The sequence below is a fragment of the Mustelus asterias genome, chromosome 1 (assembly GCF_964213995.1).
Source record: "Mustelus asterias chromosome 1, sMusAst1.hap1.1, whole genome shotgun sequence".
Classification (NCBI taxonomy): Eukaryota; Metazoa; Chordata; class Chondrichthyes; order Carcharhiniformes; family Triakidae; genus Mustelus; species Mustelus asterias.
This window is the reverse complement of record NC_135801.1, coordinates 143,006,866-143,151,044: the sequence shown is the minus strand read 5'-3', so window position 1 is coordinate 143,151,044 and position 144,179 is coordinate 143,006,866. Positions and strand designations below refer to the sequence as shown.

General features: G+C 44.5%; 1 protein-coding gene across 3 annotated transcripts; it reads left to right on the top strand.

Annotated features, from left to right (window-relative positions):
- Positions 1 to 81,550: 81,550 nt before the first annotated feature.
- On the top strand, positions 81,551 to 142,758 carry LOC144498472 (coiled-coil domain-containing protein 68-like). Of its 3 annotated transcripts, none has more exons than XM_078219655.1 (11): positions 81,551 to 81,824; positions 91,843 to 91,981; positions 93,073 to 93,159; positions 104,357 to 104,506; positions 114,954 to 115,079; positions 116,307 to 116,435; positions 119,015 to 119,109; positions 135,445 to 135,550; positions 137,353 to 137,436; positions 139,405 to 139,481; positions 140,994 to 142,758. In XM_078219655.1, exons 2-11 carry the CDS (start codon positions 91,865 to 91,867, stop codon positions 141,055 to 141,057), a joined length of 1,035 nt encoding a protein of 344 aa, XP_078075781.1. In that variant the 5' UTR covers positions 81,551 to 81,824; positions 91,843 to 91,864; the 3' UTR covers positions 141,058 to 142,758. The 3 variants fall into 3 exon arrangements, with proteins under 3 accessions (XP_078075781.1, XP_078075790.1, XP_078075773.1); XM_078219664.1 differs by lacking the exon at positions 81,551 to 81,824 and adding an exon at positions 84,871 to 85,053 and having other exon boundaries at positions 140,994 to 141,388; XM_078219647.1 differs by lacking the exon at positions 81,551 to 81,824 and adding an exon at positions 87,611 to 87,732 and having other exon boundaries at positions 140,994 to 141,388.
- The last annotated feature ends 1,421 nt before the right edge of the window (positions 142,759 to 144,179 follow it).

The window sequence follows — 144,179 nt, the reverse complement described above, 5'->3', positions numbered from 1 at the left end:
TGTGGAGGGTGGGAGGTGGGAGGCCCCCACACAGTTGGAGTCGGCACCCACCGCATATGACCACCCCATCCCAATGATTGGAGGAGGTGTAGAGTAGTGCCGACTGAGATCGGGGATAGAGAGGTGAGACCTCTGTGGTGGGCTGGGAGGGGGGGTGCAGGTTTACTTAGGCTCTGATTCGGGTGCCCTATAAAGATGTCACCTGAATCTCTGTGCAGCAGGGCTTTGCCAGGATGTTTAGATCCTGATCCCTGTATAAGACCATAAGAACATAAGAAATAGGAACAGGAGTAGGCCATCTAGCCCCTCGAGCCTGCCCCGCCATTCAATAAGATCATGGCTGATCTGAAGTGGATTAGTTCCACTTACCCGCCTGATCCCTATAACCCCTAATTCCCTTACCGATCACGAATCCATCTATCCGTGATTTAAATATATTCAACGAGGTAGCCTCCACCACTTCAGTGGGCAGAGAATTCCAGAGATTCACCACCCTCTGAGAGAAGAAGTTCCTCCTCAACTCTGTCCTAAACTGACCCCCCTTTATTTTGAGGCTGTGCCCTCTAGTTCTAGTTTCCTTTCTAAGTGGAAAGAATCTCTCCATCTCTACCCTATCCAGCCCCTTCATTATCTTATATGTCTCTATAAGATCCCCCCTCAGCCTTCTAAATTCCAACGAGTACAAACCCAATCTGCTCAGTCTCTCCTCATAATCAACACCCCTCATCTCTGGTATCAACCTGGTGAACCTTCTTTGCACTCCCTCCAAGGCCAATATATCCTTCCGCAAATAAGGGGACCAATACTGCACACAGTATTCCAGCTGCGACCTCACCAATGCCCTGTACAGATGCAGCAAGACATCTCTGCTTTTATATTCTATCCCCCTTGCGATATAAGCCAACATCTCATTTGCCTTTTTGATCACCTGTTGCACCTGCAGACTGGGTTTTTGCGTCTCATGCACAAGGACCCCCAGGTCCCTCTGCACAGCAGCATGTCGTAATTTCTTTCCATTGAGATAATAATCCAATTTGCTATTATTTCTTCCAAAGTGAATAACCTGTATGGCGGTGTGGAACATGCCCCCTTGATTCTTTTTGGCAGAATGTCATAAGATCTGTAGAGAAAACCAATCAGTTTCCCTGTAGAGAAACACCCTGGTTTTCTTATTGGGAACAATGCTCAGCCATTTTTTAGTAAGATTCCCCCTGATGTTAATTCTTCTGCTTTTTTAGAAACATTAAAAAATAGGAGCTGGACTAGGAATAGGACATTTGGCCTTTCGAGCATACTCCACCACTCATTACGATCATTGCTGATTCTGTATCTCCACACCACCCTCCTGCGTTCTCCCCATACTCCTTGATCCCTTTAGAGTTTAGAAATCTAAAGGGTGGCATGATGGCACAGAGGTTAGCATTAGTACCTCACAGCTCCATGGACCTGTGTTCAATTCCAGCCTCAGGTGACTGTCTGTGTGTAGTTTGCATGTTCCCCCCATGTCTGCATGGATTTCCTCCAGGTACTATTATACTGCTGCTTCATCCAATGGGATGAAGCAGCAGTATAATATGAAGGGTACCATTCTTAGCAGTGTAGAGGATCAGAAGGACCTTGGGGTCCGGGTCCATAGGACTCTTAAATCGGCCTCGCAGGTGGAGGATGCGGTCAAGAAGGCGTACGGCGTACTAGCCTTCATTAATCGAGGGATTGAGTTTAGGAGTCGGGAGATAATGCTGCAGCTTTATAGGACCCTGGTTAGACCCCACTTGGAGTACTGCGCGCATTTCTGGTCACCTCATTACAGGAAAGATGTTGAAGCCATTGAAAGGGTGCAGAGGAGATTTACAAGGATGTTGCCTGGATTGGGGGGCATGCCTTATGAGGATAGGTTGAGGGAGCTTGGTCTCTTCTCCCTGGAGAGACAAAGGATGAGAGGTGACCTGATAGAGGTTTACAAGATGTTGAGAGGTCTGGATAGGGTAGACTCTCAGAGGCTATTTCCAAGGGCTGAAATGGTTGCTACGAGAGGACACAGGTTTAAGGTGCTGGGGGGTAGGTACAGAGGAGATGTCAGGGGTAAGTTTTTCACTCAGAGGGTGGTGGGTGAGTGGAATCGGCTGACGTCGGTGGTGGTGGAGGCAAACTCATTGGGGTCTTTTAAGAGACTTCTGGATGAGTACATGGGATTTAATGGGATTGAGGGCTATAGATAGGCCTAGAGGTAGGGATATGATCGGCGCAACTTGTGGGCCGAAGGGCCTGTTTGTGCTGTGGCTTTCTATGTTCTATGTTCTATGTACTCTGGTTTCCTCCCACACTCCAAAGATGTGCAGGTTAGTATTTAGCATAGATTGGCTATGCTAAATTGCCCCTTATTGTCCCAAGATGTATAGGTAGGGGGGATTAGCCATGGGAAAATGTGTGCTGTTACAGGAATAGGGAGGGGGAGGGGGCCTGGATAAGATACTCTCTGAGAGTCAGTACAGATCCGATGGGCCAAATAGCCTCTTTTGCGCAGTAGGGTTTCTATAATTCTAAGATCAAATTCTTTCTGAGATGTATGGTGTTACCATCACTGAATCCCCCACTGTCAACATCCTTGGGGATACCATTGACCAGAAACTCAACTGGACTCACCACATAAACACAGTGACGACAAGAGCAGGTCAGAGGCTATGAACACTGTGGAGAGTAACTCACCTCCTGACTCCCCAAAGCCTATCCACCATCTACAAGGCACAAGTCAGGAGTGTGATGGAATACTCCCCACTTGCCTGGATGGGTGCAGCTCCAACAACACTCAAGAAGCTTAACACCATCCAGGACAAAGCAGCCTGCTTGATTGGCACTGCATCTACAAACTTCCACTCCCTCACCACCGACGCTCAGTCGCAGCAGTATGTTCTATCTACAAGATGCACTGCAGTAATTGACCAAAGATCCTTAGACAGCACCTTCCAAACACACGACCACTTCCATCTAGAAGGGCAAGGGCAGCAGATACACCACCACCTGCAAATTCCCCTCCAAGCGTCCTGACTTGAAAATATATCGCCATTCCTTCACAGTCACTGAGTCTAAATCCTGGAATCCCCTCCCTAACGGCATTGTAGATCAACCCGCAGGACATGGACTGCAGCGATTCAAGAAGGCAGCTCACCACCATCTTCGCAATGACAACTAGGGATGGGCAATAAATGCTGGCCTGCCAGCAACGCCCATGTCCCATGCACGAATATAAAAAAAAATTCAGTGTCTTGGCTTCCACAGTCTTCGGTGGCAGAGAATTCCACAGGTTCACCACCCTCTGAGTGAAGATGTTTCTCCTCATCTCAGTCCTAAATAGCCAACCCAGTATTCTGAGACTATGACCCCTTATTCTAGACATCCCCACCAGAGGAAACAACATCCCTACATCCAGTCTCTCCAGCCTGGCAGCATTCTATACTTTTCAATGAAATCCTTTCTAATTTTTCTAAACTTCAGTGAATACAGGCCTGATCAACCCACCCTCTTCTCATATAACAACACTGCCATCCCAGAAATCAGTCTGGTGAACCTTCACTGCATTCCTTCTATGTCAAATACAAACTGCACACAATACTCTAGGTGTGGTCTCACCAAGGCCCTGAACAGCTGCAGTAAGACTTCTTGCTCCTGTTGTCAAGTCCTCTTGCAATGAAGGCTAACACGCCATTAGCCTTTCCAACTGCTTGCTGTACCTGCATGTTTGTTTTCCGTGACTGATCTACTAGGGCACCAAGGTCCCAGTGTATATCAATATTTCCCAATCTATACCATTTAAATAATACTCTGCTCTTCTGTTCTTCAACCAAAGTGGAAACTTTATATATTGATTCACGTTATGCTGCATTTACCATTTATTTGCCCACTCACTCAACTTGTCTAAATCACCTTGAAACCTCGTAACATCCTCCTCACCAATCATATTCTCATCAAATTCCGTGTTGTCAGCAAACTTGGAAATGTTACTTTTGGCTCCCTCAACCAAATCATTGATGTATATTGTGAATAGGTGCGGCCCAAGCACTGATACCTGTGGGACACCACTAGTCATTGCCTGCTACTCTGAAAAGGACCCACTTATCCCTGTTTCCTGTCTGCTAACCAATTCTCAATCCATACCAATATATTACCTCTAATCATATGTGCTTTAATGTTGCACACTCTCTCATGTGAACTTTAATTAAAGCTTTCTGAAAACCTAAATACACTATGGCTGGAATTTTATCTCCCCGTCTGCCATGGGAATTGGAGCAGGCAGGGGGCGAACCATGGAAAGGTCTGTTGACCTGGGGTGGGAATTTGCAGTTTCACGACAAGCGAAGCCATAAAATCCCACCCTACATCCACCGGTTCACCTTTATCTATTCTACTTGTTACATTCTCACAAAACTCCAATAAGTCTGTCAAACATGATTTCACTTTCATAAATCCATGTTGACTTTGTCTAATCTTGTTGATATTTTCCAAGTGCCCTGTTACCATATCCTTTATAATAGACATGTAAATAGTTTTTTTTCTTTAAGGTTTAAGGTTAAGGTTTCTTTAAGTTTAGAAAAAGGGGGATGTTGTGATAAGATGATATGCACCTTCAAGGAGATGTATCTTAAACTTAATCTTAAAGTTCCAAGACTTGAAGTCCGTCTACAAGCAGCAGGGTAGAGAGTAATGCACTCTATTTAGCCTACCAGTGAACATTATCTATGCATAGTCTTATCTTCAAATGAAGAACCCACTTGTTGTATCACCAACCCTTTTTTATGATTGGTAAGCTTATGTCGAAGAGAAGAAGAACTTAACAAGACTGAGTTAAAAAAGAACAGAACATTAAAGGTCCAAAGACAATTTAAAATCTCTCACTAATGGGTACATATGCTATCTTATGGTTTCTGCTTGAACTTCTATCCCCAATATGGAAAACAAAGATACACTTTAAAGTGTCTTTCATGGTCTCTGGATGTCCCAAAGTGCTTCACAGCCAATGAAATACTTCTAAGTTGTGGTCAGTGTTGAAATGCAGAAGCCAATTTGTGCACAGTAAGCTCCCACGTACATCAATCAGACAATGGCCAGTTAATGTCTTAGTAATAGGTGTGGAGAGCTAATTATTGACCAGGACTGGCCCCACTCTTTCCAATTGTGCTTTGGGGTCTTTAATAGCCATTTGAATAGCCACAGGGCAGCGCGGTGGTACAGTGGTTAGCACTGCTGCCTCACAACGTCGGCTTGGGTCACTGTCTCTGTGGAGTCTGCACGTTCTCCCCATGTGTGCATGGGTTTCCTTCGGGTGCTCTGGTTTCCTCCCACAGCCTGAAAGATGTGCTGGTTAGGTGCATTCACCATGTTGAATTCTCCCTCAGTGTACCCGAACAGGCGCCGGAGTGTGGCGACTAGGGGATTTTCACAGTAACTTCATTGCAGTGTTAATGTAAGCCTACTTGTGACTAATAAATAAACTTTGAGAGAGCAGATTATGTTATAGCTTCTTGGTTTGTTTAAATGATTGTATTTCCAATAGTGTAACACTCCCTCAGCACTGTCCTGATGTATCAGTGCAGATTATGCATTCAAATTTGTTACTTGGGCTTGAAGCCATGACCTTTTAACTACGAGGTGAGAATTCTATCCCCGAGCCAAGGCTGACGCCTGTGATACTTACGATGGGATATTTACATTTGTCAATGCAGAAGGTTGAAGAACATTATCAAAGCAAGCTGACATCACTGTTAGTTGTGCATACTGGAATTTGAAAAAGCAGCATGATGAAAACACCTGATTTTTAGTTTTTGCAGGGCCTTTGCAGGACTAGTCGTGAGATGAACCAAACCAAAGCAAAAGAAATGACAAGATGAAAATGTGCATTTCTTGTCTGATCAATTGCTTATATATCTGGCATTCTGCTACATTGTTATGTTAAGAAAGCTAGTATCAGACAGAAGGTGATATCTGAAAGTGCCAGTGTTAAGCCCTGGTTTGTTACATTGATAGACACTACAATTGGCCTCAGATACACTGAGCTAACTCAAGAACTAGATAACGATAATTGACACCCTCATTCTCACACGTCTTTCTGAGAGCAAAGATTCCTCTCTGGACTCTTTTCCTCTCCATCAACTGTGTTCTTAAAAACTCCCCTCTTGCCCTCCACGCATTCAGCTCCAATAATAGCGGCACAGAATCCATGGATTAATTTGTCACTGAGACCTTGACTAATCATTCAGCTTGTTCTGCTGTTTCCTCCCCTTCCACTTACCACCCTGCCAAACCTTCGATTGACTCCACTTTCCTAGCCCTGTTTCCATTTCTTTCTCTAGTTTTCTCTTCTATCTCCCCTCAGTACAGACTAAACCTTCTGCTTTTTTGACCCCATCCTTTTTGATTTGATTTATTATTGTTTCTTTTTAAAAAATTATTCATGGGTATTGGGTGTCGCTGACTGGTCAGCATTTATTGCCCACTCCTAGTTGCCCTTGAGAAGGTGGTGGTGAGCTGCCGCCTTGAATCGCTGCAGTCCATGTTCTGTGGGTTGACCCACAATGCCGTTAGTGAGGGAATTCCAGGATTCCGATCCAGCGACTGTGAAGGAACGACAATGTATTTCCAAGTCAGGATGGTGAGTGGCTTGGAGAGGAACTTGCAGGTAGTGGTGATCCCATTTATCTGCTGTCCCTGACGGTCTTGATGGAAGTGGTCGTGGGTTTGGAAGGTGCTGTCTAAGGATCTTTGGTGAATTGCTGCAGTGCATCCTGTACATATTACACACTGCTGCTACTGAGCGTTGGTGATGGAGGGAGTGGATGTTTGTAGATGTGGTGCCAATCAAGCGGGCTGCTTTGTCCTGGATGGTGTCAAGCTTCTTGAGTGTTGTTGGAGCTGCACCCATCCAGGCAAGTGGGGAGTATTCCATCACACTCCTGACTTGTGCCTTGTAGATGGTGGATAGGCTCTGGGGAGATCAGGAGGTGAATTACTCACCGCAGTATTCCTCGCCTCTGACCTGCTCATATAGCCACTGTGTTTATGTGGTGAGTCCAGTTAAGTTTCTGATCAATAGTAACCCCAAGGATGCTGACAGTGGGGGTTTCAGTGATGGTTACACCATTGAATGTTAAGGGACGGTGGTTCAAGACCGCATGCTATACAGACAAAGTATACCGTTCATATAGAAGAAAACGAGAGAGTGCAAAATGTAGTATTACAATCATATCGAGAGTGTAGAGAGAGATCAACTTAATGCCAGGTAGGTCCATTCAAAAGTCTGATGGGAGCAGGGAAGAAACTGTTCTTGAGTCGGTTGGTACGTGACCTCAGACTTTTGTATCTTTTTCCCGAAGGGGTGGAAGAGAGAATGTCGAGGTGTGTGGGGTCCTTAATTATGCTGGCTGCTTTGCTGAGGCAGCGGGAAGTGTAGACAGAGTCAATGGATGGGAGGTTGGTTTGCATGATGGATTGGGTTACATTCACGACATTTTGTAGTTTCTTGCAGTCTTGGGTAGAACAGCAGCCATACCAAGCTGTGATACAACCAGAAAGAACGCTTTCTGTGGTGAATCTGTAAATGTTGGTGAGAGTCGTAGCTGACAGGCCAAATTTCCTTAGTCTTCTGAGAAAGTAGAGGCGTTAGTGGGCTTTGTTAACTATAGTGTCGACATGGAGGACCAGGACATGTTGTTGGTGATCTGGACACCTAAAAACATGAAGCTCTCAACCCTTTCTACTTCATCCCCATTGATGTAGACAAGGACATGTTTTCCTCTGTTTCCTGAAATCGATGACAATCTCCTTTATTTTGTTGACATTGAGGTGTGTGTGAGTTCACCAGATTCTCTATTTCTTTGCTGTGCTCTGTCTCGTCATTGTTTGATAGTGGTGGTGTCGTCAGCAAACTTGAAAATCGAGTTGGAGGGGAATTTGGCCACACAGTCATAGGTGTATACGGAGTATAGTAGGGGGCTGAGAACACAGCCTTGTGGGGCACCGGTATTGAGGATGATCGTTGTTGCCTATCCTTACTGATTGTGGTCTGTGGTTTAAGAAGTTCAGGATCCAATTGCAGAGGGAGGTGCTGAGGCCCAGGCCACAGAGTTGAGATGAGTTTTGTAGGAGTAATGGTGTTGAAGGCTGAGCAGTCGTCAATAAATAGGGGTCTGACATAGGTGTCTTTGTTATCTAGGTGTTCCAGGGTTGAGTGCAGGGCCAGGGAGATGAAGTCTGCTGTGGGCCTGTTGCGGCAGTAGGCGAATTGTAGTGGATCCAGGCAGTCCGGGAGACTGGAATTGATTTGTGCCATGATTAGCCTTTCGATGCACTTCATAATGATGGATATTAGAGCCACCGGGCATTACTAAACTGCTGACAACTCTTGAACCCTGACGTAAGCCATTTCCTTTCCTTGTGTTTGATGCATCTCCTTTTTAAAATTGGTATCATTACCAATTCCTCCCAAAGCAACTTCAATCTCTCTATTCTAGTGAACACCGACCCAACTCCAACCCTAATTTTCTCTCCAGTCCTTGAACACGTTGGTGCCTCGCAAACCTTTTCACCCACTCCAGATTTGAATCTTTTCAAGCAGCTTTCCAATCCTGTCACATCGCTGAAATGCCACAGTCAAAATTTCATCCTCTATGATTGTCATCATTCCATCTTCTCTAACTCTTTCCTATCCTGCACCAAGTTGGTTCACAATACTCCAGTGCATAAAACTGAAAATGCAATGTTTAATTTCCTTCATATCTTCGCCTTTCTCTAACTTTGCAAGCTCAACCAAATTAACTTTGTTTCTCTGACCAATTGTATTCCTCTCACCATCCACCCATCTTTATCCTGTCATTAGTGACAGGCCTTCAGCTGTGCAAACCTTACATTGGAACTCCCTCTCTCATTCTTTCTTTAAGACTCTCCTTCAAATCCATGTCTTCGATGAAGCTTTATGTCATCCCTTCTAATATCTCCTGGTGTGCCTCAGCATCCAGTTTCATCTGGTATTGCCTTTTGACATTTCTCTATGGTAAAGCAATGCAAGATGTTGATCTGCTGGAAATTATATGCTTGACTGCTGAGTGAGGACATAATCGAACTTGTCATCTAAGATCAATTGCTGCAATTGAGCGCACAATCTAGGGTGATGTCTCAATCCAATACTAATCCAGTTCTGCATCATCACAGCTGCCATCTTTTAAATGAAGCATTAACTCTAGTACTGGTTCACATAAAAGATCCAATGACACTGCTCTAAGACTTCTCCTGGAGTCCTGGGCCCTGCATTCCTCACTATCTTCAGCACTTATATCATGTTATGCCATTATTGAATTAAAAATCATATTAAATCCTGTGCTTAGTGCAGGACACAAATTTCTTTGATCTTTTTGGTAGATTTCACTACTACCCTGTCTAAGCCTTGTAAGGTTCATTTGCCGAGGGATGCCATTGGTTCTGTGTTCAGTTTCTGCCACTCCTGCGTTGCGAGAAAGTTATAAGTTGATCAAACAGGCATTGCTGCTTCCCAAGTCATTGATTTAAAAAAAAATTAATTCATGGGATATGGATGTCACTGGCTGGCCAGCATTTAGTGCCCATCCCTAGTTGCCCTTGTTCAGAGGACAGTTGAGAGTCAACTACATTGCTGTGGCTCTGGAATCACATGTAGGCCAGACTGGGTAAGGATGGCAGATTGCCTTCCCTAAAGGATATTAGTGAACGAGATGGGTTTTTCTGACAATCGGCAATGGTTTCATGGTCATCAATAAATTCTTAATTCCAGATAATTTTTATTGAATTTAAATTTCACCATCTACCATGGCAGGATTCGAACCCAGTCCTCAGAACATTAGCTGAGTTTCTGGATTAATAGTGTAGCATAATACCACTAGGCCAACACCTCCCCTAAATGGAAGTGAGGAGATTGAGAATTTTGAAGAGCTCCCAATGTTTGCTTGCTTATTTCTGCTTTAACTATGCTTTCCTGAAACTTTTTTTCACAGGTTTACTCACTGGGACTTGCACTTTACCCCCTTTCCTGCTCCAATGTTTTACAGTTGCCTCCAAACCCCAAGACCCTAAGATATGTTCAGAACTACTGTGTAGTTTTTCCCATGCTGTAATTATTGAAGAGGAGGAAGTAAAAATGTTAAGGCAGCATGGCAGAAGAGAGCAGCCCAGCAAACATTATGCCCCATAGTATATCCATATATACCACAAGTTCTGCAAGGAGTTCTATGTCCACAGAATGTGATTGGTCAACGAGGCCATTGCATTTCTGTGAACAAAGAACAAAGAACAATACAGCACAGGAACAGGCCCTCCGGCCCTCCAAGCCCGCGCCGCTCCCTGGTCCAAACTAGACCATTCTTTTGTATCCCTCCATTCCCACTCCGTTCATGTGGCTATCTAGATAAGTCTTAAATGTTCCCAGTGTGTCCGCCTCCACCACCTTGCCCGGCAGCGCATTCCAGGCCCCCACCACCCTCTGCGTAATATATGTCCTTCTGACATCCGTGTTAAACCTCCCCCCCTTCACCTTGAACCTATGACCCCTCGTGAATGTCACCACCGACCTGGGAAAAAGCTTCCCAGCGTTCACCCTATCTATGCCTTTCATAATTTTATACAACTCTATTAAGTCACCCCTCATCCCCCGTCTTTCCAGTGAGAACAACCCCAGTTTACCCAATCTCTCCTCATAACTAAGCCCCTCCATACCAGGCAACATCCTGGTAAACCTCCTCTGTACTCTCTCCAAAGCCTCCACATCCTTCCGGTAGTGTGGCGACCAGAACTGGGCGCAGTATTCCAAACGCGGCCGAACCAACGTTCTATACAACCGCAACATCAGACCCCAACTTTTATACTCTATGCCCTGTCCTATAAAGGCAAACCTGCCATATGCCTTATTCACTACCTTCTCCACCTGTGACGTCACCTTCAAGGATCTGTGAACTTGCACACCCAGGTCCCTCTGTGTATCTACACCCTTTATGGTTCTGCCATTTATCGTATAGCTCCCCGCTATGTTAGTTCTACCAAAATGCATCACTTCGCATTTATCTGGATTGAACTCCATCTGCCATTTCTTTGCCCAAATTTCCAGCCTATCTATATCCTTCTATAGCCTCTGACAATGTTCCTCACTATCTGCAAGTCCAGCCATTTTCGTGTCGTCCGCAAACTTACTGATTACCCCAGTTACACCTTCTTCCAGATCGTTTATATAAATCACAAACAGCAGAGTTCTCAATACAGAGCCCTGCGGAACACCACTAGTCACAGGCATCCAGCCGGAAAAAGACCCTTCCACTACATAGAACATAGAACATAGAACATTACAGCGCAGAACAGGCCCTTCGGCCCACGATGTTGCACCGACCAGTTAAAAAAAAAACTGTGACCCTCCAACCTAAACCAATTTCTTTTCGTCCATGAACTACCACCCTCTGTCTTCTGTGACCAAGCCAGTTCTCCACCCATCTAGCCACCTCCCCCTTTATCCCATGAGATCCAACCTTTTGCACCAACCTACCATGAGGGACTTTATCAAACGCCTTACTAAAGTCCATATAGACGACATCCACGGCCCTTCCCTCGTCAATCATTCTATTCACTTCTTCAAAAAACTCCACCAGGTTAGTGAGGCATGACCTCCCTCTCACAAAACCATGCTGACGATCGTTAATGAGTTTATTCCTTTCTAAATGCGCATACATCCTTTCTCTAAGAATCCTCTCCAACAACTTCCCTACCACGGACGTCAAGCTCACCGGCCTATAATTACCCGGGTTATCCTTCCTACCCTTCTTAAATAACGGGACCACATTAGCTATCCTCCAATTCTCTGGACCTCACCTGTGTCCAGTGACAAGACAAAGATTTGCGTCAGAGGCCGAGTGATTTCATCTCTCGTTTCCCTGAGCAGCCTTGGATAGATTCCATCAGGCCCTGGGGATTTGTCAGTCTTTATATTCCCTAAAAAACCTAACACTTCCTCCCTTGTAATGGAGATTTTCTCTAACGGGTCAACACTCCCCTCTGAGACACTCCCAGTCAACACATCCCTCTCCTTTGTGAATACCGACGCAAAGTATTCATTTAGGATCTCCCCTACTTCTTTGGGCTCCAAGCATAATTCCCCACTTTTGTCCCTGAGAGGTCCGATTTTTTCCCTGACAACCCTTTTGTTCCTAACGTATGAATAAAATGCCTTGGGATTCTCCTTAATCCTGTCTGCCAAGGACATTTCGTGGCCCCTTTTTGCCCTTCTAATTCCTCGTTTGAGTTCTTTCCTACTTTCTTTGTATTCCTCCAGAGCTCCCTTAGTTTTTAGCTGCCTGGACCTAACGTACGCCTCTCTTTTCTTTTTGACCAATCCCTCAATTTCCCTGGTTATCTACGGTTCTCGAATCCTACCCTTCCTATCCTTCTTTTTTACAGGCACATGCCTATCCTGCAGCCCTAACAACTGTTCCTTAAAAGACTCCCACATGCCAGGTGTGGATTTACCCTCAAACAGCCTCTCTCAATCAAGAGCTGCCAATTTCTGCCTAATCCCACTAAAATTAGCCTTGCCCCAATCCACCACCTTACCCTTGGAACACCACTCATCCTTTTCCATCACTATCCTAAAGCTAACAGAATTGTGGTCACTATTTGCCACATGCTCCCCTACCGAAACCTTGAAGACCTGACCGGGCTCATTCCCCAGTACTCGGTCCAGTATAGTCCCCTCTCTAGTCGGGCTATCTACATATTGTTCCAAAGAACCTTCTTGTACGCATTTTACAAATGCCTCCCCATTCAGACTCCCAGCCCTACGCGATTTCCAGTCTATACCAGGGAAATTGAAGTCTCCCACGACAACAACCCTATTTTTCCTGCACCTATCCATTATCTCTGCTAAGGAAGGAGGTTTTCTCAGGGAAATGTACAGAAGAAATGTGGCAAATTTTCAAGGAACATTTGTCTGGAGCTCTACACAGCAACGTTCCAATGAGACAGGGGAGTTATGGTAGGTCACAGGAACCATGGTGCACGAAAGCTGTAACGAATTTAGTCAAGAAGAAAAGAAAAGCCAACAAAAGGTTCAGGGAGCTAGGTTATTTTACAAATCTAGAAGAGTACACGACTAGTAGGAAGGAACTTAAGAGGGAAATTAGAAGAGCAAGAAGGGGTCATAAGAAGGCCTTGCCCGACAGGATAAAGGAAAACCCCAAGGCATTCTACAAGTATGTTAAGAGCAAGAGGATAAGATGTGAAACATAGAAACATAGAAACCCTACAGTGCAGAAGGAGGCCATTCGGCCCATCGAGTCTGCACCGACCACAATCCCACCCAGGCCCTACCCCCACATATTTACCCGCTAATCCCGCTAACCTACGCATCTCGCGACTCTAAGGGGCAATTTTTAACCTGGCCAATCAACCTAACCCGCACATCTTTGGACTGTGGGAGGAAACCGGAGCACCCGGAGGAAACCCACGCAGACACGAGGAGAATGTGCAAACTCCACACAGACAGTGACCCGAGCCGGGAATCGAACCCAGGACCCTGGAGCTGTGAAGCAGCAGTGCTAACCACTGTGCTACCGTGCCGCCGTGAAGGAGTAGGACCTATCAAATGTGACGGTGGGAAAGTCTGTATAGAACCGGTAGAAATGGCAGAGGGACTCAATGAATACTTTGCTTTAGTATTCACAGTGGAAAAGGATCTTGGTAGTTGCAGTGCAGACTTGCAGTGGACTGAGAAGATTGAGCATGTGGACATTAGGAAAGAGGATGTGTTGGAGCTTTTGAAAAGCATCAAGTTAGATAATTCACCGGGACCGGATGGGATGTACCCCAGGTTACTGAGGGAGGCGAGGGAAGAGATTGCTGAGCCTCTGGCGATGATCTTTGCGTCATCAATGGAGACGGGAGAGGTTCCGGAGGATTGGAGGATTGCGGATGTGGTTCCGTTATTCAAGAAAGGGAGAAGAGATAGCCCGGGAAATTATGGACCGGTGAGTCTAACCTCAGTGGTTGGTAAGTTGATGGAGAAGATCCTGAGAGACAGGATTTATGAACAGCTGGAGAGGAATAGTATGATCAGAAATAGCCAGCACAGCTTTGTCCAAGGCAGATCATGCCTTATGAGCCTAATTGAATTTTTGAAGATGTAACTAGACACATAGACGAGGGAAGAGCGGTAGATGTAGTTTATATGGATTTCAGCAAGGCGTTTGATAAGGTGCCCCATGCAAGGCTCATTGAGAAAGGGAAGGGGCATGGGATACAAGGGGACATTGCTTTGTGGATTCAGAACTGGCTTGCCCACAGAAGGCAAAGAGTGGTTGGAGATGGGTCTTTTTCAGCATGGAGGTCGGTCACCAGTGGAGTGCCCCAGGGATCAGTTCTGGGACCCTTGCTCTTTGTGATTTTTATAAATGACCTGGATGAGAGGTGACCTGATAGAGGTGTATAAGATGTTGAGGGGTATTGATAGAGTGAATTCTCAGAGGCTTTTACCCAGGGCTGAAATGGTTGCCACAAGAGGTCATAGGTTTAGGGTGGTGGGGAGTAGGTACAGAGGAGATGTTAGGGGTAAGTTTTTCACTCAGAGGGTGGTGGGTGCGTGGAACCGGCTGCCGGTAGTGGTGGTGGAGGCAGATTCGATAGGGTCTTTGAAGAGACTTTTGGATAAGTTCATGGAAGTTAGTAAGATAGAGGGTTATATGTAAGCCGAGTAGGTAGGGACATGTTCGGCGCAACTTGTGGGCCGAAGGGCCTGTTTGTGCTGTAGCTTTTCTATGTTCCATGTTCTAAGATCTCATTGCTGGAACAGATCTGTCTGTTGACATGAAATGATCTGTGCCCCAAATTGTTTTGATACCAGATTCTTTTAAGGTGTCTTTAAGGGCCTGTGCCAAATCACTCAGGGGTTAGTCTCTCCTATTTTCCACTCTTCTAGCGGAAGAATTTGCTATGTCTTTCTTTCTGTCTCCTTTCTCTTTAAGAAGTTTAACAACACCAGGTTAAAGTCCAACAGGTTTATTTGGTAGCAAAAGCCACACAAGCTTTCGAAGCTCTAAGCCCCTTCTTCAGGTGAGTGGGAATTCTGTTCACAAACAGAGCTTATAAAGACACAGACTCAATTTACATGAATAATGGTTGGAATGCGAATACTTACAACTAATCAAGTCTTTAAGAAACAAAACAATGGGAGTGGAGATTCCCACATCATCCACATCATCTCCACATCATCCTTTCTCTTTGTCAGGGCCTTAACCCTCCAGCCCCTTTGCTTGTAGCTCTCCTTTGTCTGTCTTCCCTGTGTCTGGTCATGTGGCTTTTTGTATCTAGCTTCCTACCTGTTGATCCGGCTCCCAGGTCGAGGGTCACCAGTCACATGGACTGGTATTGCTTAGTATTTAAGCAAGCTATAATTGATCCCTTTGCAATCGTTGTAGACTCTTAAAATTCATTTTCAAACATTCTAAAAAACAATTACAAATTTCACTGACCTTTCAAAAAAAATGAACATTTTCTTGACTGTCCTACATCCGAGTCGGAAGAACAACAACCAACATTCCCTTTATAATGCGTACATGATCACAGTCAATCTCAAACTGACTGCATGCAATGCAGCGATGAGGCTGCACACAGCAGACAGAAGTTAGGGGGAGCATTGCCTCTGGCTGGCTCATGGTTCAGGTTTGAGGCATTGTCTTTGAGGATGAGAAATTCCCTGGATTGAGAAATACGAAGAAAACTGGATTCAGCCCCTCAACCATGTTCCGCTATTCATTTGGATCACGACTGATCTGTATTTCAACTTGATTTACCTGCTTTCTCCCCATTTCACATACGTATACCTAACAAACATCGAACAATCTCAGCCTTGAAAATTTCAGTTGATCCAACCTTTCGAGGAAGTGAGTTCTAGATATTCATAACACTTTGGGGGCAATCTTATGGGCTTGTTGCAATGGTTGATCAGCGCTGGGAAGATCACGAGAGAGGTGAAAAACCGGGTTCACACAATTTCTCGCCTCTCACGACTTTACCAGCTCTGAATTGCTGGTGTGATCAGCCGGGAAGGGGCTAGGTTAATTTAAATATGTATGAGCTTATTTTAATGTTATTAGTGAGCCTGGGATGCAATCATCTGGGCTCACTTGCCATAATGATCTCATTATGGAGGGGGCATGAGAAGTCCTTGGCAGGTCAGATCAAGGAAAACCCCAAGGCTTTTTACTCTTCTGTGAGGAATAAAAGAATGACCAGGGTGAGGTTAGGGCCGGTCAAGGACAGTAGTGGGAACTTGTGTATGGAGTCAGTAGAGATAGGAGAGGTGATGAATGAATACTTTTCTTCAGTGTTTACCAAGGAGAGGGGCCATGTTTTTGAGGAAGAGAAGGTGTTACAGCCTAATAGGCTGGACGAAGTAGATGTTCAGAGGGAGGATGTACTAGCAGTTTTGAATAAACTGAAGGTTGATATGTCCCCTGGGCCTGATGAAATATATCCTAGGATTCTTTGGGAGGCAAAGGATGAGATTGCAGAGCCTTTGGCTTTGATCTTTGGGTCCTCACTGCCCACGGGGATGGTGCCAGAGGACTGGAGAGTGGCGAATGTTGTTCCTCTGTTTAAGAAAGGGAATAGAAATGACCCTGGTAATTATAGGCCGGTTAGTCTTACTTCGGTGGTTGGTAAGTTGATGGAAAAGGTCCTTAGGGATGGGGTTTATGACCATTTAGAAAGATGCGGATTAATCCGGGATAGTCAGCACGGATTCGTGAAGGGCAAGTCATGCCTCACAAATTTGATAGAATTTTTTGAGGAGGTAACTAAGTGTGTTGATGAAGGTAGGGCAGTTGATGTCATATACATGGATTTTAGTGAGGCGTTTGATAAGGTCCCCCATGGTCGGCTTATGATGTAAGTAAGGAGGTGTGAGATAGAGGGAAAGTTGGCCGATTGTATAGGTAACTGGCTATCTGATCGAAGACAGAGGGTGGTGGTGGATGGAAAATTTTCGGACTGGAGGCAGGTTGCTAGCGGAGTGCCACAAGGATCAGTGCTTGGTCCTCTGCTCTTTGTGATTTTTATTAATGACTTAGAGGAGGGGGCTGAAGGGTGGATCAGTAAATTTGCTGATGACACCAAGATTGGTGGAGTAATGGATGAGGTGGAGGGCTGTTGTAGACTGCAAAGATTCATAGATAGGATGCAAAGCTGGTCTGAAAAATGGCAGATGGAGTTTAACCCTGATAAATGTGAGGTGATTCATTTTGGTAGGACAAATTTAAATGTGGATTACAGGGTCAAAGGTAGGGCTCTGAAGACTGTGGAGGAACAGAGAGATTTTGGAGTCCATATCCACAGATCTCTGAAGGTTGCCACTCAAGTGGATAGAGTTGTGAAGAAGGCCAATAGTGTGTCAGCTTTTATTAACAGGGGGTTGGAGTTTAAGAGCCGTGGGGTTATGCTGCAACTGTACAGAACCTTGGTGAGACCACATTTGGAATATTGTGTGCAGTTCTGGTCACCTCACTATAAGAAGGATGTGGAAGCGCTGGAAAGAGTGCAAAGGAGATTTACCAGGATGCTGCCTGGTTTGGAGGGTAGGTCTTATGAGGAAAGGTTGAGGGAGCTAGGGCTGTTCTCTCTGGAGCGGAGGAGGTTGAGGGGAGACTTAATAGAGGTTTATATAATGATGAAGGGGATAGATAGAGTGAACGTTCAAAGGCTATTTCCTCGGGTGGATGGAGCTATTACAAGGGGGCATAACTATAGGGTTCATGGTGGGAGATATAGGAAGGATGTCCGAGGTAGGTTCTTTACTCAGAGAGTGATTGGGGTGTGGAATGGACTGCCTGCAGTGATAGTGGAGTCAGACACTTTAGGAACATTTAAGTGGTTATTGGATAGGCACATGGAGCACACCAGGATGATAGGGAGTGGGATAGCTTGATCTTGGTTTCAGATAAAGCTCAGCACAACATCGTGGGCCCAAGGGCCTGTTCTGTGCTGTACTGTTCTATGTTCTGTGTTCTATGTTCAATGGAGGTCCTCACCGGTGAGGACCATGTATGGTCCCCAGCAACAGGGACCTATCCTGATTACCTCACCAGTGAGACTGGAGGCCACTGAAGCCCCCTGGGTGGTTGGGAGCAGGGGTGCAATACACTTTGGGCGGTGTCAGACTGGCACTGCCCAGCCTGGGACATTGGCACTACCCACCAGGCACCCTGGCAGTGCCCACCAGGCACACGTAGTGCCAAGGGGCAGAGCCTAAGGGGCAGCAATCAGCCAGGGTGGGGGTATTAGGTGATATCCAGAGGCTGGAAGGGCGATCGACTGAGGAGGCCAGCAATGGGAGGGGGAGGGGGGGGGTTGGGGGGGTGGGGGCGATAACCGGGGAGGGGGGGGGGGGGAAGGGGGGAGGAGTGACTGATTTCTCTCTCTCACTTGTACACAGAACACTGACAGATCTGTGCATGCTCAATGTCACCCTCTAGTTGTGAGCAGCCAGCTTTTCCATGAGAATAGACTCTGTCCACTCCCCCTACTGGCGTGAATCACACTTTGCCTTTTGTTTTGCACTAAGTGGCATGAGCTCCTGTCTGAAAGTTTGCTGAAAAAATGGGCGCAATTCTCTCCCATTTTCATGCTCGTTCGGCACTTAGAAATTTTTGGTAAGATCGCCCCCTTTGTGTCATAGAAGTGTTTTCTGCTTTCACTCACAGTTACCTGTCTCTAATTTTAAGATTGGGACCCTTCGTTCCAGATTTCACCAACAGTGGAACCAACTTACCTCTCTCTATCTGCCCCAACAATTTTTGGAAGATCACATTTGTTTTAGTAAATATGAATGAAAATCATCTTGGTCTGGGGATTTCATGAAGGGAAGAAAATAAATAATTTGGAAAAAAAATTATAGCTTTCTAAAATAAAATTTTCCATGTACAACACTGGAAATCAGAATGGGCGTTTGAAGCTAGATTGCTGGGTTGATTGTTGCACATCATTGAAATTATTTAATTTGTATTATCTGTATAGGCATTATCCAATGAATCTACAGCAACATTGCTCTTTTGTTTCCTTTTTGCTATGGAGAATCTACACATCTGTAACAAAATTGACTAAATGTTATTGAAGTGAAATGGTGGAAACTGCATTTTAGAAAATAATAAATTCAAATAGATTAGTGGATCGGGGAATTTAACTGTAGTTTATTTTAGTTACCTTTGACCTATTTAAATATTCATTGTTTCTTAATGCTGTTCTGTTTTGCACAGTACTGCGCACAGTTACGATATAAGGATAATAAGACATATTACTATCATTAAGCATGAGTTGTGCTAATGAATCTCATACGTCTCTATGACAATAACTTGGCAACTATAGAGCACAAGAGTCTGCAGAGTGTTTGAAAGTTTTTTTTAGTTTAACAGCGAATGTCTGTGACTTATTAAAAAAATTATAATGTAGATATGAATCTTAAGTAATTAATGTGAACAATGCTAATTAACCATCATAATTAAAAAACTAATAATCTAGAACATTGTTTTTTTTTTCACAAGTGCATTAGCTGTAATTGCCTAGCAACACATTTGGGTCTCATTAACGTATGCACAATACAGTTTTTTCTTTGGCTTTGTCTCCATAGCAACAAACTGTTCTACAGTCTCTGGAGTACATGATTCGAAGTTGTTTATGTGTGCATGTTAGGCTTTTCTCTTGTCTTAAGCAGCGACGATAAACATATCAACGTGCAAATAATGTCGTTCTAAACATTAACTAATGAATTTATCATAAAGTCTGCATGCCATCAAGTATTACCAAATGCATCAAACGCAGAGCATCAAATGATATTTTAACAATGTTCTCTCAAAGGTTTTCTGGGTAAGCACATCGCTCAGTGTGCTATCAAATCACACCGATCACGTGGCCCCAAATTTGATGACTGAACTGTGCTGAATTATCTTTTTTCAGTCCAGGTGGAAGGATGTAAGAATGCATAAAACTACCGAATTAAAAAAGACTATGTCGTCCACCTAGCTAATCTCACCCCTCAATTGTCCAAACCCTCACATACTTATCCAATTCCCTCCTGGATTTTTCAGCACTATCTGTCAACCTCAACCTTTCCGGGCAGCTCATTCCACATTTCCCACTCTGTTTGGAGTAGTTAAATCTCAGCTACCTGCTCCGTTTAATCTTCCTAAGCTTCATGGGTTTGTGGCCATACCAAACACATGATTAGCATTCAATATTTTTATTCTTCTCAGAATCGGGAATAGTTAAGTAATACTTTCACCGAGCCCTGTGCACGGCAGGGTAAATAATCCAAGGTTGCTTATCGTCTCCTCAGAACTCTATTGCCTGTATTGTTGTGGTGCCTGTCCTTGCTGTGGTATGGCTTGTAGACTTGCACACAGATCTCTGTGACTGTACCAGTGTCTTGTGCAGACATATTATCACCTGCTCTGAGTTGTGTTTTGGCTGCAAGCTCTAAGATCCGGTTTGGTTTCTGTACTGCTGCCACACTAAAATGTTAGTTTCAGTAAGTTATCCACCAATAACCCACAATCACTCCCTGTGTTACGTCCTGTAGCCGAAAGCCATTTAACATATATTACCACTGTTTATTTCCCTTTTTTAGTCTCATTATCTTGCATTTGTTCACATGTAGGCTGCTTGGCACTCCTCAGTGCATCTTTCCAATATCTCCAGATGTTTTTACATTTGAAGTAGGTTGACCTGTGTCCATTCTACATTATTGTACAAAGTTGACATTATCCTCTTTGTGCCTGGAAATTGTTTTTAGCAGTTTACCAAATAGTTATTATTGATCCAAAGCAGGCAGAATGTTTATGGCCAGATGGATACGTATTCATTAATGTGAAGCTATGTCTGTCTACTAAACAGCATGTTGCAGCTTTTTCATTTGGCTTCAGCTGAACATGTCTCACACTTGACAGAAAACAGAACGTTTTCCATTATTTAAATGTGTACAAATTGAGGTTTAAAATTATGAAAAATTGCAAAAAGTTGCGATGACCAACTCGAAGACCATTTACCACTGTGAATACAAGGTTGCTGGATTAAGATTGTTTGATTCATAGAATCCCTACAGTGCAGAAGGAGGCCATTTGGTCCATCGAGCCTGCACTGGCAACAATCCCACCCAGGCCCTGTCTCCATAACCCCATGTATTCACCCTGTTAATCTCCCTGACACTAAGGGGCAATTTAGCATGGCCAATCAACCTAATCCGCATAACTTTGGACTGTGGGAGAAAACCGGAGCATCGGGAGGAAACCCACGAAGGCACAGAGAGAATGTGCAAACTCCACAGAGACCCAAGGCCGGAATTGGTCTCTGATGCTGTGAGGCAGCAGTGCCAACCACTGTGCAACCCATGGCTCTGTATTAAATAATTAAATACATTCTGATTTGGAAAAGGCATATCCTCATTAAAAAAACTTAAACCTGTCTTGTGACCCACGGAGGAGGTTGAATAGAGGGGAACAAGTTCACTCCTTCTCCCCTGGTCGTAACAGATGAAACGGTTGTCCTGTGATGAGAATCTGAGTAAATTCAGTCTCCCACTGAAACATACAAGATTCTGAAGCAGCTTGAAAGGATGGACACTGAGAGCTTGTTTCCTCTGGTTGGGGAATCTAGAACATGGAAGCACAGTTTGCAGAAAAGGAATCGTTTAGAACTGAGATGTAGAGAAATTTCTCCACCCAAATGGTTGTGAATCTTTGGAATTCTTGAGGGTTGTTGAATATATTTAAGGCTGAGGTAGATAGCTTTTTTGTCCCTCAGGGGTATTTAGAGCAGGAATGTGGAGTTGAAGCCAAAGATTAGCCATGATTGTACTGAATGGCCGAGCAGATTTGAGAGGCTATATGTCTATTCCTAGCTATGTTCTCATGTTCTTAATTTGTCCCTAACTTCCTTTCCTGAAAGAACTTTTCTGCCTCTGAACACCTCTGTTTGGTGATCTTGTAGATGCACCTACCTCAGTATGTGGGGCACAAACGACACCTTGGTATGGCTCCTGCTCTGTCCAAGACACTACAAAGGGTCATGAATGAAGTCCAGTCCATCACGCAAACCAGCCTCCCAGCCATTGACTCTGTTTACACTTCCTGTTGCCTCGGAAAAGCAGCCAAGGCAAGGATCCCATGCACCCCAGACATTCTCTCTTTCACATTCTTTTGTAGGGAAAAATATACAAAAGTCTGTGATCACGTACCAACCGATTCAAAAACAGCTTCTTCCCTGCTGCCATCAGACTTGTGAATGGTCCTACCTTGCAATAAGTTGGCTTTTCTCTACACCCTAGCTATGACTGTAACACTACATTTTGCATTCTCTCCTTCCCTTCTTTATGTACAGTGTGCTTTGTCTATATAGCGCGCAAGAAACAATACTTTTTATTGTATACTAATACATGTGACAATGATAAATCAAATCAAGAAAACTGATTTCTGATATAAAGAAAGATGATGTAAAGGCACTAAAGGAAAATAAGGCCTATGTTCTAAACCATTGGCCTTTGGCAATTTCTATACTCCCAAATAAGAAAACATAGGAAGAAAGCAATATTTTAGTTCACTCCCTGAACATTTTAGAGATGGTGCTTTAATTTCACTTTGTAACATTCCTTCATATAAAAAAATCTGGCAACATTACTTGAAACAATCTTCTGCATTAAGTTGGAAATATTAGTGAAATAAAAATACATAAATGTGTTAAATTGTAGATTATCCATCTAGTATTTGATACAAGGTTAACACATTTAATATAAGGTGGGTTAGCACCTTCCTCACAAAGGAATTTCATGTGAATGTGTGAATATGTTTGTCATTAATATATAACACATTGCCATTTCCTTCCCAAAATGTCTACATTATCGAATTTACTAAGGTAAAAAATCTGGTAAGGCTTATTTTCAGATGCACAGCTATTGGCTCCCTTCCAGTGTGGGCCCTCAGTGGGAGGCTCAAGGCTCGACAGAAATTGGGCATTGGGCCTTGTTTTAATATTTGCGGCAGGCTGCCTGTCACGCCTCCAGAGGCAGAACACCACTTCAGTGCATTCCAACTTGGCTGTCTCACTGACAGCAGCTAAGTCCAGGGAGGGTGCGGAAGGAAAGATGTTGTGGCGGGGTATCTGTTTGGGGGAGGCTGTGTGGGGATGGGTGCAGGCTGACAGCAGCCGAGGTATTAATGTGCAGGCATGATGAACAGTCCTGTTCCTCTTGGTTCCCCATTCAGCTGAGTACAAAACCCTTACCCAGCAGTTTCTTTGGCAGCCTTCTGTAGTCCCTTTAAGCACTGCAAGTCCCGGAGCTAGCAAAACTGCAAACTCTGACTAGTCTTTGCAATTGTCCTAAGCATTGAAATAGGTCCAGCGCCCTCATTTTGATGTTGAAACAAGGCCTGTGTATGTTCAGGTGGGCTGCCGGAGGTGGCTGATGAAGGAGCTGATGAATTTGGCAGTGATCTGAACATCAGCACAAATTGGCTGTCACTACTAGGCCCGAGTGTTAAATGGATGGAAGAGAAATTGTTCCGTCCCGTTTTAAAGTCCCTTACATTTTGGCTGAGCAATTTGTGCTATGGATGTGGGGGAGATTTCGCCCCCAAAAAATTAAGTGCTGAATTTGCGCAAAAACTGGAGTAAATCCTGTTGGTTTTTTCAGCGGGAGTTTCAAAATGAATCTCCCACACTGTGCACCACAGAGTGCCTCAGCATGAATCACGCTGAAAACCAGTGGGCAGGGCTTATTCCCACTGGAGAGACCAGCAGCATAGCACTGAGCAGGTCACTGTACATGCGCCGACCTATCATAGTGGAGATCGGCACATACGCTATAGTCCACACTGCCGGCCTCCCGATCGCTGGCCAGCTCAATTGCTGGCCAACACAGCAACTCCACAACGCTGCCCCTCCAAACCCCCATACCCCAATTGCTGGTCTCCCGGATGTGTCCAGGCCAGCTCTGACCCCACGCCCTGGCTCGCCTTGATCTCTTCCTCCCAATCCCTCCGCAGTCCCGACCAACCCCCCCCCCCCCCCCCGCCCCGCAGCTCCAAAATCCCCGGCAGCAGACCCCCCTCCACCCAACCCGATGGCCTGCCCCGATCAGCCCTTCCCTCCCTCTGTCACCAAGCCCAAGTGCAGAAGGCAGTGGGACCCCCCACCCGCACCGATCTCACCCTGGAGGCCCTGCACTCACTCTGGCCCCGCCCCCTTGGCACTGCCCAATGCCCAGTGGGTGGTGCCAAAGTTCCCCCTTGGGCATTGCCATTTTGCCCTTGGGCAGTGGCAGGGGTCCAGGCTGGCACTGCCAAGCTGGCAATGCCCAGGGAGCACCCTTTTACCCCAGGCCTTCTGGGGTGGCTCCATGGCCCCCCCTTCACTCCAGCGGGATTCACGATAGCTCCCCACGAGCAGGGAGCTGGCGTCCATTAGTGGGGAGCTGTCGTAAACCCCGCTGGAGTGAAATACACCTGGCGGGGGCACGGAGAGAGGCTAGCAGGCCCGGAGACTTCACTCCCAGGACTGTGGGAAGAAACCGGAGCGCCCGGAGGAAACCCATGCAGACACAGTGAGAATGTGCAAACTCCACACAGACAGTGACCCAAGCCGAGAATCGAACCCGGGTCGCTGGCACTGTGAGACAGCAGTGCTAACCACTGTGCCACCGGGCCGCCGTTATAATGTTTTAAGTTTATAAGTTTATCATCGATTGTGACTGCATCTTTAAATGTAGATGAAATGAAAGGAGGCATTTGACCTATGCTGGCCTCTATCCGACAGTAAACCTGGCTGCTTTAATCGTTAAATATGAAAGAAAGGCTGAGCTTGTTTGATTGAGATTGTGGTGCTGGATGTTAACACCTGGAGACAGTGACAGCTGTTTCTAAGTACACAATGAAAAGACTCCAAGGCCGGAACCTTCTGGGCCTGCGGAAAGCTTGATGGAATGTAATTTGGCAGGAGAGTAAAAATCAGTTTCCCAATGGTGGGATGAAGTTGAACAATTGAGTTCTTGAGATTGTAAAGGAGGGTCAAGCTTCCTGATAAACGGTGTCGGGAATCCCTATTGCATGCATTTGGAAGTCATGCTCTGTAACAGGCTCGCACACCAGAATGAAGTGTCCCCTCCAAATTAAGCTCCTCATCACGGAGAAACTAGCATGTTCACATTTACCACCGTGTATAAGTAACGTGCACGTGGTAAGGTTGACTTCAGTTGTAGCTGCTGCTTTAGCTTTCTTGGGGACAGCTTACAAATGTTAACCCCTTCATTGACATTGGTTTTGGTAGATCAAGCTGAATGAAGGCTAGACAAGGGAGGCAGGCTAAGCGGGGAAAGGGTGAGAGGGTATCTGGAGAAGAAGGCCAGACTTTTCAGGCCATGTTTGGAAGGCGTACGGGAAAGGAGCAAGAGCTGTACCAGGGCTTGCTTATTCTATTTTTTTGATTCTTTCACGTGATGTGGGTGCCACAGGCTAGGCTATCATTTTATTGCCAATGCCCAATTGCCCTTGAGTAGGTGGAGGTGAGCCACTTTCCTGAGCTTTTGTAGTCCATGTGGTGTAGGTACACCCAAAGTTTATTTTATTTATTAGTCACAAGTAAGGCTTACATTAACACCGCAATGAAGTTACTGTGAAATTCCCCTAGTCGCTACAGTTCCGTGCCTGTCCGTCTTTCAATGCTGTCAGGAAGAGAGTTCCAGGATTTTGACCCAGTGACAGTGGAGGAGTGGCAATTTGGTTCCAAGTCAGGGTTTGGAGGGGAACTTCCAGGTGGTGGGTGCTCCCATGCATCTGCTGCGCTTGTCCTTCCAGGTGGTAGAGGTCAGGATTATGGACAGCCCTTTCCCTGCTCTGATGAAGGGTCATCCAAACTCGAAACATTGGCTCTATTCTCTCTCCACAGATGCTGTCAGACCTGCTGAGATTTTCCAGCATTTTCTGTTTTTGTGCTGTTGAAGGAACCTTGATGAGTTGCTGCCGTGCATTTTGTAGATGGTGCACACTGCTGCCAATGTGCACCAGTGGTGGAGGGAGTGAATGTTGAAGATGGTGGATGGAGTGCTGATCAAGCCGGCTGCTTTGTCCTGGATGGTGTCGAGCTTCTTGAGTCTTGTTGGACCTGCAATCATCCAGACAAAGGTGTCCAGGGAAGGCAGCCAGACTATCTGGGTAAAATTAGGAGGGTATCTGGGGATGAAAGTCAGACTGCCTAGGTCAAGTTTCTGAGAATAAGTCTTGGTTCTATTGTCGGGTGGTGGATGCTTCTCTGGGCAGTGAGCTTCGTAGAAAGATGTGATCCATGAGTATAAGAATTTGGTCCTAAGGGTTGAAAGAGATTGTTGGGAAGCAGAGGGTGCAGACACGGTCAGTGGAGGGAATTATATCAGGGAAGTGGAGGTTCTACGATCATGGTGGATAGCAGATAACTATCGGGGGGGTGGGGTTGCAGAAAGTCAGGGTATAGCTGACCTTGAGAGTAATTAGGGTCTGGGTCAGGGAGGGTGTGGACATGTCTACAGTGATGAGAATGTGGGAGGGAGCAGGAATTTCCACAAAAAGGGTCATTGGGACTAGGGTAATGGGGAAGGAGGCTGAATGGTAACAGGAGGGAGAGGAATGACAAGGCAGTCATTGTGAACTCAGCCTCATAATAACCGCTCGGAGGTCCTGTGGACTCCTGGACATGCCCGAGCCCCACCAATCTCTTTCACCCATGCAAGCCCAACCCCATCCCACACCGTGGCAGCGGCTGACCCCCTCCCTGCACCCTGGAGGCTGGTTCTCCGCAGTACTCACCACCTCACTCTCCTTCACTACTGCTGCACCTGAGCCATACTTTTAAAAACCTGTACTCATTGGTGTTGGCCTGACATCACGCCAGAGAGGTGGGAAGCCTCCAAGAGGGGGGAACGACTGTGTGCCAAGCTCGCTAATGATACCGAAATCCAATCAAGCTCATGCTAATAAGCTTTGTGTACTTTCTGGGCGCGATGTGGTTTGCACCACTCAGAAGGGGCCGGGAAGATCGCAAACTGTTTGGCCCCAGGCACGAATCAGATTTTTAGCTTTGCACGCTATTTTCCCGGCTCGCCGCCATTTGCGTCAAGCGCAGCGAGGTGGTTAAATTCTGCCCCACGTGTACATATTTCAGAAACTGGAAAATTAAGGTAGATTTAATTGCATAAATGATCTCTATTTGTTCTGAAATCGTAAGTGCAACGCCAAGGGAGATCTCCAGTTTTTGACTGAGTATCTGTTTTTCTTTTTTGGCATCATTAAAAATTTTTAAAAAGAACACATTTCTGCAGGAATTGATGCATCTCTGGAGTATCAGAGGTATTCTGATTGGTTTCATAGAATCATAGAAACCCTACAGTGCAGAAGGAGGCCATTCAGCCCATCGAGTCTGCACCGACCACAATCCCACCCAGGCCCTACCCCCACATATTTACCCGCTAATCCCTCTAACCTACGCATCTTAGGACTCTAAGGGGCAATTTTGAACCTGGCCAATCAACATAACCCGCACATCTTTGGACTGTGGGAGGAAACCAGAGCACCTGGAGGAAACCCACGCAGACACGAGGAGAATGTGCAAACTCCACACAGACAGTGACCCGAGCCGGGAATCGAACCGGGGACCCTGGAGCTGTGAAGCAGCAGTGCTAACCACTGTGCTACCGTGTAAGAGTGGTCCTGGTTATTAGATGCAGGAGCGGTTGTTATTGGGAAGTTTGAAGTGACAGTATATGTCCAGGGAAATGTCAGGCCATGTTATGCAAATACTGAAATATAAATTAAATGCAGTCAGTTTTGTCTGTGACAGTCACTGATCCTGAGATCCAATGGGTTTCTTGTGTTTTGTGCTAATTTGAACAAAACCCTGTTTACGCTGGCCATATGTTGGTAGCAGCCGGAGGCATTCCTTTGGCGACCTTTTCCTTTCACTAGACCAGTTAGAAAGAGGCATTTAATCAGCAGTTCAAAACTGTCTAAATTTCTCTGCAGCAGATACAGCGGATACAGCCTGTCTGTCAGCTTGAAGATACATCCACTGAATCATATCAAATGCTTACTCACACACATTGGTAATTCACCCATCATGAGAAAATTAATGTTTATTTTACAGAGAAGAGCTGTCTACATACAGTCACAGAGGGACAGTTCAAATGTACTAGACCGGTTTAATTACATACTTAGATTTGATTTGATTTGATTTATTATCGTCACATGTATTAGTACACAGTGAAAAGTATTGTTTCTTGTGCGCTATACAGACAAAGCATACCATACGTAGAGAAGGAAAGGAGAGAGTGCAGAATGTAATGTTACTGTCATAGCTAAGGTGTAGAGAAAGATCACCTTAATGCATGGTACGTCCATTCAAAAGTCTGATGAAAGCAGGGAAGAAACTGTTTTTGAGTCGGTTGGTATGTGTCCTCAAACTTCTGTATCTTTTTCCCGATGGAAGAAGGTGAAAGAGAGAATGTCCGGAGTGTGTGGGGTCCTTGATTATACTGGCTGCTTTTCCAAGGGAGCGGGAAATGTAGACAGTGTCGTGTCAATGGGTGGGAGGCTGGAGAAAATGCTGGAAAATCTCAGCAGGTCTGGCAGCATCTGTTTTTTTTAGGCTGGTTTGAGTGATGGACTGGGCTTCGGTCAAGACCCTCTGTAGTTTCTTGCGATTGTGGATAAGGATACAAGAATGTGTCTGTTTGTTAGATTGAATGTGAACAAGCTCAATTGCAAAATTACCACCACTAGTCTCTTCAGGGTCTACAGCACAACTGGCCCCAAACATTTTAGTGGATAATGAATGAGTCAAAATCCATATTTATACTATAACAAAATGAAAGTACTGCGGATGCTGGAAGTGGGAAGAAGAGCCATACAGTCTCGAAATGTTAACTCTAGTTTCTCTCTCCACAGTTGCTGCCAGACCTGTTGAGATTTTCCAGCGTTTTCTGTTATTCCACATTCATGTTATCAGGTGAACAGTTTAAGTGTGACTCTTGATCAGAAGCAGCCACTTCTGATTTAAGGCCCCACTCAAAACACCAACCTGTCCATTTAAGATGCCGATGAATCCATTGTCTATTTCCAGCATTTTTGCAGCTTATCATTGAATCAGAGAATCCCTACAGTGCAGAAGGAGGCCATTTGGCCCATTGACTCTGCACCAACTCTTCGACAGAGCATCTTAGCCAGTATCACCCCCCTGTCCCATTGTCTTAACCTCCACATTTCCCATGACTAATCCCATTAACCTACACTTCTTGGGACACTAAAGGGCAATTTAGCATGGCCAATCTGCCTAACCTGCACATCTTTGGACTGTGGGAGTAAACCGGAGCACCCGGAGGAATCCCACGCAGACACGGGGAGAATGTGCAAACTCCACACAGACAGTGGCCTGAGGTTGGAATCAAACCTGGGTTTCTTGTGCTGTGAGGCAGCAGTGCTAACCACTGTGCTACCTTATGGATGCAATGTTGTTGACTTATAAAAATGCCCTCTGAAATGGTTAGCAAGGGCAATTGGGAATGGTCAATAAATGTTGGAGATGCCCACATCCCATGAATGAATAGAAAAAACTACATAGTGTCTTTAATGTAGTAAAGCCCAAGATGCTTTATTCGGTCATAGGCCTTATTTTCCTCTAATGTCTTTAGATCATCTTACTTTATATCAGAAACCACCTTCTTGTTAACCCATTTGCAAGATACTAAACACTCCAATTGGTGCATGTGTTATCTTCTTCTCTCCACAGTACTTTTCTTCCAATCCTTGGGAAGGTAGTGGTCTAACGGTATTATCGTTTGACTATTAATCCAGAAACTCAGCTAATGTCGTAAGGACCCGGGTTTGAAACCTGTCATGGCAGGTTTCAATAAAAACAATATGGAATTAAGAATCTACTGATAACCATGAAACCATTGTCGGAAAAACCCATCTGGTTCAGTAGTGTCCTTTAGGGAAGGAAATCTGCTGCCCTTACCTGGTCTGGCGTACATGTGACTCCAGACCCACAACAATGTGGTTGACTCTCAACTGCCCTCTGAAATAGCCTAGCGAACCACTCTGTTCAAGGGTAACTAAGGATGAGCAATAAATGTTGGCCAGCCAGCGACACCCATGTCCCACGAATGAATAAAAAGAAATCCTTTACAAATGTTTGCTCTGCTTTCAATTTTAGTGATGGACATGTGGCCATTGATTAAATTTGTAATTTCTCTGAACAAATGTTGCTTGACCCACTTCCATTTCCAACATTTCAAACTGTTCCTATTTTAGATTTCCAGCATGTAGTTTTAAAAATAATGTCATGCCGGAGAAGGGAACTCACAGAATGCAGGGTTTGATGAGCATTCCGAAGTACAAGACAAAAAGCTCTGATTTAATTTTAGAGGGCAGGAAGACATTCTGTAAACCTTTCCTTTGAAACAGGTTGGGCCTTAGGGTACTTGAGTCTCTTAGTGCCAATTGGGATGATCAACGTTTTACACAAAGACTTTTGAGAATATGGGTGGCCCTCTGCCTCCATGGAAACACCTCAGCCAATCAGAGCCTGAGGAGGATTATCAGCAGAAACACATCTGGCAATATCTTCAAACGACTCCACCTGAATGTTTTTTTTTCACATCAACAATTCATTTTACTTTTTTAAAAAATTCAAAACAAGCAATTTCAGGAACAGGCAATCTTGGTACCTGTGCATTTCATAGAACCATAGAGTCAGAAAAATTAGCAGTAAGCTGCACATTTCTGGACATCACTAATGTTTGCAGAAATCCTGCATTGGTAATGATCAGATATTTCATGTCCTTGTGGTACAGCAAAACAATCCCAATTGAAAGCTTCAGTGCAAAATCTGGTGACAGTCACAACCCTCTCAATGCATTTTCCTCTCATATCATCAACATTCCTTCTGGGTTACATGCTTTACAGAAAGATTATGGAAATTGGTCACATTCTGTTTGGAGAAAGGACTTCAAAGCAGTCTGATTGAAATTTTCAGGATCATGGAGTTTTTTGAAAGTTGATCCAAAGAAAATTATCCATTATGGACAAATGGTCAAATATCAGGGCACATACATTAAAAACAGATAGTTAGAGTTAAAACAGCTGTTAGCTAAGACATTTTTATTCAAACTGTAATAAAGTTACTCAAAAGAGAGACATGTTGCTGAAGTTTTTCATCTTGTACTCATCAGAACAAATGCAAGAATGTCAAATTTCAAACAATCACAACAATTTATACTACAGGAGAAAAGGGTACTGATTGGCTGGCAAGTTGACTCTGATGGGCTGAGGTGTTTCTATGGAGGAAGAAACGGGGAACTACAAGCTTCCCAAGCTCCTGAGTAAATCAGAAAAAGCACAAGGATTGAACATACTGCTTTTGTTTGCAAAAAACAGGTCCCTGTATATGCATGTATGTTGCTTCTAGCAAGCGTAAGTAACTTATGTTATGAGCTTGACTAATTGTCTTAGATTGGTAGTTAGTATAGCTATTAACACACTTAGGATTGTCCACCAAGTGCTACCCAACCACAGAATCACATTCAACAGTAAATGTTTTATTTTGAGTTTGGCCTCTTGGGCATTTCCTGTCATAATCACACCACCATTGGTGGCAGTTGTTTCAGTTGCCTTGCCTCTAAGCTCTTGAATTACCCCCGACACCTCTTCTCTCTATATCCCTCTTTCCTCCTTTAAGACACTTTTTAAAAGCTACCTCTTAGACCAATCTTTTGGTCATCTGACCTAATATCATCCATATGTGGCTCAGTGTCATACTTGGTTTTATAATTCTCGGGTGAAGTATCTTGGGACCTTACATTATGTTAAAGATACTAAATAAATATAAGCTGCTGTTGTTATAATCCCACCTACTTTTGGCTGATGGTGACCCAGCATCTCTGTTCATATCACTCCATAACTCACCACAAAGCATAGAAGAATACTTGAGTCAGCATTTACTCATGTTTTCCATTAATCTGTATGCTTAAGTTTCTCGCCTCCATTCATCCACTTCCCCTGACAACCTGACAAAGACCAGAAGCTCCTTGAGTGCCATGTTTAAAAGTACATCTTGAAACTATATGCAGTTTGCTATGCATGATAATGAGATAATACATTGCCATTGGGTTAATAGAGTTGATAAATTCCAGGTTAGACACCCTCTGATTCATATATCACAAAATCAAAATCTTCTAACTCTTTAAAGTAACACTTCCATCAGAATTTAATAACTTCCACACTGAACTGTGAGCATCAGATACCAAGCCTCTGTTTCACTATTTGATCCTGATCCACCAATTCCTGACAGTTTAGAATTTTTAATGAGATCCTACACAGAACTACCTTCTTGATGGTAACCAGAGATCATAAGGGAGTGAAGCTATCATTAGGGCCAGGATTAATTTAAAGCTCCATTCGCAGTGATTAAAACTAATGTGTCACTCTAAACCCCACTCTAAAAGGCCTTTTCTTCTGTTTCAGGATCCATCCAGGCTGCAGAGTGGGCGTGGCACCTGTTAGCCATGTTAGCGGCCTCCCTGGAAACCTCAGGGAGATCTTCACTTCAGCAGTTAATATGAGAGTCCAATGGAAATTGAGAGTAGGCGTTTTCCTCGCCAGAGAGAACCTCTCCCGGCGAGACCATAAAGCCAAGTGAACCTGGATGATTGAGCGCTGGGCTTGCTAATGCCATGTAAATCAGCATTTTAATAAATTTGAATAAATCATCCAGCCTCTCACTGGAAATGGGCTAAGCCGGAACGCGCATAAAATAAATGAGAGACATGTCAAATTCTCCAGAGATGTCACCAGTCAACATGACAAAATCATGAGAGTTGCAGCAATTTGCAATGGGGGAGGTATTATTATCTCTAGACAATTAACCCAGAAACTCAGCTAATGTTCTGGGGTTCCGGGTTCGAATCCCACCAAGGCAGATGGTAAGATATGAATTTAATAAAAACCTGGAATTAAAAAGTCTAACGATGACCATGAAACCATTGTTGATTGTCGGAAAAACCTATCTGGTCTGAAATGGCCTAGCAAGCCATCCAGTTCAAGGGCAAATAGAGATGGGCTGTAAATGCTGGCTAGCCAGCGACACCCATGTCCCATGAATGAATTTAAAAATTGCTGGGTTCAGGCTGCTAAGGAATAAATTCAAGTGTTGATTAAGAAACCGCCACCTAATACCATTTATCAATAGGAAGATAGATCACTTTCTCAATGCCATAGCTGCTGTGGCTCTACGGTTTATGAATTCTACAGGTGTGCGCATGTTACTCTGGTAGCAGCCATGATGCTTTCATCTGGTGTACACCTTCACATGTTTTGAAAAAGAATAGCAGATCCAAGGATGACTACTAAGAGAGAGGTTTGTTTTATTATTGCCACAGTTGCTCTCATCCAATTAGCACCTATGAATGCCAACTAAAAGGTGGCACAATGGTAGCTATGGGAAGACCAGAGCAGTCACTGAACAAGCCATTGACTGAGTCATTGGCTGCGATTTTACCGCTCGTCCCGCACTCTCATGATGTTACCAACGCCAGATTTACCGCACAGTCAGCCTCTCACCCATTTCCGGTGAGAGGCTGGATGATTTATTCAAAGTTATTAAAATGCTGACTTACATGGCATTTGTGAACCCGGTGCTCAATCATCCAAGCTCACTTGACTTTGTGGTCGCGCCAGGAGAGGTTCTCTCCGGCGAGGAAAACCCCTGCTCCCCATGAATAGGGAACATTGTGTTGCCCTCGCCAGTAGAACCAGAGGCCATCGAGACCCCCTGGGGAGGTTGAGGAAAAGGGGAGTGCCTCTTGGCTCGTGTCAGCCTGGCATTGCCAGCCTCACACCTTGGCACTGCCAGCCAAGTACCTTGGCAATGCCCACTGGGCACCCTGACACTGCCCACTGGGCAATGCCAGGGACAGGGCCTGAAGAGAGTGTGGCCCAATGGGGTAAGGCCTGAAGGGCGTGGGGCTTATGGGGGATGGGTCTGGAGGGGCCAGGCTATGGCAGGGAGGGAAGGGGTCCTGCTGCCACTCTGCATGCAATCGTTATGGGGAGGAAGGGGGGGCCGCACTCTGCTGGAGATGGTGGATGGGGAGAGAAAGGGAGACCCGCTGCTATTGTGCAGCTGTGATCGGTGGGGTGGGGGGCGTAATCAGTCTGGGTGCTGTGGGGGGGGGGGGGGGGGGGAGGGGGGCGCTATATTATTTGGGGGGGTGTTTTCCTCAGCATTTGCCATGGGCCTCCACAATTGTCAGGGGGGGGGCCTGGGTCGAGGCTGGCTGCAACAGCAGAGGCCTGACAACTCTCTCTCTCTCTCTGTCAGGCCTCTGCTGTTAGAATTGTACACGTGCAGCCACAGAGATCTACACATGTACAATAGCTCCCTGTTTTGCCTGATCAAGCTGGCTGGCAAGTTATGCCCCACCCACTGCCTCTAGTAGCTAGAAACAGTCTAGCCCATTTTTTCATGCACTAAGTGCATAAGATTGGGAGTAAAAACTCACCCAAAAAACAGATCTGCATTTTCACGCCAGCTGGACACTTAGGGGCGAATTTTTTCATCCTGCCTACCACGGGAATTGTAGCGGGTGAGGGGTGGACCATGGAAAGGTCCGTTGACCTCGGGTGAGATTTTCTGGTTTTGGGACAAGTGCGGCTGGAAAATACCGCCCTTAGAATTTTTCTCGTAGAATTCCGCCCATTGATTGAAGCTAAGACCGACGGTTTCCTTCAGTATTGACACCAACGTGCCTGCTGTGTTGTGATTCTCTGCTGCATCCTGCATAACATTACATCGCAATGGAGGCAACAGCAGCCAAGAAGAAGTCAATCGCCAGAGGAAGCAAAGTCCCAGGAATAAATGGATACAGGAGCAGCTGCAGCAAAAAATAATGGGACCCCCATTTAAGACTGCGTTGAAGAGAAATCTTTTGTCTCAGGAGTCTTTGGAATTGTCTTCCCAGAGAGCAGAGGAAGCTGGGCCATTGAATATATTCAAGGCTGAGTTAGACAGATTTCTGATCAACAAGGTATGGGGGTCAAGGGTTATGGGTGGGGCAGTCAGGAGAGCAGAGTTAAGGGCTACAATCCGATCAGTTATGATCTTATTGAATGGAAGAGCAGGCCTGAGGGAATGAATAGCCTCGCCCCGCTGCTCTTTCTCATCTTTATAAGATCTGAGAGCTAGCACCATCTCATCATTCGCCACCATTGCCAACAAAACATTGACATCTCCTTGCTTAACAGTTCTGCAACATGAACCCATTTAACTCCCTATATTGCTGGGACAATCCCAGACTTGGACCACATTGGCATTGATTCCACCTGCCATTGATGGCTGAATACCTCAGAGTAACCCATCGAATAGATAGACTCACATCACTCAGGCTGTTGCAGTTTTTAATGATGAGGAGATGCCGGCGTTGGACTGCAGTTTTTAATGCCATCACAGACTTTTACAAAATATTGTGTGCCAGTGATATCCACTGTGTTGCTCTGCATATTCCTCTCCGGGACTAGGGTTTAAACACAGCCAGAGTGAGATGGGAACTTTCGTTCTTTGCTGTCTTATAAGGGTTGTTTGTATATGAAGTGAGTTTATCTCAGTTCAGTCACTGGGTTTGAAAGATCACAGAATGAGAATACCAACCTTGTTATTTAAATTAGCAGGTTCAGAAAGGCCATTAACAGAGTTGGAAAGTGAAAATATTCCTACTAGTACATAAGTATTCCAAAATTGGGGCCAATTAATCTTTATGGCAGAATTAACAGAATTTAACTTGCATCTTGGAGGTCTTATGCTACAGTGGGTAGTGTCCCTACCTCTGAGCCAGAAGCTCCAGGTTCAAATCCCATCCCAGGATTCGATGGTTCATAATGTGGCCAAACTGTTCGGGTGTGTCAACCTGCAAAATCCTCCCAACATGCCAATGGCTGGAGGTAAGAGGCTCCTGGTCAGCCACAATGGATGTGGAGTGGACCCCCTCAAGCTTTAAGCAACTGGCGACAGACCAACGACCTGTTCTGGGAATTACTAGCTATGGAAATGAATGAAAGTTTACCTTAGTGCGCCACTAAGGTGCAGGAAGAGAATTGGATGGAAATTTGCTTTTGTTACCCGCTGCTATTCCTGACCTGACAATATTTAATGCTAGTTAGCCAAAATGGAAAGGAATTTAATTCTGATATTGACATCCTTTACTTCAGCATACATCAGTGATATTCACCATGAGGTTTCACTGATGGTGGACAATTCATTTAATATAGTACCTGAGATGTAACGTCTCTCCCGGTATTGAGCTTGATATCTGACATCACACAAAAAATCTGTTTTTACTTATTCTACGCTAATTATATTTCATGCAATATGTGTTAAAATAAAGGAGGTGATATTTTGATGCAGTATGTAAAAATTAGGAACTAAGTCAGCATTTATTGCCCATCCCTAATTGCCCATGAGAAGTTGGTGGTGAACAATCTTCTTCAACTGTTTATTTTGTCTCCTTTAAGTTTGCTGAATTTTACGAAGCATTCCTGGAATTATAGACAAGTGATTTGTTCCTGAGCTGCTGCCAGTATTGTTCTTTAATGAACCACTAGGGGGTGTGAGAGTACTGCATTAACCTTTTCCACACTTTTAACAGCCTCATGTACCTCGGTATGTTCTGCCTTGGTGATTTTTTACTTTAGCTGTTCCAAGTTATTCATGAAGGAAGTGCAGCCCTTCCAATGTTTGGTGAATTATAATTGTCTTCATTTCGCGGGCTGCACAATGGTTTTTTATGCTCTCATGTTAATTAAACATGCAAACCCAGTAACTGGCTAAAGGAACAGAAACTTCTGTTAAACCTTCTGGCCTGGATTAAGCTTCGCACTGGGATCATCGCTTGGACACAACTGTCCCAAGTGACTGCAGCTAATTTTCACATTATAGGGGAAATTTTAACCTTTCTATGTATTCATTTTATGGGATGTGGCCATCACTGGCTAGGCTAGTATTTATTACCCATCCCGAGTTGCCTTTGAGAAGTTGGGATACATTACTGCCACCCTGTGTTGAGCTACATTAACATTGTTTATAAAATTTCATTATTTATTAGTCATAAGTAGACTTACATTAACACTGCAATGAAGTCACTGTGAAAATCCCCTAGTCGCCACACTCCGGCACCTGTTCAGGTACACTGAGGGAGAATTTAGCATGGTGAAATGCACCTAACCAGCACATCTTTCAGGCTGTGGGAAGAAACCAGAGCACCCGGAGGAAACCCATACAGACACAGGGAGAACGTGCAAACTCCACAGAGACAATGACCCAAGCTGGGAATCGAACCCTGGTCCCTGGCACTGTGAGGCAGCAATGCTACCGTGCCACCCATGTCATATGCTTCCATGCCGTCCTATGTAATGAGTTCTAAAAGAGTCAGACCGTTATGTCAAGGTGTGGACCAGTAACTAAGCATGGCCAGAATGGTATTGTTGTTACCATAAAAGCACTGCGGATGCTGGAAATCTGAAATGGCAACATTTGTGGAGAGATAAAGATAGTAACAGTTTGAATCCAATATAATTCTCCCTGTATATTCCTGATTCTTTCTATTGATACTGTTGTTTTTTAGTAACAGGTACGGATGGTACGGATCCAGTTTCGACCTCACCATTGACTGTGAGTACCTAGGTGAGTTGGTGACTTGTACAAAACTGTCCAAGTCAGTGAATTGTATGAAGCAGTCATTAGCAAACTGCAGGCCATTATCTGAAATGACCATGATCTGGATTCTCCCCCAAAAAATGGTAAGTGTTGAATTTGCATAAAAACTGGAGCAAATCCCACTGTTTTTTTCGGTGGGAGTTTCAAAATGAATCTCTCACACTCTGTGCACTCTGGGCATGGAAGAGGCTAGTGGGCCTGGCAATTTCAGTCTCAGAGCCGCTAATGATACTTCAATGGAATTTAAATGGTGATTTGTATACGTTATACAGTTCCAGCTGATTTCTGGCATGGAGCTGATGGCGCTGGAAATCCGGCTGCTGGAGGCTCATGGAGGCCGTGGCGTCCCCACAGCTTCACACGGGGAGCTGTGAATTGGCCTCCGCTTGAGTCTCCCGGTCTGCTGCGCTACAATCCACACCCCCCTCCCCTAACCCCCCGGCTCCGCCCCCCCCCCCCCCCCCCCCCCGCCCCCCCCCATATCCAGGATGCCATGTGTGGGGACAATCTCTTTAAGTTCAGCAATAACTGCTGTCATGGTGAAGCAGTGTAGCCACTTAGCCGCAATCCATTAAGAACAGTAGTCAGGGACATTGAGAAATATTTTACCCTTTCAGGTGAATTGGAGCCTCATGAGATGAGAAAAGATGAGGCCATCAAGGGTTTCTTGTCAACTTGTCTATGGAAAGCACACATGGTGGCACCGTGGTTAGCACCGCTACCTCACAGCTCCAGGGACCTGGGTTCGATTCCCGACTTGGGTCAATGTCTGTGTGGAGTTTGCACATTCTCCCCCTGTTTGCATGGGTTTCCTCCAGGTTTTCTCCCACAGCCCAAAGATGTGCGGGGTAGGATGATTGGACATGCTAAATTAACCCTTAGTGTCCCAGGGAGTGATAGGTTAGAGGGCTTAGCAGAGTAATTAAGCGGGGATGGGGCCTGGGTGGGATTGTTGTCAGTGCAGACTCGATGGGCCGAATGGCCTCCTTCTGCACTGTAGGGTTTCTATGATTGGAGAATTCGAGACCATGGACGGGACCTTCCAGCCTCGCTCATCTCAAAACTGTAAAATCCCATCCGAGGTCATCAGACCTTTGCAAGTCTGTCCCTCGCCCGCTACGATTCCCGTGGCAGGTCAGATGGGAAAATTCTGTCCGATGTCTTCAATGGCCTTTGATATACCAGGCCACCAGCTGGGAGTTGCAGGTTAGTAATGACTCAGGTATAAGGGCTGGAGAATGTCCAGCCTGAGGGCCCTGGGAATAACAGTGTGATCATTATAGACTTGCAGGTCATCCATAAGGATAAGATGATCTGGTTGTTCAAAGTATTGTTTTAAAACACAACTATTGGGAAGGTTTGCAAAACAGCCAGTGACACACTATTTCCACATAAAAACAGAAAACACTGAATAAACTCAACAGGTCTGACAACATCTGTGGCAAAAGATGCTGCCAGAACTGTTGAGCTTCTCTGGCATTGTCTGTTTTTATTTCATATTTCTAGCATCCGCAATATTTTGTTTTTATACGATACTTCCGAATGCGCCTGCATTAGGTGTCTCCTTTCTGAGCTGTACGAATTTCTTTCCATTATTGAGCGATCGCTGGGAATTACTTTGTTAGAATGACACCAAGGATGGAAAACTATACCCATGAGGAAAGGCTTGAGATCCTGGGATTATTTCCAACACAGATGGTTTAGAGATTTAATAGTCTGTAAAATTATGAAGAATTCGGATGCAACAAATGGGAAAAGTCTTGTGGTTGCGGAATTGGTGACAAAAGGATATCAATTTTGTATTGCCACTGAGAGAATGAGGAGGGAGATCAAGAAATATTTCTTTGTGCAGAGAGTTGTTAGAGGGCAGGTAGTCGAGATTCAGGGTCGCAGTATCCTTTCAGGATAGATAAATATTTGAAGCAGAGGGAGTTATAAAGCAGCGTAAGAAGTCTCACAACAGCAGGTTAAAACCCAACAGGTTTATTTGGAATCATGAGCTTTCGGAGCACTGCTCCTTCATCACTTTCACCTGATGAAGGAGCAGCGCTCGAGAGCTCGTGATTCCAAATAAACCTGTTGGACTTTAACCTGGTGTTCTGAGACTTCTTACTGTGCCCACCCCAGTCCAACGCTGAAATCTCCACCTCATATAAAGCAGTGGGGATAGAAGAGAATTATAGGTTGAAATTTTGGAGCCAGGGCTGGGTGTTGTCATTTGTCCTTGTTGCACTCAGTTTAAAAAAGGGACATAAATGACCAAATTCAGGGCACAACATCCTACCCCCAGTCTCTGCCTGGGGCACAGACACCACCGTATTAGCAAAGACAGGACTGCTCCTATTGTCATTACAGCACCACAGGGGGCCACCGCCAGCCAACTTGGGTCCCACCGCAAGGTATCTCTCTACAAGCGGTAGGCATTGCAGCTTACTGTTAATATCATGACTGATCACACACAAGGTCAGAACACTGACATGCCTTGGACCTCCTGGTTGAGACAAGTGTGGAAAAAAAGTTGTGATAATCCCCAGGACTTACACGGGAATCCTTAATCGATCTCCCTGTGGGACTCGTGGAATACAAGTTCCCATGGTAATAGGCGACTGCCTACCCAGGCGGAACTTGTTTCCTGAGCTCTTGATAAAGTAGACTGCTGAGGGGGTCCACCATTCTATTGTCCCAGCTGGGACCCATGTATGCGCACCACAGGATTGCAGTTTAACTTTTGATTTAAGAATAAACTATCATTCCTTTCCAGTTGGCTTCCTGAGCTATTGCCCAAGTCATATCGAGCGTGAAGCAAGTGGACTTCTGAGCTGGAAAAGGCTTTTGGAAATGACAGTTCTGGCTGATTTTTCCTCTCCTTAACTCAGTGCACTACGGCATTTCCTAATACTGCCCTGGCTGAAACCGGAAACTGGGGATTGATGCTTAGTTACCACTTCAGGCAGGGCATTGTCCATCAGATCAAAATTAACCAGAAACAGTCGGGAAAGGCAGCGGCCGATTGGCAGACCTAAGAGGAAGCTACTAAGGAAAAGATAAAGCCAAACCCCTACTCGGCCTTTGTGTAACTTCACTGGAGGAATTTGCATGTACTGACTAAGTTTGAACAAAAGAATAAATAGTGCCATCACTAGGAAGGCTGAAGTTGATCGATTGATGAGAAATTGCGGTTAAGGAGTGTCTGTAAATAGCTCGGTGAGCGCACTGCTCTGAGGATGCATCTGTAAATAGCTGAAAAGCATCAAAAAATTAAATAACCTTTAAGTAGCTCCCATATAATTAATTAGGAGACACAAACAGAAAGGAATTAAAAAACTCAGGAGTCTAATGTTTCATTTTTAAGCAGTAAGATGTATTGGTACAGTATGTGGTGATAAGGAGAAGCATTACGTCAAAAAATTAAGAAAATAGCTCATTCATTAGTTAATTCAAGCAGAATAAAGATGACGGGGCAGGTGATGTGTTACAGCTGAAGTATGTGGGCGCTTGTGAACACCAGCATGACCCACGGCAACCGCATGTTCAGCAAGTGTCGATGGCTCAAGGAGTCAATGGGTTGGAGGCTGAGTTACACTTGCTGTAATGTATCAGGAAGGAAGAAAGTTCGCTGGACACTTTGGCTGGAATTTTACTGGCACACCCGCCCAGTTCCGGGGTGGGTGAGGATCTGAGAACGGCATTCTCCGTTGGCCTCGGACAGGATCATACGAACCTCAGGCGGACGTGCCGGTAAAATTCTGTCCTTTGTTCCAGAAAGCACTCACACCCCTTAGGATATAATTTTCTGATTTGGTCAGTGGCCGAGGTTAGATTAGTGGGACTGCAGGCGAGGAAGGTATTCAATTAGGAGCAGGGATAGACCATTTGGTTACTCTCGCCTGCACCGCCAATTAATAAGAGCATGCCTGATCTGATTGTGGCCTTTACTTTCCTGTCTACCCCTATACCAAAGGATTCCTTTGTCAGTCAAAATCCATCCAACTCAGCCTTAAAAGTATTCGACGACAATGCCTCCAATGCTATCTGGAGATGAGAATTCCACAGACTAATGATTTCTGATTCCCCTCGTGTTCATCATAAATGGGAGACCCCTTATTTTTATACTGTGTTTCTAATTCTAGTCTCTCCTACAAAGGGAAATATCTTTCCAGCATCCACCCCATTAAGTCCCCTTAGGATCTTATATGTTCCAATAAGATCACCACTCATTGTTCTAATAGATACAATGGATACAGGCCCAACATGTCCAATCTTTCCTCATAAGGCACCCTCGTCTTCCCAAGAATCAGTCGAGTGATGCAGTTACAAAATCTCAGAATCACAGAACGCTGACAATGGGAAAGAGGCCATTCAGCCCATTGTGTCTGTGCTGGCTCTCTGAATGAGCAATTCAATTAGTGCCATTCCCTTGCTTTGTTCCTGAAACCCTCCACATTCTTCCTTTACAAATGATAATCTAATTTGCTTCTGAATGCTTCAATTAAACCCCCCGCCTCCATCTCACTGTCAGGCAGTGCGTTCTAGATATTAAACCACTCACTACGTGAAGAAGTTTCCTCTCATGTCATTTATGCTTCTTTTTGCCAATTACTTTATATCTGCACCCTCTCATTTTTCACCCTTTCATGAAGAGGAACAACTTTTTCCTTTCTACTCCATGTCCAGACCCATCAACATGTTGAATACCCTTATCAAATCTCCTCTCAACTTCTTTTCTCCAAGCAGAACAGTCTTAACTTATCCAATCTATCTTCATTCCTGGTGTGGTGTGTTTCCAATCCTAGCTCCTTTATTTTGGAGCTAAGAGATCAAATGTATCCCCCAATTAATATCCCCTCAACTTCAGCCGGACAAAGACAGTCTTATGAAAACATTTTTGGGTCTAGTGAATCTAACTTGCCGCCAGGAATTCAAGCACATGCTGGGGATAGTTCACGTCAGGTGCTTGGAAAACTGTTTGCAACATGTACCTGAATTTCTGCTAATCCTGTGCTCGCAGAGAAAAGTTCCATGATATTGGATCATTATTCCCCACACCTCCTTATCTCTACTTAAATAATACCCGTGCATTCTAATAGACAACCCATCACGTTTGTGGGGTGGGGGGGAAGACGCTGTGGCCCCAGTTTTAAATAATAGAAACCAGGCTTCACTATGCTGAACATAAACATCAAGATAAACCTTGGTCTTGATTGTGTTAAACCATTATTTTTATAAAATAAAGCAAATCAGTTTTCATTTCCGAAAGTGAATACAATTTATTATTAAAAAATGGATGTTTTTTAATGTCCATTTATTCTGGTAATCTGCAGGAGAAGGCAACAGTACTTAGTGAGGACTTAGAAAGACTTGAGAAAGCTTGTAAATTAACACAGCAAGGTTTGGGAAAAGTTAATCACAGTGACACATGGGATTGGCAAAGAATTATATCACAATAACAGACAGCATTAGTAAAAGAAAGGGCTTTTGACTGTGCATTAAATGTTCTCCAATTTTTTATATAAACTGTTTATGTTGGTAAATTGCTCAGATGCCTTGCAGGTGAAATTACTTTTTTTGATGATTCTTAGAAGTGCTGTTCAGGGCCAACAAGGGGGCTGTGTTAGCTGCACGCACAGTTTCATTCTAGTATTAAGATTAGTTTTTAAAATATATATATCATTCTGATGAAGGGACATCCAGATCCAGACTCGAAACAAAGAACAAATAAAATTACAGCACAGGAACAGGCCCTTCGGCCCTCCAAGCCTGCACCGACCATGCTGCCTGACTGAACTAAAACCCCCTACCCTTCCATGGAATTCCCTGCCCAGGGAAGCAGTTGAGGCTACCTCATTGAATATTTTTAAGGCAAGGATAGATAAATTTTTGAACAGTAAAGGAATTAAGCGTTATGGTGAGCGGGTGGGTAAGTGGAGCTGAGTCCATGAAAAGATCAGCCATGATCTTATTAAATGGTGGAGCAGGCTCAAGGGGCCAGATGGCCTATTCCTGCTCCTAGTTCTTATGTTTTTATGAATGATGAGTCATAAATTAGATCCACTAAATTCACAAAGAACAAAGAAAATTACAGCACAGGAACAGGCCCTTCAGCCCTCCAAGCCTGCACCGACCATGCTGCCCGACTTAACTAAAACCCTCTGCCCTTCCGGGGACCATATCCCTCTATTTCCATCCTATTCATGTATTTGTCAAGATGCCCCTTTAAAGTCACTACCGTATCCGCTTCCACTACCTCTCCCGGCAACGAGTTCCAGGCACCCACCACTCTCTGTGTAAAAAATATGCCTTGTACATCTCCTTTAAACCTTGCCCCTCGCACCTTAAACCTATGCCCCCTAGTAATTGACTCTTCCACCCTGGGAAAAAGTTTCTTACTATCCACTCTGTCCATGTCTCTCATAATCTTGTAGACTTCTATAAGGTCGCCCCTCAACTTCCGTCGCTCCAGTGAGAACAAACCAAGTTTCTCCAACCTCTCCTCATAGCTAATGCCCTCCATACCAGGCAACATCCTGGTAAATCTTTTCTGTACCCTCTCCTTCTGGTAGTGTGGCGACCAGAATTGAACACTATATTTCAAGTGCGGCCTAACTAAGGTTCTATAAAGCTGCAACATGACTTGCCAATTTTTAAACTCAATGCCCCAGCTGATGGAGGAAAGCATGCCAGATGCCTTCTTGACTACCTTCTCCACCTGCATTGCCACTTTCAGTGACCTGTGTACCTGTACACCCAGATCCCTTTGCCTATCAATACTCTTAAGGGTTCTGCCATTTACTGCATATTTCCTATCTGTATTACATCTTCCAAAATGCATTACCTCACATTTGTCCAGATTAAACTCAATCTGCCATCTCTCTGCCCAAGTCTCCAACACATCCTGCTGTAACCTCTGATGGTCCTCATCGCTATCCGCAAATCCACCAACCTTTGTGTTGTCCGCAAACTTACTAATCAAACCAGTTACATTTTCCTCCAAATCATTTATATATATTACAGACAGCAAAGGTCCCAGCACTGATCCCTGAGGAACACCACTTGTCACAACTCTCCATTCAGAAACGCACCCTTCCACTGCTACCCTCTGTCTTCGAGGACCGAGCCAGTTTTGTATCCACCTTGCCAGCTCACCTTTGATCCCATGCGACTTCACCCTCTGCACCAGTCTGCCATGAGGGACCTTGTCAAAGGCCTTACTGAAGTCCATGTAGACAACATCCACTGCCCTACCCTCATCAATCATCTTCGTCACTTCCTTGCAAGACTTAATCAAGTTAGTGACACACGACCTCTCCTTCACAAAACCATATTGTCTCTCATGAATACTCCCACTCATTTCCAAGTGAGAATAAATCCTGTCTCGAAGAATCCTCTCCAATAATTTCCCTACCACTGATGTAAGGCTCACCAGCCTGTAATTACCTGGATTATTCTTGCTACCCTTCTTAAACAAAGGAACAACAGTGGCGATTCTCCAATCCTCAGGGACCTCCCCTGTAAGAAGTCTCACAACACCAGGTTAAAGTCCACTCACATTGTCTGTATCTTTAAGACTTGATTACCTGTAAAGACTCGCATTCCAACCATTATTTTGTAAATTGAGTTTGTGTCTTTATATGCCCTGTTTGTGAACAGAACTCCCACTCACCTGATGAAGGAGCAGCGTTCCGAAAGCTTGTGGCTTGTGCTACCAAATAAACCTGTTGGACTTTAACCTGGTGTTGCGAGAATTCTTACTGTGTTTACCCCAGTCCAACGCCGGCATCTCCTCATCATGACCTCCCCTGTAGCCAGTGAGGATACAAAGATTTCTCCCAAGGTATTCTGGAGTATATCCCATTAGGCACCGGACTTGTCTACTTTAATGTTTCTCAAGAACCCCAATACCTCCTCCTTTTTGATCTCAACATGACTCAAACTATCTACACACCCTTTCCCAGACTCATCATCCACCAAGTCCTTCTCTTTGGTGAATACTGACGCAAAGTACTCATTTAATACCTCGCCCATTTTCTCTGGCTCCATGTATAGATTCCCTCCCTTGTCCTTGAATGGGCCAACCCGCTCCCTGGCTACCCTCTTGCTCATTATATATGTATAAAAAGCCATGGAAAAGCCATGTATAAAAATGTTAGTTCTATTCTCTCTCTCCACAGATGCTGTCAGACCTGCTGAGATTTTCCAGCATTTTTTGTTTTTGTTTCAAATTCCAGCATCTGCAGCATTTTGCTTTTATCCCATTCTGAATGTTCTGCTTTCAGGTGAGGTTCTGCCGCTGGTGACCCTGTGTCAGCTTAAGCAAATGACAGGTAATTATCTGGCATGTAAGATCCAGGTAATGGCCACCTCAAATAAGAAAAAGACCAGCTACCTCCAGACTTCCAATGGCACCATTATTGTTGAGTTGATCACTATCAATAACCTTGTGGCCACCATTGACCATGAGCTTGTAGCTACAGCAGCAAGGCAGAGGCTGGGATGTTTGTGACTACCTATGGACCGTTCAAAGGCTCTACTAGGAATGTGATGGAATATTAGTCACAGTACTTGTCTTAATAGATGTGACTTATGCCGGGTTACCTCCCGCTGGAGAGGTGGGGACATTCCGGGAAGGGGGGAATGATCACGTGCCAAACTCACTAATGAGATAGAAATACAGTCAAACTCATGCTAATCGGTCTTGCACCCTTCCTGGGTGCGATCCAGTTCACGCCAGTAGAAAGCGACCCGGGCGATTGCAAACTGTTTGGCACTGGGTATGAAACCTATTTCTAGGCCCACATGCTGTTTTCCCAGATTGGTGTGATCTGCACCAGGCGTGGTGAGGTGGGAAAATCGCCCCCATTGTGGAGTAGACTGAGTCACCTTCTCTACAATGTTTCCAAATCCTCAATATCACCCACAATGTAAGGAGACCCAAGCTGGACACAGAATTCTACCTGAGGCCTAACTAAGGACCTGTACAATGACAATATAGTATGTACAAATAAACACAGTGCATTAGCATTGAGAACAGGCCAGCAGCCTCTCCTGTAGGTCTGCCACTGCCTGGAAACAGCCTAGAATCCAAATAAGCTCTGCCCGTAACGTAGCCTCGAAGCCTGATCCCCACCTAAAGATTGGAAATAATTGGTCTACGTATACACAAGCTACATTGTTTTCAAATTACAACCATGCAGTTTTTCTCTAAAGCATAAAACCAAGCACTTTGAGTCTCACTGGGTAACTAAGGTGTTTTAAATTGGAAATTAATCTTGTTGCCCTCTCTGTTTCCATCTGAGAACATCAATATTCCCATCAAACATGGGCACAGTATTCTGAGGTTTAATTAAGCTCTTGTACAAAATAGTTTGTTCTGATATGAAGTGTGCTCTGAATACACCATGGCTAGAATTTTCTGGTCGTTCCTGCTGGAGGGATTTTCTTGTCTGTCGATGGCGAACCCCCACCAGCAAGATCTACTGGCCCCGCCGGCAACGAACCCCTGCCGATGTGTTCCCTGGTGGCATGGGATAAAAACAACGGCAAACCAGAAGACCCCACTCCCGACCAATGGTGTGCTGCCTCCGTCACGGCAAAACATGCCACAGTGGGTGTGGGGAATCCACACATATACCCCTTTAGTTCAAATTAGTCATGAACCATGACTGATGGATGCACTAAAACACTCCTTCCTATGTTCATCTGTTAATTTTCCCTCTCCATTCGCTTTTCAGTTCGGCTTTTGCTTTAATTAGGGTCTGTCTCAGAAAATACAAATCAAATTAGGAAAAAACACAGATTCCCTCACAACCTGCTTTTTCCCCAATTTTCACAGTTAAACAACTTTGCAAAACAAAGGCCTAATGCCCAATGCCCCGGGTCAACTTGTAGCCATTGAACATCCTCGAGAATGCAATGTGTTTGCCTGGTGTCTGCTATGGCTGAATAACTGGAGATATGCAGAGGCATCGAGGTTGTCAGCAGTGTGGTCGAATGGACAGCAATAAACAACAGCAACAAGAGCGACACTGGTAACTCCATTGGCCCTGATTGAATATTGGGATCGATTCGTGGTGATAGCATTGGCTGAATGTCAAAGAATTTTCTGGAAGATTGGGAAAGTTTGGCAATAAAGGGATGTGTTTCAGCCTTTATCTCCAGCGATAACTCAACACCCACCATTGCAGTGTGCCCTGAGGACATCTTCAGAGAAGACAAAGGAACCAAGAGGAAAAATCTACATGAGGAACAGGCCTGGCCAGTTTGCTCAAACTGGTTTTAGTTAAAAGTTTTAGAGTTAATATTAAAGTAAAAGAGTTAAAGTGTTGCAACTGTTGTAGGTTTATGAGTTTGCTACTAAAGTGTTGAATAAAACAAAGGTTGCGTTTAGAGTAATAGAGTCATAGAGGTTTACAGTCTGGAGTAGGCCCTTCGGCCCAACTTGTCCATGCTGCCCAATTTTTACCATTAAGCTAATCCCAATTGCTCGCATTTGGCCCATATCCCTCTAAAGCCATCTTGCCCATATAACTGTCTAAATGCTTTTTAAAAGACAAAATTGTAACCGCCTCTACTACTGCCTCGGGCAGCTCGTTCCAGACACTCACTATCCTCTCTGTGTGTATGCCCCCATCATTTTATAGATGGCGGCACGGTAGCACAGCGGTTAGCACTGCTACTTTACAGCTCCAGGGACCTGGGTTCGATTCTTGGCTTGGGTCACTGTCTGTGTGGAGTTTGCACATTCTCCTTGTGTCTGCGTGGGTTTCCTCCGGGTGCTCCGGTTTCCTCCCACAGTCCAAAGATGTGCGGGTTAGGTTGATTGGCCATGCTAAAATTGCCCCTTAGGTTAGAGGGATTAGTGGGTAAAATATGTAGTGATATGGGGGTAGGGCCTGGGTGGGATTGTGGTCGGTGCAGACTCGATGGGCCGAATGGCCTCTTTCTGCACTGTAGGGTTTCTATGATTTCTATGATAGACCTCATTAAGATCACCCCTAAGCCTTCTACCCTCCAGGGAATAAAGTCCTTGTCTATCCAGCCTCTCCTTATAACTCAAGCCATCAAGTCCTGGAGGATCCTAGTAAATCTTTTCTGCACATTTTCTAGTTTAATAATATCCTTCCTATAATAGGATGACCAGAATTGCGTACAGTTGAGGACCTCCTGGCTCCCTGGGGAAAGGCTGGATCTCTATTTTTTACCACCTCCTGGAAGAAAACCTGGGAGCCAGACTGTTGTTCCATTTTCTGTGCTTTTTGCTTCTCTCCAAGTCTTCCACAGAATCTGTGGCATCTTCTGCACAATATTTTTTAAGTGAGATGTGCCAGACATGTGCACAATTTGGTCCCTTTTGGAGCATGTAATCAGTCAGCAGTGAGTAAGGAGCTGGCTGTGCAGATGAGGAAGAACATAAAATTTGCGTCCTGTTTGCCTGAAAGGAATCATGGGCCCCATGCCCAAAAATGGGTCTCAATGAATTCTCTCTGTCCCGTCCCTATTTTCAAAGTAAGTTAAATTCCATGTCAAACAGTGCAGCAAATGCACAGCAGATGGCGCTGTTGATCAAACTCCTTCCTGTGGCTCCAGCTGTACTGTAGCATCACACACACTTTGTATTTGAATATTTTACAAGATCATTTTTCCTATTTTTTCCTTTAATGTTTCTGAATTTCATTTAGAGAAAAGAATGTTGCCTTCAGGTATAGAAACTGGGGAACTCAGTATAGAACTCGTGGGAAATGAAGCTCATTGAGCTGGAGGGCCCTCTTCATTGGGGGATTTGATTTGATTTGATTTATTATTGTCACATGTATTAACATTCAGTGAAAAGTATTGTTTCTTGCGCGCTATACAGACAAAGCATACCATTCATAGAGAAGGAAAGGAGAGAGTGCAGAATGTAGTGTTACAATCACAGCTAGTGTGTACAGAAAAATCAACTTAGTGCGAGGTAGGTCCATTCAAATGTCTGATGACAGCAGGGAAGAAGCTGCTTTTGAGTCTGTTGGTACATGTCCTCAGAATTTTGTATCTTTTTCCCGACGGAAGAAGGTGGGAGAGAGAATGTCCAGGTTGCATGAGGTCCTTAATTATGCTGGCTGCTTTGCGAGGCAGCGGGAAGTGTAGACAGAGTCAATGGATGGGAGGCTGGTTTGAGTGATGGATTGGGCTACATTCATGACCTTTTGTAGTTTCTTGCGGTCTTGGGTAGAGGAGGAGCCATACCAAGCTGTGATACAACCAGAGAGAATGCTTTCTAGTGCATGTATTTATTTTTTAGTTTGTTACATTTAGTGGGCATCAGAAAAAGGCACAACCATTAAATGACTTGCAAGCATTCTCCACATCCTCGCTGTATGAAATCAGGGCCATTACTCAGACTGCCATTGCTGTAACTCACATGCTGTGGTTGGAATCTGACTAACCTGCATTCTTCATCGAGCACACTTCATTTTATGAAAGATTGGAGCTGCATAACTTTGTATTTATAAACACAGGTAAGAAATTAATTAATTTTAACTAGCATCTGAAATTAGGTATTTCTTAAGTTGAGTTTAAAAATTGGCAAGTCATGTTGCAGCTTTATAGGACCTTAATTAGGCCGCACTTGGAATATAGTGTTCAATTCTGGTCGCCACACTACCAGAAGAATGTGGAGGCTTTGGAGAGGGTACAGAAAAGATTTACCAGGATGTTGCCTGGTATGGAGGGCATTAGCTATGAGGAGAGGTTGGAGAAACTTGGTTTGTTCTCACTGGAATAATGGAGGTTGAGGGGCGACCTGATAGAAGTCTACAAGATTATGAGAGGCATGGACAGAGTGGATAGTCAGAAGCTTTTTCCCAGGGTGGAAGAGTCAATTACCAGGGGGCACAGGTTTAAAGTGCGAGGGGCAAGGTTTAAAGGAGATGTACGAGGCAGATTTTTTACACAGAGAGTAGTGGGTGCCTGGAACTCGTTGCCGGGGGAGGTAGTGGAAGCAGATATGGTAGTGATTTTTAAGGGGTGTCTTGACAAATACATGAATAGGATGGAAATAGAGGGATATGGTCCCCGGAAGGGCAGGGGGTTTTAGTTCAGTCGGGCAGCATGGTCGGTGCAGGCTTGGAGGGCTGAAGGGCCTGTTCCTGTGCTGTAATTTTCTTTGTTCTTTGTGAATTTAGTGGATCTAATTTATGACTCATCATTCATAAGAACATAAGAACTGGGAGCAGGAGTAGGCCATCTGGCCCCTTGAGCCTGCTCCGCCATTTAATAAGATCATGGCTGATCTTTTCATGGACTCAGCTCCACTTACCCACCCGCTCACCATAACGCTTAATTCCTTTACTGTTCAAAAATGTATCTATCCTTGCCTTAAAAACATTCAATGAGATAGCCTCAACTGCTTCCCTGGGCAGGGAATTCTACAGATTCACAACCCTTTGTGTGAAGAAGTTCCTTCTCAACTCAGTCCTAAATCTGCTTCCCCTTATTTTGAGGCTGTGCCCCCTAGTTCTAGTTTCAACCGCCAGTGAAAACAACTTCCCTGCTTCTATCTTATCTATCCCCTTCATAATCTTATATGTTTCTCTAAGATCTCCCCTCATTCTTCTGAATTTCAATGAGTATAGCCCCAGTCTACTCAGTCTCTCCTCATAAGCCAACCCTCTCAACTCCGGAATCAACCCAGTGAATCTCCTCTGCACCCCCTCCAGTGCCAGTATATCCTTTCTGAAGTAAGGAGACCAAAACTGTACACAGTACTCCAGGTGTGGCCTCACCAGCACCTTATACAGCTGCAACATAACCTCGCTGTTTTTAAACTCCATCCCTCTAGCAATGAAGGACAAAATTCCATTTGCCTTCTTAATTACCTGCTGCACCTGCAAACCAACTCCTTGAGATTCCTGCACAAGGACACCCAGGTCCCTCTGCACAGCAGCATGTTGCAATTTTTTGCCATTTAAATAATAGTCAATTTTGCTGTTATTCCTACCAAAATAGATGAACTCACATTTACCAACATTGTACTCCATCTGCCAGACCCTCGCCCACTCACTTAAACTATCTATATCCCTTTGCAGAATTTCAGCACCCTCTGCACACTTTGCTCTGCCACCCATCTTAGTGTCATCTGCGAATTTTGACACACTACACTTGGTCCCCAACTCCAGATCATCAATGTAAATCCTAAATAATTGCGGTCCCAACACTGATCCCTTTGGCACACCACTAGTCACTGATCGCCAACCAGAAAAACACCCATTTACCCCACTCTTTGCTTTCTGTTAGTTAACCAATCCTCTATCCATGGTAATACATTACCCGTAACACCGTGCACCTTTATCTTATGTTGCAGTCTTTCGTGCGGCACCTTGTCAAATGCCTTCTGGAAATCCAGATACACCACATCCACAGGTTCCCCATTGTCCATTGCACATGTAATGTTCTCAAAGAATTCCACCAAATTAGTTAAACATGACCTTCCCTTCATGAACCCATGCTGCGTCTTACCAATGGGACAATTTATGTACAGATGTCTCACTATTTCTTCCTTGATGATAGATTCAAGCATTTTCCCTACTACAGAAGTTAAGCTAACCGACCTATAGTTACCTGCCTTTCCCTACCTCCTTTTTTAAACAGTGGCGTCACATTTGCTATTTTCCAAGCTGCAGGAACTACCCCAATTTTGGTAAATTACCACTAGTGCATTTGCTATTTCTCCCGCCATCTCTTTTAGTACCCTGGGATGCATTCCATCAGGATCAGGAGACTTGTCTACCTTTAGCCCCATTAACTTGCCCAACACTACCTCTTTCATGATAATGTAGTTTCTAGGTTCTCACCTGCCACAGCCTTCCTGTCATCAATTTTTGGCATGTTATTTGTGTCTTCCACTGTGAAGACCAACACAAAATACCTGTTCAATGCCTCAGCCATTTTCCAGTTATTACATCCCCCTTCTCAGTCTATAAAGGACCAATGTTTACTTTAGCCACTCTTTTTCATTTTATATATTTGTAGAAACTTTTGCTATCTGATTTTATATTCTGAGCTAGTTTACTCTCATAATCCATCTCACTTTTCTTTATAGCTTTTTCCGTGGCTTTCTGCTGATCTTTAAAGATTTCCCAATCCTCTAGGTTCCCACTAATCTTTGCCACTTTTTATGCATTTTCTTTCAATTTGATACCCTCCTTTATTTCCTGAGATATCCATGGCTGGTTATCTCTTTTTCTACAGTCCTTCCTTATCACTGGTATATACTTTTGCTGAGCACTTTGAAAGATCGCTTTGAAAGTCCTCCACTGTTTCTCAATTGTCCCACCATAAAGTTTTTGCTCCCAGTCTACCTTAGCCAACTCCTCCCTCATCCCTTTGTAGTCTCCGTTGTTTAAGCACAAGACACTGGTATTGGATTTTACCTCCTCATGCTCCATCTGTATTTTAAATTCAACCATATTGTGATCGCTTCTTCCAAGAGGATCCCTAACTGCAAGATCATTAATTATTCCTGTCTCATTACACAGGACCAGATCTAGGATAGCTTGCTCCCTTGTAGGTTCCATTACATACTGTTCAAGGAAGTTATCACGGATACATTCTATGAACTCCTCCTCAAGGCTGCTTTGACCGACCTGGTTTGACCAATTGATATGGAGATTAAAATCCCCCATGATAATTGCTGTACCATTTTTACATGCATCAGTTATTTCTTTGTTTGTTTCTCGCCCCACCATGATGTCATTATTTGGTGGCCCATAGACTACGCCTATCAGTGACTTTTTCTCCTCACTATTTCTAATTTCCACCCAAATGGATTCAACCTTTTTTTCCATAGAACCTATATCATCTCTCACTACCGCCCTGATATCATCCTTAAATATCAGAGCTACGCCATCTTCCTTACCTTCCTGTCGGTCTCTCCGAACATAGAAACCCTACAGTGCAGAAGGAGGCCATTCGGCCCATCGAGTCTGCACCGACCACAATCCCACCCAGGCCCTACCCCCACATATTTACCCGCTAATCCCTCTAACCTACGCATCCCAGGACTCTAAGGGGCAATTTTTAACCTGGCCAATCAACCTAACCTGCACATCTTTGGACTGTGGGAGGAAACCGGAGCACCCGGAGGAAACCCACGCAGACACGAGGAGAATGTGCAAACTCCACACAGACAGTGACCCGAGCCGGGAATCGAACCCGGGACCCTGGAGCTGTGAAGCAGCAGTGCTAACCACTGTGCTACCGTGCCGCCCAGTTTGATATCCCTGGATATTCAACTCCCAGTGGTGACCATCCTGCAACCATGTCTCTGTAATGGCCACCAAATCATACTCGTTTGCAATGATTTGTGCTGTCAACTCATTTATCTTGTTTTGAATGCTACGAGCATTCAGATAAAGTGCCCTTATGCTAGTTTTTGTACCTTCTTTTTGAATTCTAACACTTCCATTAATAACATCTCCTGAGTTCTCCTTCCTTTTAATTTTTTCCTGATTTTCGATGTGGTTGGAACATTCTCCCCACATTTTGTCCTTGCTCCCTCTTTCTTGGACTCCTTACATAGGTTCCCATCCCCCTGGGCATATTAGTTTAAACTCTCCCCAACCGCTCTAGCAAACACTCCCCCTAGGACATCAGTCCCAGTCCTGTCCAGGTGTAACCAATCTAATTTGTACAGGTCCCACCTCCCCCAGAACCAGTCCCAATGCCCCAGGAATCTGAAACCCTCCCCCTGACACCATCTCTTCAGCCATTCCTTCAGGGAGCTTCAACTTAGACAATCATCCAGGATGTTTCGGCATGGGTATCAGTGTATTCGATCTGTGATCTGTATAATATTTCACCCATTAAAATTAACTTTTAACACCATTACAAAAGACTCAAATAAGATTTATAAGCAACATTCTCTAAATTAAAACAGAAAATTCCGGAAAATCTCAGCAGGTCTGACAACATCTGGGGGAAAAGAAACAGAGCTAATGTTTCATGTCATAGAATCCCTACAGTGCAGAAGGTGGCCATTCAGCCCATCGAGTCTGCACCAGCTCTCTGACAGAGGATCTCACCCAGGCCAGCGCACTGCCCTATCCCTGTAACACCACCCATTTACCCTGCTGATCCCCCAAACCTACACATCTTGGGACACTAAGGGGCAATTTAGCATGTCCACCCAACCCGCACATCTTTGGACTGTGGGAGGAAACCAGAGCACCTGGTGGAAACCCACACAGACACGGGGAGAACGTGCAAACTCCAGACACCCAAGGCTGGAATCGAACCCGGGTCCCTGGCGCTGTGAGGAAGCAGAGATAAACACTGTGCCTGTATGACTGTTCCTCAGGAAGCGTAACCCCCTCCCTCCTTCCCCATAACCCTTGACTCCCTTGGCTCTCAAAAATCTGTCTAACTTTTGCCTTGAATAAATTCAATGACCCAGCCTCCACTGCTGTCTGGGGAAGATAATGGCATGGTGGCACAGTGGTTAGCACTGCTGCCTCACAGCGCCAGGGACCCGGGTTTGATTCCTGGCTTGAGTGACTGTCTATGTGGAGTTTGCCCGTTCTCCCCGTGTCTGTATGGATTTCCTCCAGGTGCTTTGGTTTCCTCCCACTCCAAAGATGTGCGGGATAGGTTGATTGGCCATGTTAATTGACCCGAGGCTCCTGGGATGCGTAGGGGTTTTAGGGATTAGCAGGGAAAATATGTGAGGTGACAGGGATAGGGCCTGGGTGGGATTGTTGTCGGTGCAGACTCGATGAGCCGAATGGCCTCCTTCTGCACTGTAGGGATTCTATGATTCTATGAACAACTCACTGAGAGAAAATATTTTCCCTCATCTCTGTCCTAAAAGGGAGATTTCTTATTTTTAAACTATGTCCCTTAGTTGTAATCTCTCCCACAAGAGAAAACATTTTCCCAGTATCCATCCTATCACTTTCCCTGAGGATCATAAAAGTTTTAATAAGATTACATCTTATTCTCCAATGGGTATAAGTTCAACTTGTTTAACCTTTCCTCATAAGATCTCCTGGGAATGAGTTAAGTGAATCTTCTCTGAACTGCTTCTCATGCCATTGTATCCTTTTCAAATAAGGAGACCAAAACTGTACATAGTACTCCAGATGTGGTGTCAGCAAGGCCCTGTACAGCCTTCTTACTTTTATATTCCATTCCCCCTGCAAAAATAACAACTTTCAGCTTTGTATAATTTTGGTTAGGCTGCACTTAAAGGACTGTGTTCAATTCTGGTCGCCACATTACAGGAAGGATGTGGAGGCTTCAGAGAGGGTACAGAAAAGGTTTACCATCATGCTGCCTGGATTAGATGTTATGTGCCATAAGGAGAGGCTGGACAAACTAGCCTTGTTTTCTCTGGAGTGGCGGAGGCTGAGGGGAGACCTGACAGAAGTCTATAAAATTAGGAGAGGCAGAGATAGGGTTGACAGTCAGAATCTTTCTTCCAAAGTTGAAATGTCTAACTCTAGGAGGCATGCGCTTGAGGTAAGAGCAGGAAAGTTCAAAGGAGGGGCACATTTTTTACACAGAGAGTGGTAGGTGTCTGGAACGCGCTTCCAGGGGTGGCAGTACAGGCAGATACAATAGGGGCATTTAAGGGGCTTTTAGATAAGCACAGGAATATGCAAGGAATAGAGGGATATGGACCAAGGGCAGGCAGAAGGGATTAGTTTAATTTGGCGTCATGTTCGATACAACATCATAGGCCGAAGACCCTGTTCCTGTGCTGGACTGTTCTATGTTCTATGTTAACTTTCCGTAAATATCCTTAATCACCTGCTGTACCTGTATACTAACCTTCGATGTTTTCCCTCTGTACCATTGTGCTGTGCAGTTTTACTCCAGTTAAATAATAGACAGCTATTCTATTCTTCCGGCCAAAGTGGATAAGTTCACATTTTCCCTCATTTTGCCCATTCACTTAACCTATTTACAGACTCTCTACCTTCTCTTGACAACTTACTGTGCTGCCTATCCTAAAATGGAATTCAGGTTCAATGACAGTCAGAGAAACCCAACTACCATTTTGGGACTCAAATCAGTAGCCTCGCACAGTTTCAGCAGTGGACAAGCTGAAGAAGAGTCAGTTTGGTAAAGTTTTGATAATTTCTGTGGATCTTGGCAGATCCCACTGCTCTGGGCTTCATGAAAACAACCTTGATCACTGCCACACTTGTTTGATCCCTTGTTTCAGAAAGTAGACCCTCCCCTGCCTGGTGTGGAGATGCCGGCGTTGGACTGGGGTAAACACAGTAAGAAGTTTAACAACACCAGGTTAAAGTCCAACAGGTTTATTTGGTAGCAAAAGCCACACAAGCTTTCGGAGCTCTAAGCCCCTTCTTCAGGTGAGTGGGAATTCTGTTCACAAACAGAGCTTATAAAGACACAGACTCAATTTACATGAATAATGGTTCGAATGCGAATACTTACAACTAATCAAGTCTTTAAGAAACAAAACAATGTGAGTGGAGAGAGCATCAAGACAGGAGACAATACACATCTTTTTAGCCTGTCTTGATGCTCTCTCCACTCACATTGTTTCGTTTCTTAAAGACTTGATTAGTTGTAAGTATTCGCATTCCAACCATTATTCATGTAAATTGAGTCTGTGTCTTTATAAGCTCTGTTTGTGAACAGAATTCCCACTCACCTGAAGAAGGGGCTTAGAGCTCCGAAAGCTTGTGTGGCTTTTGCTACCAAATAAACCTGTGGGACTTTAACCTGGTGTTGTTAAACTTCTTACTGTGCCTGAGAGCGGTCAGGTCACCCGTTATTTCAGTGGTCTAGAGCCAGTCGGGTGCCACATTGCAGTCACAGTCTGGGTGCAGTTTGTTGCCAGTATGCCAGTGAGACAAGGCCCACGAGTGCACCGGGCCTCTTGCAGACACCACTGGGATGACCAGTTCCACCAACCTGCCATCCATTGACTCTGTCTACACGTCCCGCTGCCTCGGCAAAGCAGCCAGCATAATTAAGGACCCAATGCACCCCGGATATTCTCTCTTCCACCTTCTTCCGTTGGGAAAAAGATACAAAAGTCTGAGGTCACGTACCAACCGACTGAAGAACAGCTTCTTCCCTGCTGCCGTCAGACTTTTGAATGGACTTACCTTGCATTAAGTTGACCTTTCTCGACACCCTAGCTATGACTGTAACACTATATTCTGCACTCCCTCGTTTCCTTCTCTATGAACGGTATGTTTTGTCTGTATAGCGCACAAGAAACAATACTTTTCACTGTATGTTAATACATGTGACAATAATAAATCAAATCAAATCAAATCAAAAAATACACATGGAGGAAAACCAGTCGTACCAATGAGGAGTTAAGGTTCCCTTTGAAAAACAAAGGCTGAGACAGGTAGGGACACTCTTACAGTCCTGCCTGCAACCGGCAGCATCCACTAACTAATGCTCTTGATTTCAGAGGTAGAAACAACCTCCTGAACAGAGTATTTGTGTATCTGTGCTGATATTACATAGTCACATACCATCCGCTTTCAAAACCATCACTGTCACCTCATAAACCCTGTATTCATTCATCCTGTAACTGATGTCCTGTCTCTAACTTACAACGCCTGTCTAAAGTTCTCAATCATGTCACCATCTCAGCTCTTTCACCATCTCTCCCAAGACTCCTGTTTCAATCCCTTCAGTCCAGTATGATCCCACAACAATTACTTCATTCCTGGCCAAAGTCCTATCAATCACTGAGACTGGTTATTTCCAACCCTGCAACATATGCCACCTCTGCCTATACTTCAGCCACATTATTGCTGAAACCCTTATCCATGTGGTCTCAGGAGGGTCTGATTTCCTCAATACGCATCATGTGGAATTTTCAGAACTCCATTGCTAAACAAAGAACATAAGAACATAAGAAATAGGAGCAGGAGTAGGCCATCTAGCCCCTCGAGCCTGCCCCGCCATTCAATAAGATCATGGCTGATCTGACATGGATCAATACCACTTACCCGCCTGATCCCCATAACCCTTAATTCCCTTACCGATCAGGAATCCATCCATCCGCGCTTTAAACATATTCAGCGAGGTAGCCTCCACCACCTCAGTGGGCAGAGAATTCCAGAGATTCACCACCCTCTGGGAGAAGAAGTTCCTCCTCAACTCTGTCTTAAACCGACCCCCCTTTATTTTGAGGCTGTGTCCTCTAGTTTTAACTTCCTTACTAAGTGGAAAGAATCTCTCCGCCTCCACCCTATCCAGCCCCCGCATTATCTTATAAGTCTCCATAAGATCCCCCCTCATCCTTCTAAACTCCAACGAGTACAAACCCAATCTCCTCAGCGGCTCCTCATAATCCAAACCCCTCATCTCCGGTATCAACCTGGTGAACCTTCTCTGCACTCCCTCCAATGCCAATATATCCTTCCTCATATAAGGGGACCAATACTGCACACAGTATTCCAGCTGCGGCCTCACCAATGCCCTGTACAGGTGCATCAAGACATCCCTGCTTTTATATTCTATCCCCCTCGCAATATAGGCCAACATCCCATTTGCCTTCTTGATTACCTGTTGTACCTGCAGACTGGGCTTTTGCGTCTCATGCACAAGGACCCCCAGGTCCCTTTGCACGGTAGCATGTTTTAATTTGTTTCCATTGAGATAGTAATCCCATTTGTTATTATTTCCTCCAAAGTGTATAACCTCGCATTTATCAACGTTATACTCCATTTGCCATATCCTCGCCTACTCACTCAGCCTGTCCAAATCTCTCTGCAGATCTTCTCCGTCCTCCACACGATTCACTTTTCCACTTATCTTTGTGTCGTCTGCAAACTTCGTTACCCTACACTCCGTCCCCTCCTCTAGATCATCTATATAAATGGTAAATGGTAAAGGAATGAGAGTTGGCGCATTATCACAAGTTGCTGCCCCTACGATACTGACTTGGCATTGTTGGGACTTTTCTTAATGAGGTAACTGGCCCTGCCTCTCAAATAGGTTTAGATGCAGCATTCTTATGGAAACGAGTCTGTTCTCTATGTAAATTTTTTTCCAGGCTAATGGAGGACTTGAAGTGGGCCTGGCAGTAAACCAAAGAGGGCTATCGATGGGCGGAGCGAACTGGTAAAATCGCGCGAGAGCCGAGAAAACAGAATCATATCCGATTTCTCAGCTCTCACCATTTTATAACAGCCTCTCACTGGAAATGGCGAGAGGAGAATAACTTATTTACATATATTCAAATTTAAATTTATATGTGTTTAGTGAGCCTGGCACACAATCGTGAGGCAATGGGTGAAATTTTACAAAATTGATTCTAAGTGTCCAGCTTAGAATTACGTTACTTGTGGCGTCGCTGGGAGAGGTTCTCTCCGGCGAGGAAAAGTCCTGCTTCCCATGAAGAGGGAACAGTCCTGCTGGCCTCGCCAGTAGAACTGGGGGCCATTGAGGCCCCTGGGGAGGGTGAGGGCAAGGGGGGGTTGCCCACCAGGCAGTGTTGGAGGGAGGGCCTATAGGGCGGGGCCTATGGTCGGTCATGCCTAAAGGGGCGGGGTCTGGAGGGTGCATGAATGACGCAGGGCATGAAGGGGCAGGGAATGACAGGGTCAGCCCAATCAGGGTGGAAGGGGCCCACTGCCACCCTGTAATGGAGTCAGATTGGGGGGAGAGGGAGCCCACTGCCACCCTGCAATGGGATCAGATTGGGGGGCAGGGGGCTAGATGTCTGTGCATTGTGGAGCAGGCTCCCCGTGATTACGAGGGGGGGAGTTTGTTGAGGCTGTCTGCAGCAGCAGGGACCTGACAGCTCTCTCTGTCTATCAGACCCCTGATGCTAAAATTGCACATGTGCAGCATAGAGGTCTGCGCATGCTCAATAGCTCCCTCTACATGTTGGCTGGCAAATTAAGCCCGGCCCACTGCCTGCAGCAGTTAGAAATAGTCTACACCATTTTTTCAATGACTAAGTCTGTAAGATTGGACGTGAAAACTCGCCCAATTAAACAGACCAAGAACTCTTCCACTTTCACGCTAGCTGGACACTGAGAATTGTTCTTGTAAAATTTTGTCCATTGTCTCAGCCTTAAAACAATGCTTCTTCTCAAACTATATCTCTTATGTTGTGGTAGGCAGAACTTTGACCAATAATTGGTTAACATAGCCGTCTGTCATTTAACGTTGAGACATCCTGAATGGGAGACTATTCACCGCCCCCCCCAGGCAAGGTTAATGAGTCATATTATCTTTTCTTCCTGTCGGTCTGAGAAGGGAACATCTTATAATTCCCAAGGCATTTTAAGAATCTGTATTAATAATCAAATGTTAACAATGGGGTAAATTTGTGTTCCAGACTACATTACCAGCCTTTTGAATATATCTATTAATTAATTAGTTATAGTTGAATTGTCTCACAATTGTCTACTTAACTAATCTGGCTGGTTTACAATAATGCAGGTTTAGTCTTTATTAAAATGTCTTTTGTCAATTTAGTACAAAGTGTTTAATAACATATTAATTCAAACAACAAATGATAGTCACACTTGATTTTGAAACTACTAACAGGAATTGTGATTGGTGCAATCTTCAGCGAATGTCTCCACTTCTGACTTGATGATGGGAGGAAGGTCATTGATGAAGCAGCTGGAGTTGGTTGGGTCTAGGCTACTTCCCTGAGACACTCCTGTAGTGGTGTCCTAGGATTGATATTGGCCTCCAATAATCACAAACGTCATTTTTTGCTAGGTTTGACTCGAATCAGTGGAGAGTTTACCATTGATTCCCATCGGCTCCTGTTTTTCTAGGGCTCCTTGTGCCTCACTCAATCAAACGCTGCCTTGATGTCAAGGACAGTCACTCTCTCTTGTGTTCAGTTCTTTTATCCATGCTTGGACTAAGGCCATAATGAGGTCAGGAACTGAGTGGCTCTGGCAGAATCCCAACTAAACTTCAGTGAACAAGTTATTGCTGAGTAAATGCCACATGATGGCATTGTCAGTGACCCCCTCCCCACCAGCCAAAAATCACTTTACTGATAATCAAAAATAGACGGATGGGGTAATAATTGGCTGATTGTCAATCTGTCCTGAGGACAGGACATACCTGGGCAAATTCCACATTGCTGGGTAAATGCCAGTGTTGTAGCTGTACTGGAGCAGCTTGGCTAGGGCACACGGCAGGTCTTCAGTACTACAGCTGGGATATTAACTTTAACCTCACTTGTTCAGCACTTATGTCCTTGCTAACTTACATTGATCTCCTTATTCCCCAACAGTTAAAGTTCTCATTTTGATGTTTAAATTCTACCTAATCTACTGGTCTTACATCCTTTCCCACACTCTTTGGTTCTCTGGCTGGGATTTTCTGGCACTGTCTTGGCAGCACCCACCATGGGGGGATGCAAAAAGTCCATTGACTTTCGGCAGGATGATGCCAGCAGTGGGCTTGAACGTCCCGACCTCTGCCTCTGATCTTTGCACATCCACCTTCCTTCACTCCACCAATGGTGGCAGAATCCTCAAGTGCTTCATCACTAATCTCTGGAAATCCTTATTGAAAACTGTCCATCTTTGTTCTTTTCTCTTAATCTTTAAAAACCTTCTCAAAACACATCTGTTTGAAGTTCATTTTATTTCTTTCTCTCTATCACTGTCTTTGTTGGGATATTTTCTATGTTAAAGGCAAGTTGTATTTTCCAGCTTAACTAAATGTAGGGAATGAATTGGTATTCAAGGGAGATTAATGTTATCTGGCTGAGTATGAGTGAAGAATCACTGGAGAGTCTTTAGTCAAGCTCTATTGGAAGTCAAGTTTTCCTCAGAGAGCAGTAAAAATGATCTATTGGTCTCTAATGGACAAGGATATTGAGACATGCAAACCCAGATATAGTATGTGACAGCAGCTTGTTGAATGATAACAGTATCGTCTTTCTGAAGGAAAATCGAATGTTACGTCTTGGAAGCAGATGAAAGAATACATGTCACCAATTGGACCGACTGTGTTCTAAATGAGAATATATCAATCAATGGGCAGCTACTTTCCTCAAGCAAATTACAAGAGTTTGTATAAGACACCAATCATGTCATCAGTCCATAGTTGAATCTGCATGGTAGAGAACACTGTTAAAATGTCAACACTATTCCTGAATCAGTGCCCTCAACAATTACAATACACCAAATGAGATAGTGAACATCACTTTGATTTGATTTGATTTATTATTATTATTATTAGGGGAAGCCATGGCCTAGTGTTATTATCACTAGACTAGTAATCCAGAAACTCAATTAAAGTTCTGGGGAGCTGAGTTTGAATCCTGCCACGGTGGAATTTGAATTGAATGAACAATATCTGGAATTAAGAATCTACTGATGATCATGAAACCATTGTTGATTGTCAGAGAAAGCCATCTGGTTCACTAATGTCCTTTAGGGAAGGAAATCTGCCATCCTTACCTTATCTGGCCTACATGTGACTCTAGAGCCACAGCTCTTTCCTAGGGTAAAAAAGTCAAGTACAAGGGGACATAGGTTTAAGGTGTGAGGGGAAAAGTTTGGAGAAGATGTGCGAGGTAAGTTTTTTACATAGAGAGTGGTGAATAGCTGGAACACGCTGCCTGGGGAGGTGGTGGGAGCAGTTATAAGACCATAAGACATAGGATCAGAATTAGGCCACTCGGCCCATCGAGTTTGCTCCGCCATTCAACCATGGGTGAGATTTTTCTCATCCCCATTCTCCTGCCTTTTCCCCATAACCTCTGACCCCCTTATTAATCAAGAACCTATCTATCTGTGTCTTAAAGACACTCAATGACCTGGCCTCCACAGCCTCCTGCGGCAAAGAGTTCCACAGATTTACCACTCTCTGGCTGAAGAAATTCCTCCTCATCTCTGTTCTAAAGGATCGTCCCTTTAGCCTGAGGTTGTGCCTTCTGGTTCTAGTTTTTCCTACTAGTGGAAACATCCTCTCCACGTCCACTCTATCCAGGCCTCGCAGTATCCTGTAAGTTTCAATAAGATCCCCCCCGATTCCATGTCAGTGATGGAATGGGCTGCTGGGATCAGCGTGAGATCAGGAAATGGGAGTGAGGAGTTGTGGCGGGGGAGGCCTTAGTTTCCTTCGTGGTCCTGCTCCTTCGGGCCACACAGAGAAATTCAAAAGTCACACCTGCTGGGCCTGCTTCTGGTGCTGATTCTCTTTGCTGCTGACCTTACAAGGTGGAAAAGTGAGTTCTTACTTAGGTTGGCCTGTTAAAGTTGCAGCAGGTCCCAGTGAAGTCAAGTATGAAAGTGGAACCAGTTGGATTTTGAAGGATCGGCTGCACTGCCGGTCCAAACAGCAAGTTAAAATCAGGAACTCTCAGCTCTCAGTGACTCCAGTCATCTGGGCAATTTGAACTTCTCACGTCTCCCAAAGTCCAGAGGTGAAGTGTAAAAGGAATAGAGCAAAGGAGGACACGCCCCCTTTTTTACAGCACTTGCTGCCATGAAGCAAGTGAGTTTAAAGGTCCCATTGAAAGGGAAAAGGTAGATTTCTGAGGTAAGTGAATGGGATGTGGTGTAGGGGAAGAGGTCCAGACATGAGGGAGGGTCCAGACATTGTGGGAGACCTGCACATGGGGAGGTCCGAACATCAGGGGTGGGGGGAAGGGAGGGGTTGTGCTGGGGGTGGGGGAGCAGTGGGCTGGGTGTGGATCCAGATATGGGCCGGTCCAAAGGGGGGGTGTCATTTTGGGGTGAGGTGGTGTCATCCAGATCAAGAGGGCATTGTTCGGGACAGGCTGAGTCAGGCAGCCAGGTCGAGGATGGGGGGTTGGTGGTTATGTGCAATCTCATGAGGGTGGGAGGTGGGGAACACTGTGGGGGTGAAGTGCTTGCTTGGAGGGGCCTGGTGGAAGTCGGGGATGCAGGGATGTACTGTGCAGGGCTCGGTTTGGGTGTTTAGATAGTTACTCTGAAGTTAGAAGTAATTTTTTTCATTCCACCGCTCTCAGAGTAACTATCAGTATGAAACTGGCAGGATCATCCAAAGTTAGTGATTCAAATCACTTCTGTCGGATGATTCCCAGTCCAGTGCTATTGTCCGGGGGAGTAAGACCTTCTGGATAATTTCTGGGTAAACCTTACCTGGGATCTCCCAAGAGGGATTCCTTAGTGTATCATTGGGGTAAACCACCCCCCCCATCCCCCCAATCCAACGCTGGGGAGCCAGGAAGTCTATAGTCTATATCTCAGAGAAAAAAATCATTTATTATAACAGCTGGCACTCTATCGGTTAACTTGTTCAACTGGCTGCACCCAGCAACAGCCTGACTGAGTATACAAAACAGACAGAAAGCTTCAATGCCTATTATGTATTCATCTGGAAGGGTGTGTTAGGAGTGTTGAAACCTTTAACAGGGAGTTCACCCTTGCCTATTCATTCACATTCGTTCAAATTACAGGCAAGATTACATCTTTGATTTTTTTTCCAAAGTTATACCCAGATCTTGCACAAATAATACAGAATAACCTTTCATGAGATGGAAGTAGTCACCTTAAATATCACCGCAGTTTTTAATTTAAAGCATTAGCTGGCAATTACAGCACTCTGTGGGAAATTGAACCAAACAGACAGGAAAGATGAGTAAAACCATTCTAGATGGGACAGGAAATACAGAGCTTTGGGTGTGAGCAAGCCTGTGGGATGAGATTGGGAAGGCTCTAGTGAAGAGGCAAAATGAAATGCCTCCTACTTTGTTGTTGATCTCCCTGCCTCCACAGTCTCTGAGCAGAGTTTTCTGTTTCTAGTCATGGTATCGGGGTAGAATCTACCGTCACTTCAGTGGCATGGTGGTTAGCACTGCTGTCTCACAGCGCCAGGGACCTGGGTTCGATTCCCAGCTTGGGTCACTGTCTGTGCGGAGTCTGCACGTTCTCCCAGTGTCTGTGTGGGTTTCCTCCGGGTGCTTTGGTTTCCTCCCACAGTCTGAAAGACGTGCTGGTTAGGTGCATTGGCCATGCTCGATTCTCTCTCAGTGTACCTGAACAGGCGCCGGGGTGTGGTGATTTGGGGATTTTCACAGTAACTTCATTGCAGTGTTAATGTAAGCCTCCTTGTGACACTAATAAATAAACCTTCCTGAGCTACACAAGAGTAAACATCTTCCAATGTCCTCATTGTGATTATTGTCGATGAATCCTAGTGGCAATGCAACTTAGGTGACAATCCCTGCACCCCCCACATCATTCACCACTCCCCCAACCCCCCACCCCCACTCCAGCATGGAGAAATTAGTCTGCAATGCTCACACCATCCGGCTTGTTTAAGTTACTTGGTGGAGTCTTGCACTGTTAACATTTTGTGGGAAAACTTGCAGAAAATTTCGGCAAGAGATTGTGAAAATATCACAACAGTAAAAAATGTACAACAGCACACAAAAGAAAAATAATTTGAACCAGCCATGCTCCCATAAAGTTAATATCTAAGGGAAGAATCTTATCACTTAAATCCCGTTGAGAAAAATAATGGTTTCAAGAACAATGATCAAAAAGGAAGTTCTAAAACAAGTCCATCTCGTGCTTGAAAGGGAGGATGTTAATTCTTACCACTGTATGTTTAATTAGATTGGTCACTAGGTGGATAGCAGCGGCAGCTTCCAAATTGGGGAGAAGAACTCCGCTTAGAAACATTCAGGTTACGCTGGGGAACTTTGCCATTAGAAAAATACCAAGATGCCAACTGATCATGAGAGAAACCCCAAACAGGGTACTTTTTCAAGGAGAGAAATTATACTCTATTTTGTGACTAATTTTCTAACAGCAGAGAAGAATGGAGTACGGGCGGCACGGTGGCACAGTGGTTAGCATTGGTGCCTTACAGTGCCAGGGACCCGGGTTCGATTCCCGGCTTGGGTCACTGTCTGTGTGGAGTCTGCACGTTCTCCCTGTGTCTGCGTGGGTTTCCTCCGGGTACTCCAGTTTCCCCCCACATTCTGAAAGACGTGCTGGTTAGGTGCATTGACCCGAACAGGCGCCGGAGTGTGGCGACTAGGAATTTTCACAGTAACGTCATTGCAGTGTTAATATAAGCCTTATTTGTGACCGATAAATAAGCTTTACTTTTGATTTGCTCTAGTCACCATGTGTATAGCAACTTAAATGCATTGAAAAAGAATGCATTTGTGACATCAATTACAATATCGAAAACTACAATGGATGGCAAGCCAGCTGCAAAGCAGAGAACAGAAAAAGCAGGATATATGGGTTAAAGGTAGTTACTCAGCCTGGCAAATGGTGGAAAGCGTATTTTATAATTATCAGTGCTGGGAGAACTGTTGTTCACCATTTACGTTAATGACTTGGACTTGGGAATGAATTTGAAAATTTGCCGATGACAGCAAAATTGTGAGGCATAGTTAATACAAAACATAGGAAGACATTAATAAACTTGCAGAATGGGCACGCAGTTGGCAGATTAATATAGATAAGCATGAGATGTTACATTTTGGTAAGAAGAATACCACATATTCCTTGGAAAACAAATGTCTAACTAGAATAGGAGGATTGGAAAGAGGTGCACAAATATAAATCGATAAAAGTAGTGATGCAGTTTAATGAGGTCATAAAACATTTCTAGATGGATACAACTGAAAAGTTAAGAAGTTATTATAAGCTTGAGTGGAATCTTGGTTAGCTCACACTTGGAGTTCTTTGAAGAGTTCTGTCTTCACATTATAAGAAAGATATTAAGGCAATAGAGAATGTGCTTAGAAAGGTTTATTAGACGGATAGCAGAACAGAGAGGCGACTGCTGTCAGGAAGGATTGAACTGGTTAGACTCTTCTTGAGAAAAAAGGAAGACCGGGAGGGGGGTGTGTCTTAATGGAGGCATTTAAGATGTTGAAAGGGTAGAGAGAGAGATGTTTGCACTTAGACCAGAACAAGGGACCCTCAATATAAGATGGTCACAGATAAATCTAATAGAAAATCCAGAAGAAATTGCTTTACCCAGAGGATAGTTAGAATGTGGAACTCATAACATGGAGAACAGTTGAGGCAACTCACATGGCTGTATTTAAAGAAAGGTTAAGATAAATCCATGAAGGACATTTTGATGGGTTAGATGAAGAATAGTGGGAAGAGGCCATACCCAGGAAATGAATGTCTTATTCGTAACTTCAAACCTGGACTGTTTTCCTGTAGGAGCTTAGTCATAGAGGTTACAGTGCAGAAAAAGGCCCTTCAGCCCATTGAATCTGCACTAGTCAAACTACCCAACTATTCTAATCCCATTTTCCAGCACTTGGCCCATAGCCTTGTTTGCCTTGGCAATGCAAATGCAAATCTAAATACTTCTTAAATTTTATGAGGGTCTCTGCCTCCACCAGTCTTTCAGGCAGTGAGTTCCAGACTCCCACTACCCTTTGGGTGGAAAAGGTTTTCTTCACATCCAGTCAATAAAGATGGGGGTGGGTGGAATAGAGAAAAGATGTTTTACAGTTCAAGAACCATAAAAATGATTATTAGTTCACATGATTTCCAGAGTGTCAAGTCAGAGTCCAAAGAGCAATTTTTTCACATTGGAGTTTGGTTCAGTTAACTGAAGAACCGAGTTGTAGAATTTTCTTTTCAGTTGCTGCTGACTGAAGATGAGGTACATACATAGAGACTGGTTTGGTGCTGTAACCGGAGGTACAAAATCTTCCAGCAGAAACAAGGTGCAGGCAGTTGTTTGGCCTGGAGGGACCTGCTTCTTGATGGCTCAGCAGTTGGACGTTAGAACAGCAGACTCACTAGTTCTCAGTTCTCAAAGGCGCATAGGGATTTCAAAATGGTCACTTGTATCATGTGACCTTCCTTCTCCAATGTCTTCAAAAGGGATGTTTATCCAGCGCCTGGAATAGTCTTTGATTTCAGGGTTGATAATGTCCCACTTATTAGTGGTTGAAAGAGCTGCCATCTACCTGGACGTTTTAGTATTTGGGAAGCCATTGGGCCGGATTCTCAAATCCCACCTGTAGCCAGAATACTCCAATCCCCTGCAGTGAACGTAGATTTGGCTGAGTGCCAAATTGTCTGTTCTCACTGGCAGCAGTAACAGGGCATGAACAACTAGAGAATTCCGGCCACTGTCTAGGCAGACCCACTGACCCCACTAGCAAGCTGAATTTATCAGATGAAAATTACATGCCTCTTGAAATGGGCCTGGTCACTCCCAGGCGTGATATGAGTCTGTTAGCAATTCTGTTGGCATAACAACCGCTGATGAGCTAGTCTCCTGGTTTTTTGTGATTACAAGGGGTTTCTACAATGGGGTGCAAGGCGTCAGAAGCTGAGCAAAGGCTTCTTTTGCTCTTGTAGCTTTTAGGGCTAGCTTCCAGACAAAGGGCCAAGCCTGTGGTCAGGTGACTTGTAGCAGCCATCTTATTAGTTCAGCGGGAAATCCAAATTTTAAACCAGCAGTAAGAATGAAGTTTTGCATATATAGTGTCGGGGCTTTTCTCATGTCGTTGGAATCCAACCAGAGACAGCAGCTGCAGAAAAGGCAATATCATCTTTGCCTTTTAAACACTGGAGCTGTAAAGTAAGGCTCCTAAATCCAAGTCCACCAGAAAAGAAATTGGACCTCCTGATACAAAAGACACTAGTGCTAGTTTCATAAACTGCTGAACATTCATCTCTTTGAGGGAATCCTATAATAGCCTGATATCTGACTCCAGTCATCTGAACTATATTTCAAGAGTGGAAAAGACTTCCTTTTTCATCGGACCCGCAAAGATTGTTTTCCGACAACGAACTAGACATACGAATTATGAACCATTCTTTTGTTCGCAATCGATAAAGATGCTCTATTCTCCCTACCTGTATTTTTGATGAGTGGGTGTTGGCGCACACGAGTGCTGAGTGATCGACTCAGGGTGAGTATGTGAATAAATAATCTTCATTATTTTTAAACCCACAAAAGCCTGCTGCTTGTCCTTTAAGTTAACCACCTGCTAAATGGAGCTAAGAAACACAAACATCTACCTTTCCAAAGCAACAACGCTATTAAGGGCAGGAAATTGGGGCTTTCAGTTGATCTTTCCTTCTCTATCGGTGGCAGCACATGCATGGAACTGTTGAGCCAAATGGCCTGTTTGTGTCGGAAACGCTCATTAGTATTATGTAATATAGAGCACAAAGGCATTCTCACCATTTCCTTTTTAAACAAAATATGTTGAGTGAGGGAGGGAATTTTATACTGAATGGTTTTTGTTCCCAATTATCTCAATAATTCTTTGCTTGCATTCACTTCTGTGGCTATTTTGAATAATTTTGTTTAAGTAAATAGGTGATGTCAGTGAGTGAATTATTTGCAACAATGATGAATTATTTTACCTAGACAACGATAAGATGGCTGAGGTATGCTTGATTAGATGATGTGCGCTGACAGTTTAGTTCCATACAGTCTGCTCTACCTCACTGCCAGAAGTGAAACAAAAGAATCTGCAAGTCAATCATTGCTCTCATTCTTTAAAAAAAACTTTGCAGCGTTAACCCCTCTTTAAATATAATGGTGACATTCCTTCTAGTAAATCTGGGATCTACCGATCTCAGACCTTGGTTCTCAAAGTACCAGTCGGGTATCTTTCCTTGAGCTGTCAGCAGAAAGATGAAGGATTTGATGCCCCTTCTGAGCCCCTTGCCCTGACACCCCCCCCATCTTCCCCCCACGGGCGGCACAGTGGCACAATGGTTAGCACTGCTGCCTCACAGTGTCAGGGATCTGGGTTCAATTCCCGGCTCGAGTCCTGTCTGTGTGGAGTCTGCACGTTCTCCCTGTGTCTGCATGGGTTTCCTCCGGGTGCTCCAGTTTCCTCCCACAGGCTGAAAGACGTGCTGGTTAGGTGCATTGGCCATGCTAAATTCTCCCTCAGTGTACTTGAACAGGCGCCAAAGTGTGGCGACTGGGGGATTTTCACAGTAACTTCATTGCAGTGTTAATGTAAGCCTATCTGTCACACGAATAAATAAACTTTAAAACCATGTTCGTCCGGCAGTAAGGATGCTTCAATTGCAAGCAAAAAAAGAAATAACTTCACAAAGTAAATCAAAGAAAAAGGTTTAATAAAGAAAATTCATTACACCTACACTCAGGCCACACAAGCTCCCCACAAATACCATCTGCTTTCTATTTATACCAGGCCAGCTGCCAACCACATCATTTTGCCATTGGTTACATTGCCTACCGGGTCAGCTGATCAGCTGATCCTCACAGTAAGTTACCATTGGTTATATTATTACAGATTCCAGTGTTATCACTGATTACATTATAACAAGCATCCTGATGGAAACAACTGACTATCAATAGAAATAACAATGAGGTTAGGATCAGATTACCAATCCTCCAGGATTGGCCTGGAGTCTCCAGGGATTGAAGATCAATCTCCAGAACATTGCCATGTGCAATCCTGGAGAAATATTATAGGGATATAAAAAGTTTCTTTTCATTTTCTTTGAATATTCCTCTCTATCGAGTATGAAGATATTGTAAATGGAAAATAAGGACTATTTGGCCAACAGGCAAGCTTCATCCAATTGGGTAATATGTCTTTCCAATTGACGTAGGAAGGCAGAGCATCACATGGATGGATGTGTTGGCCGACTAATAATTGGAGCCTGGGGAAAGTCATGTGATGAAACCTCCAGGAGTATATCTAAACGCAGTTAGCAACCTGGATTTAGGGCACTGCCAGCATTCATTAGGAGTACACACACACACAGCACTTCAAGCAATGTTGCTTTATCCACCCTGTCGAGAGTTGCAATCTGGTTTTGAAAAAGTATTGTTTAAATTATGTGACACTCCTTCTAGCATTGTCATTCCAGTATCTACAATAGTTGCTCTCTGCTTTTTGGTCTGACAATCTGATTGGTTGCTGTGAAGCATGAGTGTGGTAGTGCGGTGCCGTTAAGGGAGCATGTGGTCAGGTCAAACCATGGAGTGTCAAGGCAGAAAGCTGAGCCCATCGAGTGTGAGGGTGCTTGGCCCGGGACAGGGGAGGATCAACAGTTGAAGCCAGGAAGGAGTAGTATACAGTCGCATAGTTATTCTGTCTGACCCTGTTGTAAATATAGTTATTTGTTCATTGGCAATAAAGCTTGTGATCTTTAGCCTTATTGAGTCACCCTCGATTTACTACAATATGATTGTGAAAATCCCAATTCTCCCAAAAAATTTCCAAGTGTTGAATTTGCGTTAAAACTGGAGTAAATCCCACTGGTTTCTTTTCAGTGGGATTTTCAAATTGAATCTCCCACACTCTCTGCACTGCAGGGTGCAACAGTGTGAATATGATTAAAAAGCTGGGAGTGGGGCCTATTCCCACCGGAGAGGCCAGTAGCATAGCGCTGAGTGGGCTGCTGTGTATGGGCCGATCTATCAGTGCCTAATGTTTGTCCTTTGGTTATTGACCCTTCTACACTGGAAATTGTTTTTGGTTTTTATGACTCTAACAAAAATCTTCTTGAACACTTTTATTAAATCCGTCCTTAACCTTCTCAACTCTAAGGAGGACAATCCCAATTTCTGTAGCCTATCTATACAACTGAAGTTTCACATTCCTGGTGCCATTCCAGTCGATCTCCTCTGCACCCAGCGTATCATTCAGTTAGAGGTCAATGTGATGACAATGGCAAAGTGAATCATTAGCTTAAACAATAACCTTATATGAAGAAAATGCTTCACCCATGGGGAGAGAAACATAATTAATGGGCCTTATTTTACCAGACTTTTGGGGGCAGCCAGGGAGGATGTGCCCTGCAAAATGGTGAGAGAAAGTGGGGTGGGATGCCTATCATCCTCCTGCTGTCATGCCCTTTTGCCAGTGGCGATGAAGGTGGAAAACAATCTTTCTGCTCAGAGACCAATTGTACCACTTAACTGGCCAGTTAAGGGCTTTTCCCACCATCAGTATTTTACCAGTAGTGAATAGGCCCTCCACCATGTAGGAACACTGCCAGGTGAGCTCTGGTGACTCAGCAGTGGGACTGACAGTGGGACTGAGAACCTTCTATTCAGGCACCCTTTTGTCACTCAGCAGTAATGATTGCCCCTCAGGCAACAACACTGACTGCCTTCACTGATAACACCCTCACCCATTACCATCTGCCAACTGCATCACTGGGACCTGCCTGACTGGCTCTGGCACCCCAGACCCTACTTACCTTGTTGTGAAGGTGTGGTGAACCATCATTGGTTCCCACTGGATAGTGCTGAGCCAGGGGCTGGCCAGGACTACAAGGATGTACATATGTTACTGTTGGATTGTGCTATTGTTGCTGTTGGGTTAGGGTGGGGTTGTTACACCTGTGTATGATACTGTTGTGGCACATCCCAGTCGCGCTCCGCCTCCTGGGAGAGGTATAAGAGTCCCTGCTCTGGCCGGGACCCCTTCAGTCTGGGATAGTGTACATAAGTTCTGATAGCTTCATTAATAGTAAATAAAAGCCTTCATTTACTGAGCTTCGAGCCTCGTGTCTAAATTGATGTGCATCAGAAGGTGATGTCCTTTCCTGGCATTGTCTTCTTCTCAGAAGACTAAGGAAATTTGGCATGTCAGCTACGACTCTCACCAACTTTTACAGATGCACCATAGAAAGCATTCTTTCTGGTTGTATCACAGCTTGGTATGGCTCCTGCTCTGCCCAAGGCCATGAAAAACTACAAAAGGTCGTGAATGTAGCCCAATCCATCACGCAAACCAGCCTCCCATCCATTAACTCTGTCTACACTTCCCATTACCTCGGCAAAGCAGTCAGCATAATTAAGGACCTGACACCCCCCGGACATTCTCTCTTCCACCTTCTTCCATTGGGAAAAGGTACAAAAGTCTAAGGTCACGTACCAACTGCCTCAAGAACAGCTTCTTCCCTGCTGTCACCAGACTTTTGAATGGACCTACCTCGCATTAAGTTGATTTTTCTCTACACCCTAGCTATGACTGTAACACTACATTCTGCACTCTCTCCTTTCCTTCTCTATTGTCTGTACAGCACGCAAGAAACAATACTCTTCGCTGTATGCTAAAACATGTCAATGGATGGGAGGCTGGTTTGTGTGATGGATTGGGCTACATTCACGACCTTTTGTAGTTCCTTGTGGTCTTGGGTAGAGCAGGAGCCATACCAAGCTGTGATACAACCAGAAAGAATGTTTTCTATGGTGCATCTATGAAAATTGGTGAGAGTTATAGCTAACATGCCAAATTTCCTTAGTTGGTGGGCTTTCTTAACTATAGTGTCGGCATGAGGGGACCAGGACAGGTTGTTGGTGATCTGGACACCTAAAAACTTGAAGCTCTCGACCCTTTCTACTTTGTCCCCGTTGATGTAGACAGGGGCATGTTCTCCTTTACGCTTCCTGAAATCGATGACAATCTCCTTCGTTTTGTTGACATTAAATGAAGAACTCAATGGCTGACCCTGTATCCTAAGATTATGACCCCTTGTTTTAGATTCCCCAGCGGGTTATTATCAACCATCAAATCTTTCCGATACACACCAATGGCAGGCGCTGAGTCCAGGAAAGATTCCTGGTCAATCATGTGATGGGAAGAAAGTTTGGGCAGAAATTAATGGTGAGTGAGAGGGCGCATGTCCAACCCAAAAGACCATTAAATGCTGGGTAATGATGTTGGGCCCGCATCTCAATGTCATTGCACACTCGCGCGATATCACAGTGCAGGCACAGATTGGCAGCACACCTGCCGACAATAAATCTATAATGCCATAGTTTGATGTTGATCAGTATGTAGGCCATAAATCACACGTGATGTCATTTTGGAAGCAAAAACAAGAAGGTAGATTACTACCTGATTGGCTGTAAATTGGGAGAGGGGAGTGTGCAGCGGGACCTGGGTATCTTTGTATACCAGTCGGGGAAGGTAAGCATGCAGGTGCAGCAGGCAGTAAAGAAGACAAATAGTATGTTGGCCTTCATTGCGAGAGGTTTTGAGTACAGGAGCAGGGATGTGTTGTTGCAATTATACAGGACCTTGGTGAGGCCACACCTAGAGTATTGTGTGCAGTTTTTGGTCTCCATTTCTGAGGAGGGATGTTCTTGCTTTCAAGGGAGTGCAGCGAAGGTTTCCCAGGCTGACTCCGGGGATGGCTGGACTGACGTATGAGGAGAGATTGACTAGATTAGGATTGTTTTCGCTGGAGTTCAGATGACTGAGGGGGGATCTCATAGAGACGTATAAAATTCTAACAGGACTATACAGGGTAGTTGCAGGGAGGATGTTCCCGATGGTGCGGAGGTTCAGATTCAGGGGTCACAGTCTAAGGATTCGGGGTAGACCATTTAGGACAGGGATGAGGAGACATTTCTTCACCCAAAGAGTGGTGAGCCTGTGGAATTCATTACCACAGGAAGTAGTTGATGCTAAAACATTGAATGCATTCAAGAGGCAGCTAGATACAGCACTTGGGGGTGAATAGGATCAAAGGTTATGGGGAGAAAGCAGGATTAGACTATTGAGTTGGATGATCTGCCGTGATCGTGATGAATGGCGGAGCAGGCTCGAAGGGCCAAATGGCCTCCTCCTGCTCCTACTTTCCATGTTTCTATGTGATGAACTGTGAATCCAGGTATAGTTAATTATAGAGTCATTGAGTGATAGAGGTTTACAGCATGGAAATAGGCTCCTTGGCCCAAATTGTCCATGCCGCCCAGTTTTTACCATTAAGCTAGTCCCAATTGGCCACATTTGGCCCATATTCCTCTGCACTCATCTTACCCATGTAACTGTCCAAATGCTTTTTAAAAGATAAATTGTACCCGCCTCAACTACTACTTCTGGCAGCTCATTCCAAACACTCACCACCCTTCTGGGCCCTTTTGTATCTTTCCCCTGTCATCTTAAACCTATGCCCTCTAGTTTTATACTCCCCTACCTTTGGGAAAAGATGTGGACTATCTATCTTATCAATCCCCCTCATTATTTTATAAACCTCTATAAGATCATTCCTAAGTCTCCTATGCTCCAGGGAAGAAAGTCCCAGTCTATCCAGCCTCTCCTTATAACTCAAACCATCAAATTTTAGATTAGTAAATAAAAGGTGCATAATAAGCACTGCATGCAATCTCAATACACGTATTCACATGTTGTAATCTTTCTGTGTGTTTGTTAGTCAGATAAAAAGCAGAGAACATCTGTTTTTTTTATAATCCTGAATGCATTACTTTTTTGGGTTCAGATTATCTGTTAAAATAGTGTGTAATTGGTTTCTGTACCATAAAAACACCATTATACGGAGAAAGGAGACATCATAGTAGGCAGCTTAACCAATTAGTACATCCCCGCAAGGCCATCATTCAGAAACAAATCCATCCAATAATGAGCATATCCAACACAGTCACCATTTCACAGCATAGGAGAAGCAGCAAGTTCTGGATGGAGAGCAGGGATGTGAATGGAATGTCCGGATGGGCGAGTCAACATTCTTAGCAATCACCCAGTGGAAGTTAACCTCCTGGACTCGAACCTAAAAGCTGCACTGACTGTTAAAGGCAAGATTGTCATGACATCGCCAGGGGAATTAGATGAAAATTTGCAGGAAATAGTGGATAGAAATTGTGCCTTGTTGTACCCATTTTACACATGGTAAGCAGAGAATTTCTCAAGTCTAGATTCAGATCCTGAGACTCATTCAGGCTTTGCAGACTTAAGTAGGCGTTAGGCCCTTAACAATAGCATCAAAATGCCTCATTTAAGCAATTTAATGCAATTTATCAGCATTGAATTGAGTCAATGCCAGGCTTTCAGCAGCTTGTTTTTTGTTGAGCCAGGAGGCTGGAGTTCCTCTTTTTAAACCTTATTTCGACGTGGAGCCAGGAGGAGCAGGAGTGTTCATGAAGGGCTGAATTCCCACTGCCTCAGAACAGCAGCCATCATAATCCCACACACTCTGGACATATTCGCTTCCAGCTTCTTCTGTCGGGATAAAGATACAAAAGTCTGAGAACACGTACCGACTGACCCAGGGACAGCTTCTTCCCTGCTGCCATCAGACTTTTGAATGGACGTACCTTATCCTAAGCTGATCTTTCTCTACACGTCTACTCCCTACAACGGGAAAGGTATATTCTGCACCCTCTCCTTTCCTTCTTCCCTATGTACTCTATGGATGACTTTGTCTGTATAGCGCACAAGAAACAACTCCTTTCACTGTATACTAATACATGTGACAATAATAAATCAAATCAATTTTCCCAGCTCCATGGAAACATGTTTGCAGGTGGGAGGACCAGGAAAGTGGTGGGACACTCCATTGTGATGGCCTCCAGAGGGAGTTCCACCTCTGGGCGACCATGCCAGGTGTGGGCGGCCATGGGAATCGGCAGCCACCTCCAATAAGGCAGGTGGGTAATGAAACCAATGATGACCCAATCAAGAGCCATTTCCCCCAAGAAATGGGCTCTCACGAGCACGAGCCGTGGGCAACATGGCAGTCCAAAATGCTCATAGAGGTCCAGAAATAGCTGCAGGTATTCTTCTATAAGCCCATAGGAAATAGGAACAGGAGTAGGCCTTTCAGCCCTTCACACTTGCTCCATTATTTAGTAATATCTTGGCTGATCTAAAAGTCTCCATGTCCACTTTGCTGCCTTCTCTCTGTAACCCTTAATTCCCCTACTGATTGAAAATTTATTGATCTCAGTCTTGAAAATATTTAAGGGCTCCACAGCTTCCTGGGGTAAAAAATTCCAAATATTCACCACTCTTTGAAGGAAGACATTCTTCCTCAAATCCATCTTAAATGAGCATCCCCTATTGAGAGACTATGCCCTCAGGTCCTACACTGTCCAATGAGTGGAAACATCCTCCCAACATTTCCCCTGTCTAACACATAAATCTTATATGTTTAAATCATTTCACCTCTCATTCTTCTGAACTCCAAGGGGTACAGACCCAACCTGTACGATCTTTTCTATTCTGACAGTCACACCATATGCCGATCATCCTAGTAAACCACTCCGGTACTGTCTCCAATTATATATCTTTCCTTAAATAAGGGGAGTGAAACTATGCACAGTAATCTAAACAAAAACAGAAACAAAAACAATAAAAGTTGGAAAATCTCAGCAGATCTGACAGCATCTGAGGAGAGAGAATAGAACCAACGTTTCAAGTCTGGATGACCCCTCATCACAGCACTCTAAATGTGGCTTCACTGGTACCTTGTACAGTTGCAATAACATCTCTTTACTTTTATATTCCAGCCCCCTTGAAATAAAAGTCAACATTCCATTTGCCTTCCCTACTACCTTCTGCACCGGTATGCGAGCTTTCTGGGTTTCATGAACAAAGATCCCCAAGTCCCTTTGTGCTACAGCTTTCTGCAGTCTCCCTCCAATTAAGTAATAAGGTTTGTATCATCCGCAGATTTGTCCACAGTACACTCTGTTCCTTCCTCCAAATCAATAACGTATATTGTGAAGAGCTGCAGTCCTAGCACTGATCCTTGTGGAATTCCACTGGTTACTATCCTCCAACCTGAGAAAGACCCACTTATTGGTACTCGCTGCTTCCTGTTAGTTAGCCAATCCTCTATCCATGCCAGAATATTATCTCCAACATCATGAATTCCTACCTTGCATAGGAATTGTTTGTGTGCCGTCTTATTAACTGTCTTCTGAAAATTCAAATATACAACATCGACTGGTTCTCCTCTACCTAATCTGGCTGATACCTTCACAAAGAATCAGAGAATCATAGAATACTACAGTGCAGAAGAGGCCCTTCAGCCCATTGAGTCTGCATCGATGCATGAAAGGCCCTGATCTGCCCATCTAATCCCACTTGCCAGCACTTGGCTTGTAGCCTTGAATGTTATGGCGTGCCAAGTACTCATCCAGGTACTTTCGTACTCAAGAACTCAAGAACTCTAGTAAATTTGTCAAACATGATATCTTCTTCATGTAACCATGCTGACTCTGCTTGGTCAGATTATGACTTTCCAAATCCAATGCTATTCTCTCCTTGATAATCAATTCTAGTATTTTCCAATAACTGAAGCTAGGCTAACTGATGCCCAAAACAACCTCCACCCCACCCCCACTGTAATTTTTGCTATTTCTGGGATGCTTGTAGTATAGTCTACAGTAAAGACCGATGCCATTTCTTTGTCCCCCATAATTACTTCCCCTATTTCATTCTCTAATCATCCAATATTTTCTTTTACTTTTCTCTTCATTTAATGTACTTAAAACAGTTCTTATTGTTGTTTTAATGCTTCTTGTTAGCTTGCTGTCATTGTTTATTTTCTCCTTCCTGATTTATTTTGTCCATCTTTATTGCATTCTGAATCTTTCCTACTCTTCTGGTCTACCACTAACTTTTGCCCTCTTTTATGTTTCCGCTTTCAACTTAGTACCCTCCTTAACTTCCTTGGTTATCCATGATAGGTTATTCACCTCCTTAGAGTCTTTCCTCCTCATTGAGATGTATTTTTACTGGGAGTCATGAATCATCTTCCTAAATGTCTGCCGCTGCTCATTCATTGTCTTACCTTACTAGTTGATATGACCAGTCCACTTTGGCCAATTCCATCCTCATACCTTCATAATTCCCCTTCTTTAAGTTTAACACTGATATTTCAGTCTCAATTTTCTTACGTTCAAGCTGAATGCCAAATTCTGTCATACTGTGATCATTACTTCCGAGGGAATCCTTAGTTTTGAGATCATTTACACATTACACATTACCAGATCCAAAAGAATCTGATCCCTAGTTGGCTCCATAACATATTGCTCCAAGAAACCATCCCAGATGCACACGATTAATTCATTCTCTTGGCTTCCATTTCCAATTTGATTAGCCCAATCTATATAAAAACTAAAGTTGTCCATGATTAATACTCTTTTTACATGCATTTGTTATTTGTTGATTTAAACTCTTTCCTACAGTGTGGCTACTTTTCAGGGGCCTATACAATACACCTATCACTACCTGTCTTCCTTTGGTATGTGTCACTTCCACCCAAATTGACTCCACATCCTCTGGAGGAGTCAACCCACCATTCTGGGGCCTTTCACAGTACTTAGTCATCTTCTCATCACAGAAGTGCTCATCTTCATGAGCACTTCCATTTGAGGCAACCGCCACCCCCCCGCCCCCCCGCCCCCACCGCCCCCCCCCCCCCCCCTCCACCACCACCACCCTCCGCCCCTGAAAATCTCCCTCTCTTGCAGAACTCAATTGTCTCTGTCTCGGCATTAAGAACAAAGAAAATTACAGCACAGGAACAGGCCCTTCGGCTCTCCAAGCCTGCACAGACCATGCTGCCCGAATGAACTAAAAAGCCCTACCCTTCTGGGGACCATATCCCTCTATTCCCGTCCTATTCATGTATTTGTCAAGACGCCCCTTAAAAGCCGCTATTGTATCTGCTTCCATTACCTCCCCCGGCAGCGAGTGCCAGGCACCCACCACCTTCTGTGTAAAAAGGGATGTCCCTTCTATTGTGAATCCCTCTTCACTTGACTGCCAGCTAAGCTTCATTGCATGGTGGAAGCAGCTAATTAAGATTGTTGTTGGTGTTGGCTCGATGGGCCGAATGGCCTCCTTCTACACTGTCGGGATTCCTTGATTCTATGATTCTAAGAGGTGCTTTCAGCAATTGCTCGTACTATCTTGGCAGCAGATCTCTTCACTGTTGGTGATGATTCCATGAGGGAATAAAGCTAGTTGAATGGGTAGACATGCAAAAGAAAATGTGTTATGTTGCAAATGTAATAATCATTATCATTAATATAATTCATTAAATAAATAAGTAGTTGAATATCTGACCCTGTAACTCACTAACGAGGTAGTATGTTTGAGTCATGGTTGGCTTCTTTTATTGCCACAAAATCATGTCAGGCCTGTCGGGTGGCTTTGGGTTTTGGGGACTGATCACTGTGCCCAGATCAGATCTGATTTTAATTTCATTTTCCTAAGGTCCAGGACAGCGGGTCCTACCAAAATGGGTTTGCTTGACAGCAGCATCCTGGGGCACAATAACACTGGAATGAAGATGCTCTGATATTTTTATTCTGTGTCTGTAAGATTACCCTTTTGGCTAAGATCAAATGTCAGATCCAGCTGAAGATGGGGTACCATGTTTTATCTTGTCACCTTGGATCTTGTTGTCTCTCTTGTGGGGACCATGAATTGGATTCAAATAGATTTTGAATTTGGTTCTTGGAGCACACTAGGAATGGAATTGGGGTCTGCTCAGCTCATTCTAAGCATTGGCTTTGTAACTTTAAGAATGGAGTAAAAAAAAATTTTTTAATTACCATAAAATTGTTTGAAGAGAAGGGAGGAGTCAATGAGACATTGTTTAAACTCAGCTGGCACAAGGAGTACAAACGTTGCTGCCATGTGAACATAAATTTAAATACAATTAGCACAGAGGATTGAGTTTTCCTTATTTATGTATACCTTCATTTTAATGGCCAGTTTTTTGATTGATGTGGCCACTCTGTACGGAGCATGACTGTAATATTAAAACATCGCATACAATTATGCTAATACTAACTAGGATACAGTAGTTAAACTGACCCGGGATGTCTTAAACCATGGCCTTCAGAGTTGAATTTGCATACCTTTGAGATGGTCATATTATTTTCTCGAAGATATCTGTCAGTGGTAGTAGAATTTGATCCATTCAATCTAACTCTTGGAGAAAGTGTATTTTTACGTGTTTACCATACTGCTAGCAGCTGTCTGCATGACAGTCCGCCTTTAAATAATGTTGTCACAGTGATGGGCAGAGTGCCAATAAGGAAGTACAAAAGTACAACTTTGAGTTTCAGGGACAATTAACAGGCTGTACTGTCTGGACCGGGACTAATGGGTTTCTACAAATCGTCAACTGCAAAACACTTCAACTAACTGAATGGATAAATATGACCATGCTGCCTGATTTGGGTAATCTGCCATCAAAGGTTTTATACCAGTAGCACCTCATTGCCAGGTGCTGAATTACAGGCATATCCGGTTTTCAAAGCTTTTATTCCACCTCTGAAAGGTAAGTGAGATATCCTTTTAAACTCTTTCTTTTACAAAAGGCAACAGCAATTGCACATTCACAAATTATTTCCCTAAAGAGTATGGTTTGTGTTTTGCGACTAAAATGAAACATTAAATGAGGAAGCTGTTAATTGTAATTTTAATTCCTGTCATAAAATAGTCACAATCTTATTTTTTTTAATCAGCAGGCATTTCTGAATTGTGATTCAGTTATCCCAATGCACAGTAGGATATAAAGTATCTGCCCTCTGAATATCTGCAAACCAAACCATTGTAAATTGGGATCTTGAGTGTGTGTAATTCAACTGCTGGGATCTAGCTTTGGGTCTTCTCTTACATGCCATTTAATTAAGCTTCTATACATCCATTAAGTAAGGTCTGGTTGAATATACTTTGAGCCACGATCCGTGTTGTATTGTGTCTTTTGCTAGGGCATACAAAACAGATCATGAAACTAGATTAGGCTGAAATTCAGATCAGGTTGGATTACACCTTTTGGTGGACTTCCATTTGAAGTAGAGTTAAGTCGGATCAGGTATGTTCTTAGCACTTAGCTGCCCCAATTTTGTTTCAGCAGTGGAGGGATTTCTCATGGTAGGAAACAAAAGTCTAGTGCGGAGAATCAAAGGAGGTCACAAAATTGTACACACTCTTCAAGGATTTCTTCCTAGCCATTACCCGAAACATATCTTTCCCTCAATTTAATATGGCCTTGTAGTGTTTTGAAGTAGGTTTACCTTACCTTCTCTATTTAATGTTTTCTGGCTCTGTGGGCTGGGAGAGGGATCAGCTCACCTGGATGGTTTATGGGGATGGCAGGAGTTCAGGGCAGCACCCTGGGTCTGTCCCATTTGTTCAGCCACCAAAGGTGCAATGTACAGTCCACTAGATTGTCCACCTGCTACCCCCTTTCACAACCTGGCAGCAATTTATTGGCATATCTGGCGATACTTATTGGTTACCTCGGGAGGTTTCCCAGCAGATAAGGCCCAGGAGTTGCTATGCTTTCTGAGAATAGGCATTGGTTCCATACTGAGCCTTGAAAAGGAGTCAAAAATGTTGCAAAGACATGGTAATCAATCCCAGAGGAAATCGATTCTTGATTGACTATATCCAATTGTCAGCTGTTGTTTCACCTTTGGGGAAAAAAAGTAACAATTTTTAACGTCTTCTTCAGCCCAGCAAGGTCAGAGAAGCATTCCTATTTTTTGCTCTGTTACCTGAACCAAATACAGTGTTCAAGGTGTGGTTTGTCTAGCACACGATACAATTCAGCAGTTTATTTTGTTTTAGATTTACTTAGGCAGCAGTGTGTTCTATTAAACCATACGTATTGTTCTCCACTCTAATTTGACTTGCTCTTTATTACGCAAGAGCCTGGATGATGTAGTTTGTGTGAAAGAGCGAAGCTCAGATGGTTTATCAAGTTACCAAACACACCCATCAAATTATATTGCCAGATTGTGGAAGAAGTTATTTTATATAATAAGTTTTCTTTCAGTCTTGTTTTGCTATTTGGAAGTCCGGTTCACGACATGTTGCTGGACTCTTTGGCTTTTAAATTATGATTTGCAAGTTTTTGCAACCCATTGAACTCAGGTAGAGTGGCAGCGTACCCCCCCTTCCCCTCCACTGATCTGAGGCAGAATGGCAGTGAACCCCCCTTCCCCCCACCGATCTCAGGCAGAGATCCACCGCCCCCCTCCACCCTACAGATATCAGGCAGAGTGATCCATCTCTCCACCATCCCGGACCCTCCCGCACAAGGCCCCCATCTCCTCCGGACTCCGATGGCTGTGTTACATCTTCCTCTCTCTCCCCTGTCCCCAATCATTGAGGCACTGATCCACCCCACCACCGCACCGCCCCCCCCCCCCTCCCCCTCCCCCTCCCCCTCACCCTCCCCTCCCCATCAGCACACCTGGAAATGCTCACTTGCCTTCCCCTCAATGCTAACAAGCAAACTGCATGGAACTTGCTGGAATGTTCTGCCAAACTGCCTGCAGCTGATCTGCCCTAACGAGGGGCAACTCCATAAAAACTCAACAATGGACAGGCAGGCAGGCATTCCTGCACAAAATGTGCACACGACCAGCCCCCGATTTTCTGAGGGTGACCTGGGGAGGCTACTGGATGCAGCAGAGGCGGGACACCCTCTTCCCCAGGAGGATGCTGACCCAGGGGGGCTGATGGAAATGCAGCCTGGGAGGAAGTCGCTGTCTCGGTCAGTGCCAGGGCACTGGCCCCCCCGAACCACGAAGCAGTGCCGGAAAAAAGTCAATGACCTCATCTGTGCAGCAAGGGTGAGTGCGGAACCCCATCTTGCATCTTCCTCCAAATTTCCCCCAGATCCTCCCATCCCCAGCACCCTGCAAGCTTCCAGCTCCTGACTTCCAAGCACCTCCTTCCTATCCCCCCAAGAGCCCCACTGCGCTTGCCCTCTCAGAGCCACCATCTGATACTCTGCAGGAGTCACGCCATCATTTCTTTCATGGCTCCTTCTGTTTCCACAGGAGAAGACCGACCATAACGCCTGGGAGAGGGTGAAGACAGGGGTGCAGGTGCTGGAGCTGTCAAGGGGAGATGTGGGCTGCCAGCGACAGCATGGTCAAGCTGCCGTCAAGACTTGAGCATCTGTCATTCCTCCACTCACTTTGAGGCAACTTCCCGGGGGCACAAGTTTCGGGTGCAAGGGGCAAGGTTTAAAGGAGATGTATGAGGCATGTTTATTTGCACAGAGAGGGTAGTGGGAACTCACTGCCAGGGGGAACTCACGGATGCAGATACGATAGTGACCTTTAAGGGGCATCTCTACAACTATGTGAATGGGATGGGAATAGACGCATATTGGCTCCAGAAGGGTAGGGCGTAACAAATCAGATGGGCAGCCTGGTCGCTACAGGCTTGGAGGGCCGAAGGACCTGTTCCTGTGATATAACCTTTTTGGTGCTTTGTTCTATGTTCAATGGAGAAATGTGAATCATGTGTTTGACATCCCGGATTCCTCTCCCTCCCTTGCACTTAACATTGTGTCCTGTGTTGCAGGGACAGATCTAGGTGCCCCGAGGCCTTCTGGACTCCAGGCCTCTACTGCAGCTCCCGCCCATCCTGGACCAGACAGCTCGGACGAGTCCTCGGAGGATATGAGTAAAGGGATCTCCGAGGGTGGCACAGTTTTGGTGTCAGCTTCCACTTCACAACTCACCATCCCAGATACTGACACATTGGTGGGTCCAGTTAGTGGTGAGGCTTCTGGGTCACTCTCTGGTGGAGCACAACACTTCTGCTGATGTACATCGGGTGGAGGGGGGACTCTCCGAGATCTCTGGCATGCGGGAGCCTGCCGGAGGCGAGGACTCAGCTGGCCCCAGGCTACATGCTGGGCCGCTGAGATCACTTCTCCCTCAGCTGCTGGAGATGCAGCAACAGAGCCAGGGAATGCAGGAGGGGCTGACGGCCACACTGGACCAACTGTGAGGCTGTTGGTTGAGTCCCAAAGCTTTAAGGTAGACCAGCTATTGCCTGTCTTGCGTGGTTCCCAGGCCAACACTGCAAGCGTGGTGTCTGCGGTGGAAAGCCTGGGGCAGGGCATCCTCACCATAAGTGGCAGCTCCAAATGATGGCTGAGTCACAACAGGCCACTGAACAGGCTTTTCGGGATTCTGTGGCCCATGGCTGAGAGGCTCGAGACTTTGCAGGAAACCCAGCGGGACAGTGCTGAGACACAGCGGGCTATGGCTGCAGCCCAGTCACAGAGGGTCATGGCTGAGGACTTGCAAAGTGTGGCCCTGTCTCAGAGAGCACTTGCTGCGGCCATTGAGAGGTGGCCCTCAACTCAGGTGGCCAGGGCAGAGGGCTCGACCACCATGGGTAGGACGCAGGTTGTCCTCCAGGACTGGCAGTGCCAGGTGATGCCGGAGCTTCTGGAGCTCACCGCAGAAGCACAACCATCCCATGGAGTGACCCAGGGGCCCACAGAAACCCCAAGAGAGGAGGAAGGGCTCGAGCCCATGCCGGGGCCTTCCAACAAGTAGACCGTGGCTGTGGCTACACCTTCTGACTCCCCCCTTCCTGACACTGGGGCATCTCAGGGGCAGCAGGATGAAGCGGGTGTCATGGAAACATCCCAGACACCTGGAAGCCATCCAGGGCCATCAAGGTCTGGGGCCTCCAGAGGATGCCTGCCATGCGCATCATAGGCCACGGGGCATGGTAGGCAGCTGGCCCCCTCCACTTCTGATGTACATTCTGGGGAGTCACTGAAACGTAGTGGTAGGCCACGTAAGGTTAGGAAGTTGTAGTTGCACTGAGATGGCACGGGTGAAGGGCTGCACTAGTTAGAAAGATATTTAAGCACCTTAACGTTTTCTGTTCACAAGATTTTATGTTAGAATGTCTTATTTAAACACCTTTATTGCAATTAAATGTTTTTTCACCACCCATCTGTGACTAATTTGGCTCGAATAGGAATCCTCTTCCATTGATGATCGCCGGAGGGAGGCTTCATGTTGATGTCAGTTGGGGAGGCCCCTCAATACTGTGCCACTGAGAAAAGGAAGCCATTTCCCCAGACCTCAAGAGCAATTCCCACCTGCCCCAGGGTCCTGTATGGGGGTTTCAGATCCCTTCCCCACTACATAGATGTGGGCCCAGGTGCCAGCGTGCATGCACAGCTCAGGTAGGAGTCAGACTAGTTTGCACCAGGGCCTCATCATAATGGTGCTTAGCGAATCGTCATCACCCTCCTGCTTGCCAAAAACCTCGCTAGCACAGAGTATCCAGGCCCACCACTCTGAATTTTGGGGGGTGGGGGGGAAAGGAATGGAACCCACAGACACAAACCCCTAGCAAGTGAACTGCCTGGTGATCAGAGCCTCCCTTGCCACCCTCGCATGCTTCATTTGGGCTGCCAGCCCTCCAGTGCCTGGTTGGTGTTCCTCGGCATTCTCTTCCTTATCTTCCTCCTCCTCCTCTTCCTCCTCCTCCTGCTGGTCATCCTCCCCAGCGACGCCCGGCTGGTCAGCCTCCACATCCTCCTCTTCCTCCAATATGGCACCTCTCTGTCGAGCCAGATTGTGCAAGGCACAGCACACGACCACTATGCAGAAAGAGATCACAGGGCTGTATTGGAGGACCCGCCAGATCAGTCCAGGCACCGGAATCGCATTTTGAGGAGCCCAATGCACCTCTCCACTATCACGTGGGTGGCTACATGATAAGGAAAGGTAAAGCTTTGTGAGGTTCTGCAAGATGGAATAAGTATGATAGCAAGAAATGATCTTGAATCAGAAGATGTAGAATCCATATGGGTGGAGGAAGACAGTGGTGGGGGTAGTAAACAGGCTCCCTAACAGTAGATGTACTGTAGGATGGAGAATAAATCAGGAGTTACCGAGGGCATGTAGAAGTGGCAGTACTTTAATACTGGGTGATTTTAATCTTCAGATGGATTGGGAAAATCAAATTGGCAGAGGTAGCCATGAGAAAGAATTCATAGACTGTATTCGGAACAGTTTCTGAGAGCAATAAGTTGTGGATCCAACCAGAGATCAAAGTATTTTGGATGTGGTAATATGTAATCAGGCAGATTTAGTGAACAATCTCAGAGTACAAGATCCTCTCGGAAATAGTAGCCATAACATGGTAGAATTGAACAGGAGTGGCAGAGGGGGTGGAGAATCGAGCAAGAGACCCAAAAACACTTTTACGCTGGTGGGATTTCTGATGACATGATAAAGTCGGGCTCTCAATTTACATCTCATTTGCACTACAGATCAGGCATTTACACCTGATTGCCCCCCTATGTTGGACTGTCCATTCACATCGGCATGCCCTCAGGCCAACATGAATCATGAGAGGCCCCCATCATGGGCAGCTGCTGAACAGAACCCACCGAAGGTATATAGGTAAGTACGGCCTTTGGGCGGGGTAGGGGCAGTGGGGGGGGAGGTCACACCTGGGAAGTACCCCAGCACTGCCCAGAAACTCTCCTCTATTGCTGGCCTGGCACTGCCTTCTGACACTTAGTGCCAGGATGGTTCTGCAGGGAGGTGCCACGGGTTGTGAATCATAGAATCCCTACAGTACAGAAGGAAGCCATTCAGCCCATCGAGACTGTACCAACCACAATCCCACCCAGGCCCTATTCCTGTAACCCCACACATTTACCTTGCTAATCCCCCTGACACTAGGGTCAATTTAGCATGGCCAATCTACCTAGCCTGCACATCTTTGGACTGTAGGAGGAAACCGGAGCACCCGGAGGAAACCCGCACAGACAAGGGGAGAATGTGCAAACTCCGCACAGACAGTGACCAAAGCTGGAATCGAACCTGGGTCCCTGGTGCTGTGAGGCAGCAGTGCTAATCACTGCCACCCACCGTGGGTGTGAATGGCAGCTCCAGTGGCTAAACTCATTATGGTGAAAGAAATTCAGGGGCCGGGGCGGGGGAAATCACAAAATAATTTCTTAAAATGAAATTGACATTCCAGATATTGACACCTTGATCTGTCAAATTTAGCAAAGGGGTGAAGTTAGCATAAAATGCAGCTTAAAAACAGGACAGAGTTTAAGCTCAAAAATGGGATTTTGCACGGGTTGTGTTCCATGGACTGGGAGATTCCATGTCCGTGTCCATGGAGGGGGTCTTCCATGCCCCTGGGGGGGATTCTGTTCTGATGGTGAGGATGGGTGAGCGTTGAAGTTGCTGACAGGACATGCCCATTCAGAGCCTACCCCACCATCATGACATCATGGGACCTGCCCACCTCCTGTGTCAAAAAGTATGCTGGAAAAATCCAGCAGTGCAGCCAGCAGGCTACTCGCCACTTTTCTCGCTTGCATTAACACTTAGCCGAAAAAATCAGAAAATCCTGCCCTTGAATTTTTATTATAAAGGTCACCAGTTCGCCTTGGACTGGGAGCAAGTCTGTCTTTTTCTAAGATATCACTTGACCACTTGAGGGGGAATGGGCTATGTGCTTGTTTGCACAGCAATATTTAGTTGATGGGAAAATTGACAAAGGCTAGTGGTTTACTAGAAATCACATGACAAAGACAAGATTTGAGTTTTGCATCTGTCGCTTTCAAAATCAGTTTGTTTTGGGGAATAAGCTGAGGAGGAAGGCTGCCCTGACTCTCCTTCTCCCTACCTTGCCTGAAATGCAACGTGTGGTTTATCAACCTGCAACCAGAGAATCCTCATCTGGGTATAACTTGTCTTCATTTGGAAACCTTAAAAGCTGAGGTGAGGAGATTGATCCATCTCTATCTTTACCTCCACACCGAGGCTCTGCTGGTGAGTCTCCATACATCTACTGGGACCAGCGGCTTGGCTTCACATGAAGGAAATCCAGATCAACAGCATAAAAACCCTGTGAACTTTATCCTTTGTTTTATAAAGCCTATCCTGTGAGGTCCATTTTTGCAGAGATCCTATCTGTTTGTCCTTTGTTTGTTTGTTTGCTTGTGCATGTGTTTGTGTGTGTGCTGGGATATTTTTTTAAAACGAGGATAGATAGTTATAATTCCAGAGTACAATTGTGTGTATACCATGACGCGCGATATAACTCACGAGGCTAGAGATGCTCGAAGAAATAAAGGCTTTTATTGACTACTACAATAGAGCTACCATATATAATACACAATCCCAGACTGAAGGGTCCCAGACAGAGCAGTGACCTTTATACCTCTCCCAGGAGGCGGAGCCCGACTGGGATGTACCATAATAACAATAATACAGGTAGAACAGCCCAACCCTAACCCCAACAGTAACATGTAGAACAGCCCAACCCTAACCCCAACAGTAACATATATACAGACTCATAATACTGGCCAGACCCTGGCTCAGTACTACCTGGTGGGAACCAACGATGGTTCACCACATACCAGTTCCTGCAAATTGTTTTCAAAAAGAAGTTAAATTTTATAATACATCAATTATTCTGAGTTTATTGAAAGAAACCTGGTTAAAGTCTCTTTTATTCTGGGTATCACAACAGTGAAGGTAAATAATTAGTCATTTTGGTGAGTAAATTAAACTTGAGGTTGGTATGCAGGTGTAGCATGTGATAAAAAAAGGCAAATGGGATGTTGAATAGAGAAGTGTTGCAATTGTATAGGGTGTTGGTGAAACAATATCTGGAATATTGTGTCCAGTTTTGTTCTCCTTATTTGAGGAAGGATGTGGTGGCATTGGAAGCAGTTCAGAGGAGGTTCACCAGATTGATTTGGGGGATGAAAGGATTGACATATGAGGAAAGACTGAACAGTTTGGGCTTGTACTCGCTGGCATTTAGAAGGATGAGAGGGGATCTCATAGAATCATAGAATCATAGAAACCCTACAATGCAGAAGGAGGCCATTCGGCCCATCAAGTCTGCACCGACCACAATCCCACCGATGCCCTACCCCCTCTAATCCCTCTAATCTACACATCTCAGGACTCGAGGGGGCAATTTTTAACCTGGCCAATCAACCTAACCTGCACATCTTTGGACTGTGGGAGGAAACCGGAGCACCCGGAGGAAACCCATGCAGACACGAGGAGAATGTGCAAACTCCACACAGACAGTGACCCAAGTCGGGAATCGAACCCAGGTCCCTGGAGCTGTGAAGCAGCAGTGCTAACCACTGTGCTACCGTGCCGTCTGATCGAGGTATATAAAATTTTTAAAGGAATTGATAAAGTAAGTGTAGACCAAATGTTTCCTCTTATGGGGCAATTTAGCACAAGAAGTCACAGGCATAGGTTGAGAGGTGGTAGATTTAAAACTGAGATAAGGAGGAACTACTTCTCACTGAGGGTGGTGAATTTGTGGGACTCGCTGCCCCGTAGCGCAGTGGAGTCTGAATCGTTGAATGGTTTCAAGAAGGAGATAGACGTATTTCTAATTTTAAAAAAGGATAAGGGTGGCACGGTAGCACAGTGGTTAGCACTGCTGCCTCACAGCTCCAGGGACCTGGGTTCGATTCCCGCTTGGGTCACTGTCTGTGTGGAGTTTGCACATTCTCCTCGTGTCTGCGTGGGTTTCCTCCGGGTGCTCCGGTTTCCTCCCACAGTCCAAAGATGTGCGGGTTAGGTTGATTGGCCAGGTTAAAAATTGTCCCTTAGAGTCCTGAGATGCGTAGGTTAGAGGGATTAGCGGGTAAATATGTGGGGGTAGGGCCTGAGTGGGATTGTGGTTGGTGCAGACTCGATGGGCCGAATGGCCTCCTTCTGCACTATAGGGTTTCTATGATTCTATGAGATATGGGGAACAGGTGGGGAGGTGGATATGAGACCAGAGAGAAATCAGCCATGATCTCATTAAATGGCGGAGCAGGCTCAAAGGGCTGCATTTGCCTACTTCTGCTCCTAATTCCTATGTTCCTCTGTTAGACTAATGATGCAACCTGTTGAGTAATGCAGCTAGATAAACAGCATACTTCTTCTATCCTGGTCCTTACAAGACTTTTTTAAAAATTCATTTATGGGATGTGGGCGTCGCTGGCTGAGCCAACATTTACTACCCATTCCTGAGGACCTTTAAGAGTCAACCACATTACTGTGGATTTGGAGTCACCTGTAGGCCAGGTAAGACCAACAAATTTCCTCCCCTAAAGGACATCAGTGAATCACATGGGTTTTTATGACAAACAGCAATAGTTCCATGGTCATCATTAGACTTTTTTTTAAAATTCCAGATTTTAAAAAATTGGATTCAGGTTTCACCATCTGCCAAGGTGTGATTCGTACTCAGGGCTCTGGATCACGAGTCCAGCAATACTGCCACTGTGTCACTTCCTCTGATAGCCTTCATATTTTTAATTCATTCCTGGAATATGGGCATCACTTGCAAGGTCCATAAATGGAATAAAAAAGACTTGAACTAAACATTTTCTGTATGAGAGAAGATAATTCATATTAATCTGAATAAACACAAGCACTATTTAGGCTTATAAAACAATAAAATGAATTAAGGAATCACATAATATAATGATGATATAATTTTTCCTTTCTTTGTCACCTAAAAAGGTCACATCATTATTGCACCACCATGTACTGCACCGAGCCCAGAGTGTTGGAAAACAACAGCCATGAACCAGGAGGAAAAAGGCTGTACTATAATTCCACCACAGTTCAAATTCAGGAAGAGACAGAATACATAAAAAAGGTGAAATAATAATCCTGATGATTCATAAGCTACTTTGTCCAGATTTGCTGACCAATGTATTGTTATTGGCTGTTAAAACGGCCACTTGTGACTCCCTTGATGATTTATTTGGTTAATTCATGGAACGTCAGCATTATCCACTACACTGAAACTGACTCATAAGAAGATCATGCAAAATTGGTCCTTTTGTGCCATCTGGGCAATGACAGACATAGTCAGCATGAAAGTTGGCTGACGTAAATTGAGGAGCAATGTGGAGATTTGTAAGCAGGGGCATCAGGGGATCAGCAAAGCGGCAAGGGAAAACTTACTGCAATATGGACAATGCAAGGTGCAGTCAGTCTCGATCCACCATCTGGAAGGGCCTGAAATGGGCCTATGGTGCCCCATTGTCTGAGAGTGCAGCAGATGTAGGGTCAGCAGAGGCCTTCAAAAGGGAATTGGATCACTATCTGGAAAGGGAAAGAAATGCAGGGCTGCGGGGAAAATACACCAGGTGAATTGCTCCCTGGGAGGGCCAGTACAGACACAATGGCCCGAACTGCCTTCTTCTGTGCTGTTACCATTCTATGATTCCATGATTTTCATAGGCAATGAGCCTAACAGTAGTTTTGGGTGGGCATCTTAATGGATTTGGAATACAGTGCTCTCTCATCCCAAGCCGAGTGTACCTATCTTTTACCCAAAATAATGGGTGCGGAAGGTTCCATTTTTTCAAGACAGATCTTACATTTCTGGGAGGTACACCACTGCAATATTGAACTGATAAGCATCTTCCATTCAGCAACGTGTTCTGACCAAGCAACAATTGAATAACCTCAAGGTGTAACAGCAATTAGATTATCTTGCCTTGAAAGGAAAGGCTATCTTAGCAACAACTTATTACAAAATAGTACATTATTCAATGCATGGTACAGTACCCCTACGTTAGAAAACAATGTATAATCTCAGGAGGTCTGCTTGTTGTAACTGAAATATTTAATATGAAGGCCTGGTCAAGGCAAAGACCCCCAGAAAAACCTGGAGCTCAATTTATGAGCAAGTTGAGTTTAAAGATGTCAGTTGTTCAGACTTTTAATCTTTCTATCTAGATGCGAATTACATTGCAGAAAATGCGACAACAGCTGTTTGGGAATGAGGACGTGGTGACTGATGGCCAACAAACTCATGAAATGAAGGTACTCTGAGCGACATTATTTACATTTGCTGATTTAAACGTTGCTAAGGAAAAATCTCTGGAGTGAGCACCATCAACTGTAAACTATTATCAGTGGGTTACTTGTTCATACAAGAACCTTTTGTTATCAAGCTACCCGGACAGTCAAGTGGGTAATTGAGCTTCAACACTTGCTCAGCAGATTGAGGTTCCCTCCTTTGCTGTTGTATGGTTGGTAGGATTTGTAGCCACTTTCCCAGCCATTTGCAAATAATTTTGGCATGTCCCCAGTGATTGTTCCACCTGTACAATGGAGGGTGCCATAGTGAATGGGGTAGAATAATAGCTACAGGAACAGTTTTGTGCCAGCTGTCACCCAAGTGTGCAGATGTGAAACTGATTGGCCAAAACTGCACATGGAGGAGAGTGGGCCTGGCTCTGCAGTTGAATGCATTTAAACCTCTTCTTTCAGTTCTAGCAAAGAATGGATGCCAGAAAACATTATTTAAGGCACTAAGAATCATAGAGTCCCTACAGTGCAGAAGGAGGCCATTCAGCCCATTGAGTCTGCACTGACTCTCCGAAAGAGCATCCTACCCAAACACACATCCCACCCCCCCCATTCCCATAAGCCTATGCATTTACCATGGCTAATCCCCCTAACCTACACACCTTTGGACACTAACGGCACTATTTTAGCATTTTGATTCTAAGTGCTGGGCGGACTTGAAACTGGGAGTGTTTCAGATCCGACTTTTAGACCCGTTCTCAGGCACCCCCCTACACACTCTGTCTGCAAAAATATCAGCGATTCCGAATCGCGCTGCACAAGCCTGTGGGCGGGGCTTAACGCACCCGAAACCCTGCAGCTCCGATCGGCGCCTACAACTGTGCATGCGCAGAAAAAAAAGTTAAAATGGTGCTCCCCTGCCACATCCTCCCAGGCCGGATAATGACTTCCCTTGGCCCCCAGACATTGCCCCACCCCCACAACATTACTGACCCCCTTATCCCCCCAGACCCCCGCCACCCAGACAGAACATGGGCCACTCCCCCCTTCCCTTCTACTGATCTCAGGCAGAGTGGCAGCGGACACCCCCCCCCCACCCCTCCCCGCCGCCCCACCGATCTCAAGCAGAGAGCCATCGGATGCTTGGCCCCTACCTCCTCACTAACTGGAGCACCCGAATTGGACTTCTATGGAGCATGTCTGTTTTGCACTGATTCTCGATGGGCAAACGTGGTTGTAAAGGGGGAATTGCCGGTAAAATTGGGCATGCAGCCCATTATGTCAATTTAAATACATGCAAATCCATTTAAATGACCGTCACACCCATTTCAGGTGCGGTCCCGATTGCGGCCATTTTCGGGCCTTGGTAAAGGGGGAACTGGCGCGGAGGTGGGCGAGGATCGCGCTACTAGTCTCATGCCCAACTTTACCAAGTTTTCGTGCCCGAAAACGGGCTCAACGCAATAGTAAAATCAGGCCCTAAGGAACAAATTAGCATGGCCAATCCACCTAACCTGCACAGTTTAGGAGTGTGGGTGGAAACCGGAGCACCCAGAGGAAACCCATGCAGACACGGGGAGAATTTGGAAACTCCACGCAGGCAGTCACCCGAGGCCGGAATTGAACCCAGGTTCCTGGCGCTGTGAGGCAGCAGTGCTAACCACTGTCCCACCGTGCCACCAATTGTTTTCACAAGAGTATAGCCAGTCTTCCAATTCTCATTAGTGGAAGTAACATCCATCATCAGCTCAAGGCATTATAGACAGAAATTGTGATGAATGATCCCATTCTGGTATTTATTAACTGATTTGAATGTGTTTTCAATGGCATCGTTTCCAGAGGGAAATACAACATATGCCAAACAGGCAGACATCCAGCATAATGAATCTCCATCCAACTTTCTACCCCTTACTGACACACTACCGCGTAGACTAAGCAATCAGATAAAGTATTCCTGATGTTCCATGGTTGGACCAGTAGACTGTACAGAGTTAGTGGATTTCAGTCAAAGCAGCAATAAATGGGTTATTGTTGACCACATATCCCTGGGATAGAGGAAGGAAAAATCAACCGAGATCCAGCTGATCACCATTCAGTGACCTCTGTTGGAAAGTGGGTGTTTTGCATGTAGACTTTGAATGAGGACATTCAGGTTGATATTCATCAGGGTTGAACAACTTTATGTATGTCAACCCTATGGATAAAGAATAATCACTTGGTCAGTAAAGGATAAAAGAAATAACTTGCACCAATATAGCCTTTCACAAGGTGAGGAGTGCTGCCAGCTAATTAAGCATCATCAGGTGGGAAAGGGAGAAGATTTGGTGTGTGGATGATCTTACCCTCCCTTTGCCGGGGGCTGGTCAGGGAAAGGGCAAGTTTGATGCCTGTGGCCAGACTAGTTATGCTGAGAAGTGGTTTAGGCCGAATCTTTGAAATGACCAATTTGAAACGTGAGAGATCAATAGCTGTGGGCCTGACCTTTGGTTATTGACGGTGAAGCATTCTGATTGCTCTTAAAGAACCTGGCCTGTGGGTACAAAACAAAATTGCTTATTTGATCTCTTCATCGTGCTATGATGTTCTCTCAGGTACTCTCTGATCTGACAGGACTCATATCCTGCTCCTCACTCCCTCTACTCCAACCTTTTCAACCACTATATCGCTGTCATCACATTTTCTCCTTGACACCTCCTTCCCTACATTCAAAAACCTCAAAATCTATTGCTTAACCTACAGTCAAACCTGGGCTTTGTCATTTGGCAATCTTTGACCCCTCCTCTATGTCTAAGCTATTCATGAACATTACAAGATTTTTGGAAATATCTCTGTTCCTGAGGAAGAACCATAGAAATTAAAGTTGCAGTACTGTGAACAGTTCTGGTCTCTTTTTCAAAAGATGATTTGGGCGACACTGGAGAAGGTGCAGGATATCTTTGCAGGAATGATAGTAGAACTGAGAGTTTATACCGATCAAGAAGCTTGAATACATTGGGTGTCTTTCCTTTAGACCTGATAGAAGTCTTTAAAATTACGGAAGGGTTTTGATAGAGTAGACGTAGTGAAAATATTTCCAGGGCGGCTCAGTGGCACAGTGGTTAGCACTGCTGCCTCACAGCTCCAGGTCCCCTGGTTCAATTCCGGCCTTGGGTGACGGTCTGTGTGGAGTTTGCATGTTCTCCCCATGGCTGTGTTGGTTTCCTCCGGGTGCTCCGGTTTCCTCCCACAGTCCAAATATGTGCAGGTTAGATGGATTGGCCATGCTAAATTGCCCTTTAGTGTCCCAGAATGTGTAAGAGGGATTAGTGATGTGAATGTGTGAGTTTACAGGAATTGGGGAGGGTAGGTCTGGGTAAGCCGCTGAGTTGATGGACCAAATGGCCTCCTTCTGCACTGTAGGAATTCTTGATTATAACATTAGAACTAGGGGTCAAATGTATAAGATTGTCAGGAATAAATACAACAATGAATTTAGGAGAAGCTCAATTCTTTACCCAGAGTGCAAAAAAGTGGAATTTGCCATCGCAACATTCATAAATTATCATAAATACACTTCAGGCGAAGTTTAAAAATGCACAAAGGAAAAAGTGGATGTGTAATAGGGTTAGAAGAAGAAGACTTGTATGGCAGCAGTGGCAGGCAGTGGAAAGCAGTGGCAGGATCAGATAGAGTCAGCATGGATTTATGAAGGGGAAATCATGCTTGGCAATCTGTTGGAATTCTTTGAAGGTGTAACTAGTAGAGTTGACAAAGGGGAGCCAGTCGATGTGGTATATTTGGACTTTCAAAAAGCACTTGACAAAGTCCCGCATAACAGATTATCATGCAAGATTAAAGCACATGGGATTGGAGGAAGTGCATTGAGATGGATAGAAAACTGGTTGGCAGAGAGGAAACAAAGAGTATGAATTAATGGGTGCTTTTCAAATCGTGAGGCAGTAACTAGTGGGGTACCACAGGGATCGGTGCTGGGATCCCAGCTATTCACAATATATATTAATGATTTGGATGAGAGAACAAAATGTAACATCTCAAAGTTTGCAGAGGACACCAAGTTGGGTCGGAGGGTGAACTGTAAAATCCTTCAGAATTACCTGGACAGATTGGGTGAGTGGGCAAATCAATGGCAGATGCAGTATAATGCACTTTGGAAGCAAAAACAAGAAGGCAGATTACTACCTGAACAGCTGAAAATTGGGAGAGGGGAGTGTGCAGTGGGACCTGGTGTCCTTGTGCACCACTCACAAACAGGGATAAAGAAAGCAAATGGCATGTTGGCCTTCATTGCGAGAGGTTTCGAGTACAGGAGCAGGGATGTGTTGTTGCAATTATACAGGGCCTTGGTGAGGCCAATACCTGGAGTATTATGTGCAGTTTGGTCGCCTTTTCTGAGGAAAGAATTTCTTGCCCTCGAGCGAGTGCAGCGAAGGTTTACCAGGCTGATTCCGGGGATGGTGGGATTGATGTATGAGGAGAGATTGACTGGTTAGGATTGTTTATACTGGAGTTCAAACGAATGAGGGGGGACCTCATAGAGACTTATAAAATTCTAACAGGACGAGACAGGGTAGATGCAGGGAGGAAGTCCCCGGTCGTGAAGGAGTCCAGAACCAGGGGCCACAGTCTGAGGATTCGGGGTGGACCATTTAGGACGGAGGTGAGGAGACATTTCTTCACCCAAAGGATGGTGAGCCTGTGGAATTCATTACCACAGGAAGTATTGATGCCAAAACATTGAATGTATTCAAGAGGCGGCTAGATATCACTTGGGGCGAATGGGATCAAAGGTTATGGGGATAAAGCAGGATTAGGCTATTGAATTCAGCCATGATTGTGATGAATGGCGGAGCAGGCTCGAAGGGCCAAATGGCCTCCTCCTGCTCCTGTCTTCTATGTTTCTATAAACATCAGCATAGATCTGTTGGGCAGAATGACTGATAACCACAATTACATTGCCATATGTTGGTTGATGTAACACCAGAATACCTTCAGACGTTTTTAATTCTTTCATGAGATGTGGGTGTGACTGCCAAGGCCAACATTTGTTGCCTATCCCTAATTGCCCATGTGCTGAGTGGCTTGCTTGGCTATATCGTAGGGCAGTAAAGAATCAACCACATTGCTGTGAGCCTGGGGTCACATTTAGTAAGAATGACAGCTGTCCTTCCCTAAAATTAGTGAATTTTATGGTCACCATTGCTGAGACTAACTTTATATTCCAAATCTTTTTCATCAGCTGCCCTAGTGGGATTTGAACCCATGTACTACGGCAATATAGCCTTGGCTGCTGGAGTACTAGTCCATTACCACTACACCACTATCTTCCCTGACTCAAAAACAGAAATTGCTGGAAAATCTCAGCTGGTCTGACAGCATCTATGGAGAGAGAATAGAGTGAACATTTCAAATCTGGATGACCCTGCATCCGAGCTGAAGACAATAGAATGTAGGGTAATATTTATGCTGGATAGGGATGGCACGATGGCACAGTGGTTAGCACTGCTGCCTCACAGCGCTAGGGACCCGGGTTCGATTCCGGCCTCGGGTCACCGTCTGTATGGAGTTTGCACATTCTCCCTGTGTCTGCGTGGGTTTCCTCCGGCTGCTCCGGTTTCCTCCCACAGTCCAAAGATGTGTGGGTTAGGTTGATTGGCCATGCTAAATTCCCCATTAGTGTCAGGGGGATTGGCAGGATAAATATGTGGGGTTATGGGAATAGGGCCTGGGTGGGACTGTTGTCGGTGCAGACTCGATGGGTTGAATGGCTTCCTTCTGCACTGTAGGAATTCTATGTAAGTCTGGGTGAGGGGGAAGGAGGATTGACAAAGATGTCATAGAAAAAAGACAAATGGAATGTAATGGTGGTGGTGATCATGGCTAAGAAGGGTGCTGATAGTGGCCATTTAGCGATCAGAATGTGTAAATGGCAGAACAAAGGTAGTAAGAAGTTTAACAACACCAGGTTAAAGTCCAACAGGTTTATTTGGTAGCAAAAGCCACACAAGCTACAAGGAACAAAGAACAATACAGCACAGGAACAGGCCTTCGGCCCTCCAAGCCCGCGCCGCTCCCCGGTCCAGGATTGAATCCTGAATCCAGGATCCCCGCCCAATTTTCCAGCCTATCTACATCCTAATATCCTATCCACCGAGCTGTCCCTCACAGCTACGATGCTTTGTTCATCACAACCTATTAACTCACCCCCACCCCCCCATTCCAGACCATGTGATCTCCAGGGAGAGGCGAAAACCCAGAGTGAAAACCCCAGGGCCAATATGGGGAAAATAAATCTGGGAAATTCCTCTCCGACCCCCTGAGGCGATCGAAACGAGTCCAGGAGATCACACTGGCCCTGATCAGAAAATGCTTCCCAACCCTATTCATTTCCACTTCTGCTTTACAAACACCATCTGAATTCCCTGCCCCCGAGACAGGTTCCCAACTATCCGCAGTCTCGCTCTGTACTGGCACCAGCAAGATGATCATAGAATGAAGCCTTGAAACGAGAAACAAAGAACAATTAGCCCGCGCCGCTCCCTGGTCCAAACTAGACCACTCTTTTGTATCCCTCCATTCCCACTCCGTTCATATAGCTGTCTAGATAAGTCTTAAACGTTCCCAGTGTGTCCGCCTCCACCACCTTGCCCGGCAACACATTCCAGGCCCCCACGACCCTCTGTGTAAAATATGTCCTTCTGATATCTGTGTTAAACCTCCCCCCCTTCACCTTGAACCTATGACCCCTCGTGAACGTCACCACCGACCCGGGGAAAAGCTTCCCACCGTTCACCCTATCTATGCCTTTCATAATTTTATACACCTCTATTAAGTCTCCCCTCATCCTCCGTCTTTCCAAGGAGAACAACCCCAGTTTCCCCAATCTCTCCTCATAACCAAGCCCCTCCATACCAGGCAACATCCTGGTAAACCTCCTCTGTACTCTCTCCAAAGCCTCCACGTCCTTCTGGTAGTGTGGCGACCAGAACTGGATGCAGTATTCCAAATGCGGCCGAACCAACGTTCTATACATCTGCAACATCAGACCCCAACTTTTATACTCTATGCCCCGTCCTATAAAGGCAAGCATGCCATATGCCTTCTTCACCACCTTCTCCACCTGTGACGTCACCTTCAAAGATCTGTGGACTTGCACACCCAGGTCCTTCTGCATCTCTACACCCTTTATGGTTCTTCCATTTATCGTGTAGCTCCTCCCTACATTATTCCCACCAAAATGCATCACTTTGCATTTATCATTTATCTAAGAGCTTTCGGAGCTCTTAGCCCCTTCTTCAGGTGAGTGGGAATTCTGTTCACAAACAGAGCTTATAAAGACCACAGACTCAACAAAGGTAAGCAGAGTGTTAAAGGTGACCTGAGACAGGTAACAAGAACCGGAGGGGATCGTAGTAAGTGGAATAAAGATGGAAAGCAAATTTAAAAGGTGGGAAAATGAAATGATGGACGAAATGAAAATAATTTTTTTTTAAAGTTCAATCAAACCAAGTAAAACAAAATAAAATAAATGGGAATGGGGTGAAGGTGGAGGGGAGAGTTCTCATGCTCTGAATTTGTTGAACTCAATGTTCAGTCCAGAAGGCTGTGAAATGCCCAATCAGAAGTTGAGGTGCTCCAGTTTGCATTGATGTTCGCTAGAACATTGCAAAAGGCCAAGGATGGACATGTGGACAGGAAACCAGGGTGGTGTGTTGAAATGGCAAGCGACAAGATGGTCAGGCTCCTGCTTGCAGACGGTCTGAAGGTGTTCAGCAAAGCAGTCGCCCTGTCAGCATTTGGTCTCTCTGATGTAGAGTAGACCACATTGGCAGCAGCGAATGCAATAGACCAGATTAAAGGAGGTGCAAGTGAAGCGCTGCTTCATCTGAAAAGACTGTTTAGGCCCTTGGATGGTGAGCAGAGAGGAGATAAGCGGGCAGGTGCTGCACCTTCTGCGATTGCATGGGAAGGTGCCATGGGCAGGGGCTGAGGTGTTGGGTGTGATGGAAGAGTGGACCAGTGTGTTCCAGAGGGAACGGTCCCTGTGGAATGCTGACAGGGGGCGTGAGGGGAAGATGTGTTTGGTGGTGGCATCATGAGTATTAATCCACTGCCACTCTAACTGAGAAAGTATTGCACAGTCAGGGGTAACGTAGCCTGTTTTTTTTTAAGAGTGTAGATGATTTATTTAAGTGTGTTGTCTGTTGAAGTTTATTTTTGCATGGCCGTGCACATGCGTCCTTTCAGATTGCTGTACAGCCAGGCAGCTGACAGGGAACTTCAGTCCGACATAATGAGACATTAAACTGAGGCTTTCTCAGGCAGAGGTAAACGGTCCCTTGACACTGATTTGCAAAGAAGTGGCTAACGTTGATCCTTCAAGTAACATCACCAGAATAAATTAACTGGTCTTTATCACTTTTCTGTTTGTTGGAATTTGCTGTGTATACACCTTTAAAGTACTGTATTGGCTGGAAAGTGTTTTGAGGTTGTGAAAGGTGCTATATAAATGCAAAGTGCTATATAAATGCAAGTCTTTCATTTTCGTTGGAACTACAATGTAATTATTGTTTCAAAAACTTTTTTGTGTTGATACAGTGCTCTGGAACACATTGCAGAGTGTGACGGAAAAAATTGTCTGACTCACTCAGTGATACCGCCTGATGATACATTAGTTGTTTACAATGCCCCACCTAACTTGATGCACTTCGTTATGATTCCCTCAGGAGTTTCTTCACACGATTGTACTGTGATTCTGTTCATATCACTAGCTATTTTGGTAGAAATTGTTCAGTTGTCTGCTTCACTTATTAAATAGTTTTGATAGGAATTTCGAAGGCTCTGACATTAAATCATATGAGCACTTGACACATTCACTTGAAATTCTTCCATCTTAGAGTCTAAGGGTAGGATTTTATGGCCTCGTTTGTCCCAAAACTATGAAATTCTGCCCGAGATCAACAGAGCTTCCCATGTTCTGCCCCTCACCCACTCCGATTCCCATGGCGGGCAGGGCAGTAAAATTCCAGCTACAGAGTCATAGAGAAATACAGCACGGAGACAGGCCCTTTGGCCCAACCAGCCCATGTTGACCGTGGTGCCCTCCCAGCTAGTCCCAATTGCCTGCATTTTGCCCAAACTCCTCTAATCCTTTCCCATCCATATATTTAGCCAAATGCTTTCTAAATGTTGCTATTGAACCTGCCTCAACCACATTCTCTGGCACCTCATTCCATACAAGCACCAGCCTCTGCGTGAAAGGTTTGCCCCTTAGGTCCCTTTTAAATCTTTCCCCTCTCACCTTAAACCTATGCCCTCTGGTTTTCAATTCCTCTACCCCGGGAATAAGACTATGTGTGTTCATCCTATCTTTGCCCCTCATGATGTTACACATCTCAATAAGGTCACCCCTCATTCTCCTACGTTCCAAATCTTCTATTTTAGCAGAAGAATTTAACTCGTTAGATTAATGAATAAATCCCTCCATTAAAATAATGAAGAGAGTGGAATTTGTAGGAACTTGCCGTGCCCTCTTCCAGTTAAATGAGAGGGAGATTTTCAGGTAAAACGATGGTTAATTTCAGTGCTGTAGTCTGAAATTCCATGTGACAAGCTAATTATTCCGAATACATTTTCCATGTAGATGTAATGGTTCATATGACGTAAGCTTTTATACATCTACAAAGTGGCAAGAGGGTGATTTTTAAAATTATTTTCACGGGACATGTGTGTCACTGGCTAGGACAGTATATTATTTTATTGCCTATCCCTGATTGCCTTTGAGAAGTTGATGGTGAGCTGTCTTCATAGAACAATAGAACACTAGAAACATTACGGTGTAGAAAGAGGCCATTCAGCTCATCATATCTGTACTGGCCAAAAAAAAGAAATAAATCAGCCTTTCATTTTCATCCCACTTTCCAGCACCTGTCCTGTAAACATGCAGGTGACAGCACTTCAGATGCAGACCTTTTAAATAAGTTGAGTGTTTCAATCTTAACCATCAATTTCATAGAATCATAGAATCACTACAGTGCAAAAGGAGGCCATTCGGCCCATTGAGTCTGCACTGTCTCGCTCTCTCTGACAGAAAATCTCATAGAATCACAGAATCATAGTATCCCTGTAGTGCAGAAGGAGGCCATTCGGCCCATCGAACCTGCACCAACAACATTCCCATCCAGGCCCTATCCCTGTAACCCCACACATTTACCCTGCTAATCCCCTGACACTAAGGGACAATTTAACATGGCCAAACAACCTAATCCGCACATCTCACTCAGGCCCTATATCCGTAACTGTACGTATTTATCCCACTAATCCTCCTAACATATACATCTTTGGACACGAAGGGGCAATTTAGCATGGACAATCCACCTAACCTGCACATCTTTGGACTGTGGGAGGAAACCGGAGACCCACACAGTCACAGGGAGAACATGCAAACTCCACATAGGCAGCCACCCAAGGTCACCCTAACAGTGTTAATCGCACCCTATTTTCTATTGTTTTCAGCTCTGATGAAGGATCATCCAAATTTGAAACTTTGGCTTTATTCTCTCCCCACAGATGCTGTTAGGCCTGCTGAGATTTTCCAGCATTTCCTGTTTTTGTTTCAGATTCCAACATCCACACTATTTTGCTTTTATCCTTGTGCTCGCTGATGTACATTGGCTCCCAGCCAAACCATGGGATGTTCCAGCCATGCTCGCCCTGAAACCAGAAAATCCCGCCCGAGGTCAACAGACCTTTCCAAGGACCACCCCGTGACCGCTACGATTTCCGTGGCGGGCGGAACGGGAAAATTCGCCCCATGTCTTTTTTTAAAAATTCTCATCCTTGGTTACAAATCCCTTCATGATCTTGCCCTTCCTGATTTCTGTAAACTTCTCCAGCCCCACAACCCTCTGAGATATCTGCGCTCCTCAAATTCTTGCACATCCCCAATCTTAATTACATGTTCGTCGGTGGCTGTGCCTTCAGTTGCCTTGATCCCAAGCTCTGAAATTCCTTACATGCAACTCTCTGCCTGTCTCTCTTTCTTCAAGACACTTATTAAAGCCTACCTCTTTGTTCAAACTTTTGGTGGTCTGATCTAACATCTCCTCATGGGGTTCAGTGTTATATTTTGTTTTATAATGCTCCAGGGAAGCACCTTGGGACATTTCATTACCTTAAAGGCTCTATTTAAATATAAATTATTGCTTTATAGAGGCCAATAATGGAATTACCTGAAGTTAGTGAATCTGAGTCATGTGTGGCCGAGCTCTGTTCCAAGTATCGGCAGATCCTGGATCAGATCAAAGAAAAGGACGCCCAGCTCCGTGCTATTCAATGGGAAAACAAGGAACTATTAACAAAGGTATGGAATATTAATCACTGTGACACAAATTTTGCTGCAATGTGGAAAGTCAAGACACTACAGGCCTGGGACACACACTCTAAATTGAGTGATTGGTGCAATATGAAGGGAGTGCTGAATTGTTGGATGGCTATTAAACTGTGGTCTTATCTGCCTACTTAGTTGGGAGTTAAAGATGCATGCTTCCTGTACTGTCATGGTCCCCCTCAACCAACATCACCAAAAAATATCAGACTAACTGTTCATTTCATTACTTGTGAGAAGAATCTTATGAAAAATAAGTGCATGTCTGTTATACCTCAGCATACTTTCAAGTAAGTTAACATATGAGACACTTTTCTAAGATATGATAATGTGCCAAATAAATATGTATTCTTCGCTGTGTTATTGAACAATCATATTATTGTTCCACAATTCCGCTACTCTGCAAAATTCGCAAGACTTTTTTAATAATAACTATTTGCACTACAAGCTTATTCCAGTTTGCACTGTGCCTTTGGAAGTCAATGCACTCCAATGCAGCTCTGTTTCAAAATTATGACATTAAATCTTTTGGACTCATTGTGAACTGACCAGTCATTTTCTTTCAAATTTCTAGCCTTGGGGTAAACCAAAAACCATACATGCTTTTAAATCTGGAATAGAAACAGCATTTGCTGAAAACAAGAGTAAAAACCATTCTCTTTCTGAGACTTATGGAGATACAGTGCATTTTTTGTTTTCCATTCTTAGGTCATTTACTGTTGGGGTCGGATTCTCCGACCTTGCTCATAGCCGGGATTCTCCCGTCCCACTGCAGTGAATGGAGATTTGGTTGAGTGACAAATTCTCCGTTCTCGCTGGACGTGAATGGTCGGTGAATTCCGGCCCAGATCTCTGGTGTGAACCAAATGCACCAAATTGTAATCGGTCTGCACCCAAAAGAATGGGTAAATATTCAAAGTTGGGAAGGTTAGGTTAATTGGCCATGCTAAATTGACCCTTAGTGTCAGGGGGTCTAGCAGGGTATGTGGGGTTACGGGGATAGGACCTGGGTTGGAATTGTTGTCAGTGCAAGCTCGATGGGCCGAATCACCTCCTTCTGCACTGTAGTGATTCTATAACCTATGATATTATGCACATTTTTGAGTATCAGTATAAGTTATTGCAAAACATTTGTAAATTCAGCTGTCATAATCTCTATCCAGATGAGGGATACTATGTATGCTTAGCCCTGTTTGCTTCATTCTATGCAAAGGCTTCATTTTGAGATATTTCTGCCTTTGTACAATTACATTTAAATGCTAGATTGTAGGGGATAACTAACTCTGCTAAGCTGAACAATTGTAGCTAGCTTGACTACATGTAGAATCAGAAGGCATAACGGGTTAGCTAAAAATTGACTGCATTCCTGAAGGGTACACAATGCAGGCAATCAACAGTCGCATAACAGCAGCTGCAAGGATTGTTTTTCTAGACAGACAGTATGCAAAAAAAATTTCCAATAACGAGTTAAGGGTTGAAATATATTTTGGTTTTAGAGTGTTCAATTTCAGTTTTGAGTTCAGTCCAAGTTTAGTTCAACTCAGTTCTTAGATTAGAGGGATTGGCTTAGAAGCCATTCTCCAAGTTAGCTTTATTTTGCTTCTGTCGTGTTAATATTTTAAAGTTCTGTTCAATAAAAGAAATGATGTGGAGATGCCGGCGTTGGACTGGGGTAAGCACAGTAAGAAGTCTCACAACACCAGGTTAAAGTCCAACAGGTTTATTTGGTAGCAAATACCATAAGCTTTCGGAGCGTGCTGCTCCTTCGTCAGATGGAGTGGTTATCTGTTCTCCAACAGTGCACAGACACAGAAATCAAGTTACAGAATACTAATTAGAATGCAAATCTCTACAGCCAGCCAGGTCTTAAAAGGTACAGATAATAAAAGAAAAGGTACAGATAATAAAAGAAAACCATTTTAAAACTCGTACCAAGTGCTGTCCACTCGTCTCTTCAAATGAATGAATGGACCCAACACCAGATATGAAAACGTTAGACCTCTCACTGCTATCATATTTTTAAGACAGCCTAAAAATTGGAGACAACTTTCCATGTATGTGGCTATTATTGGGAAGCTTGTCTGCCACCTGCTCATAATTGAAAATTGCTCCTGTAGTCTTAGAACAAACTTAGTGGGGAATCTCTCGATACTTTTGGTGGAAGATCTACCAGGATGGTGTGTGGCTTGGAGGGGAAGTTGCAGGTGGTGGTGTTCCCATGCATTTACAGCCCTTGTCAGAATATGGGATAGAGTGGGTGTGTGGAATGTTATGTTTCAGAGGGTTGCCAAGGGAGAAGTAACCTGGCACAGGCAAGATTCTGGTGCCCTCATCCTCCCTCATGGTAAAAACTGAACACCTTCAAGAATTGCCTGATCTTGGGCAGAATTCTCCCATTTTGAGACTAAGTGATATGGTTGGGGCAGGAACGTGGAGTGTTTCCCACTGCGGTGGCCGGTGGGAAAACACACCAATTCATCTGGCCCCAAGCTCAATAGTTATGCACTCGAGTGTTTTATGCCACATTCAGTATTGGAACAGGTCCTTCATTTGCATTCCATTAACGGGATGTAAATGAGGTTCAAGCCAGCCTCTGGCAGATTTTCTTTCTGCTGCGGCAGGCACCATCCTGCTGCAAATTCACACCAGTGTGAAAATGATTACTGGGCCTCCCACCATATTCTTGCTCCCATGCCCACCATCAAACATGCCAGCAGGAGCTTTGGAGAATTCCGTCCTCTGTCTTCAAAGGTGATAAGAAGTTTAAAGTTGGGGACAGCCCCTCAGTGGCCGATACTCGGTGTGCAGTGTACAATGCTTTCTTTCCCCCAAAGTAGATAAGTAAAGCAGTTACGGCTGGCAGATAAAGGGTGTGCGCCAAATGGAACATGAGAGGTGAAGTAAGAGTTTTAAGGACATGAGCTTGTTGAATCATGGGAGGAGAGGCTTTGGCTTTGTGTAATGCAGTTTTGTGCATTACGGAAGCTACATAACATAATGCAGGATAAGGAGTTGGAAGTACCTTTAACCAGGAAATATTACTTCAAGATTACAAAGCTTGTGCTGGCCCCCAAAGTAGGCAAACAAGACAGGAAAGAGGTGAGCAGTGTGTTAATTTGCTTGCCCTGCTGAGGATATAAAACCTCTTGTGGCACTGTTCTGGAGTTCTGAGGAGTTGATGCCATCTCCCAATGCCACTACCCAATGCCATCTCCCAATACCACTTCCCAATACCATCTCTCAATGCCACCTCACAAATCGCCTCCCAATGCCACCTCCCCATGCCACGTCCCAAACCATCTCTCAATGCCATCTCTCAATACCATCGCCCAATACCATCACCCAATACCATCTCTCAATGTCATCTCCCTGCTGCGTGATATTTCCAGATGACCTGGTGGTGTCCACACTTAGGAATATGTTCATCATATATTCAGTACTCTACCCCTTCACCCAGACCCTGAGGAGGGCTTGGTGGCCTGAACCAGGTTATTTGTTCCCTGGTTGGGTGCCATGTCCTGCTATCCTTTGGGCACAGGTAGCTTTTGAATATCCCTAATTCAATCCAAAAATATATTTTTTTAAATTGGCAAGGCATTCAGTAAAGTAATTTGAGAGAAGTGAAGAAGCCAAACAGTATTCTTGGATTATGCTCCTCTCACTGTGCTGACTAATACAGCTTGAGGTGGAATTAAATTGCTGCATAGCTGTCCCCTGATATTCAGCTGCTCATATCATTAGATATGCAAATGAGCATATTGAGGAAACATCTAGTGTATCTATTTAAAACAAAGTTGTGAATGGAGCCAGGTATTGTATAATCTTCAGTCTTCAGCTAGTCTGACTCCAGAGTAAAAAATTTTAAAATACATCAGGCTTCCAGCCCAGACGATGGGGGCGATTCTCCCAGCCTGCTGCACTGCTTTAGCTTTAGAGACTCAACTAGAGGCCATTTAGTGGGCTCCCTGCTGCCCACCACAGCCTCCACAAGTATCCGGCAGTCGGATTATCAGCACCATTAGCTCTGCACCAGAAATCACACGTAGCTACATAAGTTATTTAAATCCTGATATTAATACATTTAACCTATGATTAGTGGGCTAAGGACTGAAGCCTCCAGGCATTTTAGAGTTTCCCCCACCCCCAGCCAGGAGTGGTTCACTCCAGTGTGGTTTACAACAGCTCCCCACGAGCAGGGAGCAGGGGGCCTGACCCCGCTGGAGCGAAGTGGGGCCATCAAGGCCTCCCAGAGGGTCAGGGGTAAGGAGTGTGCACCCAGGCATTGCCAGCTTGGCAATGCCAGCCTGGCCCCCAGCACTGCCCAAGGGGCAGAGTGCCAATGCCCAGGGGATACCTTGGCACTGCCCACCGGGCATTATACAGTGCCAAGGGTGCAGGGCCTATGGGGGAAGAGATCATGGGGGTCGGGGTACCGCTGTCACTCTGCACTGCGATCAGTGACAGAGGGAGGGAGGCTAGCGATCAGGGCTGGATGTCAGGTTGGGCGGGGAGGGGGGAGGGGGTCAGTCTGCCGGGGGGAATCAGGGCTGCAGGGGGGTGGGGGTTGGGGCTGCCGGTGGAGGAGTGTCGAGGCTGCCGATTGGGGGGGGGGAATCAGGAGATTGGAGCTGCGGGGGGGGCGGGGGGGGATCGAGGTGGGCCAGGGACGAGGGTGGGGTCGAGGCTGACCTGGACATATTCGGGGGACCAGCGATCGGGAGGGTTGGGGGCCGGAGGGGCAGCGTTGCGGGGTTGTGGGGCTGACCAGCGATTGAGCTGGCAGCGACCAGGCGGCTGGTCGCGCGGGGCTACTGTGCATGCACCAGTCTTGGCCCTGACAGATTGGCGAATGCACAATGGCCCATTCTGCCCTTTGCTGCCGGCCTCTTCAGCGGGAATAGGCACTGCCCACTGAATTTTCACGTGAATAATGCAGGTGCACAGAGTATGGGGGATTTTACTCGAATTTGACACTTGGAATTATTTTGAGAGAATCATCTGGGTTCAGAAATGAGAGGTGCTTTGCAAGCTGCTTGGCTATGTCATCAGCTATTCCCTCAGGCTTGAAGGTTACCAATATAGTTACAATTCTTAAAAAGGAAAATGACACAGAACGAGGGAACTATCTGGCCATTGGCTTTACTTTAGGAGATGATAAGATGCTTATTGTTTAGAGACTACTTGAGAGGAAATGCATTATCAGAGACAGCTAACTTCTGGGAAGCCAAACAAATGTGACAAATCTTTTTTGAAATAGTCAGGAGGTTAGAGGATGAGGGATATTGCCTGCCTGGGTTTTCAGAAAACTTGTAATAAGCTGCCAAAAACGACAAGCTTTGTACAAGGTACATGTTCTTGTGGAATTAGTTGGTAAATGCTAAATTTGCAGCTGACACAAAGATAACTAGAAAATTATGTTGTAAAGAGGGCATCTGGTGTTTGCAGATGAATATAGATAGGTTGAATGAGCAGGCAAAAATTTGGCAGATGGAGTATAATGTGGGATAATGTGAAGTTGTTCACTTTGTCAGGAAGAGTAAAAGAAAACAGAGTATTACTTTTACGGAGAATGGCTGCAAAATTCCAAGATGCAAAGGGATCGAGGTGTTCCAGTACGTGTGACAAAAAGTATTCAGGTACAGCAAGTAGTAAGAAGGCTGATAGAATGCTATCCTTTATTATGAGAAGAATTGAACATAAAAGTAAGGATGCTGTGCTTCAGTTGTACAAGGTATCGGTGAGACCTCATCTGAAATACTGTGTGCAGTTTTGATCTCCTTATTTAAGAAAGAATGTAAATGCATTGGATGTGGTTCAGAGGAGGTTTACTAGATTGATATCTGGAATGAGTTGGTTGTCTTATGAGGAAAGATTAGACAGACTTGTTTGCACTGAAGTTTCAAAGAGTGAAGAACGACTTGAATGGGCTACATAGAGTCCTGAATGATCTTGACGATATAGGATCCTGACTGATCTTGGGGCATCACGGTGGCACAGTGTTTAGCACTGCTGCCTCAGCGCCAGGGACCCGGGTTCGATTCCTGGCTTGGGTCACTGTCTGTGTGGAGTCTGCATGTTCTCCCATGTCTGCGTGGGTTTCCTCCGGTACTCTGGTTTCCTCCCACATTCCAAAGATTAAGTTAGGTGGATTGGCCATGCTAAATTGCCCCTTAGTGTCAGGGCCACTAGCTAGGGTAAATACATGGGGTTATGGGATAGGGCCTGGGTGGGATTGTGGTCGGTGCAGACTCAATGGGCCAAATGGCCTCCTTCTGCACTGTAGGATTCAATGACAAGGTGAACATGAAAGGGATGTTTCCTCTTGTGGGTGAGTACAGAACTAGAGAACACTGTTTTGAAATTAAGAGTTACCCTTTTAGGACAAGGGCTGAGGATTTTTTTTCTCTCAGAGGGTTGAGTGACTTTCGAACTCTCTGTCTCAGAAGGCGGTGAGGCAGGGTCACTGAACATTTTTAAGGTGGAGGTAGATAGATTCTTGGTAGGAAGGGGGTAAATGAGAATGTAGAACTCGAAACACAAACAGATCACCCATGGTCTTATTAAATGGCAGAGCAGATTCAATGGGCTGAATGGCCTACTTTAGCTGCTACTTCATATGTCTGTATGTTTGTCTGTGTTGAATTGAGAATTAGCTGAATAACTGGAGGCAGAAAATTATTGTCACAGGATTGAGATCTGCTTAGAGATCTGTTGTAAGAAGTTTAACAACACCAGGTTAAAGTCCAACAGGTTTATTTGGTAGCTCACCTGAAGAAGGGGCTTAGAGCTCCGAAAGCTTGTGTGGCTTTTGCTACCAAATAAACCTGTTGGACTTTAACCTGGTGTTGTTAAACTTCTTACTGTGTTTACCCCAGTCCAACGCCAGCATCTCCACATCATAGAGATCTGTTACCAGTGGCATTCCACAAGGATCATTGCTCGGACCTTTACTCTTCATTATTGATTTAACAATTGGTATTGGGAGAATAATAAACACATCTGTGGACAATACCTCATTATATGAGAGAGTTAGGATTGAAAGGAAAGCTCAACTACTTATGTAGATCTGGATGAGTTAGGGAAATGGCTCAGACTTGGAAAGTGATGTTGACTAAGAGAAATGTATACATGTCAGAAGGTTAATTATACAAACACCCTTCAGGAACTGAATAAAATGGTGAAAGAAAAAGCTTTGTGTTAAATCTCTAAAGTTTCATGATCAATGTTACAAAATAAAACATACCATTTTGTCCTTGTACAAGACATTGGTTAAACCTTACTGTGACTAGTTCTGTTCTCTTCATGATGCAGACCAAGATTCATTCTGTTTAAAACAATGGAAACCTACTTCAAAGCACTGCACAATAACATTGACAGAGATCAAAGGTTTTCAATGGAATACAAAGGGTTTCAAAGATTTCAGCTTGCTAGGAAGGCTCAGAGACTTCAGATCAAAGCTGTGTGGATACACTGAGGCTGACTGCACGCTATGGAGAAGGGAACATCTTGTCTCCATCAGCCAACTTCATAGGGGACTGCTCACACCTGCAGTTTCTGAAGGGAGAAAATGAAGTTTCTGCTGCAGAATGGAGTGCTGCTGCAATTTAAAAGCCTGCCTGATCGGGGGGTGAGGTGGGGGGTGGGGGTGGGGGGGGGGGGGGTGTTGGGAGGTGGGTGGCATGGAGATTAAAGTGACTTTTCCACTTCAAATATTTACAGCTGACAGGCAGGAATGAAGATATTAATCACAGTGGTGATCTTCAGGTCTGCCAGGCTGGAAGGGGCAGTCCATCCACGAGACCCCCATCCTGGGGGAGAGTGGCAAAGTCAACCACTTGCCTCAACCTAAGCCCCCCAAACCCCAGGACCCTTTATCAACCCTTTCCCTGTAGCCTGGCAGTGGCAGAGGACACATGCGCACTGGTTTTACCTCCTTAAACCCCCTTGGGGCCCAAAGTGCCAGACCAGGTTGTCAGCAATTAGGGTGCCAGGGGCAGTGCACTGTTCGCCCTGCTAAGGCACATGGCCTGACCTGCCAGGGGCCGGGGAGGATGCCCCATCTTTGCTGAGGCTTTGGTGGTGAACCCCTAGTCAGCAGTGGGTCACATTTCTGTTTTTGGGGGAAGGGGTCCTGACTCCGACATCGGAGATCAGCAGGTCTGGTCAATTGGTTTCTCGTGATTTGCTCATTTGCATCTTTCAGGGAGGTGAATCCCACCTGACGTACGCTACCAGCGCCAGCTGGTGTAGGCACTTGTCTCCATTCAGGTGAATCGCTGCCTTTCTGTAGATAATGGGTGGGATTTTCTGGTCCCGTCAGCCCAAAATCAATGGGCTTTTGGCCACTCTCCAAGCCACGAGCAGGACTGGAATATCCTGTCCAACGTATCTAGCTGTTTCGGAAGGATACGACAATGCGCCTATATCTAACATGTCAAATCAATTAGCCAGGAACAAGTACAGAAATTATCTGAGTTCCCAGAAAGTGTGAAATTATAATTATAGCAGTAAAAAATGTAAGTGACAAAGCAAGACAAGAGTTATGAATCTTTTCACTAATTTCATTTTAACTCATTTTCTTCCCTCTTTAATTAATTTATACCCATGAATATAAGATGAACCAGATTTATAAGCGAGTGTGGCGACTCGGGGGTTTTCACAGTAACTTCATTACACTGTTAATGTAAGCCAACTTGTGACACTAATATAAAAAATGTAGCATGCCTGTAGAGAGTGGCATTGATAGTGTATTGTATAACACTGCAACTTTTCACTGGCCTGAGCTCCTTTTGGATGTCATTGACATCTGCAGAGGAAAACAACATTTTAAAAAAGAGAAAATGTTCGTTTCCATAATCTTCCAGAACAAAATACAAATAATTAAATGGTTGCACAGTGGGTTGGTAACTGAAGGTAGTCGGTCGCAGTGAAAAAACTAATATGCAGGTTCAGCCTTCCATCACTCCTGCTATAATCAGAGTTTCCTCTTTACCCAGGTGTGCATTTTTATTTAAGTACATCCACTTTGAAGTCCTGTCGTTCATCATAACCAATTGTGAGTTTCAAGCTCAGCTCTCACAGACAAAATTATTCTCTGACTCATTATGAATCATCTGAGCATTCCACCCACAACTCTCGATGCAGATTCATGATCTGCATTAAAAAAAAATGATTTTCTAACGCCGTGCATTGATCTCTGCAGCTTTTCTCTTAGATTCTCGACAGTAAGTTGATTAAAGGGGCACTCAATTCACTGCAAATAATTTGCAACTTTTTTTTCGCTTGAGCACCAACTCATTGGCCCCAATCGTGGAGAAGGTGATGACAAGAAATCACAAAAGCTGGCATGAGGCAGACCTGGTAAAAAAAAAATGAAATGTTTCTTGTCGGTCAACTGTATGAGTGGCACAGTGGCACAGCGGTCAGCACTCCTGCATCACAGTGCCAGGCACCCGGGTTCAATTCCTCGGGTGAATGTCTGTGCGGAGTCTGCACGTTCTCCCCATGTTTGTGTGGGTTTCCACTGGGTGCTCTGGCTTCCTCCCACAGTCCAAAGAATTGCGGGTTAGATTGATTAGCCATGTTAAATTATCCCTTAAAGTTAAAGTAAAGTTTATTTATTAGTCACAAGTAAGGCTTACTTACACGGCAATGAAGTTACTGTGAAATTCCCCTAGTTGCCACATTCCGGGTCAATGTTCGGGTCAATGCACCTAACCAGCACATCTTTCAGACTGTGGGAGGAAACTGGAGCACCCGGAGGAAATCCACGCAGACACGGGAAGAACGTGCAAACTCCACACAGACAGTGACCCAAGCCGGGAATCAATCCCGGGTCCCTGGCGCTGTGAGGCAACAGTGCTAACCACTGTGCTACCGTGCCTCCCCTTAGTGTCCCAAAATGGATAGGTTAGGGCAATTAGTGGGGTAAATGTGTGGGGCTATGGGAATGGGGCCTGGGTGAGATGCTCTGTTGGAGAGCCGGTGCAGACTCAGTAGTCCGAATGGCTTCCTCCTGCACTGTAGGGGTTCTATGACTCCAACATGGAATGGATTTTGGCCGTGTCATCCCATGTTGTTTATGAACGTATGCACAGAACAGCACCTGATTCAATATCAATTTACACTTAATTGCAATCTCAGGTAGAGAGGATAGCCATTGTCAGAAATGGAGAACATCACAGATGTGTCAAGGGAACTGAAGAACATGGCTACAACACAGTAGGGAGAAGTACAGCCTTCATCTAACCAGAGTATGAGGCAACCCAAGAACAGATGATACTGACAAAGTGCTGAAAATTTAAAATATTCAATTTCCCAGCACTAACACCTGTCAGCTGGTATGGATTGAGGGACACTGTGAGACGTTGGGTAGACAGTTTATTCGTTGTGGTTCTGATGTTTAATTGCTTCATGTCTTTAGTTGGAGGCCAGTCAAGAAGCAGGAGCCGCAGCAATTCGGAGTGCCTCCCAGAAACTCTTCCAACATTATCAAAAGCAGATGGATGAACTAAGACAACAGCATGAAAAAGAGAAGCACAAATTACAGGTCAGTGCAATAAAGCATCAATCTAAATGTTACAAATTAAAGGGCATAGACAGAATGGATAAGACAAACCTCTGCCAGAATAGCATGTCTGTAGAGGACAATATATTGATAGTAATCTCCAATAAATGTTGGCCCAGGCAGTGACAGCCACATCCAATGAATGGATTGCACAGTGGCACAGTGGTTAGCACTGCTGCCTCAGAGCGCCAGGGACCCGGGTTCAATTCCCAGCTTGGGTCACAGTCTGTGTGGAGTTTGCACATTCTCTCCCCGTGTCTGCGTGGGATTCCTTCGGGTGCTCCGGTTTCCTCCCACAGTCCAGAGATGTGCAGATTAGGTGGATTGGCCATGCTAAATTGACCCTTAGTGTCAGGGAGACTAGCTAGGGTTAATGCCTGATGTTATGGGGATAGGGCCTGGGTGGGATTGTGGTCGTTGCCTACTCGATGGGCTGAATGGCCTCCTTCTGCACTGTAGGATTCTATGATTCTGTAATAAAAACAAACTTTGACAAGTTTCTATTCTTTGTCAAACCGTCAGGGAAGGGGACTAGAAGCTACCCATGTAAAAGATAGATAACATTATATTGATCTTCCTCAACAGCAGCTTTGATATTATCCATCTAGAGTCCCAGGCTAAGACTCTAAGGAGATGGGTTCAAATCTCATCACCGCAGCTGGTGAATTTTAAATTCAATTAATAAAAAAATCTAGAATATAATTCTCGTCCAGTAATGGTGATGATGAAACTATCATCGATTGTTGTAAAAACCTCATCTGATTCATTAATGTCTCTTAAGGAAGGAAATCTGCCATCCTTACCCAATCTGGCCTACATGTGACTCCAGAGCCACAGTAATGTGGCTAATTATTAACTGCCCTCTGAGATGGCTTAGCAAACCACTCAGTTCAAGGGCAATTAGGGATGGGTAACAAATGCTGGCCTTGTCAGCAACGCCCACCTCCCATGACAGAATAATAGAGGCCTGGGAGTAGATGGCAGGCCTGTCAGCTCATTTGTGGCATTGTCCATGTTGCAAGGTGAACTAAAACTATAGGGACATTACCAGAGTCGATGCCTCAAACCAGATTGAGATTGTACTCCTATAGACTGTAGGCTAAACTCTTGTTTAAAAGGTCAGATCAGCGCTCCCAGATACAATAAAACAACCATGAATCAACTACGGTTTGAGCATTGACTCCCCAAAATGTCTCCCTTTTTTTTCAGACTTTTGCTGAGGAGCAGGAGAGAAATTTGGAGAGAAGTGTGGAAAATTACAATAATCTGGTATTGAGTCTTCAGCAGAAACAGAACCGAGCCATGGAACTGGAAAAGCTGATAGGAAGGATGGAAAAGGTAAATGGAATGAGACTGAAGGAAGAGATTCTGTGTTGCTGTGGACATGAATCCGCAATATGTCTGCCTTCAAGTTTACTGGAAATGGGGTCCTGAATTTCCTGGGGAGACCTTTATGGGCGGCACGGTGGCACTGTGGCTAGCACTGCTGCCTCACAGTGCCAGGAACCCGGGTTCAATTTCAGCCTCGGGTGACGATGTGGAGTTTGCAGGTTCTCCCCGTGTCTGCGTGGGTTTCCTCCGGGTGCTCCAGTTTCCTCCCACAGTCCAAAAGATGTGTGGGTTAGGTTGATTGGCCATGCTAAATTGCCCTTTAGTGTCAGGGAGATTAGCAGGGTAAATATGTGGATGTTATGGGGAAAGGGACTGGGTGGGATTGCTGTCAGTGCAGACTTGATGGGCCGAATGGCCTCCTTCTGAACTGTAGGGATTCAATGATTCAATGTGCCGAAGAGGGCTGGAGCATAAATTCTACTTGCAAATGTCAACATCACTGACCCTGTTTGAAATTCAAGAGTGAGACAAGTTGAAATATTTCTGGCGGACATCCATGGAATTCTAAATGTCCCTGGGCACGCCTGACCCTGAGAATAAATTTTTTCAGTGTATATCAGAGGGTGTGGGGCTATCCTGAGTGTTCTTCTGCTTCAATATTGTTTCATGGGGCAGGAATTTACATTTTGGGTTGGGCTTCCCATGCTCTCTGTGTACTCTCTATGGACTGCCATTAGCAACCTTTCCCCTTGTATTTGTGGCTATGACACATCTTTCATCCCCTCATCCTGCAGCATAAATATCTCCCACTTTCTATGCCTTTTAGCTGGACTCAAAACGTCAGCTCTTTTCTCTCCTTACAGATGCTGCCAGACCTGCTGAGATTTTCCAGCATTTTCTCTTTTGGTTTCAATGTTTGAGAGTAGTTTCATAACTATCCTCTCTAGTAAGCAGAGTTCAAAGTGGTAGTTTTGGGGTTGAGATTACTCTTTAGTGATTAAGACATGATGTAAGCAATCTCACAGCACTCCAGGCCAGACGGTGATTAAGTTTAAGTTTAAGTTTATTTATTAGTGCCACAAGTAGGCAATTAAGTTACTGTGAAAAATCCCCGAGTTGTCACATTCTGGCACCTGTTCCGGTTCACTGAAGGAGATTTTAGCATGGCCAGTGCATCTAACCAGCACGTCTTTCGGACTGTGGGAGGAAACCAGAGCACCTGGAGGAAACCCACGCAGACATGGGGAGAACGTGCAGACTCCGCAGTGACAGTGACCCAAACCAGTAATTGAACCCGGGTCCCTGGCACTGTGATGCGCTATCAATAAGGCGAAAGACTACCGGTGTGCCAATACAAGTGTAGGCTTTTATTCACAACAGATTCAGGAGCAGATCCCAACAAATAACCGACCTGGACTGAACAAGGGGGAGGAGACAGCCACCTTTATACTAGGTGCCGAGGGGAGGAACCAAACCGGAAGGGGGTGTGTCCAGGTATGACAAACACACACAACGGTTGTCCAAATAGGACAAAGGCACAACTGAGGTCCACCACACACTGTGAGGCAGCAGTGCCCTGTGGCACCTGTGGCACCATGGTGCCTCTAACCAGTAGTTAGGTATGCCCCTAACCAGTAGATTAACCAGTAGTTAGACCTGTCAGCAATGCTTGGGACTTTTCCAGTTTGACTCCAGATAGCTAAAGAATTCATCCCCCTGTGGATACAGGGGTCTTTGCCTGGGCAAGTAATGGGATGTTTACAAGTGCATCTTCACTCTATGAGTTGGGGCCCATGGGGAGAAATTGTGCAAACAGGAAACTATCTGTGGATCAGAAGCTGGGCACAATACTCTTAAACATGGTCATGGGTTTGAACCTGCATTAAGCATGCAGCTAATCAAAGGAACTTGCTGCATTGCTCCAAATAGGAAACCTTCACCACCAGGCCCATTGGGATGCCCATATGGAATGCAAAGAGGAATGTTGTAGCAGAGCATGCCAATTTTCCTTCCATACACACTTTCCTCCATTGCTGTACCCAGGTTATCCAATTTACTCAGAAACAATAATAGGAAAGTCTTCTGTGCTTGCATTCCTGCATATCTTTCACCCTTTCACTCCTGCAGTTCAAAAATCTCAGTCTTTACAGAAATACCAATGATAAAATTACATATTTGAAATCTAATATTGTATTATTGAAGATGCATTAAAGACTGAGAAGCAAACAAAATGAGGGCGCTTTTAAGATTTAATTTCCTCTGGCATTGCTCTAGTTAGTACATTCACATACAATCCTTTTGTGTTCTAATTTAACACAATCTGTTTTATGCATTACCATCAGCATTAAAATAGCATGCAAAGGAAGCTTGAAGGAATATATTAACTGCCGCACTACCAGAGGAAATTAAAATCCCCTCCAGATCTTGAGTAAAGGCCTAAACAAAGGGGCAAAAACAATAAATTGGATGGTGTTTTCTCATTCCTAATGTCTTATATCTGTACATCTATATGAAAATTAATGTTAGCTCTATATTCTTTTAAACATTCTGCATTCCTGAAAATGTCATTCAAATATTTTGTGTAGGAGAAGAAAGATTTGATAGAAAGGAAACAGTCTGCGGAAAAAGAGATGGAATGGAAGATGTCTACTGCTACAGATGTTCCAGATAACACACTGAGGTTGGAATTTTATGATAATGACAGATTGCCATCAATATTTCAGCTTGACTATCATTGTTTAATGCCTTCCATCTCCTGTCTACAGGGATCATTTTTACCCACACCACTTGAGTGTCTATGGACCCTGCCCAATTTTCACATCCATTGAAATTGGTTTGGTTCTATAATGAGCACATCGGTTGCTCTGTCAGATCACTGCGCAAACAGTGATAGTAAACATAGTCCATCTTGTCTTTTTCTTTGCTTTTCTCAGTCTCGCCATCTCAATATCATTCTGGATCTTTTTGCAGAATATCTGTGACTTTTTTTTCTATATGACTCACAGTTGTCTACTGGATACACTTTCTCTACTTTTTTATGGCTTGTTTCTTACTGTAGGAGTCGGTCAGCTTAGATGGTCAGAGTGTGATACAACATACACTAACAGCATGGATTCAACTCCTGTACTGACTATGCTGGTTCATGGAAACCCGTCTTCTCACTTTGCTTACAGTGTCATGCCCTTCAACCTGTACACAACCAACTCTCCCTCTAATGGAGAGAGATAGCTATGGTACTTTGTGTACAATGGTTAATCACCTTACCCTTTCTTACGCTATCAGTCAGTGTCTTTAAAAAGAATGAATTTAGTTAGGAGGAATGCTTCAGCAAATAAATGGCTTGCTGCAGGTACATTTATGAATATTTGTACCGTAGCTGCAGATGAACACAACAAACTAAAGGGCCGAAAATAGTTCATCGAGTAATTCTCTACTGTCAGGCTGCAATTTATGATACTACCCCTGCCTCTCCACAAGCCTGTAATACAAACTCCTGGGGTGAGAGGAAAGAACAGAAAAAAACCCCGGCTAATTATGGAAAAAGAATTCAAGGAAATATCTCTTTGATCTCAAAGGAGGAATCACAAGAGGTGGCAGTGAGCAGGAGATTTATCTCATATATTGTGATGTCAACCACGGTTAGGAATTCATCCATCTCACTTTGAAAAGAAATCAGGGAAAAACTGAATGAGGCATGCCGGAAATGATGAGATTCAAAAGTGCTTCCATTACTTGGAAAAAAAACAAATAAATTAGTCAGGTATAGTTGTCTTTATTATCTACTACATTGTCACAGACTAACCCCGAGGATTAATTATGCTAAAAGTGCCATAAAAAGACAAATGGTAATTACCATAAGACATAGGAGCCATTTGCCCCATCAAGTCTGTGCCTCTATTTAATGAGATCTTGACTGATCTGATTAAATTTAATTTATTATTGTCACATAGAACATAGAACAGTACAGCACAGAACAGGCCCTTCGGCCCACGATGTTGTGCCGAGCTTTATCTGAAACCAAGATCAAGCTATCCCTCTCCCTATCATCCTGGTGTGCTCCATGTGCCTATCCAATAATCGCTTAAATGTTCCTAAAGTGTCTGACTCCACTATCACTGCAGGCAGTCCATTCCACACCCCAACCACACTCTGCGTAAAGAACCTACCTCTGATATCCTTCCTATATCTCCCACCACGAACCCTATAGTTATGCCCCCTTGCAATAGCTCCATCCACCCGAGGAAAGAGTCTTTCAACGTTCACTCTATCTATCCCCTTCATCATTTTATAAACCTCTATTAAATCTCCCCTCAGCCTCCTCCGCTCCAGAGAGAACAGCCCTAGCTCCCTCAACCTTTCCTCATAAGACCTACCCTCCAAACCAGGCAGCATCCTGGTAAATCTCCTCTGCACTCTTTCCAGCGCTTCCACATCCTTCTTATAGTGAGGTGACCAGAACTGCACACAATATTCCAAATGTGGTCTCACCAAGGTCCTGTACAGTTGCAGCATAACCCCACGGCTCTTAAACTCCAACCCCCTGTTCATAAAAGCTAACACACTATAGGCCTTCTTCACAGCTCTATCCACTTGAGTGGCAACTTTCAGAGATCTGTGGATATGGACCCCAAGATCTCTCTGTTCCTCCACAGTCTTCAGAACCCTACCTTTGACCCTGTAATCCACATTTAAATTAGTCCTACCAAAATGAATCACCTCACATTTATCAGGGTTAAACTCCATTTGCCATTTTTCAGCCCAGCTTTGCATCCTATCTATGTCTCTTTGCAGCCTACAACAGCCCTCCACCTCATCCACTACTCCACCAATCCTGGTGTCATCAGCAAATTTACTGATCCACCCTTCAGCCCCCTCCTCTAAGTCATTAATAAAAATCACAAAGAGCAGAGGACCAAGCACTGATCCCTGCGGCACTCCGCTAGCAACCTGCCTCCAATCCGAAAATTTTCCATCCACCACCACCCTCTGTCTTCGATCAGACAGCCAGTTATCTATCCAATCGGCCAACTTTCCCTCTATCCCACACCTCCTCACTTTCATCATAAGCCGACCATGGGGGACCTTATCAAACGCCTTACTAAAATCCATGTATATGACATCAACTGCCCTACCTTCATCAACACACTTAGTTACCTCCTCAAAAAATTCTATCAAATTTGTGAGGCACGACTTGCCCTTCACGAATCCGTGCTGACTATCCCGGATTAATCCGCATCTTTCTAAATGGTCGTAAATCCCATCTCTAAGGACCTTTTCCATCAATTTACCAACCACCGAAGTAAGACTAACCGGTCTATAATTACCAGGGTCATTTCTATTCCCTTTCTTAAACAGAGGAACAACATTCGCCATTCTCCAGTCCTCTGGCACCATCCCCGTGGACAGCGAGGACCCAAAGATCAAAGCCAAAGGCTCTGTAATCTCATCCCTTGCCTCCCAAAGAATCCTAGGATACATTTCATCAGGCCCAGGGGACTTATTGCCCTTCAGTTTATTCAAAACTGCCAATACATCCTCCCTCCGAACATCTATTTCCTCCAGCCTATTAGCCTGTAACACCTCTTCCTCAAAAACATGGCCCCTCTCCTTAGTGAACACTGAAGAAAAGTATTCATTCATCACCTCGCCTATCTCTACTGACTCCATACACAAGTTCCCACTACTGTCCTTGACCGGCCCTAACCTCACCCTGGTCATTCTTTTATTCCTCACATAAGAGTAAAAAGCCTTGGGGTTTTCCTTGATCCGACCCGCCAAGGACTTCTCGTGTCCCCTCCTAGCTCTCCTAAGCCCCTTTTTCAGCTCATTCCTTGCTAACTTGTAACCCTCAATCGAGCCATCTGAACCTTGTTTCCTCATCCCTACATAAGCTTCCCTCTTCCTTTTCACAAGACATTCCACCTCTTTCGTGAACCATGGTTCCCTCACTCGGCCATTTCCTCCCTGCCTGATAGGGACATACCTATCAAGGACATCCAGTATTAGCATACAGTGAAAAGTACTGTTTTAGTGCACTGTATGGACAGAGCATACCGTACTTAGAGAAGGAAAGGAGAGAGTGCAGAATGCAGTGTTACAGTCATAGCTAGGGTGTAGAGAAAGATCAACTTAATACGTGGTAGGTCCATTCAAAAGTCTGATGACAGCAGGGAAGAAGCTGTTTTTGAGTCGGTTGGTACATGTCCTCAGACCTCTGTACCTTTTTCCCCACAGAAGATGGTGGAAGAGAATATGTCCAGGGTGTGCGAGGTCCTTGATTATGCTGGCTGCTTTTCTGAGGCAGTGGGAAGTGTAGACAAAGTTGATAGATGGGAGGCTGGTTTGCATAATGGACTGAGCTTCGTTGGTGCAGGAGGAAGGGTTTTAGATTCCTGGACCACTGGGACCGTTTTTGGGGAAGGTGCGACCTTAAAAGCGGGACAGTCTACATCTGAACCAGAGTGGGACTAAGATCCTTGCTGGTGGGTTTGCTAATGGTGTTGGGAAGAGTTTAAACTAGTTTGACAGGGGGAGGGGACCCAGACTGTTAGCAGAATAGGGACACAACATAACATAGAAAAGCAATCAGGTCAGAAGAAATACAGTGGTAGTAAGTTTCAAGGGAGTAAGACTAGGCTGGAGGGTCTCTACTTTAATGCCAGGAGTATTGAAGGTAAAACAGATGAGGTAAGGGTGAGGATTGACACCAGTAATTATGATATAATAGCCATCACAGAGACGTGGTTGACTGAGGGGCAGGATTGGCAGCTCAACGTCCCGGGATATTAAATTTTCAGGCAAGAGAGAGGAGGGGGTAAAAGAGGAGGAGGCATTGCTTTATTAGTTAAGGAGGCAGTTACTGCAGTGAGGAGAGATGATATCTTGGAGGGGGCATCAAATGAAGCTTTGTGGATGGAGCTTAGGAATAAAAAAAGAACAGTTACATTACTAGGTGTTTATTATAGACCCCCAGATAGTCACCGGGAAATTGAAGAGCGCAATTCACAGAGGGATGTAAAAATAATAAGAGAGTAATTATATTAGGTGATTACAACTTTCCCAACATTAATTGGGATAGCCATCATGTTAAGGGCTTAGATGGAGTAGAGTTCTTTGTCCACAACAAATTTGAATTGCACCATGTTGTGGTCGCTATCACCAAACTGCTCCCCCACCAACACATCACCCACCTGTCCAGCTTCATTCCCCAGAATTAGGTCCAGCACAGCTCCCTCCTTTGTTGGATCCTCTACATATTGACCTAAGAAGTTTTCCTGCATACAGCTGTGCTGGACCTAATTCTGGGGAATGAAGCTGGACAGGTGGTTGATGTGTTGGTGGGGGAACATTTTGGTGATAGCGACCACAACATGGTTCAATTCAAACTTGTTATGGACAAAGAAATTGACAAGTTGCAGAAAAAGGTTTTGGATTGGGGGAGATTAGATTTTAACAAAATTAGGCAGGATCTGGCCAAGGTAGACTGGAACAAGTTACTTGTCGGGAAATCTACGGAAGAGCAGTGGGGGTGTTCAAAGATGAAATGGGGAGGATACAGGCCCAACATGTTCCTTTTAGGGTAATAAGAAGGTGTAACAAACCCAGAGGATCATGGGTGACCATGGAGACATTCAGGATACAATGAGAAGGAAAAGAGAGGCTTTTAGCAAGTATTAAGTCACGGATAGATGGATTTCTGATCGATAAGGGAATTAAGGGTTATGGGGAACAGGCGGGTAAGTGGAACTGATTCACTTCAGATCAGCCATCATGTTATTGAATGGCGGGGCAGGCTCGAGGGGCTAGATGGCCTACTCCTGCTCCTATTTCTTATGTTCTTATGTTCTTAAAGGGGAGTAAGTCTGTGGAGGCATTAGTGGAGTGCAGGATGGAACTTAAGAAATCAATTAGGAGAGCAAAGAGGGGATATGAGAAAGCTCTGGCTGGTAAAAGTAGGGAAAGTCCTAAGATATTCTCTAAGTATATCAATGGGAAGAGGATAACCAGGGAAAGAGTAAGGCCCATTAGGGACCAAGGGTGAAATCTGTGGGTAGAGACAGAGGAGATGGTGGCGTGTTAAATGAACGTTTCACATCTGTCTTCACCCATCAGAATGAGGAGGTAGTAATGGAACTCGGGGAGAGAGACTGTGAGGCTCTAGAGAAAATTATCATAGGGAGTGACAAGGACTGGAGGTACTGGTGGGCTTAAAAGTGGACAAATCTCCAGATCCGGATGTGTCCCAAATGACTGTGGGAAGCAAGGGAGGAAATTTCAGGGGCTCTGATCCAAATTTTTAATTCCTCCCTGGCCAGAGGACTGGAGAACAGCTAATGTGGTCCCACTATTTAAGAAAGGTTGTAGAGACAAACCAGGGAACTACAGACCATTGCGTCTCACATCTGTGGTTGGAAAACTACTGGAAAAGATTCTGAAGGAGAGAATCCATCTCCATTTGGAGAGGCAACATTTGGTCAGGGATAGTCAACATGATTTTGTCAGAGGGAGGTCATGCCTAACAAATTTGATTGAATTTTTTGAGCACGTAACCAAGTGTGTGGATGAGGGTAGTGCTCATGTAGTTGACGTAGTTTACATGGATTTCAGCAAAGCCTTTGCCGAAGTCCCACATGGGAGAGTTATTAAGAAGGCTAATGCACATGGGATACAGGGTGATCTGACAAGGTGGATTCAGAATTGGCTTAGCAGTAGGAAACAGAGGGTGGAGACAGACGGCTGCTTTAGTGACTAGAGGCCAGTGACCAGTGGCGTATCACAGGGATCCATGCTGGGCCGCCTATTGTTCGTCATTTATATAAATGACATAGATGACTATGTGGGGGGTAGGATCAGTAAGTTTGCTGAGAACACAAAGATTGGCCGGGTGGCTAACAGTGAGGTTGAGTGTCTTGGGTTACAGAAAGATACAGACGAGATGATCAAATGGACGGAAAAGTGGCAGATTGAATTTAACCCTGAAAAGTGTGAGGTGATGCACTTTGGAAGGAGTAATTTGACAAGGAAGTATACTATGAAAGGTCTGACACTGAGAAGTTCCGAAGAGCCTTGGTGTGTTTGTCCATAGATTTCTGAAGGGGGAAAGGCAGGTTAATAGGGTGTTGAAAAAGGCATTGGCACACTCACCTTTATCAATCGGGATATAGATATCAAAAGCAGAGAAGTCATGATGGCGTTGTATAGAACTTTGGTGAGGCCATAGTTGGGATATTGTGTGCAGTTCTGGCCGCCACATTATAGGAAGGACGTGAACTCACTGGAGGGGGTGCAGAGAAGATTCACCAGAATGCTACCTGTGATGGAACATTTAAGTTATGAAGAGAGGTTGGATAGGCCTGGGTTGTTTTCGTTGGAGCAGAGAAGACTGAGGGGTGACCTGATTGAGGTGTTCAAGATTATGAGAGGCATGGACAGATTGGATAAGGAGCAGCTGTTCCCCTTAATTGAAGGGTCAGTTATGAGGGGACAAAGTTAAAAGTGAGGGGTGGGAGATTTAGAGGGGATTTGAGGAAAAACCATTTTACCCAAATGATGGTGATGGTCTGCAATGCACTGTCTGGGAGGGTGCTGGAGGCGGGATGCCTCACATCCTTTAAAAAGTACCTGGATGAGTACTTGGCATGCCATAACATTCAAGGCTATGGGCCAAGTACTGGCATGTGGGATTAGGTGGGCAGGTCAGGGCATTTCATGCGTCAGTGCAGAATCGATGGGCCGAAAGGCCTCTTCTGCACTGTAGTAATCTGTGATTCTGACATTCACTACCATCTGAGAGAAGAAATTCCTCCTGATCTCTGTTTTAAATGGATGACACCTTACTCTGAGATTATACCCTTTGGTCCTAGACTCTCTCACAAGGAGAAACAACCTCTCAACATCTAGCATCAAGCTTCCTTAGAATCCTATATGTCTCAGGAAGGTCACCTCTCATTCTCCTAATCTCCAATACAAACGCAACCTACTTAACCTCTCCTCGTAAGAAAACCCCTCCATACTCAGGATCAACTTAGTGAACCTTCTCTGAACTGCCTCCAATGTCAATGTATCTTTCCTTAGAGAAGGAGGGGGGGGGCGCAAAACTGTTCACAATATTCTAGGTGTGGTCTAACTAGTACCTTATATAGCTTTAGAATCACTTCCCTATTTTTTTATTTAATTCCCTTTGGAATGAAGGCCAGCATTTCATTTGCCTTCCCATTAACCTGCTCAATTTGCATGCTAGTTTTTTTGTGATTTATGCACGAGCCCCAAATTCCTGTGTGGCTTTCTGCAGTCTTTCTTCATTTAGATAAGATTCAGCTCCTTTATTATCCCTACCAAAATGCACAACTTCACATTTTCCGACATTATATTCCATCTGCCAAATTTTTGCCCACTCACTTAACTATCTACATTCCTCTATAGCCTCTTTGTGTCATTCTCACCACTTGCCTTTCCACCTATCTTTGTGTCATCCACAAACTTGGCAATAGTACATTCATTTCCCTAGCCCAAGTCATTTATATATATTGTAAATAATCATGGTCCAGCACTGATCCCTGTGGAACTCCTCTCGTTATAGGTTGCGATCCTGGAAATGCCCCTCTTGTCTCAACTCTCTGTCTTCTTTCAGTTAGCCAATCCTTTATCCATGCTAATATACTATCCCCAGCATTGTGGGCTCTTATTCTATTAAGTAACCTTTTATGCAGTACCTAACTGAATGCCTTGTGGAAATCCAAGCATATTATATCTACTGGTTCTCCTTTATCTATCCTGCTCATTACAACCTCAAAGAATTCTACTAAATTTGTCAGGCATGATTTCCGCTTCATGAAGCCATGCTGACTCTGCTTGATATATTATGCATTTCTATATACTTTGCTATTACATCCTCAATAGCAGACTCGAACATTTTCCCAATGACAATTACAGTACTTCACCTCTTTCTAAGCAGTTGTTTCGCGGTCCAGAACTTGAGTATTGCTGAAAGAAAGAGATATGCTGTCAAAGGGTTTCATCTGACACTTCAGATGAATGCAAGATGAAAAGCTTTGACAGCATATCTCGTTTTTTCTGCAATTCTTCCAAGTGTTCATTAATTTCATCCTATATTGTGGACTCCAGAGAGGCAGCTTTCTGATGTTGCACTGATGGTAGAGATCCTTTCCTGCCATTTGTGCTTACAGGAAACTGAAGCGTGCACCCAAATTTCTTAACTCTGTTGTCAGTGATCAAAGCTCCAACCGGCAGTGCCAAAATGGAAATACCTTTTGGAGTAAGGATTACTAAGTCATAAGGCGGCATGGTAGCACAGTGGTTAGCACTGTTGCCTCACAGTGCCAGGGACCCAGGTTCGATTCCCGGCTTGGGTCACTGTCTGTGTGGAGTTTGCACGTTTTCCCCGTGTCTGCGTGGGTTTCCTCCGGGTGCTCCGGTTTCCTCCCACATTCTGAAAGACGTGCTGGTTAGGTGCATTGACCCGAACAGGCGCCGGAGTATTGCGACTAGGGGCATTTCACAGTAACTTCATTGCAGTATTAATGTAAGCCTTACTTGTGACTAATAATAAATAAACTAAAAATAATGTTTGAGGAACATAGGACATGGAGAGGAATGGGTCATTTGGTCTATCGAACCTGCTCTGCCATTCAACAAGACCATGACTGATTTGATTGTGGCTTCAACTCCACTTCCCTGTCTACTGCATCCTCCACCGCCCCCCCCCCCCACCCCCCCTCCCCACCACCCCATAATCTTTGACTCCCTTGTTGATGAAAAATCTGTCTAACTCTGCCTTTTATAAATTCAGTGACCCAGTCTCCATTGTTGTCTGGGGAAAATAATTTCACAGACTATTAACCATCAGCTAAACCTCTTCATCACGGTCTTAAAAGGGAGTCCTCTTATTCTCAAACTGTCCTCTTGTTTGGTATCTACCCTGTCAGATCCCCTCAGGACCTATAATTTTCAATAAAATAACCTCTCATTCTTCTAATGGGTACAGTCCAAACTTGTTCAACTGTCTTCATAAAATAAGCCCTTCATCCCAGGAATGAGTCGAATGATCCTTCTCTGTATTGTTTCTAATGCATCTTATTCAAATCAGGAGACCAAAACTATACACATTATTCCAGATGTGGTCTCACCAATGCCCTGTACAGCTGCAGTAAAAACTCTGCTGTTTTATATTCCACTCCTCTTGTAATATACGCCAATGTTCCTTTGTCTTCCTAATCACTAGCTGTACCTGCATGCTAACTTTTTGTGATTCATGTACCAGGTACGCTTTCTTCTTTCTCTTTATTTAAAGGTCTTTGTATTCTCACTAGCTACTGGAGAGGTTCCTGGAGGACTGACAAGGAGCTAATGCTGTTCCTCTGTTCCAGAAAGGAAATAGGGATAATCCAGGAAATTATAGACCCATGAATCTCACATAAGTGGTTGGGAAGCTATCAGAGAGGATTCGTCGGGATAGGATTTACGCGCATTTGGAAAAGGATGGCCTAATGAGGAAAAGTCAGCATGGCTTTGTGTGGGGCAGGTCATGTCTTAGTAACTTGATTGATTTTTTCGAGGAGGTGACGAAGGTGATCAATGGGGGTAGAGCAGTGGATGTTGTCTATAAGAATTTTAGTAAAGCTTTCGACAAGGTCCTTCATGGTAGGCTCAACCAGAAGATTAAGATGCATAGGATCAACAGTTACCTGGCCGCTTGGATTCAGAATTGGCTTGTCATAGAAGTCAGAGATTAGAGGTGGAAGGGTGTTTTTTTGGCTGGAGGTCGGTGACTAGTGACGTTCCGCAGGGATCCGGACTGGGCTCTTTGCTGTTTGTGATACATATATAAATGACTTGTATGAAAATGTAGATGGGTGGGTTAGTAAGTTTGCAGATAACACAACGTTAGGTGGAGTTGTGGATAGTATAGAAGGTTGTCAAAGGATACAGCGCGATAAAGATCAGCTGCAGATATGGGTGGAGAAATGGTAGATGGAGTTTAATCTGTGCAAGTGTGAGGTACTGCACTTTGGGAGATCAAGTGTTAAGGATAAGTATGCAGTTAATGGCAGGACCCTGAACTGCATTGATATATACAGAGGGATCTCAGGATTCAAGTCCATTGCTCCCTGAAAGTGGCCACACAAATAGATAGGGTGGGAAAGAAGGCGCATGGCATAGTCATTTTCATTGGTCGGGCATTGAGTAGAAGAGTCAGGATGTCATGTTGCATCTTTATAAAACTTTGGTTAGGCCGCATTTATTGACCTGCGTTCAATATTGTAGTTTTCTGTATTTATCAGTATTACATTCAATTCTGGTCACCACATTACAGGAAGGATGTGGAGACTATGGAGAAGGTGCAGAGGAGGTTTATCAGGATGCTGCTTGGATTAGAGGGTATGAGCTATAAGGAGAGGTTGGACAAAATAGGCTTGTTTTCTCTAGAGGCTGATAGAAGTCTATAAAATTATGAGAGGCATAGATAGGGTTGACATTCAGAATCTTTTTCCCAGAATTGAAATGTCAAATACTAGTGGGCATGCACTTAAGGTGAGAGGGGGAAGGTTCAAAGGAGATGTGAGGGGAAAGATTTTACAGAGAGTGGCAGGTGTCTGGAATGTGCTGCCAGGGGTAGTGGTGGAGGCAGTACGATGGGGACGTTTAAGGGGCTTTTAGATAAACACAGGAATATGCAAGGGATAGAGGGATATGGATCAAGGGCAGGCAGAAGGGATTCATTTAATTTGGCATCATGTTTAGCACAACATCATGGGCCGAAGGGCCTGTTCCTGTGCTGTACTGTTTGATTCTCTGTGTTCTATATAGATGGAGTGTAAGATTTGCCAGCCATTACATCTTTGGCACAATTCCAACTTCTATAGAATGTTAGAAAATGATGATGGGCACTTCCTTTATCTTTGCCACTGCATTCTTCTTTGTTCTGGGATGAAAGAAATCTATTTTCAGTCCAATTAAATCAATCAGCACTACCACCCCCACCCCCCACACACACCACCTCCCCCGCACCCCACCCCCCTCCCCCCACTACCACCCTCGGCTCACACACTAATTAGTGCCTCTAATTTCCCAACTTCTAATACTTTCTATATTTAAATATAAATGTTGCATGAATACTGGTATAGCAGTCTTTTTAGCTTTCTCATGAATCATTATATTCTTTTGCAAAACCCCTTCCTCAATACTACCAAAATCAACATACGCTTCACAATTTAGCTGCCCTCCCAATCTTCCCAAGAGTTTCAAAGCATGAGCCCCAATGTTTTTCACCTTGGTATTGGGGAGCTATCATTGTTTGGACCTTAATTCACACCCACAAGATATCTGTCTATAAGATGTAGGAGCAGGAGTAAACTGCAAAACCCCTCTAGGCAGCTTCAGCATTCAGTCAGATCAAAGGCTGGATTTTTACATTTTCTCCATATATACAACTGAAGATCAACGCGCTGAATCTTACATGACCCCTGTGGATGTGTTCCCTATGGTGGGCCTCATTTGAAATCGATCATGTATCCATTCCACCACCTTCCCGCCCACCCCTCAACTCACGCTTCCCGCCCACCCCTGGCACATATGGGGGGCCATGATGTGGAGATGCCGGCGTTGGACTGGGGTGAACACAGTAAGAGTTTTAACAACACCAGGTTAAAGTCCAACAGGTTTATTTGGTAGCAAACACCATTAGCTTTGGTGTTTGCTACCAAATAAACCTGTTGGACTTTAACCTGGTGTTGTTAAAACTCTTAATATGGGGGGAACAGGGGGTGCAGGGGGTAATGAAATTGGCAGCCCATCCTCCATATTTAAATGAACAACTGATGTCGATGAGACTTGTTATCAAGTTAAGTAACCCTGATAATACACTGCCGATGCTATAAAACATTTAGCATGGGCAGCTAGGCAGGAGCAGGAAGACAGAATATTTCACTCAAATGTTTAAAGGACAGAAAGGAAAGGGATGGTGTTCTTCAGATCTGCCCTTTGCCGATTGCACTGGGTCAACATTAGATCGAACCCCTTTTCCTTCCTTCCAGCTCCCTCCCTTAATCCCACCTCTTCCACTCCCCCCCCCCTTTGTTCTCCTTAACCTCCTAACTTACTCAAACACTCTCGACCTAAGTCACCAGCCTTAAAGGAGGATCCATGGGCCTTGGTCGCCTTCTTCCTTTGCAGTCCAAGCAGCAGCCTCAACGCCTTCCTGCCATTGCCAGGGCCGATGGAGTTGCCATCAGATTGCACTGAACATTAAAATACTGCACTGAACATTAAAATACTGACAAAATTAAACAAAATCTTACTATAATGAACCCTGATTATTGAGTTTCCCACTACAAATATGTCTCTATTTTCAATGCCCACCCCCCTCGCCATCCATATACTGCGATGCTTCAAGGGGCTATACTCCGCCTTGTGTCTGCTGACCCTCCTCCTATCTCCTTTAAAACTACCCTCCTGCAATTAACCCTCCTATCTCACTGATTAAAGCTCTTAATTGGCTCTTCTATTTTCTCCTTCTTTAGTGTGACATTTATTTTTGCACTGTGATTTTTTTTTCCTAAATCAAGAATGCTATATAAATGCGGAAAAAGTTGTTGTTGTAATCTTCAAACCAACTCCTCAAATTCCACCAGAGTAAAGGATTTAATTGATGTCAGCACATGTGAAATCAAGACCTAACTTGCCACATCTCCTGGCTCCTTTTACCTTCCAAGTCATTCTCTTCATGTGTCTCTTCCCTAGCTTCCTCGCCAATCTTCATACTACGTAAACATCAAATCTAGCAATCCACTGCTCGAACCGTAGCAACTTGTTGATAGTTAGTACATTTTGTTTTTATCCTGTACTTTGTTTAGGCATGAACATGGTTTGTGCTTTACTCATACCACTGGTCTATTATAGTGCACTCCAGTTTTTTTTAATCAAGAATAACCTGCTCTTTTGTTACAATCCTCAGAAAGATTGATCACATTTTAAAAATGTTTGGCTTCCTAGTGACTGACTTGAAGGAATTTCACAACATGATTTTGAGCTTTAAGACTTTTAATGCAACAAAAAATAAAAACAACACCAAGGTTGGTTAGGGCAAGTTTAGGGCCAGTTATAGATGGCAGAGGGAAGTTATGTGTGGAACCGGAGGAGATTGGTGAAGCATTGAACCAATATTTCTCTTCGGTGTTCACGCAAGGGGACATGAATATAGCTGAGGAGGACACTGGGTTGCAAGGGAGTAGAATAGACAGTATTACAGTTGATAAGGAGGATGTGCAGGATATTCTGGAGGGTCTGAAAATAGATAAATCCCCTGGTCCGGATGGGATTTATCCAAGGATTCTCTGGGAGGCAAGAGAAGTGATTGCAGAGCCTCTGGCTCTGATCTTCAGGTCGTCGTTGGCCTCTGGTATAGTACCAGAAGATTGGAGGTTAGCGAATGTTGTCCCATTGTTTAAGAAGGGGAACAGAGACTTCCCCGGGAATTATAGACCGGTGAGTCTCACTTCTGTTGTCGGCAAGATGTTGGAAAAAATTATAAGGGATAGGATTTATAGTTATTTGGAGAGTAATGAATTGATAGGTGATAGTCAGCATGGTTTTGTGGCAGGTAGGTCGTGCCTTACTAACCTTATTGAGTTTTTTGAGAAAGTGACCAAGGAGGTGGATGGGGGCAAGGCAGTGGACGTGGTATATATGGATTTTAGTAAGGCGTTTGATAAGGTTCACCATGGTAGGCTTCTGCAGAAAATGCAGATGTATGGGATTGGGGGTGATCTAGGAAATTGGATCAGGAATTGGCTAGCGGATAGGAAACAGAGGGTGGTGGTTGATAGTAAATATTCATCATGGAGTGCGGTTACAAGTGGTGTACCTCAGGGATCTGTTTTGGGGCCACTGCTGTTTGTAATATTTATTAATGATCTGGATGAGGGTATAGTTGGGTGGATTAGCAAATTTGCTGATGACACCAAAGTCGGTGGTGTGGTAGACAGTGAGGAAGGGTGTCGTAGTTTGCAGGAAGACTTAGACAGGTTGCAAAGTTGGGCCGAGAGGTGGCGGATGGAGTTTAATGCGGAGAAGTGTGAGGTAATTCACTTTGGTAGGAATAACAGATGTGTTGAGTATAGGGCTAACGGGAGGACTTTGAATAGTGTGGAGGAGCAGAGGGATCTAGGTGTATGTGTGCATAGATCCCTGAAAGTTGGGAATCAAGTAGATAAGGTTGTTAAGAAGGCATATGGTGTCTTGGCGTTTATTGGTAGGGGGATTGAATTTAGGAGTCGTAGCGTTATGTTGCAACTGTACACAACTCTGGTGCGGCCGCACTTGGAGTACTGTGTGCAGTTCTGGTCCCCACATTACAGGAAGGATGTGGAGGCTTTGGAGAGGGTGCAGAGGAGGTTTACCAGGATGTTGCCTGGTATGGAGGGGAGATCCTATGAGGAGAGGCTGAGGGATTTGGGATTGTTTTCGCTGGAAAGGCGGCGGCTAAGAGGGGATCTTATTGAAACATATAAGATGATTAGAGGTTTAGATAGGGTGGATAGTGATAGCCTTTTTCCTCTGATGGAGAAATCCAGCACGAGGGGGCATGGCTTTAAATTGAGGGGGGGTAGTTATAGAACCGATGTCAGGGGTAGGTTCTTTACCCAGAGGGTGGTGAGGGATTGGAATGCCCTGCCAGCATCAGTAGTAAATGCGCCTAGTTTGGGGGCGTTTAAGAGATCCGTAGATAGGTTCATGGACGAAAAGAAATTGGTTTAGGTTGGAGGGTCACAGTTTGTTTTTTTTAACTGGTCGGTGCAACATCGTGGGCCGAAGGGCCTGTTCTGCGCTGTAATGTTCTATGTTCTATGTTCTATGTTCTAACTAAACATTATTTAGTAGGCAACTAATACTCTAAACTCCAGAAAAGATAACATTTGTTAATGTCTTAACCTGACAAATATCTCCATGCTGTATTTATACTCTACAGCATGTTTTCCATATATTTGCCATCTTTTCAGTAAACTGTCTAAAGTCGCTTCCAACTGTTTTAAACCTCCCAATTTGCTGAGTCATGATGTCCAATGACCATCACAGGTCCTCTCCATCTGAGAATTTCCAAACCAATTTCCAGCAGTAAGTCCCACTCCAGTGATGACTTCTCCCATTCTTGCCAGGGAGAATCTTCCATTGTCCTTAAAATAACTGCGCATTCCTTCTCTTTGATCAGTGGGCAAGCTTTCCCCAGCATTCTGCCTGGTAGCTAACAGAGAAAACAACCTCTCTGGAACTCACTGTGACTGCTGTTGTATCTCGTTCTTTCTGCCTTTCTGTTCTTGTTCAACATCTCTGGGAGGAATCTTGCATCAGCCTCCATGATGAGTTTGGTGGCAGAGTGGGCATTTAATTTTTGACAAGTGGGGACCGTGCCACCTTCCTGCCTCCACCCTGATTGTGACAGGAAGATCACCCCACCATCAGTTGTGTTGGATGACATCCAGACTTGAAACGTTGGCTCTGTTCTCTCTCCATGGATGCTGTCAGACCTGCTCAGATTTTCCAACATTTTATGTTTTTGTAACATCTGCATTTGTTTTCAGGTGTTAGACGCAGCGATTACATTTCTCTCACATCTGACCTGGGCCTTTGTTCTCCATGGTGACAAAGCCATAAAGGCTTTCGCTGGGCAGAACTCATAGCAGATTACATGACTCCCTTCATTACTCTATTTTGCCTTAAATTAAAGTAATTAATTAAAGTTCATTAAAGGGCAGAGATCTCAACCATCTTTAACTTACTGCGAAATTTTAAGACAGCTTTAATGGGCTAAATGAGAAATGTTAAGGAAAGTTCGCAGGATTCAGCCACAAGTTAATTATATTTGTTAAATATTCATGTATCACTGTCACACTGTCTTGATTTTTATCCTTTTGATAATCCCAAGGGTAAAAGGACATGCAATGGGGAAATTTTAAAAAGTTGTTATTAATCAAATGAACCCAGAAGTATTTGTTTACAGTTTTCAGGATCTTCAGCTGGAGATGTCCACATTACAGGAAAAGATCTTTCACCTGGACAATGTTGCCACCCACCAACATCGAAACCTACACAGCGTAATAAACACGGTGAGGTGCAGAACATGATGATAATGTAGAATGCCACTATATTTCATAGTACAGCAAAGCAATACATGGCAAATGCAGTGTAATCTGGAGAAATGTGCGGTTACCATTTTGGTAGCAAAAACAGGAAGACAGATTATTATCTGAATGGCTATAAATTAAAACGGGAGAATGTGCAATGAGACCTTGGTGTCCTCGTACATCAGTGCTGAAAGTAAGCATGCAGGTGCAACAGATGGTAAAGTAGGCAAATAGTACGTTGGCCTTCATAGCGAGAGGATTCGAGTACAAGAGCAGGGATGTCTTGCTGCATTTATACTGGGCCACACCATAGATCCGTAGGCCCATTGAGTCCCTACAGTGCAGCAGGAGGACATTGGCCCATAGAGTCTGCACCGACTATTCAGAAGAACATTTTAACCATGTGCACCACTTTGACCCCCCCAACCACCCCGCCACCACCCCCCCTCCCCCTCCGGCATTATCCCCTTAACCCCGCACATTTACCACAGCTAATCCACCCAACCTACACATCTTTAGAAATTAAATGGTAATTTATCACAGCCAATCCACCTAACCTGTACATCATTGGACGATGGCAGGAAACCGGGCCACCCAGAGGAAACCCTCGCAGACGTGGGGAAGCAAACACCTGGAGTATTGTGTGCAGTTTTGGTCTCCTTATCTGAGGAAGGGTGTTCCTGTTATAGAGGAAGTGCAGTGAAAGTTTACCAGGCTGATCCCTGGATGGCAGGATTGTCATATGAGGAGAGATTGAGTCAGTTAGGATTATATTTGCTGTAGTTTAAAAGAATGAGTTGGGATCTCTTGGAAACCTGTAAAATTCGAACAGGACTAGAAAGGGTAGAAGCAGGATGTGTGTTCCCGATGGTGGGATGTCCAGCACCAGCGGTCATGGTCTAAGGAAATGGAGTAAACCTTTTAGGATTGAGATAAGGAGAGTGGCAAACCTATGGCATTCACTTCCACAGAAAGCAGTTGAGACCAAAACATTGGGCCTGATTTTACCATTTTGAGTCTAAGTGCTGAATCTGGGCGTCAAATAGATCCGCGCCTGGAATCCTCTTTCCAGCGCGCCCATACGTGTTTTGCCGGCTCCGGTCCGATTCGCACTGTGGGCGGGGCTTAGTGCTGGCGGACCGATCGGAGCTCTGAACTGCGCATACGCAGTTCAAAAAAAATCTGACAAAGCGCGCCCGGGCGCGAAAGAAAAAAAAAGCAGAAAGTGGAGAGAGCGGCTCTCTGACGATCATCCTTTGGGTGGGGGGGTGGGGGGTGGCGGGGGGGTGGGGGGGGGGGTGGCGGGGGGGGGGGGGGGCAGGACACAGATCATCCTCTGGTCGGGGGGGTTCCGCTGCCAGTCTGCGGCCGATCGGTGGGGAGGGAGGGGGCAGGGGGCTCCGCCGCCACTCTGCGGGCGATCCTTCCTCCCCACCGGAGGAAAGAATCCCTCCTGCCGGAGTGGACGTGCAGCCATGCCATCCCACAAAACCTTCAGGATGAAGCGATTCCTTGCTAAGAAGATGAAGCAGAACCGGCCAATTCCACAGTTGATCCGCATGAAAACAGACTACAAGATCAGTACAAGTCCAAGAGGAGACACTGGAGAAGGACCAAGCTGGGCCTGTAAAGGGATACACCATCACAAGTACACTACCAGCCACAGATTACTCTTCCCTGCAGGGGCAAGAGAGTGGGAGAGATGGCTGTGGCTACAATGACATCTGCAATGTCTTGTGCCACTATCTTTTATGTAACACATTTCTTTTCTTTTCTCTTCACAGATTGAAAACTTAAAAATGGATTTGGCAAAACAGGATCAAATCATACTCTCACTGAGGGAACAAGTTGGCCAACTTGAAGCAGAGGTGCTTATTAGCTTTGTAAATTAGAAGCACAATAACTAAAACGTTGATTCAAATGCATTTGAATTGTATTATGCAACCATCTGGAAAGCAAAAGGCAAATTAAATGGGTTCACAATTTTTCTGATCCTAAACAAAGCCAGCACTGTTCAGGTTTTTAATGCACATGATGGGACTCTGTAAAGCAACAACTAAAAGAAAAGAACAAACTAAACACTGGTGAAACTCCTTAGATAAATAAAAACATAAAGAACATTTAAGGCTTTGAGGGTTGCATGAAGTCCATAGGCAGCAGAGGAGAGTGTAATAAGAGAGGATACAAAGGGGTTAGGAGAGAGGTTTTAAAAAAATAATTAGGAAGGCAAGGAGGGCCTACGAAATTAAATTATCTTGAAACATAAAAACCAAAAGGTAAAATATTTCACAGGCACATCAATAAAAAGGAAGGTTGTGATGGGAATAGAATTATTAAAGGATTAAAATTATTAAAATCCCACAGGTAACAATAGGCAGAAATATTAAAGAATGATTTTACTTTGGATTTATCAGGGAGATAGGTAGACATGATATTTAATGGTGAGGGCCCAAAATTTCCTGTCCCGCCCGCCACAGGAATCATAGAGGGCAAGACAGTGCATTGAGAGATGAGGCACATGCGCAATAGTGCCCTCGAGCATTCAGCAGCTGGCTTCCTAGTGTGAATAGAGTCCGTCCACTCCCCCTACTGGCGAGAATCATACTATGTCTCTTTTTTTCTCTAAGTGGCATAAGATTTCTTTTTTTTTCTCTCACCAAAAAAATGAGCGTGATTCTCCCCCGTTTTCATGCTTGTTCAGCGCTTAGAATCTCTTTGGCAAGATTGCCCCCAGAGAAGGTGAATGGTTAACCTAATATATGCATTAAAAGTTATGGAAGTTTTGATAACGTGGATACAGAGAGAATATTTTGTCTTGTGAGGAAGAACATAACCAGAGGCCTTCAGTATAAGATAGGCACCAAGAAATGCTGTAGGGAATTCAGAAGAAAATTATTTATCCAAAGAGTGGCAAGGGTATCGAACTACCTACTCCTGAGCAATTTGAGCAAATAGCATGGATGTATTTAAGGGAAACCAGATAAGCACAAGAAAGAAAAGAAGGTTATGAAGAAAGATTCAGATGAGAGGAAACACCGGCATTGACATGTTAGTCTGAATGAGGCCTATTTCTCTGCTGTATATCCTATGTATGTAGTGTTACTTTTTTTGTTAGATTAACTGCAAACATTCTTCATGTGTTAACCTTTTAACCTCTACCTGGTGACTATTTAGAATTGTAGGAATGATAACCTTTGGCTTTTTCTGAAAGAAATTTCATTGCTGGTGGTGGGTGGATGGGAAATAACTAACTTTTGCCATGCCAAATGGAGAAAATCAAACAGCTTTGCAGCTTTTCTTCATTACAATGGTCCGAGAGCATGTGCTAAGTGGTGTTAGATGAAAAGGGGTGTTTGACATTGTGCATATACCCATCAAAGGTAATGGTAAGTGTATTTTGGAGAAACTGACATTATAGTGTAATAGATTTATTGATGAGTTTTATAAATGTATGAAAAAAATGATAGCATTTTCGATTTATTTGATATAATGAATGCACAGTTCTTTACATCAATAATCCCAATCCCTTATTTGTTGCACAGTCTTGAGCATATTTATGCTGCCCATGTAGGTAACTGTCCTGATAATGTATTCCACAATTCTATTACTCTCTAGCAGTAAAAGTTTTATCTGCCCTTCTTATTTGTAAGTTTCTAATTTTCAACACAAATTTCAACCTTTCATCATGGACAATTTTCAACATTAATGTTGTCAATTTTATTTATAATCCTGAAGCTTCAAAGAGCTAAATGTAACAAATTGAGGAATCCATAACCATTGACACACATTTAATTAAGTGGAAGAATTAGTAAATAACTCACTTTATTTGCAAACAGAACAAAGAACTGAAATATAAAGCGGAAGTTTATGCTGACAAGCTGAAGAAGCGAGATTCACCAGCATCCTTCACCAGGTAAAATTTTGTGAGTTTCCTTTCACATTATGTCAGTAAAGCAACTTTGACAGTAGGCACATAGGGTGGGATTTTCCCGTCCCGCCAGCCACGGGAATCGTAGTGGGTGGGACACCGACCATGCAAAGATCCATTGACCTCAGGCAGGGTCTTCTGGTCTTGGGGACGAATGCGGCCGGAAAAGCTCACCCATATAAAGTGAGATACATCGGAAGAATTGTTATTTCTTTGTATTTTCCCTACTGTTAAAGAACTGGCTCTGTCCAGTGACAGAAAAGTTAGCAAATTCGCCAAAACAGATAAAAAAGAATTTAACCTTCAAAAATAATCCCAGTCAATGACTGGATTTTTACCGGCACGCCTGCCTGATTCCAGGGCTCACAGAACAGAATCCTTGCCCGAGCGATGTCTGTGTGGAGTTTGCACATTCTCCTCGTGTCTGCGTGGGTTTCCTCCGGGTGCTCCGGTTTCCTCCCACAGTCCAAAGATATGCGGGTTAGGTTGATTGGCCAGGTTAAAAATTGTCCCTGAGATGTGTAGTTAGAGGGATTAGCGGGTAAATATGTGGGGGTAGGGCCTGGGTGGGATTGTGGTCGGTGCAGACTCGATGGGCCGAATGGCCTCCTTCTGCACTGTAGGGTTTCTATGTTCTATGTTTCTATGTTCTTAAACACAGTAAATAAATAGAATTTATTGAACAAGTTTACAAATCAAAAATCCTTCTTGGAAAGCTAACCAAGTATAAACCCAGTGGCATAAGTTAATCATGTATTATATTAAGAGTACTGAAAAGAGGCCCTGATCTGAAGGCACATTGTGACTAGCAGTACTGGGAGGCAATGGCCTAGTGGTATTATTGCTGGACTATTAATCCAGAAACTCAGCCCTGGGAACTTGGGTTCAAATCCCACCATGGCAGATGGTGGAATTTGAATTCAATAAAAAAAATCTGGAATTAAGAATCTAGAGATGACCATCAAACCATTGCCGATTGTCGGTAAAACCTATTTGGTTCACGAATGTCCTTTAAGGAAGGAAATCTGCCGTCCTTACCTGGTATGGCCTACATGTGGCTCCAGAACCACAACAACCACTGCCCTCAGGGATAGGTAATAAATGCTGGCCAGCCAGCGATGCCCATGTCCCATGAATGAATTTTTAAAAATGAATAAGGAAAGCAAATTAAGGCAAAACACTGCGGTTGCCACAATCTGGAACAAAAATCTCAGCAAGTCTGACAACATCTGTGGAGAGAGAACAGAGTCAATGACTGGATTTTTACCGGCACGCCTGCCTGATTCCAGGGCTCACAGAACAGAATCCTTGCCCGAGCGATGTCGTAAAGTCCCAGCCAATGTTTCAAGTCTGGATGACCTTCATCTGATGGAGAAAAACAGATTATTGTATTATTAAATGCAATATATTATATAATGAAGGATGTCAGTCATTTCTTCTCTATTTATCTGTATTGCTCTCTCTCTCTCTCTCTCTCTTCACCTCCAAACTTCGTAGTTATGAATCTGCTAGGAGCAAGACCCCATATCAAATGCTAATGAAGTGGAAAAAAAGTGCCTGACCCTGGATCAGCTGGCTCTGTACAGCAGAGCGTTTACCACAGAAGACCAGCAAAAGAAGGGAGCCTAATGTCTCTGCACGTGAAACCTGCCCTGGGACATCCACACCAGAAATGACTAGAGGATAAAGAGTGAAATCAAATTTGTTCTGAAATTAGACACGGCCAGAAAGGTTTCATAGCTACTGAGTCATTATTGGTCTTTAAAATACATTTCGAGTTAAGTGCTGCAGATGAAAAAAAAATGCTGAGGAAATTAAATGAAAGCGTTCTAGGGCCCAGAGGATTGGGATAATACAATTTTTTATATAATATTTATAAAATTGTGGTTCTGAAAACAAGATTTCTCTGTACTGGATTATTTGAAATGTCTAAGCATATTATATCATTTACTGGTTTACAGAACACAGTACCATACAGTGCCAGCAGCATGCAAGTTTAAACAGTGCTGCATGCCCATTTTAATTTTTAATTGAGGGCGCATGGGCAGGATTAAACATGTACAGGGCCATTTGCTTATCCCAGATACATCTTTTATTCAGTTGCTTTAATTCTGAAAGAGCACACTTTTAACTGGTGGATTTGGCATGCGGTGTAGTTCTATGAGATCATTGACTTTGAGTATCGGGGAAGGGGATGGAGGAGAGATGTCTATACGTGTGCGCGCACACACATACACACACACGCATTCTTCATCCATGTAAGGGCACTGAGGTTGACTGAAGTGCCATCACTTCTCAAAAGATCAGCTAACATATCTACTGAGATCAATTAATGTAGTATTTCGCTCACTGTCAGAACAAGGAGGTAACTGAAGATCTTCCTGAGTTCCAATGGGTTCAGACTTGGCAGTGAATTTACCCACTGAACCACAAGGGGGCCCCACACCTTTCCTTTTGCCAGATTTCTTTCAGGGCAGCTGTTGCTTAACATCTGTCCGTTGTGATATATTTTGCCATGAAAAAATAAAGGCAGTATTATTTAAATTCTCAAAAGCACACAAAACCACTTGAAATTTTATGTGATTACCCCAAAAATTTGCAGGCTAGGTGGATTGAACATGTTAAATTGCCCCTTAAAATGTTAAAAGTTTATGTATTTATTTGTCACAAGTAGGTTTACATTAACACTGCAATGAAGTTACTGTGAAAATCCCCTAATCGTCACACTCCGGTGGTTCGGGTACACTGAGGGAGAATTTAGCATGGACAATGTACCTAACCAGCATGTCTTTCAGACTGTGGGAGGAAACCAGAGCACCTAGAACAAACCCACGGAAACATGGGGAGAACATGCAAACTCCACACAGACAGTGACCTAAGTCAGGAATCAAACCCAGATCCCTGGCGCTGTGAAGCAGCAGTGCTAACCACTGTGTCACCGTGCCACCCATAAGTCCTAAGATGGAATTAGCTGCGGTGAATGTGTGGGGTTACAGGGATAGGGTGGTGGAGAGGGCCTGTCAGAGAGTTGGTGCAGATCTGAAGGGCCAAATGGCTTCTTCTGCACTGTAGGGATTCTATGATTCTAAAACAAAATGAAGATTAGTTTGTTCCTCACACCAATACAAAGCAGCAAAGCTAATACAGGAACCAAACAGCCAATATAGGATATTTTTCTTTGTTTCTTTGGACAAATGTTTTCGTTCAACAAAATTATTATCTATGACAAGAGTTCAAATAAAAGGAGACACAGGATAAATGTAGAAATAAAGTTGAATGATTTATTTTCACCTGAAGGGTAACATCCATGGGGAACAAGATGTCAGGATCTGCTGCTGATGGTGACACTACATAAAGAAATTTCACTCACCCACAATATTGGGTTGGCGGCATTAGTTACTCGAACAAAGTTTGAGTGAATAAATCTGTCATGTATTACGTTCCCAGAGACTGAACCAGAATGTAGGCCTAAAAGACCAGTGTGTTATAATAACAATTGTGCAGTATGTCACCATTGGTATTACCATTAGTTCCAATTACATTGCTGCAATTGGAACTAATCACGGGTAAAGATGAGAGACGTTTAGGACGAGTTTGTAAAGTGTGGTGCTGGATTTTGTGGGCATATAGAAGGGAGCCGTCACAGACAAAATCAGCTGCTGGACAAGCTCGGAGAAGATATAACACCAGCTGAAATGTTTAAGGTCAGGGTAGTCTTCTTCTGCTAGCAACATTTGGTCAATGTAGTTTTTAAAAAAGTTTATTTATTAGTGTCACAAGTAGGCTTACATTAACACTGCAATGAAGTTACTGTGAAAATCCCCTTGTCGCCACACTCTGGTGCCTGTTCAGGTACACTGAGGGAGAATTTAGCATGGCCAATGCATCTAACCAGCACGTCTTTTGGACTATGGGAGGAAACCAGAACACCCGGAGTAAACCCACACAGACACGGGGAGAACGTGCAGACTCCACACAGACAGTGACCCAAATCGAACCCAGGTCTCTGGCACTGTGAGGCAGCAGTGCTAACCATTGTGTCACAGTGCTGCTCCTAATCAAGAGAACTTCAGAAGATTATAGTTAGGGGATCTACAATAATTGCACCATGTCGCCTCTGTGTCATCATGCAGCCCTTAGAGACAATGTAGGCTGATTTACAAACTTTTAATCTACTGACTGAAGAGAATTGAGGATGCTGTAGAGAAAGATGAAAGCAGAACGGGAAGTCAATTGCTTTTCCCCATTGCCTCCCCTTCCCATTGCAGGTTGTGCTTCAATGAGTGTACGTGATCTATGTGGCTATTGTCAATGTGTATGCATGAATAGTAAGTGCAATACTCCTTTTGGTCCTCTGCAAGTATCAAAATAAACAGCATAACTAAATCTAATCTGATTCTCTTGCGCTATTCACATATTTGGTGGCGTTGGGGGAGATGGTGCTGTAGTTGCATTGTCACTGGACTAGTAACTCAGAAATCCAGGGTACTGCTCTGGGGACCCAGGTTCGAATCCCTCCACGGCAAATGGTGAAATCTGAATTCAATAAAATCTTGGATTACAAGTCTAGTAACGACCATGAAACCATTGTCAATTGTTGTAAAAACCCATCTGATTCACTAATGTACCTTAGAGAATGAAATCGGTCATCCTTAACCGGTCTGCCCTAAATGTAACTCCAGA

What these genes read in the sequence shown, in the direction of transcription:
- LOC144498472 (XM_078219647.1), top strand. Translation starts at nt 87,629, where the DNA reads ATGTTGGACTGTCCATTCACATCGGCATGCCCTCAGGCCAACATGAAT. An exon ending in AGACAGAATACATAAAAAAG is followed by an intron (nt 91,982 to 93,072) that starts GTGAAATAATAA and finishes CTTTCTATCTAG; the next exon opens with ATGCGAATTACATTGCAGAA. An exon ending in ACAAGGAACTATTAACAAAG is followed by an intron (nt 104,507 to 114,953) that starts GTATGGAATATT and finishes TCATGTCTTTAG; the next exon opens with TTGGAGGCCAGTCAAGAAGC.